We start from the raw sequence: 144,179 nt of genomic DNA on the forward strand, positions 1-144,179 counted from the left end.
CTCGGTGTCGATGTCAATTCTACGGTGGATTAACATTAACGCCAAACCGTTTAGTCGTTTCTGGCTTGTGGAGTTTCTTAAATGAGTTTTGAGGCGTTTCAGAGAAGAGAAAGTCCTTTCAGGGGTACATGTGGAAACAGGTAGTCTCACCAAGATCTTTGAAAGTTTGTACGCACATTACCGTATGGTTTTTCCATTGTGTTTCGGGGAAGTTTTTTTCAATATTCTCTTTCAAGTATTTGGTTCGTTTTGCCAAGGACTTGATAAAATTTCTAACAGATTTTATAATTTCAATTGTATCTGTAGAGTAGGGAGGGTGAGTGTAGGCCCACAGCACTTAGGCTACATGTGACCCATTGTACATCCTCCCTAGGAGTTGTCCTCTTAGGTCATCGTCGATCCTGTCCTTTCCAGGAAGGTGGACAGGTCACTAGGAAACATCTCCTTTATATCGGCAGGTGTAGGCCAAGACTCGCCGAACACACACTCTCTTATTGACGATACCTCCGGGCACTCGCACAGGACATGCCTGACAGTCTCATCTTCCTGTCCACACATCCTGCATAGAGGTGTGTCTACTAGCCCCATATTATGGATGTGTTTTCTTAGTTGACAGTGGCCAAGCGTAGATTTTTCCTGGTCATCGCTAGATATTTCTTCGGTGACAGCTTCCCAGGATCGCCCAGGGTGGTCATGGCAAGATTGCATCCTTTGATTTCATCCCATCTCTTTAGGGATTGATCATGGGTGTGACGTTTGGCTAGTTCCGCAATTGTCGAAGTCATCAGGCCGTAGATACCACTGGGTCCTAAAATTCTTAGTCCAGCAGCTTCCTTGGCTAAAGAGTCGGCAATGCGATTACCTTTACTCTTGTCTTCCACCCAAGGATAGTGTTATTATCTACCGAGGCGTTGGCTAAATCTTGGTGGCACTCTAGTACTAGGTCTAGTCTTTACTGGTTATTTCTTTTGTGGCAATTGAGATACCAGCCAGTTCCGTTTGGACCACGCTGGTATTTCTTCCCATTCCCCACTTAATCCTTAGGCCTAGTGATCTGGAGTACACTCCACATCCTGAGTCTTCTTTGGTTTTTGAGCCGTCAGTATATATGCGTATTGCATTGGTAGCATCTGACTGTGTTGTGTTTTATTTGTATTTTGTAGGGTTTATTAAACACAAACCTGGGTACAATTGCATCACTGGTCGCCTGCAGCAGAGGTTGCGAAGTGAGCGCTTCTCGCCACAGGCTCAGCCTCAATTGACCCATTCCTACTTTGAAGTTTATACCAGCTATGTGCAATCGTAACATGGCCATTAACACAAACAAGCCAATCGTTGTATTTGATATAATTTTTGGATGACCGTTGCTTGTAAAACTTTCGGGGGGATCAATCTCCTTTGATCCCCCCTGGCTACGGCCTTGCATACCACCATCAAACTGTAATCTCTCAGCAAATACTTATTCAATTCAATCGAAATGAGCGCCATTTGAATTGGTGCAGTTTTGCCAACGCAACACAAGTCGATTAATTCTGTCGGCATAACAATTGCATGCTCGGGATTCGATGAAGTCGACGTAGGCCGTTTTTGCCTGGTCCTGATTGGCGAAGGTTCTACCGGTGAGAAAGTATTCGAAGTGCTTGAAAAGTTGATAGTCGGTTGACGAGAGGCCTGGGAGGTATGGAGGGTGAGGCTCAATTTGTGAAACGTGTGGTTGGACATTGTCATGGAGCAGGATCGGACCTCTTTTGTTGACCAGTGCCGGCTGCTGCTGACGCAGGGCCCGCTGTCACGAAACGTGACAATTTCTGTCGATCATTCAATCGTGGGGCACCCACTTTTCGAGCTTTTCGCCCGTACTGATACGTTTCAAACCATCAAAAATCGCATTCTCTACCAAGGTCCTCAAATTCTCGTCCTGGTTTACTGTAGGTCAACCACTGAGGGGCTCATCTACAAGGCTGAAATTTTTGGAACGAAATTTTGCAAACCAATATCGAACAGTGGGCTCATTACCACCACCATTACCAAATGACTGGTTAATTTTTCGGGCTGTTCCGGCTACGTTTTAGTTTAATTTGAATTTGTAGAGAAAAATTGGCTAAAAACCGCTTAACGACATTATATAGTTTTAACAACATTTTTAACATGGGGAAAGCGTTCAAGTGATCACGCCAGGGATACACTATGCATCTTGAAGAGGACTCACACGTGACTTTGGTAAAATGTGACACACATGAATCGTTATATACGTGCCACGTGCCGATTTCTACGGGTGTGATATCTACGCTGAGAGGTTGGGAAGTCGCAGCAACATTCAATTTGCCACTGAATTCTTCTTTTGAAAAAAAAAATCCTTTGAATCCACGACACAAATTCTGGGTGACCGGTGGATTGTTGGCGATTTCATGCATCTCCTTCTTTCTTTGTATTTAGAACACGACGAGGAGTGATCACAAGATGTATATTTCAACATAATATACTAATCTAAAGAAATTAACTTTAAATGTTCAAGTCAGTCTCGGATATACCTACACAGTAGGTTGAATGGACTGACGCCTATCAGAAAACAACTACTCCACTGGCTAATACCACGAACGGAGTTGGATTATATCCGACAGGCGACAACTGAAAGAGTCGACCTTCAATTTTGGAACGGGCACACTTGCAGACCGGTTTCGGGCTCCTTAGCCACTCGTCAGTGAAAAATAGTGTCCATCATCGACATAAAGTCAATGATATTCCATAATTGAAAATCGAAATTTTTTCAGAGTATTTCATTCCTCGTCTTAAGTTGGAGCGAACAACAAAAATGTCACTCCATCTAGTGGACGAGATACTAAGCAAATGCATATCCGTAATTTGCCCGATTCCTCTGAATAAGGAAGAAAAACTTTTTTATTAGTCAGTGGAATATGCTTTAAGACTGGCAGTAAACAAATCTAAAGAAATGAACTTTGAATGTTCAAGCCAGTCTCGGATATACCTACACAGTAGGTTGAATGGACTGACGCCTATCAGAAAACAACTACTCCACTGGCTAATACCACTTGTATTGCATATGCAGGAAATTTTCTGTGAAGATTCCTGCACTGACGCCTGTCGGATATAATCCAAAGCCGTTCGTGGCATCTTAATAATAATGATAATATTTATTAACGTCATCAAATTTTCAAGAAATTAATACAAAGTGACAAATAACAAGAGGCATGTTAAAGCTCTTCGGTGCAAGATATTCTTCAATGTGATAAATCAATGATTCAATAGGTATAGGATAGAGAAAATAACTTTTGTCTAATTTCTACTAAAATTTTTATTTGTTACGACGGGTTTCGGTTTATTAAACTCCGTTTGTCAAACGGAGTTTTACATAATCTGAGATACCAAAGCAATTATTGTTTAACTTCTATCGAAAATCGAAATTACTGAATATTGATGCAAAAACATTGCTTGTGGATCCTAAACTAGTTGCCTAAATTCACAAATTCAGAAGGAGAGAGCTGCATATAGTTCTAGTTGGGCATTGAGGGTTTTGAAATTGGGCTTTTTTATTCAATTTATTCATTTCCAATGCTTCCAACAAATTCATTTCTCTTCCTTTATTGCACGTACGAAGAATTTTCACGTTTTCTTTATTTATTGTGGTTTGATAAACTGATAGTAAGGATAAACTTTGAGGCATGCCATTGAAATATAACAAAAATGGCAGAGGGCACCAAATGGATCATTGAGGAACACCTAATTTTTTATTTATAGTGGCAAATCAGTCTACCACTGGCTGACTCCCGCCTGTCAAAAAAGACAAACTGTTTCAGAGATAAACCTCGAACACCGTAAAGTTCGAGATTTTTCAGCAGAATATCACGATCCAGTGAGTGTTCTTCGAAGAAGAAAGACAAAAACCTTTTTTTTGTCAAAATACTGCTTGCTCTGTGTTGAAAAAAATTCCTTTTCGAATTGATAGAATTTTATTCGCTTGATTGAAACCCAGACAATCTATTAATGATGTTGAAAATTAAGGGAACATTCGTGACTTTTATTTACTCGATAAATACTTGATAAAGTTTTTGAATAACTTGCCTCTGATTCTTTTGAAAGTGATATAATTAGAGAAGTGAGCCCAGAGACAGTTTTTTATAATGACTTATTTGCAGTGTTTGACATTCAACGTAAATAGTAGAAAGAATTAAAAATCTTGAATTGCATTTTTCTCTCTTTCGGTCGTTTACGAAAGACTCGATGAGAACGGCTCATGCGCAAATTGTACTCCGGGATATTCATTCGCAGACTCCGGCAAAACCTCGTAGGCGGGCGTGGAAATTTGGAAATGACTTGTGAAAATCAGTTTCGTTTCGAACATTAAAGAGGTAAGTGACCGTTCAATAATTTATAACACTTCTAATTTGTTTCCTAATTCTGCATGCGGCCGTAATCCAATTACGCAACTGGAGAAAAAATGTTTCGATCGATATTCGGAAAATCGTTGCTTTGTGAAAATTAGACACATCACTGATGAAAATCTATCGCTAGATAGAATTAGATAGCTGTGATGGTTGTGCTGCGGGTATAATTCTAACATTTCAGACTAGATTTCGCTTTTCACTTACTTTATTGATCCATTACAGTGTGGTGTATCGATGTGTACGCGCAATAACAGAAAGGTGTTATCTTTCTTTCCGACCCACTTTCCACTTGAATTTCATAACAGGTGATTTGGTGTTTCGTTCGAGCTGAAATACGTCAGCCTTACGTTCGATAAACCGAGTAAAGGAATAGGATATTAACGTAGATAATATTTCAAACATGGATTAGCATGCTTTGACGTCAGTTTTTTTCTACCGCGACGTATCTAAGAAAGGGCCAGCAAAAGCAGGTCAAGCTGTATTTTTCCGGGTCTTTTTATAATCAAATTGGCGATTTTTCTTCATGTCCCAATTTTGGTACTGTTCGAATTTTTGGAAAAAGGTTAATGCTTCCCTTGTAGATAACACAAAATGAACATTTCAATCGATTCTAAGGATGCAACCGTAAGTATAAACTTTGATAAATAGATTGGCAAACAATCTCTTTATTTTTTGAGAAAGAAAGGTTTCGATTTTCTACTTCTCCATCTTTATACAAAAAAAGGAATGAATGTCATTCTGGTTCGGAACAGTGTTCCAAGCTTTTGAGAAGCAGCCTTTGCAATTCCAGCGACATGATTGTGCCAAGACATATTTTTTGAGAAAAATGAAAATTCACCTTATTTTTGAACAAACTTCCTATGCCATTTCATTTCAAAAATCCAACCAACCTTAACCAAACATTGATACGCCATACTTATATTGGGTACCCAGTATATTAGAGTATAATTTAGAAAAGCCCAATGCTTTGTGTCTGAAAACTTTTGAATGGAATATTTTTCGATAACTTAACTCCTTCATCTCAAAGTTCTAATGGAAGCTTTTTGTGACACACACTGTATGTCCTAAGTTTCCAGAAAATGATCGTTTTGCAACTATCCTTAAATGACAAACTTGAGTAAGTAAAGACGATTTCAATTATGGTTCGCAACACAAGGGCAATTTTTGTTGTAGGTACTACATAATTATTTATTCTTGGAAGTGACGTCCTTGTGGAACTTGCACTGAATAATTTTGATGAGAAAAGTGATATCACTTTATTGAGAAGTGATATTACTTTTTCAAAATCCCATTTCTATCTCAGAAAATCCGGTCTCTTCATTTTTTTGGTTCTAAGGAAAAAACCATTTATGTAAGTAATCAAAAAACATTTTGGAACGCTAACTCAAAATTAGCCTGAAAACATAAAAAATAAAATAGGTAGATTGTTGCAAATGTCTATCTCCTGCAAATATGCATTCCACTGCTCAGTATGCTGTACATTAATGTTTTAAGATACTATTGGGGTCTGGAGACCTAGGTGGCCATACCTTTGGCCCTCCGCGACCAGAGATTAGTATAAACATTTCTTTCCTCACTGGAATGTGAATATTTTTGGTCAAAGTTTTTCTTTACGCATATGAAACATCCAAATTGAGTTACCATACGAGGGTGCGGTTATTAGTATCCACAATTGTCGAATGATGACCGAATTGTTCTTAATGACCAGGTCGCTTTTCCTATTTTTCATTTCAAAACGTGCGATTTTCCGGTATAGGACCCTGCACAAACAAAGAACCTTTTGCCATGTTTCGGATATACAGATTGATTTGGCTGAATGCAACGTTATTTGATATATGAGTAACTTCTTTGCACTTCTTTTCGAACCAGTTTTTCTAAAAATCGATTATTTCAGCTGATACAAAGATGTCAGCTGCAGACGAAGTGATAAAAGACAGAGACTATCTTCAATCACTTATGTGAATGTGATGAACCTGATCACAAAAGTTAAATAATTTATAGACAGTCAAACTTATTACAGGAATGAAATTATACGAAAAAAGTTTGTGTTTTTTTGGAAAAAAATTGGATGGAGGCAGACAGCTCCTAATAAAAAAAATCGATGAAATAAACTCGATTTCAAACTAACTTAACAGTTGTAGACAAAAATAAAGTCCGAAACTAATGAACATAAAGAAATATTTCCAACCACGAGGAAACAAATTTTTTTCAGTGTCAGAAATAAGTCAATCCATAGAATTTTTCTTAATCCGAATCGGAGTATATCGCAAAAATACTTATAATTTTTGCTGACAAAATCAGTTGCAGTGTTCAGATTGAATGTATGTTACAACAATACATATGATGACTGCAAAATTAGCCACATTTTTATGAGAAAATCAACGTTAAAATCAATCAATCGAGGTTATACTTCGAAGTCAACGAACATGCCAGCGGTGATGTCTGCCGCAGTAGCAGACGAAACGTTTCGTACTTTAGGTTCTATTCGACCACTGTTTATCCGGAATTTGTACTTTCAATTATGACTTCGGCTGTGAAAGCCAATGTTCTTATATTTATTGTTTGTTTGCAGATTCTTCAAACAAATGTATAACGGCTGATTACTTAAAAAGAGCCAATGTTGGATAGAGAATCGAAAGAGCTATCATATGAGCTTACACAAACCTCTATTTTCATTTAAAAATGTTGTTAGTGCCCTCTTGGCGACGAGTGATGAAACACCATTGTGTTTCTTATACAAAAGTACTGAAAATGATATATTTTCGTGTGCATTTTGTCCGATCTTGACATGTGGCACCATTCGAAAGAGGTGGGGGCATTTTACATCTGCACTGGTATAGCAGATACTTTCACCAAACTAGTCTTGGGTTATTGGGGTCAAGACCTTCCCCCCGGGCTTCCCCCCGGACTTTCAATATTCAATTAATTTAATATATTTTGTTTGAAAGCAAACGCATTATTCGGGTACGAACGCTTCGAAAATTTGAATTTTACCGCCTCACCGCCATGGCTGCCACCTTTCATTTGTCATGTCATATTTCGTATGACACTTGTGCGCTTTTTGTGCATATGTCTAGCTAGATCTAACCTCAATCGGAACGACTAAACTTTAGTTATAAGGTACGAAGTTAAAAAAACTTTAAAATTCCAATATAAGTAATAGAAGACATTAAAAAAACAGTTATGAATTGATTTTGTTATTTAAATATAGGTAGGTATTTTTAAATATACCTAGTACTAACATTTATTAATGAAATACCTACTTTTCACTTGTATCTATTAGTATTAAAATTCTTCTGATTTGACCACGACAATGTGACCCCCTCTGGCGCCAAAGCTGGATCGTCCCTTGCGTAACATTCCAACATTGTGAGCTATTGAAATCTTTCATATTGATTATAATGCTTCTATATCAAGCAAGATATTTGTAATCAATTAATTAATCCTTATGAATCTCTCTCTAAATATAAAGATCACTGCGAGAATCTGGTAATTTTTGGAGTATTTCTTGAACGAATTTCGGCTCTTAATTCGCTCGGCTCGGCAGTTACATAACATATTTCTGATTCTATCGGATCAGTACATGACATATAAATTTTGCAGCTCAAAAGACAGTTTTTTGACGAATTTTAAGTTATTAATATGTAAAGTTAATTTTAATTTTTTTCAATATGCTCTTATACAATTTTGCTTCTCAGAATTGGTGTCGTATATTTAATAAAACTTTCTAGATTATAAAAACTTACGAAAGAAAGCGAAAGCATGAATGATTTCCCAGTTTTGAAATTAGTTATAACAGATGGAACGACAGACAAATGAGTTCTTTGCAGGAAAATGTTCATATGACCAATCACCCTGTAGAGTTCATATCAGGGAAACCGAAATTATCAACACTCCCTCGTAACCCTCATTAAAGTTTGCTTCATTTAATTTCTCGTTCAATATAAGATAATTGAATAAAGGTTGTAATTGATTGAATGGATACAATTGCAATTAAATCTGAATACAAAGTTGGCTATAAGGGTTAGTTGGCGTAGACATGTCGTCATTAGCGTCGCGACGCCTCTCCTTTTTCTAGCAAGACTCATTCAGCTAACTGAATGAGACTCCCATTTAATTGAAATTTTATTTATGGAACTCGTCTGAACCTGTTCAAGGGATGCGAGCAAAAAAGTTTACGAGAATGACGAAATACGGTGTCATCGTTACTGCTAGCGATTTGGGAGGATTATTTTCTCATTGATTATGCCCAAGGACGATACTAAATGCAGACTAGGTTGTTCTGGTTGTTCAGAGAAATTGAGGATTAGGAGAACACTTCGAGTTGGATGGAAAACAAATCGTTTCTGTAACAGTTAATCGATTTAAGAAGACAGATCTTCAAAAACTTGCTTAGACTTAATGGATTTTGAAGTGAGGGTTTCTCTAGAGCAGGGGTGGCTGACTTAATTTGACCCAAGATCTACTATTTGTGCGAGCATTGCGTCTGAGCCTCTTCCGCTAATCAAGCAAAATCATGATTGTAGCTGAGAATTGCCAACCTTGAAAAATCCAATGTATGAGCGTCTATCAAGCGAGAACGGTTTTCACTTTATGTTTGGTTCAAGTCGTAATATGCTGACTTACATTAATAAATCATTTATATATGGTATATTTCCCACATATCTGAAAATAGCTATGGTTATTCCATTACATAAGGGCGAAGATCTGAAAAATTTCAGGACCATTTCTTTATTATCGGCCCTTTCACAAATTATTGAAAGATTGGTGAAAAAAAGACAGATGTCCTTCTTATCGATAAACACTGTGCTTATCTAGCCTTCAGTTCGGCTTTCAAAGTTCGAAAAACACCACAGATGCCATTTTCTCCTTTCTAGAGAATGCATACTCTGGCATAGATTATGGCAAGGCTGTTGCAGCAGTTTTTTGTGATTTCTCGAAACCTTTCGATTGCGTTAATCATAAGACACTGCTGTGGAAGCTCAGCCATGCAAAAAAGGAACAAGTTTGACCAGGTTTGTTTCATATTTGACAGGACGTCGACAGGTGGTGAATACATCAAGTGGAAAGTCTGATCTAGTTACATAAAACACGGAGTACTTCAGGGGTCTATTTTAGGACCAATATTGTTTTTAATATACTTAAATAACCTAATAACCATTAACATCAAAATCAAAAATCAAAATTTGTTCAATTCAGATTAATATAAAATATAAACCGTTACAACTTACATCTATGAAGGATCGTGGCTATCTAAGCCAAGCTTGTGTTACAGCCACGAATCCAATACAAACAATACATTTACAAACTAAGATGAACCTACTAAATAGTTCTGGAAAGTCCTAGAAGGACGATCAAAATGATGAGCAGTCTTTTAGCATAACTAGAGCATCAAATACGAAAGAAGAAACAGAAACAACAACATCGCAGGACAATTTACTGTATTTGCCGACGATACCGCTATAATATGGAGTAATAAAGAAATTAATCAGCTATCAAATGTGATAAAGATAGATATTCAAAAATTCAAGCCTGGTGTAACGCGAACTCCTTGTGCTTCAACCTAAACAAAACAAGTTACTTTCAAATGTACACTAGACAATTTTGATTTGGATAACCACCACATTTGAGTAAAAAAGTATCTAGTGGATGTTATGCTATTAGAGTGGTATCAAATGAAGTAGGGTATACGACAGCTAGGATGGCTTACTTTGCTTTGATCAAATCTCATATTGGCTACAGAAGAGGTCTTTGAGATACCTTACAAAGTCTAAGCCAGGAGATCACTGCAAGCCTTTATTCATTCACAAAATATTGACTGTCACCAGTTTTTACATAATGGATACAGTATGCTTAATTCATAAAAATAAAACCAGCATGTACACTATACCATATACCATACTGGTATACAAGTATACCATACATAGATACAGGTATCTACCTGTTCTAGTGTCTTAAATTAATTTTACAATTTGCCTTATCTACTTACCTTAAACTAATTTTACAATGTGTCCTTATGTAATAGTCAAGTAAATCTAATAATTGAAATATTCTAAACCATATAAAATTAATTTCATATATTGCGTCACACTCAAGACACAGATACCTAGAACAGGTAGATACCTGTATCTATGTATGGTATATCTGTATGGTATGAATAAGGATAGCTTTGTAAGTATTATTAATTTAATCTTCCTCTTGAAGATGATCACCAAGTGATCGAAACACGTGTCGAGGAGTTGAAATAATGATTTGATGTTGGGAAAAACTCCAGTAATATTCATTACACTTTGGACAACCTTTTTTCATGAAATGAAGTATCTTTTGAACAATGACACTGTGGAGTATATCCTTTTTGAAAATGATTCGCCTGTAATGAATGTTTCCAGTACATTCGACGGTTGACAATTAACAACAGCTCAATTTCATTATTACTTCACCAAAAATAGACCGTATCCATTATTCATAACCCACATTCTGGGACGATAAGGTTTTGTTTATCAGTTCTATTTTCCGGTGGATCAACGTACACCTTCTATGAGCATATGTAGTGCATAGTTTTTTTAATGAAATGACGCGTTAATTTTCGTTTCGAAAATTGTACAAACCATGGGCATATGAGAGTTTGTTCGCGAGTGGGTGAATCCTGGAACTTCATCCTGATTATATGACAGTTTCTAGTGATTTATATTCAACCTTGGAGGATATCAATAACGTTCAATTTTGCCGATGTTCGGAATAGTTACTTGTGTCATGGTACAGTATGGCTTGTTTTCTAATTAAAAAAATCTCATTGTCGGTTTTAGCATTCCATATTACCTATTTACTCGTTCCGATGAAAAAATTTCGTTCGATATTTTGTTGATATCAACAATCTCATTTGATTTTTGACATTTGTACTTAGATATCAGGACTTTCAACTTTTCCCATTGAACATCGGACGCTATCATACATTTCAACAAATTGAAAACGATTTCCAGTCTCAAAGCACGAAGTCCTCTAGAGCATTTTATGCGGAAGCCTAGTCTGATTAGCTTCATCAGGATTGTAGCTTCCTAAGGAGTTCATTTGATTTCTTTCTGACAGCCGGTTTCTGTAATCACAGAACAGTTCAGACCCACAAGAGTTCAGAAAGATGTTACTAATGTCACTTCACTAAAGAATTTTTCAATAGAAAATAACTTGAAACTTCCATGGCACGTGTTTTGGATTTTTAGAGACAAAACTGCAGTGATGAGACTATCAGAACTACCAATTTTACTGAGATAGTAGATATTCGAATAGATATGGTCCTGAGATCAAGATCTTCAGAGGATCCTCTTCATTTTGCCTGTCAGCAGTCTACAGAGGGAGTTCCAGACTTTACAATAGACTTTTTTCAATATCAGTTTTCTTATTATTTGATTCCTCTCGATAGGCTGCTCAGCAGATCCAGCTCAGATAAGGTATATATTCTTGAACACACATGTAGTTTGCAAATCTATTTGAAAAATATTGGCGGGAAGAGTTTGGAGAACTTGTTTTTGGGTTCTGTAACTCTACGTCAAATCCACCATTGAAATTGAAACCATCAGAATGTGTACTTGTTCTGCTTTGAGAGGTTATGTTTGGTGAAACTTTGGAAAAAATCACTGGAGCTGAGGATGGTCGCCGTGGAAAAATGCAAGTCGGAAACAACATCTCTCCCTTCTAGCAGTAGTTAAACACCCCAACCTTCTATGGCAAGTTTTCATGGTGAATTTATCGCAGACACTTTGAGGTCTCGCCATGAGGAAAGGCCTTCGAAATTCTGCAAAATATTCCACTGAATGAACAGAAAAATTATGAAGCAGTCGTGTCAGCTTTGAAGATCAGGTAGTGAGCACCTTCAACAAGTCTTACCAAGCTCAACTGAGATAACTCAAAGTCCATCTGAGGGTCTACAGGAGTTTGGGGGTGGAGTAGAAAAGTTGGTAAGACTGGTCTATCAAGAAATACTCAATACACTCACTTTCGATGTCGATGAAACTATGGACTAGTATCCAGGGTGTCCAGGGTTTCCTAACACTGAGCTGTCATTTATGCCTTAGAATTTGAAGCTGTCAAACATGTTTTCCGCCAACAACTAGAAGTTCCAGTGAGATCCATCAACGAAAAGGAAGATGAAGAAAGAGATCGATTTATGGCAGGTCAAGAGGAACTCCCTAAGAAATACTTGACAAATGGAACTACACCTGGGGCAAGAGGGCTTCCTAAATGTTATAACTGAGACAGAGGAAAATATTTGCAGTGGATTTGTCTATTACGTTCGGCATCCGAGAAGAGAAGAGATTCGCGTTCAAGATCACCAGAACGAGAGCGCTGTGGTTTGGAAAACTGAATTCAGCCAGTATTAGGGGGATTTGAAATAAAATACTAATGGTCGATGGCTATCTGAATGATCACCAGTACGTCTTCACCGTAGATACTGAAGCGACGAGGTCAGTAATGAGAGCCGACATTTCCAATGCGAGTAGTTTGAAGGAGTAATCAGTGGTACCCTTTTTGGAAACAGTCACTGGAGATAGATTGACGGTCTATGGAGAAGCTTAAGTGAGACTTAGTCTTGGAAAAAACTATGAAATAGGAACTGATTAGTGGTCAACATCGTTGACGAATTCATTTCGGGACTACACATCATGTCCTCCTACGGATTTATGGTGTGACTCATCCCTTGAAAAAAATAAAGCCGTCCGCCGCTGGTCTTTGTCGATCGAATGTGACGTGGTCAATGTTGCGCTCAACTCTACTTGTGCTTCTTCAACATTCTAGGTGTCACGTCGCTTTAAGAATATTTCTATCGGCTTCCGAAGACTTCCATAATAACTACCAAGAGGCAGATGAGGACTATAGTTGAAAGTGCGTTACGGAGTGAGTGAGAATAAATGATTCGTTACCTGATGAAATTCATGTTCTGTCAGGCGTTTCCCAAGGGACCGTTTTATGTCCTTATTATATAATTATAACAATTGAGTTGTTCGTAGACTGCTGCAAACTTGTTTGCAGATGACATGATGTTGGTCTGAAACGATTCTAAACTCGAAAGTGCTGTTATTCAGTGTTCTTCTTCGGTATAATGATTATCTGAGAGTGAATAAACTATACTTGAATGTTCCAAAAACAATAGACATGATTGTAACCTCACGTCATAGATTTAATTTTATCAATTCAAAAACTATTAGTCTCCTAATCAATACTGACTCTATTGAATTTATCATTCGTGTCAAATAAGTAGGTTTTCAATTGGATGATACCTCATTATTCAACCAGCATTTCCAATTTATTGACTATGAAGTCATATTGTTTTCATGAGTTGTTTCTGATGTTTCATTCAGAAGTTTCATTCTGCAATTGTGTAACAGTCTTATATGATTTCAATTTGAATAGATTAGCAAACCTACAACAACTTCAGAATCAAAAAATGCGAATAACTTGAAGAATCTAATCGTTATAAACCAATCAACATTGTGCTATCTACATTGGGTTGATTCAATATGCTTCAATTTTTATCAGTACTACCATATTAGTCCTATTATTATTATTTCAATTATCGGATAGATACTAGAGATTATCTTAAAAAATTGCTTTTCGTAAAAATAGATACACTACTCAAGCTGCTTACCAAGTCGCGACGAACATTGTAGAGGGTCTTGATCAGGGTAAACATACTTCTCTAACCCTTGACTTGACCAAGGCTTTCGACTGTGTTTCCCAGTCTATCCTCATTCAAAAATTGAGTTATTATGGCATAAGAGGCACTGCTCTGGATCTGGTAGGGTCTTACCTTCAAAATTGGTATCAGTGCATCGACGTCAACAATATCAAGTCAGATTTAAAGCCAATTTGTCATGGCGTTCCTCAGGGTTCCGTCCTCGGCCTGTTATTATTAATCATTCATATGAATGACTTCTGTGTTTTGTCTGCCGATGACACAACCCTTATATGCTCAGACAAATCAGATACCAGTTTACCACCAATGATGGACAGAAATACAAACTGAACGATAGAAAACCCAGAATATTGTGATATACTCAAACACCAGTGTTACTCTACGAGACGATGTTAAGTTTCTAGGTATTCATATTGATGCTAGACTTAGTTGGTCCAGCCATATTGAAGCAACTCCTCGTGAGCTGTCTAGTGTTTTATTCGTTCTTAGACAGTTGAGAAATGCTGTAGGTTTAATGACACTGAAGATGCCATGAGAATTATGGCAAACGTAGGATAAAGGGAACACTGGAACACAGGGCAGGCGGTCCGCGAATGAAGACAAAATGCGAATAACCAAGAAAAGTACTTAATAAAAATAACTACGTAAACGCAAGCGGGACATAAGTGGAACCACCGGTACTGACGATGCCCAATAGGCTGAAACAGCTGTCTACCGGTGACTCTTAGATTGAACTGTCTCCGTCCCACAGTTGAATCTTTGGATTTCAGAAATTCCAAAAATAATATCAAGAGAAATCTTCTCAACCACTGTTTCTACGCAATCGAAGAATATGGTGCCGTAACTGGTCTATTCATAGTTCTTGAAAAATGATTCATGTTGTAAAGCTGTCATAAAGCCTCTTCTCATGTTTGTTGACCTTTTCATATTGATATCTTCATTTTATTTCCATTCATGTGACACTGTGATCATTTTAAGGAATTTTGATATGCCAGTTTTATTTATTTATAAATTTTATTACTTTAATATAGAGACGTTGGTGTTCTTTTTAAGTGTCTGACATAGTACCTATAGTATATAGTATATGTGACTTGCCATTATTGTATTTTGTATATAAAGTGGTCAAATAAATTACTCTACTCTACTCTCTACTCTCTCTACTCTATACGATTTCATTATACTCAACAAGGAAGTTCATGAACATTTCACGCGGAACAGTAATAAGAGTTAACTACCCGAGTTCCTCGATGTTAGCGAGCTCTCGCTCAAATCCGCCGGCTCATTTACTGCGCATCTAATATTCAGAGGCACAGCTAGATTCGCCAAGCTGCTCATTGTAATAAGCCTAATGTAGGTACTGTTATGATTTTTCTATAATTTAGTGATTATGCATTTAATTATTTACTTTTATTTCACTTCACATGTACCATATAGTTATTTTTATAATCTATGTCGTATTAAAATGTAATGAACCTTTCTTGAATATATAAATAACACGGTATTGATACACAACAAATTTAAATATGTGTCATAGTTATCCTCCTTTGAAAAATAAACCATTTATTCTTCCAGATCGATATAACGCATCACCCCCAACATGCACTACTTTTTTCAAGCACCCGCTAACATAATGGGAAGGTGACCCAATAAACCAGAAAAATGTCTCTGGACGCCGAAAGACAATTTCTCTGTCCCCGACTGATAGACTATCTCACCATAGTCGGGACACGTTTCAGCAATAATCCTTCGAAACAACTTACAAATCCTCCGATTCAGGTAATGAATAGTATTATCATTTGTTTTGTCCTTGTTGACATAATCACAAATATTTTTCATTGAATATTTTAGTATAATACTAAAAATAATTTCATATAAACACTCTTTTATTCTTTCTTATTAGTCAGTGGACTATGCCTGAATAGAACTCTTTCATTCCATTATCAAAATACAAAATACATTATTATCGATTTCTCAGAAAATTTCATTCTTGACAAAAGTTGGTGCATGTTCCAAAACTATACCAAGTGTAACTGAAACGGCTTCATGACAAACACCATACAGGATAGGCAAAAAATATAAAGTTCGTTCAAGAGTAAAGTACCCTTATTTCAAGAAATATAGAAATATGTTAAAGAAAAAAGTTGCTTAGAATTAAAAGTTATGTTCAGATACGAAGTTATGGCCTGCTATTCAATTTTTTTTCTTTTGGAAAATTTTTAATTACCCCCGTATAATACATATTTTTGTTGCTATTTCGATTTGAAATGTATTTGAAGTAGCCACAATCAAATCAGTTTGGATTATTTTTCATCAAATTGAAGTGTATTTGTAAAATTTACTTGGATTTGTATTTTTTTAGGTGACCGTCAACTTCATGTTTGTTGCAACGATATTTAACAGAACTCTAGAATAAAACAAATACTCTTTTTATCGAGTCAAATACTTTACTAAGTATAATGTTCATATGAATAAACTGTCAGAATCTATCGCGGATAGCCATGAACAAAAAAGAACCAATAAGCGATAGTACAGAAAAATACATTAGGTAACTTAACAACTTAACAGGTGCTAACAATAAAAATTACACAACACAACAAAAAAACATTTTTTGAATGTTTCCTACACTAAATTAGTCAATTTCTACTAATTTTGGGGTGATAAAAACGAAAATAACAATGAAAAATTTTTATTAGCTCTGGTTTTTGAGATACACAGTACTTAATCTTAAAGAGTAGTTATACTATACGTGAAAAGTGAAAGTACATAAAACAATATTGTTACGTTTCTTTTAGAATATTTTAAGTACAAAATTAATGAAAAAAAACATTATTCTTAGTGTTTTGACAAATAAAAGAAGTTTGTACCACCAAATTTCAATTAAGTCCATCCGATTCATTGTAAGATCGCTGTCGTTTAGCTTGTCTTTTATAAAACACTTCTGGAGCATCCCTACACACAGACCAGCAGTAGTCTGCAAGCATTGCTTCATTCCAACGGCCCTGATATCTCTGTTCCATTAAGGCAATGTCTTGATGGAATCTTTCTCCATGTTCGTCACTCACAGCTCCACAGTTTTGTGGGAAGAAATTAAGATGAGAGTGAAGAAAATGAATTTTTAAGGACATGTTGCATCCAAGTTGGTGGTAAGCTTGAAGAAGCTCTTTAACCAATGCTGTGAAGTTATCATCTCTTTTGTTACCTAAAAACCCATGTACAACCCCCTTAAAGGCTTCCCAGGCTCTTTTTTCATTTCCTGTTAAAATCATGTCAAAAGCAGGATCATTTACGATTTCACGGATTTGAGGCCCAATAAAGATGCCTTCCTTTCCTTTAGCATCACTCAACCTGGGAAACTTTGCTCTCAAGTACTTAAAAGCTTGTCCTTCCTGGTCCATGGCCTTCACAAAGTTTTTCATTAGTCCCAACTTAATATGTAATGGGGGAAGGAGAACATCCTTAGGATCTACAAGAGGCTCGTAAACTACATTTTTCTCATTAGGGTTTAGGTCTCGTGTAGGCCAGTTCATTTTTTTATAGTGAGATTTTCTATCCCGACTGTCCCACAGACACAAAAAACAACAGTACTTGGTGAACCCTAATTGCATTCCTAGGAGTATAGCAATGACTTTCAGATCACCACAGATGTGCCACTTGTGTTGTTCATATTTGATTGATTGGAGAAGTGTTTTCATATATTTATATAAGTTTCCTTCATGTGAACTGCATGACCTATAGGAATAGAGGGTAGCTGATTTCCATTATGCAGAAGTACAGCTTTTAAGCTTAGTTTTGAAGAGTTTATAAACAGTCTCCATTCAGATGGAGTGTGATCCAAATTCAAGCAGTCCATCAAACCATTAACATCAGAACAAACTACGAGGTTTTCTTTTTTCTCAAAAAAAGGAAGCAAATCTTTTTGACGCTGTCTGTACTGAGATATTTTCACATCATGTTTTAGAAGATTCCACTGTTGTAGTCTTGACCCTAACAGCTCAGCCTTTTCCTTAGACAAGCGAAGATCTCTTATAAGGTCACTCAACTCTGCTTGACTAATTCTGTGCGGATCACTAGACCTATCGCTTACCTCAAAATCAGGGTCATAGGATGTAGAAGGATGGGTTGCTCCTTCTAAACAGTCTTCATCACCTTCCTCTGAAATTTCATAGTTTTGGGGTGGAGAAGGGATTGGCAAATTGTCTGAGTGTGGTACAGGCCGAAGAGCAGATGGGAGATTAGGGTATTTAACCGTTCCTCTTTTCTTCATAGATAAACCTTGCTTAATGGGAGGAGTTAAGCAGAAATAACAGTCGTCTGTATGATTGGTAGGCTCACGCCAAACCATAGGTACTGCAAAAGCCATTGCCCGGTTTTTATTTTTCAGCCACTCTCGCAATATGACGGAACAAGAATTACAACATATATGAGGAGCCCATGATTTATCTTGGTCCCCAACTTTCACACCAAAATAATGTTCATAGGCTGTCTTAACGATAGGTGTCATTTTACGTTTCTGAGCCTTAAATGTTATTTCACCACATATATAGCAAAAGCTATCGACAGAATTCACACACTTTCGAGGCATTTCAGATCAGCACTTAAATTAATTTAAAAATCAACTTCACACGATAATTTCAATAGCAACCACGTGCGTACAATTGACAAACTCACATAGGTTATGTTTACTACTTAAGAACAGCTGATGAGAGGGGTGTTATGTAAACAAACATGTGTACCAACTGTTGGTGATGAAATATTTCATTTGTTGAAAACTCGATATACATATATATATATATATATATATATATATATATATATATATATATATATATATATATATATATATATATATATATATATATATAATATAATGATACTATATCTTGAAAACAAGAGCTAATATATAATTTTTATGGTCACTTTCGGTTTTAACACGTGGAAATACATTAAAATCATCTAATTTCAACCCCGAAACAAAAACTTTGTTGTGTTGTGTTATCGAAGCGTTTCTATATGTCCACCTTCTCTTTCGATGCATCTAATTGTTCGCTCATAAAATTCGTTTAATGTAGATCGCAACACATTAGCGGTAATATTTCTGCAATGAACTCGTATTGAAGTTTCAAGCTCATCAACTTTATTGAAGGGGCGATCTCTGTAGACTTTTTGTTTTAAGTATCCCCATAAGAAATAATTTAGAGGTGTAAGGTCTGGAGAACGAGGAGACCATCGAGGATCGGTATTTCGTCCTAACCATTTATTACGAAATGTCCTATTCAACCACTGAGAAACATTTCTAGTAGGATGGGCAGGACATCCGTCATGTTGGAACCATAACTTTTGCCGTACTTCTAATACCATATCATCCAAAAACTCTCCTATTTCAGTTTCCAAAAAGTTCAAGTACCTATCACCATTCAAATTCTCGCGAAAAAAAAAAAAACGGATCTAGTAATTTATCATTAAATATACTACACCAAACTTTTTTGCAAGTTTTAAGAAGCCACACTATCAGACTACAGTATTGTTTTAGGGCGTATGTGTTTTTTGTTCATGGCTATCCGCGATAGATTTTGGATTGTTTTTTAATATCTGTTCTAGTCGAGGCATTGTTGTCAGAATAAAAGAAATTTTATACTTTTATTGACAGTTTATTCATATGCACATTTAGTTAGTAAAGTATTTGCCTCGTTGAAAAGAGTATTTGTTTTATTCTAGAGTTCTGTTAAATATCGTTGCAACAAACATGAAGTTGACGGTCACCTAAAAAAATACAAATCCAAGTAAATTTTACGAATACACTTTAATTTGATAAAAAATAATCCAAACTGATTTGATTGTGGCCACTTCAAATACATATTGAATTAAAATAGTAAAAATATGTATCATACGGGGGTAATTCAAAATTTTCCATGATGACTTCGTATCTGAACATAACTTTTGATTCCAAGCAACTTTTCTCTTCAACATATTTCTATATTTTTTGAAATAAGGGTACTTTACTCTTGAACGAACTTTATATTTTTTGGCCTATCCTGTATGGTGTTTGTCATGAAGCCGTTTCAGTTACACTTGGTATAGTTTTGGAACATGCACCAACTTTTGTTGGGAATAAAATTTTCTGAGCAATCGATAATAAAACAGTTTCCCATTTGTTGCAGACTTAGTGGAACACACCGTAGATACAAAATTGAAAAAATCGTTTGACATCATTAATACACGTGGATTAACAACTAAACTCGATTGTGACATTGACAGAGTTTCAAACTGTTTGGTTAGCCTAGCAATTTTATTTATTATCATTAGTTGGATAACTTAGGCTGGTTGCACAGACTTGATAGAGTTCTTGATTTTTGTTGAAATTTATATTTTAGGAAAAGAAACCTGTAGAATCCTGTTCAAAGTCAGTACATTCAAATGTCGAAATTTGACACTTCTTAAGTGGGTTTTGTTACTTTTGAAATCATCTTATACGAAAGGTTACATAGTAAATGGATATACCACCGTTCTCAATAAAATTGTCATATCTCTCGTGGTAATGTAACTTGAAAAATGTTCCACATTGTTCCACATTGTGCAGATTTTTCTGGAATTGGTATCATTGTACGATTATTTTTATAACTCATCAATACAGTTTATTGTATGATTTTCACGATGAAAGGTTTTACAAAAACCTCGACACGTGTTTCGTTATACGATAGCTTTATCAAGCGTAAAATGATAAGTTACTTCTAAATTACAACTATTTTGTACTCTGACATATTATCTACTTTCATTCTGGAAACTATTTCTGTGTTCCTTTATGCGGGCTCTGAACGTTCTTCCAGTTTGACCAATATAATACATCGGGCATGACCCACATGATAATTTATACACACTGAAACTGAACTGAGTTGTGGTTAGTTTTGAAAGCAATATTACACCTTTGTTGTGCAGAAAATTTGAAATATTTGTAGTGGGTTGACCTATGTAGGTTAAGGTCCTATAATTTTTATTCTTATCTCTTCGAATTGGGTAAACTTCTTTCATAGCTTAGCTGTACAACTTTTTTGATAACAAAGTTTGTTTTAGATTGCCAATCATTGTTGATGGCTATTTGTTTTATGTTTAGTTCTTTATTGAAATTCGCATCTGACAAAGGAATGTAAAACCTTTTACACTGAAAATCATATGATAAACTGTATTTATGAGTTTCAATATGGATTTTCATCAAGCATCGGCCAGTTCCATTCGATTTATTTTATTGTAGGCCCCGGAACTTCTACGTCGCTACCCCATCCAAGACCACAAGGACTTTCCCATGCCTCTAGATATGGTTTATTTTTGCCAACCAGAAGGCTGTTCCTTCGTGGGACCGAAAAGAACAGCTCTGAGGGAAGCTTCTTCTTTCGTTTTCACTCTCACTGATAAAGACTCTGGCAAAACGCGGTATGGAATTTGCGTGAATTTCTATAGGCCGGTGGAGAAAAATCCCAATAATGCGGCAATGGCTAAAGGAAGAGTGAATACGAGCCTTAGGAGGGACTCGTGGAGAAAAAGTATGGAGAAGAGTTCTGATTCTGCCTTTTCGAGGTGAGATATTTGATGCAACTGTTTTTGTGAGGAGTGAGATATTCAATATTCTGGTCTGTTTTTGTGAAAATTCATGATTCATCCATTCAAAAGGTTCGCTGAGAAATGTTTTACAGATGATAAAACTTCTTTTGAAGATATCGAAATCACTATTAATGGTGAAAAATTTGTTGGAGTAGAACACACAAAATTTTGAGATTCGAGAAATATATGAATCAACATGTTCAGCTTTTTTATGTATCCATGAAAACATTAAACGGAGACAAGTACTTTTTAACAAGGGTTATGAAACTACCTGTCTGTGGATCGTTAGTAGTGGCCATTTTTAGTTTTGTCCGCTTCATTTACGGCTCTAATTTATTTCAAAAGTCGAATTCAAAATTATAAAAAGTGTAAAAGTCTTGCTTGTATGGTGTTCGTGATGATTCCCAACAAACTTTTCAATGTTAGTAGTTGATAATGGAGAAGAAAAGATAATTTCATACTACTTATTTATTCCTTAATCTCACGGTTACCAAAAAACTTTTTTATTTACAGTGAAATCGTATTTCGTTCTGCCATTCATAATGTATAACATTCAGGATCACAATAAGGCCACCAAAGTTCAAAACAGGTTTTTGAAGTGTCGAATTTCATGTCAAATATGCATCATTCGAACTCTTAATTTCTCGAATTTGGAAATTTCTCGTCAACAAATTTTGAATTGAATTGAAAGTGTTTCTTTTGTTTTTTCCTCCTTTCTACAAGTGAAACATTTATTCATGATAGGAATAGTGATGATCCTAATACGTCGATAATACTTATAAGGTTACGGCAGTATTTTTGATGTAGAGTGGAAAAACATTTCAGTTCAGATTTCTCTTTTCTCTAAAATTCACTTGTTAACATATAGTTGTATAACTTATGCAAGGAATATAGTCCATTATTATTATTATGTCTCACTTACTATGAGAAAATGAGTTGCAAATTGGAAACCCCAACAAATATTTCATAATGGAATTTTTCGATAACGTTCTTTATAGTTTTTCTCAGAGTTTTCCTAATCGAAGGGAACAAGAAGTAATAATTATTGAAAGATACTAATGGGTATCACTCAAACTCTTCCCTATTCAAGATTGTAGGGGTGAAGGATCGTCCTATAATCTCGTGATGTTTTTTAACAACTTTCAACTGTTCCCCTCCCTACCCCACCTGGTGATGCCTGGTGATACCCAAAATCACGTTAACTTGAAAAAAAAAACACTCAGCGCTCGCTCTTCGCATGAAAATGCGTGAAGGACAAACGTTAGTTTTTCTCTGTGCTATTGCACAGAACATTTTTGGGTTGCTTGTGACATTAATCAACATGTGTCCCTACATTCTTCTCTGCAGTCCACACTGCTGGCACATGCTTTTCACATGCAGGCTAGAGCAATAGAGGTCATAATGCAATTTGTCAAAGCCCTTGTTGTGAATTATTCACTGGAAAAATTACGCCAGCCGCCGCTGTTCTTCATCAATCGAACTGTCACTTGGCCAAGGTCGCGCTCAACTCTACTTGTGCCTCCGAAGACTTCCATTGGGATATATAAACACTACCCACAGGCAGATGAGGTTAATCTAGTGGAAAGTGCGGTACGAAGTGGGCTAATGAGGCGATTGACATTTGAGAATTGCTCTGAAGTTAAGTTGGAGTTTTTGTATCGTACAGGTGGTGTAGTAGTGGAATAAAATTGAGTTTCACTGTACATTGTAGTCAATTATCGTTGAACTGACGGCGAAAACATAAAACCCTCATGAGTTGGTAGACCGACGCAGAAGAAATGTAGCGAAAGTTTTGCAATCAGGCTCTTGGGACTTCGGAATACACAGGCGTCTGGACGACTGCAAAATGAGTTGAGGAGGCGCCACGAAGTGTTCCGGTAGGAGACATTGAAAAAACTCTGCATATTTATATATTATTATCACTTTTTTCTAGGGATTGATTCTGATTTATTTACTAACCTACTGAGGTATTTTCATTAGTGTTGTAAATTATCCTCTGAACAAAATAACGCCATCTGCCGCTGGTCTTCGCCAATCAACTGTAACTTGGCCAAGGTCGCTCTCAACCCTACGTGTGTTCTATCGATCCTTTCTAGATCTCGCGTTTTTTTGAGAATAATTCCATCGGCTTCCGAAGACTTCCATCGAGATATATAAGCATTACCGACACGCTGGAGAGGCTTGTCTAGTTTGGAAAATGCAAGCGAATGGAGCTAATTAGGCGAGAGACATTTGACTATCAGTCTGAAGTTCAGTTAGAGTATTTGTGTTTGATTGACAGTGAAGTAGTGAAATGACATTGAATTTGATTGTACGGTGTGGTCAATTATTATCGAACTCACGGGAAAAACGTAAGAATAGCGTTATTTCCTTCGACAGTAGTTCCTGCAGGAATTTAATGAAAAATCGTAGGATTTTGCTCATTGTTTTCGCTAGTTCCCAGAAATTTATTAATTGAATTATCATGCAATTGAAATAACCGTCTCTAATAACTTCAATAATCTAGATGCTGAAGTAGATGATGATTTGAGCTCACCTGTTTAGAAGGAAACAGGAATAGAGAATGTTAGAAGAATTATTTGCTTGATTCCTCACTGAAGTATCATTGGCCCACTTCATAAATTCTTCTTTTGTGGTAGATTTTTGAATCGCATAAGCCTGATCAGATGAAAATAATTCTGTGATATCATTGTAATATCATATTATATTATTTAGATACGTGCAATGTACCTGTTAATCAATAACTTTTATTTGGAATTGATTAATGAATGATTCCTCATTAGCCTCACTAAAGAAATGAAATACTTATCATAGTTGTCCGAATATCCTTCTTCGAAAAAAATCTTTAAAACAGAAAATATCTGACTGAAAACTTGACGTGTCTTTCCGGATTTTTAGAATTTTGAAAGTGCTTGAAATGTCATGCATTCTGGGAATTATATTTTGAATATATGTATGTGAAGGAATCCTTGGAGCTGACGTAATTTCCTGTCCAGCAGTTACTTACGAACTACTGAAATTTATATTTTAGTGATTATAGGAGTAGCAATGTGGGACCTAGTGATTCGGAGAAAGATTGTCCAAGCAGAAGGGGTTCCGAGTCGACGACGATCAACTTACCACGACTGGGAGTAATACCCGCCAATGACTCGGAGAGCGGGGGTAGTCATTCGCCTTCCCCTAGGGCCAGTCGTCGCCGTCAGGTATTTATTTGACAGTTCAAAATTGTAGGTATTTGTGATTTTTTGTCGTACTAGCTCATTATTGTGTCCTCATTACAACTATATTATAGATAGTCCAGTCATTTTAGTAAGTTCCCCTCAGAATTTGAGATACCCAGCTATGAAATCATATTAACTTGTATGTTGACTTCCTCAGAACCTACATTTAGTAGAGTGTACGCGACTATTGAAATTTAAAGACGAAGGGTACCAAAATCGTTTTTTTGTACATTTTTTGGAAATATCTCGTTTCATATGGATTTTTCGCTATTTGTATTTGTTACCAATATTGCAGAGGATATTTTATCCCTTGTGGGAGAAAGATATCAGCTCGACTTTATTAACAAATTTACAATATTTCAATGCAACGATAAAAATAAAAACAACAATAGAAATTAATTGGCGATCCGGGGCGACTGCATCGATTCCAGTGGCGCATTTGCTTTTTCAGCTGCAGGAAAACCCGGAAAAACCTGCAGCACCACATCATCTGAAGATCTTGATCTGCCAATGTTCTCTCTCTTATAAAACAAAATGTAGGGTGCCTCCAGAGGCTCCAATAGATTCAGTGCATCGCCAGAACACTTCGTGACACGACTATCGTCAAACTTAAACCAGTCCGTTTCGTCTTTGACCAAGGCGTAATAATGACCAAATTCAATGCCAGAACCACAGTGAACAATGACTGCATGAATATTATAATAGTGGTCTGCTAGATTGAAATGTTCATCTATTTCGAACCTTCCAAAGAGTTTCTTGCTTCCGTCAGAGGTTGACTCTCATTTGAAGATCATCAGTGCTATTATTAGATTGACTGGTGCCTCAGATATACTTGTTTCCTTATAACAGTCAGTTAGTTTGGCGCATGTTTGGCAATACAGTTGATCATCAGCTGTTGAAAATTCTATTTTCAGATGATTTAACAATAAGCTCTGCACGGACTGGTTATTAGTCATATTAGGAAAAGCTAGATGAAGTTTTCGCTACCTTTTGAACATTTACTACAAAGTGAACAAGTGAGGATTTTTCCAGCAAAAGATTCACAAACACAAGACGAAATGGACTGTACGGAATCATTCAATCCAGAGTGGTCAGGAGTATTGATTTTGCTATTGTTTTGCTCACAAAGAGTACCAAGAATTCGGAACAATCCTCTTGGTGTTCCTAACGAGTATCTAGTGGACTTCAAAGACTCCAGGAAAACGGTTGGAGGGAAAGATGATACATTCTTAGAAAACTGCAGCTGCATGAACAGGTGTTTGAGTTTGATGAATAAGTAGGAAATATCATTCTCGTTCATCATTAAAACCTCGTTTTTGAAATTCTTCGCTATTCATGTAGCAAGTGTTTCCTAAATTATCCAATCCAATTTTCTTCTCTAGACTTTCAGGACAATTTTCTACTGATTCGTAAGGAAGAACACGTTTCACAGAATCTCCATAAGAACCATTTCTCAAGCTGCGATCGATCCTTCCAAGTGAAGAAGTGTTTTGTAGAGGGATCGATTTGGCTCTTGCTTCATGAAGCTCTTCCACTGAAAGGAAACCAGAACTACGAGGAATGCAACTCATATTTGGGGGGGCAAGAATGATCTGAGTCATTGAGGATTGAATTCCCTACAACTTTTAATGCAATTTTTTTTTATATGTTGAATCATTTTCGTGATAGAGAGCGACGAGCACGCGATTGGAGCATCAATTGAGGTCAACCGGTAGTCCCGGTCAAAAACACGCCATATAAAATTTATTGATTATTGATGAATGCAAAATTATTATTATTTTTGATTTCTCATCAACTATTACATTATATTTGATTAATTATCATTCAATTTACGTATCTAATTTTAATAAAGAAATAATTTATTTAATTTAACACTTACCTGTAGTCATATTTCAATTCTAATAGTAATAGTAATCAATAACTTTCTGAATGAATTGAAAAAAAAAGAAAGAAATTCTTAATTAATGTTTTCATAAAAATATTCCACGTGGTTATGATTGTGAAAATAAAAAAAATTAAATGAAAATCAGAAGAATCTAACGTTTTATTTTTATTATCTTTTTCTTCTTCATCGTCGTCGACCGCTGTAATATTTCTTTATCGTATTCACCGACATTTGCATCCAGGTCTTCCATGATTTTGGGGTCAAAGGTTGTATCTTCATTGACATCACTCTCATATGGTGAAGCATTCAGACAAGATTGCCCATTTCAACGGCCACAAGCTGAAGAGCACTTCTACCCCGTTTTCCTGTATTCAAATCGCGAACCACACACACTCTTGCAGTTGTAGAATATTGTGTTGAGCAATTCCTTGGAGCAGATTTTAAAATTGGAGTTCCAAATCATGCCCTAACCTAGTTTGAACTTACGATATTAAAGACGATCTGGAAATTTTTGAGCATTATAGACTGCCAATAAGATTTGAATTCCATTCTCAAATATTCCTTGAACCGGGCAGGACAGTTTCTTTCTTCAAATGCTGCTGCAAGTTGATTCAAATTTGACAGTTTCTCAAATGCTTTTAGAAAGGAGTTTTTCCTTTTCGAGAATATAATTATAATGCAATTGAAGTTAGTCCCTTAGGTATTTTCTAATTTTAGGAATCGGTTATGTTATTGAATAGACAGATATTTAGTTATTTAGTTCATGAAAAAAATTATTCGCATTAAGGTTTGAATATTTACGAATTCTTTGTAAATCCTGGTCCCAGGACCAGGACCAGTCCACAACACAATAAAAGAAATCGTTTATTATTACTGTTGTATTATACAAGATGTAAAATTTGTTCATTTACTCTTACGTGATGTAATTTGCTTTAATTAGCGGCCAAGCTATCATGGCGATTTACAGCATTTTGCAGTTTCATTTTATCAAAATATTATTGATGTCGCTCATAATATATTATATTCCATATATTTCATTGAATAAATACATCATTTCAGTGATTTTTACTTACTGTCATCATGCCTATTGAATATGTTGTTTGGCAGACCTAATTTTTGTAGTTTACTTGATATGTCGAAGGCCTTAGATAAGTCAAAAATCAATGAGGGGACACATTCGCTTTTTTTTTTTTAATGTCATGACATGAAAGTGTTATGACCAATTTGAATTTTTACATGTTTTTCAATTATCTATAATGTATATTGTGAATTTGATAATGAACTAGTATGACGAAACTTTGTATGCATCACTGTAATAATAGATGTTTATCAACTCTGGATTGTAAGATCCGCGCCTTCATACTTGGAGGTTTATTTAGTACCACTGATGCATGAATAGCTATTTGAATTCAGTTTCATGCTTTTTTTTTCAGAGGCTGAGGAATCTCTCTCTAACATCGCTTTGTATTCTATCTCATCATCCATTCTTCACGATGTTTAGAGAATGTTTGTTTATCCTGAAAAAACTCATAGATGCCTGTAACGAATCGTCCAATCCTCGAAGAGTTGGTGGATCCAAACAGCTGTTCAGGTAAATATATTACTTTTTTTATCATCTGGAGAGTCTAAGAATCTGTGATAACATTTCAGTAGGTACTATAAAAAGCAGTAAACAGGTTTTGAAATTTTTTTCCAAATCATCGTCACTTGAATTTTCACCCATTTTTCAATTAATTATATTGACGTTTTACTTATATAGATCATTTAACTTCTTCAAAATGACGTCTGAATTTGAATTAAAACCGTATTTGGCAAACTGATAGCAATAATTATCATTGTACAGTGTTTGGTTGTCATGGAAACGCCGGCAAACGTTTTCATGGCCTAAGTAGATGTTGCGCGCTTATCATCGACATCGCGTATTCAACATGTAATGGAAACTGTACCGTTTCAATTTGACATGCAACAATTCATAGCTGCCTTGGGTTATCATATAACCAAGGAAATTTTTTTCTCACTATAATGTAGAAATGAGAAATTCTAAGTTCTGAACATACAGAAGCGATGAGAGAAGTGGAACATTGAAATATATCAAAAATGCAATTAGATATTTCCTAGATTCATATCAAAATTTGACACATGCCAAAGTTTTACATAAATAAAGCCAGTCTGATTAGAAACACGCTCTACTCTACTTGATATTCCGATATATTCAACAAATTGTTAGGAAATTACTACTGCCAAAATTCGAATTGTTAATTCATCAATGTTAGTAGTGAAAAAAAATCTATATATACCTCGGCTAAGAAAGCTATTATTTACCTTGCACATTATATCCCTTGGCGCTACGTGCCTCAGGATATAAAAATGCCCGGTAAATAATAGCTCATTTCTCACCCTAGGTATATAAGGTACTATTTTTGGGTAAGTTGACAGCAATAATTATGCAGTGCTTCAGTTTTGTTGTTATAGAAACGCTGACATGTAATAATTCGTAAACTGACTTGGGTTATCGTGAAAATTTTTTGCCAAAAAAATTATCCTATCAAATTTGTCTATTTCTAGTCATGTGTGTCGAAATAACCAATGAAACCATCATTACACTGATAACTACCCATGGATAGTTTTCACGGGTAGTTATCACTTATGTCATGACATTGCTAAGCAACCAACACAATAAAGTTGTTTGACATTTCAGTAATTCAATTTATTTCGAAAATGTCACTTCCTCGCTTTGGTGTTCAAAATGATGCGGCAATTGACAAAATCATTGAAGAAAATACACCAAAAAATACTGTCAATAGTAAAAAATACACTTGGAAAATATTTATGGAGTTATATCATTATATGAATTGTTCTTTTAATAACTGTGTGTTCAATAAATAATTTTGTTCGAATTGCAAAAAATTTTCTCACCGAATATCCCTCGAACATTGATAAATAACTCATAATTTTATCACAACTTCCTCAAGCACGTTATTTTAGGTAACATCCCTCCGCCTTCGGCGTCGGGATGTTACCAAATAACGTGCTTTCGAAAACTGTGATAAAATTATTTCGTTAGTTATCAATGTCCTTGGGATATTATAGCTGATAACAGTGAGAAATAATTCACCACTGTTATCTGAGGATAACAGTTCGTTTTGAACGTATGAAAGCAATGAGGGAAGTGGCACATTGTATAGCATGCGTAGAAAAACATATTTTTCAATTGTAATATAGCAAAGTAACTACTAATCAATTCCCTGCAAATGTGATGGACATTACTGTTCCATCCCATACAGTAAAAACAAATTAAAAAAGGATAAAAAATAACAATGAGCAAAAAAAATTAAAATATGGAATTTAAAAAAATTAAAAAAGATCTCAAACCAAGTTACTTCGCGACGTTTCGATTGTTGTAGTATCTTCGGGTGATGACAGTTCAACCACTTTCAAACAAATAAAGAAAACGAATGTTTGAAAAAATAGCATCAAATTGGTAGGTGCTTCTGAGGACTTCTGTTTTGAGCAGTTCAAAAAAACTTGTGATTTTTTGGCAACGCTTGACATGTTCAATGCATCTACATTTTTCTAATAACAAAAAAAAATCCTGACTTATACCCGCCAGTCATAAAAATTATCGGAATGAATTGCCTTCATTTAGAATAAATACATTTTCACCCACAAGAAAAAGGACAATAGGAACTATCTCTTACGTCATCGCTGAGTCCTTGAAGCAAAACATCAATAATATGTTTTATAGAAACGTATCGCATGAACGAATCAATTCTCCCCGGAATGAATTGCATAACTTTTCTCTTCCAGAGACAACGTTTGGAGCGTTCTGACGGGACATGCCACTGACACTACCTCTTCTATTGTTATACACGACGTGAAAGAAATTGAAACGTGGATCCTGAAGCTGCTTTCATGTCCTGTACCGATACCAGGAAAAACGAGGTGAGGGTTTTTTGTAAAACCGTCGAAAGGTGTAATCTGAGCCGTGAAATTGATGAAAATACGCTGTTTGTTCAAAAAACAAGGAGAATTTTCATTTTTTTAAAAAAAATATTTATTAAATAAATGAGTTGGATGATATCCTACGTGGTGAAAGATCATCAATTGGATGATCTCCTACATGGTGGAATATCATCCTGAAAAATGTGAAATACAACTTTCTATGCTTTTTTTACCACGTTTATTCGTAACTAATGTTGTTACTGCAGTTTCATCCTAAAAGGACATTTTCAAACAAACAAACAATCATAATACATTATTTCCAAAGTTAATTGTAATTGTTTGAAAATGGATAAAAGTAGGGTGGTGTCGTCGTCAAGTGATGTGGATGTACCTTTAATGCCAATCGATGGTGAACCATTCAGATACACCAGGATTGTTATTGGACCAAGCATTCACCGCTGTGGAGGTTGGCATTATATACATCCCCCTGAATAACCACCAGTATGTTTATCAAACTGGCAAATTGACAGCTCCAGCATTAAACAACCTTGTAGAGAAAATCTCCCAATCCCTTGACAACAAGGAGATTGCGGTCGCTGTATTTCTCGATATTGAAGGAGCATTTGACAATGCACTACCTGAATCTATAGGATCATCTCTGGCTAGGAAAGGTATAGAATCGACCTTAACTTGCTGGATCTATGCCATACTGGTAAACAGAACTGCAACTAAGATTCTTCAAGGCGAGGTTATTAGGTTCAGGGTCACCAGCGGCTGCTGTCAAGGTGGGGTACTATCTCCCCTTCTGTGGCTGCTCCTGATGGATGATTTGCTTGATGCCCTCGACAGAAGAAAAGTAGATCTGCAAGCTCATGAAGATGATATTGGCAAGGTCCACGTTTGAAAGGATAGCTTGTAATATCCTCCAAAGTATGTTGGGCGTTGTTGGTATGTTGGTGTCTGAGAAAGCAGATGATCCCCTTCACCAGGAGGGAAAAATTGGACGATCTACCGCCACTTTCCCTCAATGATTTATAAAAAACTCACCTGGAACGCTGACTTGGAAAAAGTTTTACACAAAGCCAGAGTGTCCCTATGGACATGTAGAAGAATTTGTGGTGAAACTTGTCAGATTGTCAGACCAATGATCACTTATGGTGGAATTGCATAGTGGCCGAAGGTTACAAAAAACGGTCCAGGCAAAGCTCTCTGGCTTACAGAAACAGGCTTGTCTGGCTATTAATGATGCCATAAGTACCACACAGTCAGCGGCCGTGGAGATCCTTCTAGATCTACCTACCTCCATCTGGGGAGAGAGAGGCTAGATGGACTGCATATAGACTTATGCACATTGCCAATTGCACAAATCAATTCAATGCAGAGTGCAACAATCTGTTGGTTGACACTGGAAGTCACAGCATCCTTCAAATGACCTCTGACTTTATGCCTCCAACTATCAACTACGAAGTGCCTTCCCTAGTACTGTTCCCTACTGTTCCCTAGTAGAGAGAACTGGATCCTCCGGGTGGTGGAAATATAAGAGCAGATAGTTGTTGGTTCCTATAGGGATCAAAAACATCTTCCGGTTCTGGTGCAGGTGTTTTCAAGTCGTAGGCCCAGCTATGAACTTGCCTAGGGACCTATGCTATTGTATTTTAAACGGAAATTTACGCTATTGAATTGTGTGTGGAGGGATTAGAAGAATCCAACCTTTAGCACAAGTCAATAAAAATATTCTCGGAGAGTCCAGCGGCGTTGGAAGCTCTTGGCTCCTACCGAGCAACGTCTGAATTGGTAGCAAATTGCCAAAAACGACTCTCCTCGATAGGAAGACTTAACAGATTGTATCAAGTCTGGATTCCTGTCCAAACTGGCCTGTAAGGCAATGAGGCTGCTGACTCCCTTGCAAAGAAGGGTGCTGCAAGCAGCTTCATCGGACCAGAACCTGTCATTGACATCGTTTTAGGCTTTGCCAAACAAAGATTGAACACCTGGATGGAAAGAAGGTTTATGGACTTCTGGCAGAATCTTCCAGGATTGGCTCACTCCAAGGCGTTTATTCACCGTTCGAATTCTGATACCAACCAGTTGTTGGATTACAGTAGGGATAAACTACGATGTCTAACAGGCTTTCTTACAGGCCACTGTTATTTGAATTATAATTGGCAGAGATTCGGACTGTCGAAAGACAGTGTATGTCGCCTTTGATTGGAAAATGATGAAACAGCAGAGCACATACTTTAAGCCTGCCCCGCTGGGTAGCGAATCAGGTTTTTGAAGTTCGGCAGAGCCGAACTCTTACCGTCTGACCCGAAAAACCACTCACCATACAAACTAATCGGTTTCGTTAAGAATCTGGGTTTATTTGGTCGAGTGTGAATATGCGTGAGCCACAATAAACCCTTGCGGGTAGCACTGTGGTACACCAATATTTATATTGTTAATGGCAGATGTTCTAGCATCTACTCCAACAAACTGAAACCTATTGCTGAATCAGCAGTCAAACCAGTTTTTTTGTGAATTCAGAGCGCACGAGTTTTTGTATAAGTATTCTGTGATTAAAACGCAATGAATGTTTGTATAAACATGTCGAATATTCTAGCATTTGTATTTCTAGATTTTTGAAAACTAAACTAAACACTTGGTAGTATATGGTAACTAGTTTCAAAAGCCAACCTTCTGTTTTTACAAGATGTTCAACTATTTTCGAAAATCATGAAAAAACACCCGGGAGTTTTATTTCCCATTTTCCATGATGATCTCCTACCATGTAGTTTTGCAACATCCATCAATTTATTTTCGAAAATGTTGGAAGCAGCGAAATCTGCTGGGTATTCTCTTGTTCTATCTTTATGACTGTTGAATAATGAGAAAAAAAAGATTTGGTATCAAATTTCCATTGAAATAGATTGAGAAGAACGAATTTTACTCAGATTACATTTTTGTCTCAATTGCTATTTCGAAAACTTGTATTCATGAATTTTTTGACATTTTTTCAGAGTCGAGGTAGAAATTCTGTCTCCGAGTGTTTATGATCCTCTGATTTTTGCCTTGCCAAACCACACTAGGTTTAGTTTGGTGGATTTTCCGCTGCATCTACCTTTAGAATTACTAGGTGAGTTGTAAAAGTAGCACCAGCAGTTGGAATAAGAATTCGATATTCCTATTGCCGAAAGATGGCGCTAGATTCGACACAAAACTAAGGGAAAACACATGTGAACTCGATTGAAATAATTAATGAATTGATCTAGCATCCATTTGATGTTTGTTATTTCGGTTTCTTATGGCAATGTTTTCCCAAGTTTGATGTTTTAATTTTCAAATCTAGCTATGGCCTACTCCGTTTTTCTCGCAAATGTTGATTGAAATTCTTTTGAATCTCCATAAAATTAATAATTACGCCACTATTCAATCTTGTGTACTATACGTCATGCCGAAATATTATTGAGTATTATTTGCAGGTGTGGAAACATGCCTGAAAGTTTTGACGATAATTTTGTTAGAAAACAAAGTGATACTCCAATCTAGGGATTACAATGCTCTGTCGATGTCTGTGATGGCTTTTGTTACCATGATTTATCCGTTGGAATATATGTTTCCAGTCATTCCGTTACTACCTACGTGTATGAACTGTGCAGAACAGGTGAGATCGTTTTGGATATTTTTCCAATTGAATGTTCATTATGATGATTATACAGAGTTTTTTCATCAGAGCAAATGAGTCATGAGCATATGATCATTTATATCTTAAAATGGAATTTCATGGTTGAAAATTTCTTCAATGAAAAACCATTTTCAATTTGTGATATTCAGTTACTGTTCATGTTGTACTTTATTCAAATTATGTACCTAATGATTGTGTGAACAACTAACGTGTTCCGAATATTAAAGAGGTGGTTGTTTTAACTGGTTGTTTATTACCGAAAAAATATTATTGACTGAGCAAAAATATTAGAGAATTTTCTCAACTATTCGCCAAATCGCTGCAGTATATTCGTGTAGGATGTGTATCTAAACGTCATAACCTAGACAAGCACAATAAACACGCTATCTGTTAAAAAAATAAGGTGAATTTTATTTTTTTTTTCATTTCTTTTTTATCTCTCTCCCATCGATTCAGTTTTTATCTCCTCAATCGTCGTAAAACGCCGTCCGCAATGCACAATGATTGGTCGCCATCCCTTGTTTGCAGGCATGTTAGGCGTACACATTCTCGAACCATCAGTCCACCCTTTCGTAACCTGTGTTGTGAGTGTCATATCTAGTTTCGTCCAAATAAAAAATTTGCCGTGGTTTTTGTCTATATTTAGTTATTTGTTCTAAGTGTTCGTTACGCAATTCCACCATTATTCTGCTTTCCATAACTGCTTCACGTTTGCTTATTATCTTGAATCTAAATTCTAGTTTCTTCATCCAATTCTGAAGAAATTTGTCACAGCAGCTCACGTTATGACCGAAAGTATTCAATTTCTTCCTTTTAATTTCAGTTGTGAGAATCTCATTGATTTTGTTACAGTCGTATATTGTTTTTTTCAATGATTTTATTAGATAAACATCTGAAGGTTTAGGTAATCCTGTATCATATCGCGCCTTGCGTTCATTACGTTTATTTTTGAATATTTTACGTACAGTCGAAAAAGGAATTTTGGTCAAAACTGATTTACTTACTTGATTTACCGTTACTTGTAATAGTTTGTTTCTCTCGAAACCAAACTTGAGATGTAGATTCTTATATTCATTGAAACATACTCTCTGTGTTTCAATATTCAAATGCATCCGAATATTATTCACTGGTATCTCTTTTTCGCATTGTTCACCATCGCTATTGGAATCACTACACTGGAAAAAGTCTGCGTTGTTATCACACTCGTTATTACTATTAGTACTTGTCCAAGGACGCCACATTTTAAACGGATAACAAAAATTTCAAGTAATTTTAACTGCACCAATATCGAGTTTCAACACTCAAATCGCGATCAGTTCCTGAACTGAACACGACGGCGATAACCATCCACGATTTCTATTCGTCATCGTATCGACTTGATTTTATGACTTTTCTGCCAATCTAAAAACTCGGTTACTAAAAATTATCCAATTCCTACCGCCAAGTCTACAGTCCACGTAGACTAATTTGCAGCCGGTTCATTTCCATGTATTGGTTTTTACGACCTCCAAGAGTGCCGCCAACTTTGAGAGTGCACAATTTCGTTTATTTCGAGTATACCAACATAAAAATCGCTACTCAAATGTAGGCAGCCCGCGGAATTTCAACTTATTTTTTTTTAACACAGACCCCGTACCTGGGGGGGGGGGGGGCGAACCACAGCCTATCATAGCTTGACTTGAGTTTATGACTTAAACACATATCCTTAGCGAATGTACTGCAGAATATTTTATAACAGATTTATTTGGAAATTTTTCAGCTCTTACTCGCACCTACGCCGTTCATAATTGGTCTTCCAGCTAGTTTTTTGATGTATAAGAAAAATTTCAAGTGAGTATAACAAATAGAAGACTAGAATAATATAATAATAATAATGATATCTATTCCTGATAAATATAAATATAAAATTTGGGACAAAAGTTAATGAACATAACAATATCCACAGAAGTATTATGCATACTTGTTTGTGGATTTACAATATAGACAATCATGAATAAATAGCAATGAAAGTAAGTGAGAAATAAATGTAGATTGAATAAAATTATACCCAGTTGAACTTTATTATATAGCATGTATGAATATGAGTTTACATACATAGATTTCAATATCTGCATAGATGTTATAGCTAATGAACAAGGGGACTATTTGTGAGCTATTTTCAATCATAGTAGTCTGTGAAATAGTATCGAAGAATATAATCATGGATAGATCATTAAATATATAAAATTATCTAAAAGAACAATTCGTTCACGCCAGCCTTGAATTGGCTACATTGTAAGTAAATGGACTGACACCTATCAGAAAACAACTACTCCCCTGGCTAATACCACGAAGGGCATTGGATTATATCCGACATGTTTCAGTGCAGGATTCCCGCCTAGTCAATTTGTGAAGCATTAAAGCTATGTTGGAATTGTATTAGATTACTCGGCCAATTATTTTTTAAAGGGCCCGTAAAAGTTTGAATTGATATCCGTGAATTTCCTTCTTATATTTGGATGCAGTCCACAGCTGAAATATCATCATACGGTATTTTTCTTAGTTTAACTTACTGACAAAAAATTGACTTATTCAAGGAATAGTTAAATTCCAGTTACAGTAATGGTGATCTGTATATTTTACTTAATTTATTTCTGTAAGGCTTCCTGATGACGTCTGGTTGGTGGATTTGGATTCGAACAAACTGGTGTGTCCTTATGAGATTCCTGCCCTGCCGGAACCGGAAGGAACCATTTTGAAGAATCACCTGAAACAAGTGAGTTAACTTTCGATAACTACAAAACTGATGTGTCCATTTTTATAACTGTTTTATCCTCTGCTTTCACCAAAAAGGCAATGCAACTCATGGATCAAGTGGGCACTGGAGTAAATATCCAAATCATTTTTGCACTGCTGCTGTGTAGTTGTAGGATATCTTGGGAGAACTGTTTTTTTTCTTTCGATGTTTGAGATACTACTGAATATCTACTATGGTATTGATTTAACTTAATTGTTTCAACCACATAAGTTATGACAAACATTGATAAATGAACACCAAGAGTGTTAAGATTTACATATAAAGTGGATACGAGGAAAAATATTCTCAAATTCACAATTCCCGGAAGATTTTTCCACAAACATTTCAGTATTACTCAATGCTTCAGTGTTTTTTGAATTTATTGATGTCTAATCATTTCATATTTTCAGAATTCAATGAATCTGTCGTTCTGTGTGATTAAATCTATATTTTTGAAAACCTGAATATTGAAAACAAGAAATTTAATACATTTTATATAATTTTCAATCAATGAGTTGACAACTATGATCATACACGAAAGAAAAAGAAGTCAATATCATAAATCACTACATACACACTACACAAATCACTCACTACATAAGTCAACCCAGTGCTAAATGTTTGTTTGAAAGTGTATGACAGTGTTTCGGACTTCCATTATCTAATATAATTCTAGTTCGATTCGAAATCTATGAAAGAATAGATAAAATTAGAATGAATAGCTAAAATATCAATGATATCAGGCAGATTTCAATAAAACATGAAATGAAAGTACAATAAAACGAATAAAATAATCAAGATATGAATTAAATGACCACAGAGTGAAAAAAAATTAAAAGGAATGAAAATAAAAATAAGCAAAAATAAAAAAAAGATACTTATTGCAAAATTATAAAAATTAAAAAAGACTTCAAATCAAATTACTTCAACGAATTTTCGATTGTTAGTATCCACAATCGTCTTCGAGTGATGACTGAACTATTCCTTGGAGAAATTACTATTTATAGGTTATTCGAGCCCTTTCACCTATCCCCTCTTTTCTCTCTCCGCTTCACCAGTTTAGCGGATATTGACCGTTTTTTGGCTTGATTACAGATTACCATATGCTGAATATCCCTACGCTGCTTGGCTGAATGCGTCGTTGAACAACATATTGCAGGTTCTTTGAAGTTCCTCTTGAACCAGTGTTCCTCGCTGTGGATTTTGTCAGCTTAGGACCAGTTGATGATATGTTGATGAGTCCAAAACACAACATCGGGAATAGCAGAGCATGTTTGGACTCATTAATGAAACATCGAGAAATCCCAAACTGGGTTCATCTACAGGGAGGATCACTGGTTTAGGAGGAAATTCAAAGAAGCTGCATATATGTTTTCCAACGACGCATTCAGCCAAGCTACCGTAGAGATACGCAATATATGGAAACCTGTTATCAAGCGGAAAAACTGTTAACTCCCGCTAAACCGGTGAAGCGAGGAGAGAAAAAAAAGAATAAGTGAAAGCGCTGGAATGAACTCCGAGTCTTCGCTCGGAGGAATAGTCCAGTCATCACCCGAAGATGATTATGGATATCAACAATCGAAAAGTAGTGAAGTGATTTGGTTTATTTTTTTTTATTATTCAATTTTTCATTTTTTGCTCGTTTTTATGTCATTTTTTCACTCATTTTGTTTCTTGATCATTTCATTCGTTTTATTGCATTTTCGTTTCATATTTTATTGCCTAATATAATTGACATTTTAGCTATTCATTCTGATTTTATTTGTTCTTTCATAGATTTCTTATCATATTAGTCAATGGAAGTCCGATTCAATGAAAGTCACCTCCGTGCTAGATAAAGGAAATGAAGTTATTTTCAAATTTATGTTTTAGTTCTTTCAAAATTTGTGTTTCTATTCATTAACTTAAATTTGTTGCAAACTTCTTCAAAATCTTACCGCATGTTCAAAGTTGTATTTTGTGTTTGTGCACTGATGATTTTTCAAAACTCCAACTGATTAAAACTTTAAAATTTTGTTAAATTTCGAGTTTGTACTTTGGGTGATTTTTCAAAAATAATTTTTGGCTTTTCTATGCCATAGGCATAATTTTCCATTTACATTTATTTTGATCATAAGATTTTTTTTGCAGTAATGAAAATAGCTACTGATTCACAAAGTTCAATAAATGCATTAACTTCACATTTGAGTTATACAATTTAACAGTCGAATATTTTAGAGGTCAAACTAAACTCTTCTAGATTGAGCTACAATGAATTGGACTTCTTATTTCATTTTTCAATAAACCAATGTTGTTTCATTCGCGAAAGATTTCGAATCACAATTCAAATTCGACGTTGAAACGAATTTATACGAATGGAAAAAATTGTTGGCCCAAGAATAGATGTTTGAGGTACGCCTCTTGAGATATTTCTCAGCTGAGATTTGAGTTACTCTACCATGTTTTCAAGTGAAATGAAATGAACACTTATTGAAATTGACTTATTCACTGACTTATTAAAATTTTTTGATTTTTGGTTTTTACGAACTTGAATGAAGTAGATTGATAGTTGTGCATGTTTACGTAAATGAATCCTGTTGTTAGTTTGTATAGCTTGGCAAATATAGCTGTGTCTCTGAGATGTGCGATCGATAAAGAGAAATGGTAACTGTCCATTTCCAGCTTTTATCAGGATGTACAGAGTGCGCCAAATCGGAAATTTTTGAAGGGAAACTCCTGTTTACTAATTATATAGATGAAAACTGATGGCTGTGTCTGAGGATCAGATTTTATGACAAACTCAATGGAGAAAACCGCATATCGACTTCTATCGCCGTTTCTGGTTACAACATATTCTTCGAAAATGTGCATTTTCGAAAAGTTGCTGTAACTTTTTGACGTAGAATTTAATGCTGTGAAAAACTTATTTTTTCAATATGAGGCACCCTGTATATTTCCATATATTCCAGTGATCTTGAAATTACCTTTACAAACTTGTGGCACACTTGATACTACGCTGGAGTTATCTCTGAAATGCAGAGCTTTTAGTTTTTTTTCATGTGGACTTTTTAACGAATACTTTGATCAGGTAGGCTTTGGACAATAAAGCGATAACACAGAATGCAAACCTCTACTGGTAGCTGTCAAATTTTGTGTATCCTGCAGATACGTTTTTTGAAATTCAGTTCAGCAAACAATTTTGTCGAGAAATTGCCAGGAAACGAATAATAAAAAACACATGCCACGTCTCTGTTGATGTTTCGAGACTATTTATCGCTTCTTCAGAGCTTAGGCATACATTATAGTTAGGTTAGGTTAGGTCCAAAGTGAGTGGGTCTCTTCAACCCTCCACCGCAACCCGCAAGGGTTTATTGTGGCTCACACCAATTCACACTCGGTCAAATAAACCCAGCTTCTTAACAAAGCCGATTAGTTTGTATGGTGAGTGGTCTTTCAGGTCAGATGGTAAGAGTGCGACTCGCCGAACTCTAAAGACCTGATTCGGTTCCCAGCAAGGCAGGCACAAAGAATATGCTCTGTTGAAGAGGTAGTGGGATAGTCAAGTTGCAAGATTCCCAACTTGATACCCACGACAACCTTTCCATATGAGGGTTTTTGCAAGTCAGCTACACCTGACAATGCCTTAGATTCAGCCGTGAAGGGCTTTTTCGCTTCTGATTTTGGTGAATCATCACTTAGCGCAAACGTTTGCTAATCTGCTCATGGGGGCTTTGTTCCCCCACCTGAGACAGTTTCTGCGTACGCCGCTCAAGAATTTGGTGCAAGGCGGTTTTATAAGGTGCCCCGCTCTTGAGGAGACGATTCAGTCGTTTCCTGGCTGCATCACCAAACCTTGATTTAAGGTTCAGTTGTTGGATCAGGAGTTGGGGACTTGAGAGGTTCTCGCTCCTGACCTACATTTACAGGAAGGTCAGTTGGAGTCGTAAACTCGACATTCATCTCCTCTGTAGACTCGCTCCTGAACTAAATTTACAGAGAGGTCAGTTGAAGTCGTAAACTCGACATCCATCTCCTCTGTAGACTCGCTCCTGAGTTAAATTTACAGGGAGGTCAGTTGGAGTCGTAAACTCGACATCCATCTTCTCAGTAGACTCGCTCCTGAAATAAATTTACAGGAAGGTCAGTTGGAGTCGTAAACTCGACATCCATCTCCTCTGTAGACTCGCTCCTGAACTAAATTTACAGAGAGGTCAGTTGAAGTCGTAAACTCGACAATCATCTCCTCTGTAGACTCGCTCCTGAAATAAATTTACAGGAAGATCAGTTGGAGTCGTAAACTCGACATCCATCTCCTCTGTAGACTCGCTCCTGAGTTAAATTTACAGGGAGGTCAGTTGGAGTCATAAACTCGACATCCATCTTCTCAGTAGACTCGCTCCTGAAATAAATTCACAGGAAGGTCAGTTGGAGTCGTAAACTTGACATCCATCTCCTCTGTAGACTCGCTCCTGAACTAAATTTACAGAGAGGTCAGTTGAAGTCGTAAACTCGACAATCATCTCCTCTGTAGACTCGCTCCTGAAATAAATTTACAGGAAGATCAGTTGGAGTCGTAAACTCGACATCCATCTCCTCTGTAGACTCGCTCCTGAGTTAAATTTACAGGGAGATCAGTTGGAGTCGTAAACTCGACATCCATCTTCTCAGTAGACTCGCTCCTGAACTAAATTTACAGGGAGGTCAGTTGGAGTCGTGAGCTCAGCATCCATCTCCTCTGTAGACTCGCTCCTGAAATAAATTTACGGGGAGGTCAGTCGGAGTCGTAAACTCGACATTCATCACCTCTGTAGACTCGTTCCTGATCTAAGTTTACAGGGAGGTCAGTTGGAGTCGTAAGCTCGACATCCATCTCCTCTATAGACTCAGTATCAGAAAGAATTTTTAAGTTTACTCTGTCCACGAGTAGCTAGGAAAAAAGGTCAATTACGGCAGGCAGTGAAAGCTGAACAAGGATAGCCAACCCGCCTTGATTTAGGTAGTCGATAGTGGTTTTTGTTCAATTTTCAAACTCTTCCGCAATGAAGTATGAAGAATGGGATATGATAGGCTGATACAAACATGATACAAACCGGCGAAATGCAGAATCAGCAAGCAATTTGTATCACGAAAGGTATCCAGAAAAAAATCAATCTTTCAGAGATATTCATAATGGCACTCTCTTATCTCAGAGTTATTTAGAAATTTCAACCCAAAATATTGAACTCATGGAGCTCAGAAAAATATAAAATGTATTTTCAATACGACGAGGCTCCGTCTCACAACACTGTGATTGCAAATTTTGGTAATAATTGGATAGCCAACCAAGAAACCAACCGTTGGCCGACCAGGTCACCGGACTTAACGCTTGTGGATCTTTGGAAAAGATTGGAATATCCCATTTTTGAATTTCCGACCAACTCTAGATACGAATTGGAAGCGGCAGTGATGCGAAGCTTTGCTTCTCTCACTTCTATTGAACTCATTATTTCGGTAAAAAACGTTCAGAAAAGGTGTCGCCTCTGTGAAGGAAAAACTGACAGATATTTTGAACACTTTCTCTGGGGAAATATGTTTCATTGTTTGTTCTTCTTCATTATCATTATTGTCGAAGTTTCATTAATTAGTAGTAAATATAGTATAAATTGTTATGCGTTTTAATTACTACTGTGAAAAGCTTTGTCAACATTCGATAGCTATTACTGAACAATTTCTTTCTGTTTTATCGCCGCGTCGTGTAAAGCCTACTTGATCAAAGTATGCGTTTCAAAATCTGATGAATAAAAAAAATAAAAGCTCTGTATTTCAGACGTGACTTCAGAAAAATATCAAGTATGCTACATTTTTGAGAAGGTGATTTTAAGATCTATTGAAATATGCAGGAATATATAGGGAGTCCCATTAATTTTTTTTCTATCAATAAATATTGATATCTTATTTGAAAAAATAAGTTTTTGTTCAACAAATTTCTGACCAGATTTCGTAACTTCAAAACTTTAACCTATTCTCAAATCAAGTTGTAAAAACGAGTATGTATAAAAAAGGTTCTAGTTGACACATGAAACTAATACAAGAAAGAACAGAATAATAAAAGCCTAGCCACATTTACAGAGCTTGTCCTACCTTTGTGTGTATAGTTGATTAACGAGTTCTCTCAGTGAGGTGAAATTAACAGGAAATAATAATTAAATCTCTCCAGGCCATCAGCAACTTGACAACTCCAAGCAATGGTTCACAGCAACTCCATCCGTCTAGAAGAGAAAGTATATCATCGTCACCAGTCAACCCTAGGTTAGTACAACCTGAATTCTATTTTCTTTTTTGGAATAATCCTGCAGATTAGTTTTTCGAAATTCAGTTCAGTAAACAACTTTGTTGAGAAATTGCTGGGAATCGAATAATAAAACACATAACACGTCTCTGTTGATGTTTCGAGATTTCTATTATCGCTTCCTTAGAGCTTAGGTATAAATTATAGTTAGGTTAGGTTAGGTCCAAAGTTAGTGGGTCTATTCGACCCTCCACCACAACCCGCAAAGGTTTATTGTGGCTCACACATATTTACAGTCGACTAAATAAACCCAGCTTCTTAACGAAGCCGATTAGTTTGTATGGTGAGTGGTCTTTAAGGTCAGATGGTAAGAAGACGGCTCTGCCGAACTCTAAAAACCTGATTCGTTTCCCAGCGGGGCAGGCACAAAGTATGTGCTCTGCTGTTTCATCATTTTCCAAACAGAGGTGACACATACTGTCTTCTAACAGTCCGAGTCTCTGTATATGATGATTCGAATGACAGTGACCTGTGAGAAGGCCTCTTAGACATCATAGTTCATACCTACTGTAGTCCAACAACTGTTTGGTATCAAGCTTCAAAGGGTGGATAAACGCCTTGGAGTGAGCCAATCCTGGAAAATTCTGCCAGAAGTTCATAAATCTTCTTGCCATCCAGTGGTTCAATCTTTGTTTGGCAAAGCCTAAATCTATCGGACAGGTTCTGGTGCGATGAAGCTGCTTGCAGCACCCTCCTTTGCAAGGGAGTCAGCAGTTCATTGCCTTCCAGGTGAGTATGACCAGCAATTCAGACCAGAGAAAATCTGTTGAATCTTTCTATCCAGAAGAGTCGTTTCCGGCAATTTGCTACCAATTTTGCAAAACTATCTGCTCTTAATATTTCCTTCTCCCGGAGGATCCAGTCCTGTCTACTCGGGAACAGTACCTTATAAGGCAGTTCGTAGTTGACAGTTAGAGGCATAAAGTCAGAGGTCATTTCTAGAATGCTGTGACTTGCAGTATCAACCAACAGTCCGTTGCATTAAATTGATTTGTGCAATTGGCAATGTTCACAAGTCTGTATGCATCTAGCCTCTTTTTTCAGAAAAATGTGGAGAGGAGGTAGATCTAGAAGGATCCTCATGGCCGCTAACAGTGTGGTACTGATGGCACCACTGATGGCCAGACAAACTTGTCTGCCAGCGAGCTAAATTATAGTACAGAGTACCAGATTTGTACTATACACCTAAATTCTGGAGGAGCGATAAGAAAAGGCGGGATACGTAGATTGTGTTTTATTGTCCAATATCCTGCAGTTCTCAACAAAATCTTGCTTAAAGTTTGTGTGTTACAATTGTTTTTTGTAGTATTAGCAGGAGTAGATCGCCTGAATCGAACCTATTACCGGCAGCATCACCAGTGAATGCCGCAACTCAACAAAGACTGTCACTTACGCCGCAAGTACCGTATGTACCTTCTTCACGCCCTGGTACGCCCTCTGCTAGTTACAATCCGTTCATTTATGGAAATGACGTCGACTCCGTAGATGTCGCTACTCGAGTGGCAATGGTGAGTAAAAAACAACAGCCTGTAGGAAATGTAAACAGTTGCCTCTCGAATTGCGTTGCGTATCAAAATCAGGGATGTTTGTTTGAAAGTGGTTGACAATGTTTCATGGCGAATTTTACTAGTTTGGCCTTCCATTGGTGCAATCGAAGTCATAGAGCGAGATCAATCAATCAGTTTCGACGTGGAAAGCCTTTACATCAACGTTCCTGTCGAAGGAGCACTTCAAATCATATAGAGGAACCTATCCAAAGACCAGGACCTGGAAGATAAAACGTACCTACCTATAGAAGTAATCATGGAGTTACTAGGATGCTGTGTACGGAACGAAAGGACTTATTCTCTACATAAGATGAGGGACTGCCAATGAGATAGACACTTCCACCAGTTATAGGGTGTGTGTAGCCTTAATTTGCTGGAGTCTGTATTTGTATTACAGAAGAGAGTTATAAGATACTTGTGCAAAGCTAAACCTGGTGACTCATGCAGGCAACTGTTTATAGATAAAAACATTTTGACGGTTGTAGCTCTTTTTATTCTGGAGACAGTGTGTTTAATTAAGAAACATCTTGTCAAACTTATACAAAAGTATATAATAATAACAATAATATATATGGAGTGGGTAAAAACTCTGGCCCTTGAAGAAGCCCACAAGAAGCCCCGAGTCTGGTTGAGATACGTTGACGACATCTTCATAGTATGGAACCATGGGAATACAGAGCTAGACACGTTTCTGAAGCACATCAACAGCGCAAAACCTTACATCACCTTCACAATTGAGAAAGAAGTCCACAACGAATTGCTATTCTTACACGTATCGGTGAAGAAGACCAACACTAAGTGGGAAACATCTGTATATTGAAAACCCACTCATACGGGATAGTATCTGAATCACAAATCCAACCACCATCAATCTACGAAAAAAATAATCATCAAGAATTTGGTGGATCGTGCATTTGGGCTCGGTAATACGGAGGAAAGTTTCGAGAAGGAAGCAGGCATCACCAGAAAAGATCTTCAACGAAATGGTTACTTAAAAGTGATGGTAGAACATAGTTTGGCTGGAAGACAGCAAAAGTATCAGAAAGAAGAGAAGGATTGGGTCTAAGTACAACATCAGAATCTGTTTCAGATCCGGAAGAAACCTCCGTAGCAGCCTTACGAAAAATAGGCCACCATATGCGGACTAAAATTCCAAGAATTGAATTTACTGGACACCCTGTGAGTACGGCAAAATTTATATGTGAAAATAAGAGACCATTTTATCTGCATTGCCCAGCACAAAAAAACACAAAGAGAAAATGAACCAGTAAATCTGGAACATAACGTCAAATGGTCCCAAGCTAAGATCATCCACAGAGAGGAACACTGGTTTGAAAGTAAGTTCAAAAAAGCTGCATATATGTTGTCCAACGACGCATTTAGCCAAGCCAGCGTAGATATACTCAGCATATGGAAACCTGTAATCAAGCGGAAAAAACGGTCAACTCCCGCTAAACCGGTGAAGCGTAGAAGGGGAAGAGGGGATAGGTGAAAGCGCTCGTCCTAGAAATAGTCATCTTTTGGAGGAATAAGCCCAGTTATCACTTGAAGACGATTGTGAATACTAACAATCAAAACGTCGTGAAGTAACTTGATTTGAAATTCTTTTTAGTCGTTTTTTTCAAATTGGTAAATTTTTAAGTTCTTACTTCACTTAGTTTTTTATTTTACTGTAATTTACTGTGATATTAGAATCATAGTAGACAATCAAAGTCCGAAATAGTAAAATTCAAAATTTAGGATGTAACAAGCAACTATTCAGCTCACCATTTTGTTTTGTTGTGTGACTTCATGTGATATTATCACTTTATTTATTGTGAAGTATGCTTCAAATTTCATATTCGAGTCCGATTTTCAATTAATGGTTCTAAGTGAGAAGCTACGAAAGAATGAAAAACCTGAATGAATACATTTATAGCTCTTTATTCGGAAACATGAATTGAAAATTGAATTCGAATATGAAAATTATAAAAAAATCAAATTCCGAATTTTGGGTTTGGTATGTAGACTCAAAATCGATTTCGAAGCAACTTTTTCAAATAACTTATTTCGGTATCTCTAATGCGAAGCAGAATATTGAAAATATGCCCTTTTCACGGTTTAAGGCTGGGTTTAAGGCTGTCACTCGGGCTAAGTGAAGGTCTACGCCTGCACCAAAAATCAAATCTCTGTTTTCAAAAATTACTGAGATACAGTGTCTTCATTTTAAGTGTGTCACGCTGTAGAATCTGATGATTATTACGGTTTCCAGGTACGTTTTTTCAATTCCGAAAACACCTTGGCTAATTTTTCCGAACATACGAGAACTCTCCGGCTGTACCCCCGGCCGGTAGTCGCGTTCCAGATCAACAGTTTCTTGAGATCCCGTCCAAGGGCGTCGCAGTTCCTGAATCGCTTTGCGAGGACGCAAGCGGTTGAGTTTCTGGCAGAATGGTCGCTCACTCCGACTAACGTCGCTTTCCAGAGGGTTCACACCGGCGTGCTGGATCCGGCCCTGATCGGAGATAAGCCCAAATGGTTCATGCACACCCTGGAACCCATCAAGTTCGTTGTGTGGGATGATGGTAGTTCGTTGAATGGTGAGTATTGGCAGAGTGGTTTTTCATGCCTGACGTAAAACTTGTAATTTACAAAATTAATTGAAAAACTATTTGGATGAGCAGCTGAGTTGTTTGCTGGAAAATTTTCAAACGTTGCTAAATGCTACATAAATAATCATTTAGGTCGGAACTATGTAAAACCTATACCATTCAAAATTAATTTGAAATATCAAAAACCGGGAGGAAAAGTTTGAATTCCTATTTTCTCAAAAATTGAATGAAAAGCTCAACACTTCAGATGCATTTTGGAAAATACAGAAAAAAAATATCATAAAATATAACGAAAAATATCTGGAAGGTTTTGTAGGAAGAAAAAAAATGAAATAAAGTTATCTCAACTAAGAGAATAGAATTACTGTAAAAATAACTTCCACTCTATCTTGACGATTTCCTTCAGTCTAATTCTGATGAAATTGATGAGCTATCATCAATTTGCAGAAGAAAAGTAGGGGACTGGTTTCAATGTCTTTCCACCAGGTTTCCAGCCATCTGGACAGACCTCTCCATGTTCGTCAGTAAACTGGAAAGCTTGAACAAGTCAGAGGGTTTCGTCCTCAGATCTACCTACTGGTATATCGTTGATAGTGATTTGCCACAAAATTCTTTCTCCATTAATGATGAACAGTCCTCTGAATGGAATGCCACTGTCTTCATCTAACACTCCATAATCCTTAGAAGTAGCACCTGATTCATCAGCAAGAACGGACAAGTCACCTTGTTTACGAGGAGTATTGATCCTGTTATAAGCCTTTTAAAACATCAATAAACGAGAACAAACTTTTTTATCTTTCAGTATCTTCCAACAGTTTTCATACCTTTTAGTTGTACCTTTATTCTTGTTATCCGCTGTGAGAATTCTAGCCCATAATTCAAGAAAAGTATAAAAAAATAATTTGATAACCACCCTAGCTTACTATCTTTAATACAGGGTAATGGACATAGATCGAAACCAAATGTGAGAACTGACAGTCAGTTTTCATTTATTAGAAATAACAGATTTTGGAATATATAATACCCTCATGTTTATGAAAACTCTACAGTTTTTGGTGAACTATCAATAAATAAAATCAAGGATATAAAATATTCCCAAGGGTGTCCCAGAATTAGGTTAGGTTAGGTTAAGTCAGAAGTGAGTACGTTTATTCCACTCTTCAACGCAACCCGCAAGGGTTTTTCATTGTGGCTGATACCTACTTACACACGACCAAATAAACCCAGCTTATTAAAGATTAGTTTATATGGGTTATATGGGTGATATTTCATGTCAGATCGTAAGAGTACTGCTCTGCCAAACTAGACAGTCCTAGAATTAACTCAAGATTTGAATTTGCCGCCATTTATGCAGTGAAGTGCTGGCAACCTGAAAAAACAATTTGCCAGGTAACAGTTTGGGGTTGGTAAAAATTGAGCGTTATACGATACGTGAAATGATTTGGTTGTATCCAGCATTGAAAATTTCATGAGAGCTGTTTTGCTGATATCCAGCGATACATTTTTTTCCACCAAAGTTATTATTTTCTCATAGTTTCCATAATACCTAAACGATTTACTGAATTTTCAACAGTATGAAGAAAGTTATTATTATCTGTTTATGTAACTACGTGAATTTCTGTAAGACTCTTAGAGATGCTCATCAGATCGTTTACGTACATTGAAAAGAGGAAAGGTCCGAATACAGAACCCTGAGGGACTCTGTGTTTGATTTCTAAGGTATGACTTTCAACTCCCTGCACTATTGATTTTTGTGTCCTGTACTGCAGATAAGACTTCATCAAATCCAAAGCAACCCCAAGAACTTCATAACGATGTGATTTATATATAAGTGACACATGATTCACACAATACAAAGTTTTGGAAAAATCAATGAAGAGCTATGAAAATTATGAACCTTCTTTTCTAGGAGCACTGAGGAGTATCCAAATGGTGGAAAACCAACCAACAGACGAAAGCGGATCTGACTCCGAAGATGCGGAAAGCACCAGTTCGAGCTACTCCTCCCTCAGCGATTTCGTCTCCGAAATGGCATCCTCCGACCTCTCCCCTGGCTACAATTCGTTCCACGAACAGAGAAAAGCTTCCGCGCAAAACATGTCGTTCTCGTCGAGCATCGACGTTGCGACCGTTTACAAGCCACCTTCGGAGCTGCAGTATCCCGGCGGAGAAGTACCGCAAGCTAGATCGGATTCTCCGCAGTCCTCTTCCAGTAGCGATTCTGATTTGAGCTCGCCCTCGTTTAATAGAGACTCCGAGCTGGATTTTGCTGAGAAATTGAGAAGCGAGCGAGTTAACGTTGCCAAAATTGATAAAGATGAAGCGGGGAGTTGTGAAAACGAGTCGGATTCTAATTCTACAACCACCCCGAAAACCGTTGTCAGTTCCACTAATGTCAAACAGGGGTCGTCCGTTGAAGTGGAAAGATCCGTTACGTCCAGGAAGGGGAGAAGAACGGTCACCCCGGTAAGTGGAAATTCAAGTTTATTCAAGGTGTTTTCACTTTCCAATTCAGAACTCCATCAAAACTTCCACTAGAGTTTTTAATATGAAATAGTTTTTCATAGAAAATCTTTCGTTTCAATGGAGTTTCTTGAGTTTTTCTCCCACAGTAAGTTTTTCGAAGTCATTTCCCACATTTTTTCAAATCTTCAAATTCTAGAATGGTTATCGCCAAAGTGTTCGTTGGCATACGCTGTCTGTTCAAAATATGAGACGAATTTTCATTTTTCCCAAAAATATTCATTTATTCATCAATTTCTATTTCAATTTCCAATTAGAACCCCAGCGTTTTCCCCAATACTCGAAGTAGTTTTGATATGCACTTTTTGTTATGCACATATAGCTTCTCCTTGTGTGCCCCAGGGCTCCAACCTAGGTCCTCTTTTGTTTTTATTGTTTATTAATGACTTATGTGAAAGTTTAGCTTGTTAGCGGTTATGCTTCGCGGATGACTTGAAATTATTTTCTATAATTAAGGAAGTAGGTGATTGTGTAACTCTTCAATTTCAATTAGAATTTCTTGTTGCTTGGTGCAGTAGTAATAAATTGAAACTCAATGTGGGGAAACGTAAAGTAGTGAGTTCTAGTCGAAAAAAAGAGGTTTATATATTTCCGTATATAATACAGGATTAAGATCTGCTGAGATGTAATGAGATCAAAGACCTTGGAGTAATATTCGACCACAAATCAACATTTGGTAGACATATTTCACAGAAAACTCCAGAATCTTTGAGAGCTTATGGTTTCATTGTTAGAAATTGCAGAAACTTTCATAATATTAAAGCTATGAACCTGTTGTATTTCACCTACGTACGTTCGAAGATAAAATATGCAAGTATCGTCTGGAGTCCACTCTATGAGATTCATAACATAGCCATTGAAAGAGTTCAAAGAAAGTTTTGTAAATCTCCAATTTTCAGAATAGAGGGCTCTTACCCTGAGAGAGGTATCAGTAATGATGTCATATATGAACGTTTGGAACTTTTTACTTTAGAGCATCGCAGAAAATGTGCGTCGCTCATATTTTCATTCAAATTAGTAAACGAGAGAGTTGACTGTCCTAAAATTTTGGAACAAATTAACTTCAATGTATCACGGCCAGTTTCACGATCTAGCCCATTTTTAGACCTCCAGAACAAGAACTAACATTATACTAAATTCTACAATATATGTTATGTGTATGAATTTCAATAGCACTTGTTCCCATTGTGATATATTCTCCACTAATTTGTACTTGAGTAGGTCATTAGAATTAGTTTTTTTGTTCAATTTATTTTTCGTATTTTATGGTTGAGCACTATGAATAAAATCTTATTGCCTGTAAATAGACAACTGTTGGACGATAAAGCTATTATTATTATTATTATTACAATTATTATTATGTTCTTGAGCTCTCTCAGCGATTCTGTTTTCATCTTCTCAATCGTTGCGAAACGGCGGCCTTTCATGGGTCTCTTTCCTGGAAAAAGGAAAAAGTCGCAGGGAGGTAAATCTGGTGAATACAGTGGCTGAGGCATGATTACGGTGTTAGTAATGGCGAGTGAGCAGATATTTCCACAATACCGCAAACGGCGCATAACTTCAAGATGATACTCTTTACTAACCATACGACCACGTAGCAAAAACGTGATTTTATTGGTCTTGGGTTCATCCATTGCGACGATTGGATTTTGGTTTCGATATAAATACCATATACTCATGATTCCTCACCAGTCATGATCTTTTAAATCATCTGTAACGTCGTTGATGTTATTCAACAATTCCTGTGCGATGCTAATGCAATTTTGAAACGAATTTCGCTGTCACATGCTTCATGCTCAACATTTCCGACAGAGAATGGACGACATCCATGAACTAGTCCGTCTGAACATCCGGAGTGCCAGCGATAGGATGAAGAAGACCTATGTTATCAATGCGAATGCTGGAGGGTTCGAAACTGGTGACCTAGTTTGGCTGTATAACCCTAAGCGATGCCGTGGTTTATCACCGAAGTTGCGGAACTCGTGGGAAGGTCCGTATAAAATCATGAATAAGATGAATGACCTCGTTTACCAAATCGATAAGCCATCTCGAGGAAAGCCTAGGGTCGTCCATTTTAAAAAATTGGCTTCTTTTGCTGGAAATCACGACCATGTTCGCGCCCTCAGACCAGAAAGTCGGACAGAAAGTCGTACATGGGGTAACTCAAGAAGAGCTACGAGACCTTTTCAAGGTTCCAGTTGATTACGTACTAGCTCACTGCCTGACAGATAATCTCCAAATGTCCAGGGGTATCGCTGTGGTATTCAAGAAGGAATTCGGTCAGCTCCAAACATTTCGAGAACAGAATTCTGAAGTCGGAGGAGTGCTACAGTTGAAGAAGGGTCAGAGAAACCTGGTGACCAAAAAGCATTCTCGAGAGAAACCGTCCTATGAAGATGTCTGGAGGAGTTTTACTAGACTGAGGGACACGATGCTTGACCAGAATCTCGTGGACTTGGTAATCCCCTAAATTAGCCTCTGGGCTCAACAGGCTGGATTGGAGAATTATGAGAAGCATGTTGGAAACGATATTCAGTTCCAGCGGCATCAAGATTTTGGTGTGCGGTAACCATCTTCTACGACGGAGCATGAAGACTGTGGAGTGTTACTTCCATCGAACTTCACAGTGCAGATATGGGGAGTCCTGCAGGTATTAACACATGTCAAGGATGACATTTCGGGGCGAAACGTCTTTGAGAAAGGGGGAATGTAACGAATCTGAAGACGCCACTGACCGATATGCCATCCAGCGAGCAAACACATGATATCACCGCAAAACGAATGCAGTCGGCAACAACTGGTTAAGCTCCAGTTGTTGCCGACTGCCGACACAACTAGATAATTCTAGAACGATCGTTACCGATATATAAGCTCGGCTTCTCGTCCCAAGAGGCAGTTGAATCCAGAAAGTGAATCGAGCTTCTAAACAAGGAATTCAAATAGTGGAAATAAATTAAGAGCTAAGTGTAGTATATAAATCAGTTCGTGATAGTGAAATATTGTTAGAAATAAATTTATTTAAGACAGTTAATTCTTTAATTTGTTACAAGTAGAAGACGAAAGTATATGCTTACTTGACTCCTGTATATTCAGTGTTTCCTAGATCATCGAAAGTTCGTATTCACCGCAACCAAAGATGTTTGTGGTTATTTTTGTGGAAAAAAATTGCTGGTTTTTGAAGTACACGTTACTGCAGGGAAGTTTCTGGATACGATAATAAAGTATATTTCAGTTGGAACGAGCTACTCTGTATAGGTCATTCGAATATTATTGAGCCCTCAAATAACAGTCAAGTGACACCTTAAAAAAATACCATTTTGAGTTTTTATCCCATTTCAAACTAGAGAATTCACCTGAAAACACAGTTTCACTATTTGAAATGTTCAAACTGAGCGCTATTGAATGGAATTAATGAAAATAGAAAAGAGAACTCCGGATGGAAAATTATTTTTTAAATACGCACCATGGTCCTTAATTTCATAACTTAATCTCTAAATCTGTCTACAATGAAACTAGTTACTTTTTTGCCATGATATTGCTGTCAAGACAAAACCCAATGTTTAATTTTTTTGATCATTTTGATTTCAAAAGGTTCCTCCTATTACACCGTCGTTACAAAAACAACCAAGCGTCGGCAACGTTTTGGCCAGAACATCGAGCTTCAGTTCCAGCAGTGGCAGTCCGGGTCCTACCCCGTCACCGAGCAGTGGCATCACACGGCAAGGTTCTCAAGGGTCTCTATTCGAACACCTGACTTCACAAGCGAAAGAGTTGGTGAAAGAAACCACGAGACAGAGCAGTCAAGATGGAATATTAGCTCAAATGGATAAGGTATTGTTCTTGTTGTTCAGTTCATCATGAAGTTCATCAGTGAATGTGTCATGTATTTTTTCCAATACAATATGTTCCACGTTCCAACCGCTCTTTTGTTGGGTTGTTCCGTTTTTATGAGTATACTTTGAACCGTAATATCTCAGTGAATTCTCATTTGATTCATTTGGAATGATCGATATTTGAATCAGTGGACTTTTGTCAAAGTAACACAAGTCGAATAGTTCCGTCAGCATAAATATTGTATAATAGGGATTAGATGAAGTCGACGAAGGCCGTTTTAATTTCTATTTTCACTCAAACCTTTTTCTACAGTTGAAAACTCAAGCCAAAGACAAATTGATAGAAGCAGAAGAGAGCCATTTATTCGCTCCTTTTGACAAGGTTAGTTCCTCAAAATTTTTTTCCAATGCAACTTTTTTAAAGAAGTTTACGTTACTTTATTGGGTTTTTTATTTTCAGCTCACGTCACATGCGAAAAGAGCAGCAGAAGAAGCCACGAAAAGCGTCCAAGTAGCCGGAAAAAGTGCCATGGAAGCCAGCAGAACAGCGACAGCTATGAGCAGGAATACTTTGGACGATCTGACATATGTCGGAAAAACGACTCTCGGTGATTTAACGAAAAGCGCTAAAGATGTTGCAAAGAAAGGACTGCTTAGAGTGAGTTTATTTCGTGCTACTAAACATCATTTCATGCTCCACTAGAAAATAATTACTTGCTTTCTTTCTTTGGAAGATTCCCACATTTTTTGTAAGAAGATGGTAAAGTGGGAAACCAAACCAAAAATCTTTCTTCAACAAAAACTATCTCTCCTAAAAATATGCCCCTTTTATAGAAAGACTGTATGAAATATAGTTTCCGGGTTTTCTGGCCGTGTTCTGCAGGTTTTAATACCTAGGCATCTGTATCTATAGAGTAGTACGAAGGGTGAGTGTAAGCCCACATCACTTAGGCCACATGTGAGCCATTGTACGTCTTCTCGAGGAGTTGTCCTCCTAGGTCATCGTCCATTCTGTCCTTTCCAGGAAGGTGGACAGATCACTGGGAGACATCTCCTTCATATCGGCAGGTGTAGGCCAAGACTCGCCGAACACACACTGCCTTTTTGACGATAACTCCGGGCACTCGCACAGGACATGCCTGACAGTCTCATCTTCCTGTTCACACATCCTGCATAAAGATGTGTCCACTGGCCCTATATTATGGAGGTGTTTTCTTAGTTGACAGTGGCCAGTCAGAAATCCTACTGTTAAGCGTAGATTTTTCCTGGTCATCGCCAGATATTTCTTCGGCGCCAGTTTCTTAGGGTCGCCCAGGGTGATCCTGGCAAGATTGAATCCTTTGATCCCATCTCATATCTTTAGGGATTCAGCATGGGTGTAACATTTGGCTAGTTCCGCAATTGTCGAAGTGATCAGGCCGTAGGTGCCACTGTGTCCCAAAATTCTTAGTCCAGCCGCTTTCTTGGGTTAAAGAGTCGGCAATGCGAATCCCTTTTCTCCTGTCGTGCCCTTCAACCCATCTTAGGCTGCACCTATATTGAATCCGTATTTCTCCCGACCCGATGTAGTCCGACCATCATACGACATCGGGAGAAAAACACTTAGGTTTTAAAGTAGGTGCCTTTATTGGAAACAGTTGTCCGATACGACAATAAACGATCACTACCGATTACTGACCGACGAGTAATCAAATCAAAAGTGTTTGTTTTCAGTCCGATCTTTCATTTCGACGGAGTGGTAATAATGAATGATAAAATTGTGGAATTTTTTATAATTCTTGTGAGAGATGAGCCTCGCTTGTGGTACCAGCGAAACAAGGAATACCATAATGGTGATATTCAGCCTAAACTATGGGACCAATTACTGGTGAAAGGGCTGATGCATGCTCTGAAGTTAGACTGGCCAGTTATGTCGTATTTTATGCCTTCAAGTTTCCATAATCATACGATGGTGGTCCTCAAATTTATTCGGGTAGTTTCTTATTAGTAGAAAAGTTTTGAAAAATTTCCCTCTCGAATGAAGGCACCTACTTTAAAACCTGAGTGTTTGTTTTTCTTCCGATGTCGTCCGATGATCGGTCCTGAACCTTCTTTGGTTTTTGAGCCGTCTGTATATATGCGTATTACATTTGTAGCATCTGACTCTGTGTTCTGTTTTATTTGTATGTTGTAGGGTTTATTAAACACAAACCTGGGTTCAATTGCATCACTGGTTGCCTGCAGCAGAAGTTACGCAGTGAGTGCTTCTTGCCATAGGCCCTGCCTCAATTGATCCATTCCTACTTCGATGTTTACACCAGCCGTCCGCAATCGTAACATGACCATTAATGCAACCTCCTAAACGTACAGGTCCAGGAGGGTCAGACCCGTAATTAATTCCATTGCCGCGGTTGGTGTTGTTCTCATGCCTCCTGTGATGTTTAAACAAGTCAGTCGCTGTATTTGATATAATTTTTGGATGGCCGCTGCTTGTGGTCCGTTGCTTCTGGTCCCCATGCAATGGCTCCGTTTGTTAACATAGGTCTTATTATTGCAGTGTAGATCCAGGTAATCACACAGGGTGAAAGACCCCATGCGCGACCCACTTTCCTCCGACAATGCTTATAAGCCACATATGCTCTTTTTGCTCTTCTTTGTAGGTGAAAGTTCCAAGTTCGCTTCATGTCGAGGATAGTACCAAGGTATTTCACCTCTTCAGAGAAATTTAGTTTGCTTTTGAAGATTTTGGGAGGTTTAAAGCTCAATAAACTTCATTTCCTGGTAAAAAGGACGATCTCAGTCTTCTTGGGATTGATCACAGTGAGTGTTCCTTACACCCCATGTTCCTTTCGATTTGAGCCCATATCCTGGAGTCTATCGCACAGTGTGTCAACTGCATATGCAATTGAGTAGAATCCATTATTGTTGAGGTATCCAGAACTATGTTCCAGAGAAGGGGTGATAATACCCCTCCATGTGGACATCCCCTCATGACCAGTTCTTTCCCTGTGATGTCTTCTACATTTATACTCATTGCTCTACTAGAGAGCATCTTGAGTATCCATTCTCCTACTACCAGGGGTACATTCCTGGAGTGTAGTTGCTGGGTAATTGTTGGAAAGGTTGTTTTATCAAACGCTCCCTCGATATCTATGAATATACCCAGGGTGGATTCTTTGTTGTCCAATGATCTCTCGATTCTGCCAACCACATGATGAATATCAGGATATCAGAATATCAGGAGAGTATAACAGAATGGAGAGAGGTACGACCGGGCAGCTGTTCTACAGATTGTGTGGAACAGTCGGATATGAATCATTAGATCTGTCGCGGAAGGCTGCCCAACTGCTCACGGGACATGGGAACTTTCCAGGATACCTGGCAAGATTTAACCTGGGTCCGGAGATTCCCTGCCCCTGTGACTATGGGGAGCCTGAAACTTAAGAGCACGTGATTGATAGTGGCGCGAGTGGAAGGAGAGGACGGAAAGGATGAATGGCGAAATTATGTTGAGGATACGATTTGGATACGATTTGTGAGTGATTGGGCGGGCAACGTGGTGAGGGAAGACAGGAAAAGATAGATGGTGAGCTGTTCGCGTACACGCGTAGTAAGTGTACGTTAGCTAGGAGGAGGAGTTATGGTCACCCCAGTCATGGCAGGAAACGAAACTGCTCGCTGGTATATATATCCAAGGAAGTGCGATAATGTTGATGTACAACTGGGATACATGGGTTGGGTCAAGTAGAAATGTTATTATTCGTTTTTTTATTCCTAATATTTATGTTTGCCTATTTTGAAAGAGCTACAATTGTTATTCCTAAGTTATATTTGATGTATTATGGTGTGAGAATTGTTTGTTATATACTGGAAATGAAGGAACTGGGTCTTCAACCCCGCTGATTCGTCTCTCCGTATTGGGGAGACGAACCACTGCCGAAGGGTTCCCTTGGCACTGGTAGCGCTAGATATAGGAAAAATGCCTGATGTAAAGCTTACGAGTTAGGGCATCGGAGGCATGGCATTAGTCATGTCCTGGTTCGTTCTCAAATTCCCACGAATATGTTACAATCAGTCAATAATTCAATACCTTTTCCATAGGGGGACTCCTTCACCAGACACGACTCTTCTTCAAGTAACACCACCGTGGCGACATCTAACGTCCTAACGGGAGCTAGCAGGGACTTCTTCTCGAACATCAGTTCGGACATTAACGGTCTAGCGACGAGTACGACGAACATGTTTTCTGATCTGTTTGGGAACAAAAAAGAACAGATGAAAGCCGTCGAACATCGCCCTCAGCAGCAAACGACGAAACCGAAGGAACAGTCCAAGAGCATGTTCGGGCCCTTCAATAGGGGCCCGAAAGGTTTGGCGGAGAGGAGTCCTTTGATTAAACACATGCCAAGGAGGCAAGAGGATTCGCAGTATAAACAAACCGCTGATAAAAGTGTGGTGAATAACGAGAATCAAGTTTTCCTGAAAGACGTGAGTACGAACTCTACTTCATTTTTCAGTTGTTTACTCTTGCCTGAAACGTGTGCAAATACTGCTGGTATGAAAGCGGATACGAGTATAGTACATTTCGAGAAAAAAGACTGGAAGAATAATATCGGTTGGAAAATAAACTGTGAACAGATTCAATGAAATTGAAAAGTTGAATTTTATATATTCATTAATTTATTAACGGCATTGCCTTTTTTATGAAATAATTTTTACATTTGCATATATGTGCTATAATCATCAGCTACATGTAAGGAAAACTACATAAGAAAGAAAAGCAAAAATAAGCCATCAATTAAAATATTTTGGCAGTCTTGTTGACTGATTTCAAAGAAGAATAAAAACGTTCTGAATATACATCTATAATCTTTCAGTTATGTTGAAGTTATGAGTTCAACAAGTTCTGGAAAATCAGTGCTATCATTGGGTCGCAAGTGACTCCTAAGTCTTTGATTGTATTTGTTGTTTCCAGTTCCAATTACTTGATTCCATTTGGATTACTGATGGGATTTTTGTTCCAGAAAAAAATTATTTTATGACATTTGTCTATATTCAATTGCAATAAGTCAATATCACATCAGCGTACAAAGAGAGATCAATCGTACTTTACTAATTCAGTATCAGATGAGTCATGGATAACTTTGAATATCTTCAGATCATCAGCAAACAGAAGAAATTCACTATAGAGAATAACATCATTCAAGTCATTTACAAATAGGTTGAAAAGTAATTATCCTGAATGAGATCCCTGCGGTGTACCAGATGGAACTGTGATTGAGGAAGATATTTAGTAACCACATTTTACATATTGGACTCTGCAGGCAAGATAATTTTCAGTCCATTCCAGAATGTTTACCTGAATACCAAAGCGTTTAGTTTATGCAAGAACAAATTGTGATTCACTTGGTCGAATGCCTTTGAAAAATATGTGTAAATATAATCAAAGTGATGTCTATTTTCGAAAGCATTTATTATGAAGTGTTGATAAATGAGCAGATTTGAACTGGTAGATATACCACGACTGGATCCATGTTGCTGATTTATGATTATATGTCTATAATCCCAAGATAGCTTTTTTGTTACGTTTTTCAGAGGACGATTCACAACAGTATTTATGTATCCTCTATTCGTGCAGAGAGTATTTTGAATATATGTTTTGATGTAGCAGTTTTTTGATTACTTTCCTGGGTCCGTTCATTAAGGTTCCTTGATGGAGGAAAATTGATCTTCAAAACATCTTTGCTGTCTTGGTTTGGCAATAATTGAGATTTGTCATTTGGACAGAAAATTTTCTTTAACAATAACCTTGATGTCAAACGCATTAGTCATTCTGAAACTCTTTGGAAAATGATCTGCGAGGCTCAGTATCAGTTCGGTGAACGATTTTGCGAAAATCTACAGTGAATTGCATTCAGTAATTTCAAATTTTTGTTGATTCTAAAATTTCAAAGCAAGTATTTGAAACAGCTGGTTATGCAATCCTCAATTTGAACAATACATCGCTTCAGAATGATCAATTGCTCGAATTATTAAAAATAAGTACCATTATACCCATACTTAAAGCTGAGAAGTTCAGAAGATATGGGATTGAGGGGTTGGTTTATGAATGGATAAGTAATTATTCATCAAATAGGAAACAGAGAGTACGTGAAACGATTATTTCTCATCATATACAGTGTGACCCATTTAAAATGGAACCACCCCTGTAGAATGTGCATTTTTCAATCAATCTCAATTTTTTTTTATTGAAATATTAAGCATGAAAAACTGTATCTTGACACTAACTTTCACAATTTTAGTTTCATTTCCAAGGCACTCTATGGTTTTTTTTGTTTGTCAAAAACGGCAAAAGTTTATTAGGCAATTTTTGTTTTCAAATTTGACTACACCACTGGATTCGTAGTCGTTATAAATCAAAACTGTCAAATTTTCATTAAAAAATATTTGTTAACAACGAAGTTACAACAACTTCAATTCTGGAAACAAAGTATTTGTTTGTAATTTTTATTCAGATTATAGACATATTTGAGATCTGACAACACTGTCATCACCAAGTAGAACACCAGTGAATTTGTACAGTGAAAATCCGAAGTCAACAGCTCAATGCGTTCTACAGTTATAACTCCTGAAAATATGGTAATGTGAGAGATTTGTGGTGCAAGCGTTTTGTAATAAAAATCTGACTACGCCACTGGATTTGTGGATAATATTCCCTTAAAATCATTCATTTGAGTGTAGGTTACGAGAAGTGAAAATTAAAATAAAAATTGAATAATTGAATAACAGAAAATTAAAAGTTCATTTTCAAGTTACGCAGTAGTAGACCAAGTTCAGAATCTCATGTCATGGGATCTCCCAATTGCGCTTTTACCAGATCTTGATAGAATCTTGAAGTATTAATCGTCATACTTGTAAGCTTTTTGGAAGTTTCCCAATAATAAATAATAGTACTTTTGTAACAGCGCACCTGGAAAATCACATTTTATGAGATTCTGAACTTACTCTACCTTCTTCTATAGCTGATGAAAACAAAATGTATACAAACAAGTTTCAAAGTATTTATTCAACAATTAATTGCCATTAAGAAAAAACTGATACTAAAATAAACATTGATTTAAAACTAAACATTCAAATTTTTGTGGCTTCTACCAAACCTCCATTAAGTTCAATACATTTATCGTATCTCTTCCGAATATTTCTATTCTTACTATTTCTTATTTGTTGAACTGTAATTTCGGCACAAGCTTGTCGTATCCTTTGCATGAGTTCAGCTCGATTCGTTGGTCTTGTTCTGTATACTTTTTGTGTCAGAATACCCCACAGAAAAAAGTCTAATATTGTTAGATCAGGCGATCTAGGTGGCCATTCAATTAAGTCACTACCTCGTCCTATCCAATGATTTGGAAACTGGTTATTTAGCCACTCTTTAACAATCCTCGAATTGTGCACGGAACAGCCGTCGAGCTGAAAATATAAATTTACTTGTTCCGCAAGAGGCATTTCATCTATTTCGTCCGATAATTGGTTATTTAGAAATTCCAAAAAATTTTGCCCGTTTATGTTTCCACCAAAAAAATATGGACCTATTATTCTATTTTGTACTATACCACACCAAACGTTAACTTTTTCGGAATATTGACTTTTACAATTTATGATCCAGTGCGGATTTTCCGTAGCCCAATACCGAGCATTTTGCGATGAAACTACCCCATTGGTGCTGAAAGAAGCTTCATCACTAAACATTATGCAGTTTAAAAAATTTCTTGTATTCAGGTACTCGCCTTGTGCCCACAAACAAAATTCCATACGTTTCACATCAGCACCTGTCTTTAAAGAGTGAAGAAATTTAGGTTTAAATGCTCTCATTTTGTTTTGTTTAAGACATCGTCGAATAGTCTCTCTCGGTAAGTTTAAATCCAAACTGGCGACTCGTAAACTTCTGTTTGGGTGGTTTCTAAAATAATCTAAAACAAAACCTTCGTTTAAATTTCTTATTCGGTGATTATTTTTTAAAATATGTTTGCTGACTGCACCGGTTTCTTTAAATGTTTTGTTAATTTTACTGACGGTGCTTCTGTCAATGGGAAGTCGATTTGGATGTCTGTGATTAAATATCCTAGCTGCTTCTCTTTCACTATGATAATTGTCCCCAGAAATTCTCACAATTTCAATTCTTTCTTCTAATGATAATTGCAAAGCCATTATTAAATGCACGTAACTAACAACTATTATTTTATTTATGATTAACTGTCAAAATCACAGCCTACTGTTGATTTATTATAAAACCTTTGCATAATGAGTTCACCTTCCTCAAATTAATGATATCTCCTCTAAAAGATTGTTTTAGCTGAGTTATGAAGAATTTACAGGGAACAATTTTTGTCCTGCTCTCTGTTTTATTATTGAATAAATGATTTCCATGCTTTAAATCAATTTGATTTTAGCGGCTATGCGGAAGAATGTACTAAGTACTGCATAACTTGAAAATGAATTTTTAATTTTCTGTTATTCTAGAATACACTTCTCGTAACCTACACTCAAATGAATGATTTTAAGGGAATATTATCCACAAATCCAGTGGCGTAGTCAGATTTTTATTACAAAACGCTTGCACCACAAATCTCTCACATTACCATATTTTCAGGAGTTATAACTGTAGAACGCATTGAGCTGTTGACTTCGGATTTTCACTGTACAAATTCACTGGTGTTCTACTTGGTGATGACAGTGTTGTCAGATCTCAAATATGTCTATAATCTGAATAAAAATTACAAACAAATACTTTGTTTCCAAAATTGAAGTTGTTGTAACTTCGTTGTTAACAAATATTTTTTAATGAAAATTTGACAGTTTTGATTTATAACGACTACGAATGCAGTGGTGTAGTCAAATTTGAAAACAAAAATTGCCTAATAAATTTTTGCCGTTTTTGACAAACAAAAAAAACCATAGAGTGCCTTGGAAATGAAACTAAAATTGTGAAAGTTAGTGTCAAGATACAGTTTTTCATGCTTGATATTTCAATAAAAAAAATTGAGATTGATTGAAAAATGCACATTCTACAGGGGTGGTTCCATTTTAAATGGGTCACACTGTATAACAAATCACACAGGAGTACCACAAGATAGTGTACTTGGTCCCCTATTATTAATTTGGTACTGAATGATATACAATTATTTCACAGACTGTGAGTCATCAGCTCATTTGCAGATAATATCTTATTGGCCTGTATTGAAGTAAATTTAGAAGAAACTGTTGGCAGAATGAATAAAGTTTTAGAGAAAGTAGAAAAATATCTGAAAACCAATAAAATGAAACTCAACGTTAAAAAAACTAAAGCAATTATAATCACTACTAAATTCAAATACAAACAACATAAATATAAAAATGGAAGATGAACGGAATAGTAACATCATTGAAGAATTTCGGATTTCAACTTGATAATTCCTTATTATTCAACGAATGAATTCTTATATTACAATTCTAGGTGGTGACAAGCGTATTGGAAGGAGAAGGTGTGGGATGGCTGAAACTCAATAGGCTGAAAAAAACTCATGGAGGACGAGTCGTATAGGAATTTCGTACTCAGCAAATTGAACAAAACTTTGGACAAGAAAATTGGCCCCGATGATCACATTGACGATGTGGTAAGTTGACGACGCCATTCGTGATTAATTAGCACCACTACTTCATTTCACGATTTCCAGTGTTTATCTAAACCTGTTTGGAAAGGAATGCTCAAAATGATGCAGGCTATCGTTCATGGATTAGAAGTGACTTACAGTAATTATGGATTGGGAGGTATGGCATCAGCATTTCAGCTATGCGAAATTGCTCACACTCACTACTGGACCAAAGATTTGAATGAATTGGGGCAGGATCTCACTGAGGTGAGTGTTTTAGGCGAAAGAAGTATTCCAATCTTCACATACTTCTCGTGCATGTGATGATAATGTACTACTAATAGTAGGGGAGCCCACGATGAAAAATGGGGATTTACTCGAGCGTCATTGAGACATATTAGGTTGCAAAGCTTAGATGATAAAAAAAAGTTATAGGTATAATATATACCCTTTCATCGGTGGGGGAAGCGGCTACAGATTTTTAAATATGTAAAAAAATACTGTTGCATGGACATGCAACGAGCGCGTCAGATATTGATAGCATCAATGTCCTATGTATTTTTAATAATGTTGGTATGTTAATCTGATCGTTTGCATGATGTGGGTGGTTGTACGTAAGGGTTAAGAGTGATAAGAAAAAAATTAATCGAGCGCGTCAGATTTTCTAAGGAGGTGTTGAGGGCAACAAAAAAAAGCTCTCATTCAATAATCTGACGATTTCGAACTGACGCAAACTTGCGGCCATTATTATAATGTGCAAAAAAATTCTTCATTTTGAAATACTCAGGCGCATCAGATTAAGATATATATCGTTCATCTTTATGTTTTAGACGTGCTGTCTCATAATCTGACGAGGGATTCGCCTAATCTGACAAAAACAATATTTTTTTGTTTCAGTTTTTAATTCATTGAACTTAATTAATTGAAAAGCTCAGGAAGTAGCATGCAGATAAATAAGTGCATGTTTTTTAAGTAGAATACTTGTATTTATAAGAAAATAATCAAAAAAAAATGCTCAAAAAAACTTAAAATTTTATAATCGATTGATTAATCAATGAAGAGAAATAAAACTTTCTATGTTTTTTACCACCTTTATTTGTAACTACCCTACTCGTGATTTGCCAAATATTCAGATATTTTTCCATAAAATCGGTTTTATGTTAACAAAAATTGTAGACTTCCAGTCCAAGGTCTCCCCAAAGTCCTAGATACTCGCTGCAGTCCTCCGATTGGGACACTTCACGAAAGTCGTCGCAAGCAGGTATTTATCGATTCAAGTTCGGAAAAATTGACACTGACTCGATCGTTCTGTAGATCCTCCGGAAGTGCGTTTGATAGAAGACGAATCCGATAAAGATCAATCCTCGACTACCGATCTGCTGAAAGACATGCTGACTCAAAAGAAAAACATGCTCTTCAACAAACTGACTTCGTTTGATTCCGATGTAAGTGGTCCACAGTAGAGTTGAGAAAATGCATGCCTATTTGGTGCCGACACGAGTTGTCCTTTTCAAAAAATATGAAACGGAGTGCGGTTTTGTTTTTTCATTTTTATCCATGCATGAAGTAGCTCAAGGTTCAATTTTTTTATTCGAATCTAATAGCTGAGGTGATGATTAGTCGCCGCAGCAAGGCTAATGATAAGGTGAGACGATTGCTTTCAAAAATATACGGGGTCTGTTCAAAAATGAAGTGATTGTTATGGATTTCATGGGCTACGCGCACTGGATTAGTGATTTTTATTTTTTTTAACTTCATTAGTTTGAACTTCCATTGTCTAATATGATATAAATTGATTTGAAATACCTGAAAGAATCTGTAAAAAGTTAAAGAAGATATTAGCAGAAAAATAATAATTATTTCAATGAAAAAACTGAAATTATAATGAAATAAAATACACCACAAAAAAACACCCAAAAAAAATATCAACACGAAATAAAAATTCAAAAAATGTATTAACAAGAAATGGAAATTACAAATTAAAAGATTCCAAACCAAGTTAATTCACGTATTGATTACCCAAAATCCAGAAAAAGGATGTTCCGCTCAGACCGATCAATAGCTCCAGAGATTCAGCCACTCAGAACTTGTCCAGATTTTTACTACCAATAATTAAACCACTGCAAAGAAAAACATCATCTTTTGTGGACAATTCAAGGCATTTTGTTAAACTATTTGGGGCAATCGAAGTCAAAGGATCAACCGATCAGTTTCAGGGTGGAAAGCCTCTAAGCCAACGTCCCTGTCGAAGAAGCACTTCTAATCATACAGAGGAAGCTATCCGAAGATGGGGATCTGAAAGATAGAAGAAACTTACCGATACAAGTAATCATGGAATCACTAGGATGGTGTGTACGAAACTGCTACTTCCAACTGAAGGACGAATTCTTTACGCAAGATAAGGGACTGCCAATGGGTTCGCCACTTTCACCGGTTATAGCCAATATATATATGGAGCGGTTTGAAACTCTGGCCCTTGAAGAGGCCCACAAGAAGCCCCGAATCCGGTTGAGATACGTAGACGACACCTTCATAATATGGAACGATGAGAATGCAGAACAAGACACTTTCCTGAAGCACATCAACATCGTAAGTTCTTTCATCAATTTCACAATGGAGAAGGAAGTCCACAACGAATTGCCATTCTTAGACGTATTGGTGAAGAGAACCGACACTAAATGTGAAACATCTATATACCGAAAACCCACTCACACAGGGCAGTATCTGAACCAGGAATCCAACCTCCATCAATCGACTAAGAGAGGAGTCATCAAGACTCTACTAGACCGTGCTTTCGGGCTGTGTAACACAAACGAAGGAACTAGGCATCATCAAAAATGACCTTCAACGGAATAGTACTCCGAAGAGATGGTGGAACAGGCTTTAGCTATAAGACAGCAAGAGCTCCACAAGGAAGAGAAGCCGCCACAACCAGTACTTGTACTTCCCTACATCAGAGGATTGTCGGAAAGGGTATAACATCAGAACCTGTTTCAGATCTGGGAACACTATCTGTAGCAGCCTCACGAAAACCAGGCCACCAAACGCGGACTGCGACTCCAAGAATTGCATTTACCAGATGCGAGTGCGGAGAATCACACATCGGTGAAACTAAGAGACCATTGAAAGTTCGCATTGCTGAGCACAATAAACACACACAGCGATGAGAAACCAGCAAATCAGGAATACCAGAGCATGTTTGGACTCATCAACATAACATCAAGTGGGCTCAAGCTGAAATCATCCACAAGGAGGAACACTGGTTTAGGAGATAATTCAAGGAAGCCGCATATATGTTGTTCAACAACGCATTTAGCCAAGCTAGCGTAAAGATACGGAACATATGGAAATCTCTAATCAAGCGGAACACGACCAACTCCCGCCAAACGGTCAGCTTCCGCGAAAACCTTCGAAGCGCAGAGAGGTAAGAGGGGATAGGTGAAAGCAGTCGAGTGACCTATAAACAGTCAGATCTCTGAGGAATAAGGTTGTCACCCGAAGACGATTGTGGATACTAACAATCGTCGTGAATTAAAGTGAATTAACTTGGTTTGGAATCTTTTAATTTGTAATTTTCATTTATTGTTGATAAATTTCATGAATTTTCATTTCGTATTGATATTTCAGTTTTTTTTTATTTTTTTTGTGTTACTTGTATTTTATTTCATTGTAAATTCAGTTTTTTTTTGCTTAATATAATTGTTATTTTTTCAGCCAATCTCTATATTCTTTAATATTTTACAGATTCTTTCAGGGATTTCAAATCAATTACTAGACAATGGAAGTCCGAACTAATGAAATATAACATTGTCAACCACCTTCAAACATTTTTTTATGTTAGTATACTGGTTTAGAACATATTATCACACCAGGTGTTTTGCATGTTCAGTTGGTTGGTGAGAAGCTATTGAAGTTGAGAGTGTTTTGCGTGTTCGGTGACTTTCTACTATTTGAAAAGTTGACAGTGGCATACGGTGATTGTACTCTGAGTCAAAAAAAATGTTTACAAGTGGTAGACGCTTTTCACAGGAGATCGAAAAGATGTCAATGACGACACTTACCCTAGATGCCCCAGTACATCATCAATCAATGAAAATGTTGAGAAAGTGATGAAAATGCAATTTCTTTGGAAATTTTGGGCATGAAGCGTGTGGTAGCCTATTCATTGCTTGCTGCATCAAGACACTTTGGCATGTGAAATTTCGAATAACAAATTGAAAGATGTGATCATTATTATTAATGTTATTCGCTCGCGCTAAGTTAATCATCGAAAATTCAAAGATCTTCTTTGAAGAATTACAAGCTAATTATAGTGATGTTACCTCACATGCGACTGTCAGGTGATTAAGCAAAGGAAAAGTATTAGAACGGTTCTTTCAATAAAAACCCACAAAAAAATACAACAAAATGGCAAAGAATCCTCTCAACTACAGCAGAATGAATGGTGGTCACTCGTGACTCTTTTGACCGATATTACTATGAAATTCAATAGTCTTGATTTCAAGATACAAGTAACTAACAAGATAAATGAGCAAATGACAAATAAAGTGTTCGCATTTGAAAACAAACTGCAATTATACATAAGTTAACTCGAAGCAGGAGATTTCTCAAATTTTCCAACTGTTGCTGCTCTGCAATACGAAGTTTCCATTCGCGACAGTACTGTCTATCAAGATATGATGTCCTATTTGAAAGAATATCTGCAAGGAATTCAAAATAGATTTTAGGATGTGAGAAAAATTGAAAACTGTTTTATACTTGTGGAAAACCCTTGACATGTTAAAAACGAATATATGAAATGAATCTGTCAGTTTCCTTGAAGACACACATCTGAAAACTAATTTAATTGAACACCCTGAAAAGCAGGAGTACATTAAACTTTGGAAAAATGCACCTAGCAAATATAACAAGACTTCAACGTATCTCTGTGAAGCTTCATTTTTGAAAATGAGCTATTGAAAAACAAATATACAATAGTCTTTCCAGTCATACATTGTGTCTTCTACACAATAAGGATTGGATATAATCCAAAATATGTTGATGTACAAGAAATAATTAAAAAAATAATCAAAATCATAATTCGTAAATATAAATAAGTAATTACAATTATGGTGTTGAATTTTTTCAGTTATTTATTACCTACTTACATATATATGCAAATTATTTTTTTCCAAAAAATATTCTAATGAACAACATTGTATGAGTGATTTTTTCGATATCAACTCCCACGCAAACGACGTTCCGGGCACAGCTAGTGCGAAATGATTGATAAAGAAATGAATTGAATAAATTTAAGTGGACAAGCACTCTTAGAGTGCAAAGTAAAAATAAAAATCTCAAAGTGAAGAAAATGATCTCGATTTAAAGAAATCTTGCTCTCCTATATTCACGGAGAAATATTTTTTTAAACTGAGAAACATATTCTCTCATGTTGAATTTGAATCATTATTTCAAATGGACTAAATAAACGCTTCTTTTGAGTAAAAAAAAATATTACACCAATATTGTGTATACATTTCAATAGAAATCATCATATTAGCTCGAGAGAAGTAAATATGCATTCTTTAGTCTGAGCAAAAGTAATCTCGAAGCAAAACTGTTTTGGGTTTTGAAAGAATGATATGTTTACTTGGAACATCATTTAAATGTCTCCGTATGAGAAATTAATTGTTTTCCTTGAAGAGAAGCATTTTTGATTGAAAAACTTCTATTTGTATAAATCAAATAAAATCATTTACTCCATCAAAGATGAACTTATGCTTCTGTTTATAAACTGTCCCTCTCATTTGGATGTATTTAGTTACTTGATTCGAAAGTATCGTATATGTAATATGAACAGCTATAAGTGGTAAGGAAAGAAACTGAATAATACATTACATATGATGATTGGTTTATTTGAAGCAATTGCAAATCATGAATATTATCCTGAAAAAGCATGTGATAAAAAATAACACGTAATAGAGAACTAAATTTTCTTTGCTAATCTTTGCTCAAATATCATATTCCAACCGCACACTTTTGAAAGATCATACAGCTATACAAATAACATAAATGGATATTCAATAAGAAAACATATATAAAAGAGGGACATATTCTTGACAAATTGTAAATTACCAAATAAAATAGAATCGAAGCCTATAAACAACATTACAACTCAGACAAGAAAATGAATTAATTTATTAGTAACTTCACACAAATGAAGTTCTTAAAACTAGATGCCATTCTGGTAAATAACATTAAAAAAATCACTGTCGTCGATTGAGTTCTGCATTCTGCTTTTGTTTATCCACAATTGCCGGAACATCACATGGATTCTGAAACGAAAGAAGAAATCAGCACATCATCCTTAGCCACTATTTAAAATATATAGAAAGGTAAAAATATGAAAACAGCAGCCACTTGAAAAAAATTTTTTTTCAATAAAACCCTTTTTTGAAACCCTGTATAAAATGTTTCGTTGAACAATGTAACTCATGATCATACAGACATACTTAAAGGTATATGATTCGCTTTTTAAATAACAGCATTAACATTTTTTTTGGAAATTCATATTTCATCTCTAGTGAGTTTGCTAATATTTCTACCTATTTCTTACATTCCTAAAGGAAAACTAACAAATATTTTCAAGCTGAGTAGGATATATTCAATTTGTTCCCAATGAAAAACATTTCTGAAGTGATTACAGAAAGCAAAGACGTTTTGGAATTCAACAAATATTTACATGTTGAAATCAGAAAGTGGCTGTCACATATAGAAGCTTTTTATACCTACTGGTGCCTATTTTGGTATTTTTTGTATTATAATATATTGTAAAAACTATAAGTACCTCCATCTTTCAATAAAAAATGAATTCGGTCTAAGAGAAAATCCAATTTCATTTAGAGAAAATGCTCTTATTTGAAACAAGATAAAATGTATGTTTAAAACACGATATTGGCAAATTTGAATCGACTTGGAGGATTTTTCAGTTTAAATTAATACACACTTGCAGAGCTCAGCAAATGTAATAATTCATGTGTGAAAAATTACGGCGCATTGTTTTAATTTTCGCAAAATGAAGGCAAAATTAAGAGTTTCCGTCAAAGTTTACCACTTTCTCTTCGCCACTACGTATACAACGCGGTTCTTACTGATATAGCGGAGTTTTATCCGATTATAATACTTACCCATGAAAATATCTTTCAACTGTGCAAGACCCCAGTCTTGTAAAATCTGTTCCATTATGGTAGATACAAAATAATTGGAAAGAAATTGCACTGCCTACAGACACATAAAACACTTCCTCCTCAAAAACGCAACACACCAACATCACTTTCCAACACATACTGGCGCGTACGTGATGCTTACAACGGAATTCCCCGCTTCCCTCTCACTTAAGAGGATCATAGAAAGACCAGAGCACCACAGGTTTTTTCAAACTGAAATGAATGAAATACTCCTTTAAAAGAAACCATGTTCATTCTATACAAAATTCCTGTTATTTTCAGTCGATCATAATATAGTTTTGTATGTAGATTCACGAAAATCTTGTTATAAACGAACTGAGTTATTTTAAGGAATACAGTATTAAATTCAAACAAACAATATGTGTTCAGATCATGTTGATATTGCTCTTCATTTGTAACAGTTTATTTTTCCCTTCAAATAGGTGGTGGATTTTGAGATGATATTATATTTTCTTGATTCAAAATAGTTCATCTTCGCAATAATATAATCGAACGAATGATGTTGTTGAAAGGCTAAGAAATTTAATTTCTTAGTTGAAAAAAGTGTGATTTTCTGGTGGAACATGGCGATGTTGGCATAAAGTAATAGTTTTTCCAATAGAGATAAAACTTTCAAAGCAACCTATGATCTTCTTTTAAAGAAATACTTTTTACTGTGTGCCTTCACATTAGGTCGCGCGGCTGCCGCGCGACTTCCACACTAAAAAGAGACGCGCGGCCCGGCGCTGACATCCAGTTTTGAGTAAAATAACCGTCGTATGAACACGCTCAGGAATTGATCAATGACGTCAACGGCTATCCAGATTCAGTCGAAAGGATCATAACTGTTGATAAATCATGAGTATATGGTTACGACATCGAAACCAAAGTTCTATAGTCCAAATGGAAGAGCCCAGGAGAGCCAAGACCAAAAATAGCCAATTTTGATCAAATTTTAAAGTTTTTCTCACTGTTTTCTTCTATTACCGGTTTCTTCTATTGCCACATGGTCGATTGACCAATAAGGAGTATTATCTTATTGCTTGTTCGTAATTTTTTGGACAAAAACAACACCGTAATCATGCTTCAGCCACCGCATTCATCAGATTTACCACCCTGCGACTTTTTTTCTGTTCCCAAGATTGAAGAGATCCATGAAAGGACGATGTTTTGTGACGATTAAGAAGATAAAAACCGAATCACTGAGATAGCTCAAGGACATACCAATGCGTGCACATCAGAAATGCTGGCAGAAACGCTGGCACGAATTTATTGCATTTCAGGAGGACTACTCTGAAGGAAACAAAATAGAAATGGATGAATATTTTGAGAAAATTTAAAATTCACCTAATTCCCAGAACAGACCTTGTACAGACTAGTATATTTGCACGTTTGATTTCCAAAACCATTGTCACTGGAGAGGAAATTTGGACTCTGTACTTCAAACACTTCAATGAAGTCGTAATATGTTTTTTTTAAAATTTATATCACGTCAGTATACATCAACAGTTCTATGCATGTTTGCTGAGGACACCAATTCGGTTCAAAATGAAAAGAGCGTACAAAAAATTGAAATTAATTGTCCAAAAGTCCTTGATCAAATATCATTATCGCTTCAATGTCATAAAATCTTCAGAAATCAATGAGATCTATATCAATTATTTCGAATGATCCCATCAAATCCTATAGTGAAAATTAAAAAAAATTCTAGTGCGAAAATTTTTGATCGCACCCTCAATGAAAATTCATCATGGAAACAATATATGAAAACATTCCAAAAATTCAGTATCTAATATCAAATGTTCAACAACAAGGAGCCTATAATCAACTTGAATAAACCAAGGATGATACTATCAGATTTGTCATCCTTTCAAACATACAATTCATGTACTTTCATTCATTCAAAATAAGCCCGAAAATTTGAAATCTGACTTTCAATCTGATATTATTGAAAATGAAAACAAATATCGGGAAACATTCGATTCGTTATGAAGATATCAAGTTTTATGAGAAGCTATCAACTGCTGGACAAATTTTGATAAACAAAACTTTCGAATTGATTTGAAAAAAATATATTTACTGCCTTGAAATTGTATATACATTCTTTGATGTACACGTTCATGTTGACAAAGTTGATAGTATTTTTTTAACGTGATTAGACTCTCAAAGTTCATTAAATCAACTTTTTTTTCAGTTCTGATTCATATTTTTGCTTCGTACGTCATTAAATTATCAAGTTTTATGGAAAACTATCAATTTAATCAAACACAAATTCCGGATTAATTTGAAAAAAATTGTTCTGTTTGAACATGTACAGGGTGAGTCAACAAGATTCCCTCGGTCCATTGCTATCAGGGAAAATAATTTCTTGAATTGCTTTCTTTTCTTGCAGTCATATCAATAAAAATTATTTTTTCGCATACTGGGTGATTCAGCCGAGCGTGGCCAATGTTTTTATACATGGAACATCCGGTATATGAATACGTCATTCGATTCCATATTTTTTTACCTCTCTAAGGAATTTTTGTTTTCGAATTTCCATTGCGGCTGAGTTATTCCGGAAAAACCTATTTTGCAGACAATATTTGTTTAATTCATCACCCGCATGTCTTCAGCAATTAAGCGGATTATTTTAGGAATAGTTAGTCAACATCACTTTGATAATTTCTGGAATCTCAAATTTCGAAAACAATATATAGGGTGCTCGGTATAACCGGTCAAGTTTCATTCATTTTCAAACGGACATAATTCAACTTTTTCAAACGAAACACCCTGTATTTTTTCATTTGTATGAAATGTTTAAACATTTCACAACAGACAGAAATTATCATAGTGATGTTGACTAACTGTTCCTAAAAAAAAATCTACTTAAATGCTGTAGACGTGCGGGTGGTGAATTATATAAAAATAGTTATTGTCTGCAAAATAGGTTTTTCTGGAATAACTCAGCAATGCCGCAATGGAAATTAGTAAACAAAAATTCCTTAGAGAACTAAAAAAATATGGAATCGAATGAGGGATTCATATACTGGGTGTTCCATTTGGAAAAACATAACTTTGGTTGCGAGGAAATAATGTTGAGAGATAGTTTTTATGTATATGACTGAAAAAAATTGAACAGGTCGAAAAATAGTTTCCTCTGATACCAATGGACAGAGGAAGTCATGTTGACTCACCCTGTACATCCATCTTTGATATATGTGTTTACGACGATATACCTATGTTAACGACGTTGATAATAACTCCTTTCATTTTAATTAGACTCTCAAAGTAGATTCATTCAATCACCAATTTTTTCAGTTTGAGTTCAGATTCATTTACGTACGTACTTATGTATGTATTTATGTTATAAATTTGAATTTATATTTTTACTACTATAAATACAGTGTGACCCATTTTTAATGGAAACACCCCCCTAAAATTTGAAGTTGTAAACCGATTGTAATAATTTTTTTTAAAGTCAAGTACTGAAAGGTCTACCTTGGGACAAAATTTGAAATGTTTATTAAAGTTTCAGGGCATACTACGATATTTTTTCTTAGTCAAAAATCGGGATTTTTTATTGGCGATTTTTTTATTGAAAAAATCACTACGCCACTGGATTCAGAGTGCCTCTAAACAGGTGTGACCGAAATTTCATGAAAAAATATTCATTATTAACAAAGTTATGACAACTCAAAAATTCTAAAACTCACACAGCTAACAGTTACAAAAAACACCCTATATCAAAAGATATAGTCATGAGAATATTTTTTTTATGATTTGAACAATAAAGTGCCGCCAGATGAAAAAAAAAATAAAAATAGCGTAAATATTTTTAATGAAAGTAACGAAATTACATTCAAGTTTTCACGCAAATTAACTAAAACTAAGACCTTATACTTCAATTTAAATCTTAGTTGCCATGGAAATGATATAATAGTTTGACAGTTGTGAAAGATTTAAGTGTACTATTGTTAACAATATCCACCTTACAGTCCTTGGAACTATTTTGTGTCATGGCTGCAATATAGAGCGTAAGAGAGAAAATTGAAATTGTACGCTTTTCGGGAGATGACGTTAGAAGTGCTAGAGAGGTTTGTAGAGTATTTAATGAGAGACATCCAGATCGTCCTCGTATTAGCTGCGGTAGGGTGAATAAAATAAATGAATATTCAATGAAACTGGTGCAGTATCAAAAATGATGTTAAAAAAGTAATCCTGTACAAAGACGAAACAGGAATGACATGAAAGATCAAATCATTTTAGATTATTTCGGAAATAATCCTAATGCCAGTATAAGGAATGCCACTTTAGATTTGAATATTCCACGATAAACTATTCGGAGATGTCTCAAGGCGAAGAATATTGAACCTTTCGAGCCAAAATTTTTACACACACTTCAAGAAGGCGACGAAGCAAGACGCCTGGAATATTGTTTATGGGCCCAAGCGGAATATTTAAACAATAGAAATTTCCTAAAAAAAATTTATATACCAACGAAGCCACTTTCACTATAAATGGAGTAGTGTCATCACAGAATTGTCGCTATTGGCCAGCGGCTAATCCTAACTGGGTAATAAACTGTAAAAGCCAGTATTCCCAAAAAATCAACGACTGGTGTGGGATATTGAACGAACGAATTATTGGTCCTTTCTTTTTTGAGGAAAACATTAACGCGCAGAGGTTTCTAGAATTTTTAAACACAGAGTTTTGGGATGCTATTCACGAGCTGCCAATCAACGATCAAATTTAATTGTCCAGTTAGATAGGTGTTCAGTTCATTATGCCAGAGCTGTGAGGCAATGGCTTACGAACATTTTCCAAACCGATGGATAGGCCGTGGTAGTCCGTTTTTAGGGTGGCCATCCAGATCTCCAGACCTCACAGTTTTGGACTTTTTTCTCTAGGGACTTGTCACACAAAAGGTTTACAAAAACCGCTCAAGAAATAGAAATGAACTTTGTGCAAGAATTCGACAGGTATGTGCAGATATTAGCCCTCAAGAACTGACGAACGTAATCAGAAACATTCGTAAGCGCTACGACACATGTATCGAAATACGTGGTGGATTAGTAGAGGCTACTAGAATATGGGTTAGAATCAATTGTTGCACTGAATCGAAATTGAACAGAAACAATAATTAGTTATTAGTTACTTTTATTAAATTTTTTTGCTTCATTGTTAGTTGAATTGTGTGAATATAATTCTGTTATTTTCATTAAAAATATTTACCCTATTTGTTTTTTTTTCATCTGGCGGCACTTTATTGTTGAAATCATAAAAAAATATATATATTGTGACTGTTAGCTGTGTGAGTTTTCGAATTTTTGAGTTGTCATAACTTTGTTAATAATGAATATTTTTCCATGAAATTTTGGTCACACCTATTTAGAGGCACTCTGAATCCAGTGGCGTAGTGATTTTGTCAATAAAAAAATCGCTAATAAAAAATCCCGATTTTCGACTAAGAAAAAATATCGTAGTATGCCTTGAAACTTTAATAAACATTTGAAATTTTATCCCAAGGTAGACCTTTTAGTACTTGACATTTGAAAAAAAATTATTAAAAACGATTTACAACTTCAAATTTTATGGGGGTGCTTCCATTAAAAATGAGTCACACTGTATATATGTTTTTGGTGAAAATATAACATTATAATTGTTGATGTGACTTTCTGAATCGGGAATCTGTGGAAGAAAAATAACTTATCAGACCAATTTCATTACGAGTATTTGGAGGTATTTTGTTATGTATCACACATGCACAATGTATTTTTTGTAATGGACCAACTCCTAAATGTGCTTGGTTTGATGTGACAGGCTGAAGGCACTATGCATGGTTCTGGGGGCAATGTCTCGCCGTCTGGGGGCTCCATTACGATTGGGCCCGCTTGTAACCTCAATAGGGGCGGTAACCAAGCCTCATTCCGGTCCACGGTTTCGGACACTGAAGTTGAAACATTGCAGGTAATTTTTGTTGTAGTTTAAATCGTTGTTGTGCTGAATGTTTTATTATACTAACCACTGTTGAATGATTTGAGGATTATAGCGATAATGTTATATGCAAAAAAAACAATTTGTAAATTTTATTTAAAATTTAAAGTTTTTTCTGCTGCATTCAATGATTTTGAAAAAATTCTGCAAGTGAATAGTTTGACCTTGTACCCTACTCCTGAAGTAGAAAGGAAAGTCCTCTTTACCATTTTATACAGTGTGTATCACATCGAGCTTCCATTATAGTTTTTGAAAACTCCACAAGGGTGGAGTTTTAAAACTCATTCGGAAAGTGTGTTATGTTATGAAAATGTAAAAATGTATTTTTTCATCATCGATGAATCATTTGGCCACAATTTTTTAATGATACTAGATGAATATAAATAAAAAAAACAAGTTTTTTTTTTAATTTTTCCAAATAAAACACTGAATTGTCTAATCGAATTGTGATTTTTTTTTTAGAAAATTCCTTTGAAATAATATGAGGTTATATGGATGACTATACAGTGCATTTCTTTTATTTTTTGATCGGGTGTACTCAAAAAATTGAAATTAAGGATGATGAAATTAATGCATGAATACTTTATTTTGAAGTGGAATTGACAGATGAAACTTGCAAGATGGCGCCATCTGAAAAAAAATTAAATAGAAAGGGGGGTTTTGTGACACATCATTTTGAAGCTCCTGACGAATACTTCACAACCCTAGAATATGAAGTCAATATCTTCACCTACTTCAAAATGGCGAAATATTCAATAATTTTCTGAAGACAAACACATTAATATCGATATTTGTAGAAATATTCTTTTTTATGTGCCATATAGCAATTCTAACAACCCGACAAGGTTTGTTAAGTAGCTGATTAACGGAAAAACATATTTTAAACAGATTTTTAAACAGAAAGGTACTACGTCAACAATCTCTAAAATGGTCAATTCTCGTCCATTGGAAAAAAAATTGAAGCGATTTTTATTTACGGTGCGACGCGTAACTTTCACGAGACCAAAAGGATTTTCAATGAATGTTTTCCGAACTCCAAATTCACAACTACCGGTAGTAACAAAAAGCCCCCAGGTCATCCATCCATTCCGGAAGAACAACAAGTGCAAATAATTGGTGAGATGGTAGTAAACCCTGAACAATCTACTTATTCCGTAGCGAATGTTGGTGAGGTGTCTCCTTCTACTGTGTGGAGACTTTTGAAGAGGAATAGGCATCATCCATACGAAATTAAAATGGTACACCAAAAAACTGAAGATGGCCCTGATCAAAGAACAGAATTCTGCGAAATGATGACGGAAACCATTGCAAGGCATCCTATCTATCTCCACAATATTTGTTTCAGTGACGAAGGTACATTTTTTTCAAACGGCAAAGTTCACAGACAAAATTGCCATTATTGGAGTGACACCAACCCTCACGTTTTCCGGGAAACATACCCAATGTCCAGAAAAAATTAAAGTTTGGGCAGGAATCATGAGAAACCATACTGTAGGACTTCTATTTATTGATTAAAATTCAACAGGAGAACTATATTTGAATATGCTGGAAACTACTGTTGAACCTCTCATCAATGAAATCGTCGAAGCGAATCCTAATGGATTCGATATATATCGTAAGCCAACAAGATGGAGCACCACCATATCACTCCAGACAAGTAAGAAATCATTTGCATTCTACTTTTCCCGGTCGTTGGATTGGCCGTCGAGGTCCTACAGAATGGCCAGCCCGCTCGCCAGATTTGACACCTTTGGACTTTTTTTCATGGGGCTATTTGAAGCAAAAGGTGTACGAAACTGAACCTTCTCAAATACTGGACATAGGGCAGAGAATAATAAATATTTGTAGTCACTGTGTTCGAAAATGTTCGGCGTGAAATATCGGATAGGCTGTTTATATGTCAACAAGTTCAAGGCAACTATTTCGAGCATCTTCTGAACTGACCTCAAGCTTATTACCTCATATTATGTAGTTACACGTAAATGTATTCAGGCAATTATTAAAAGTTCCGTCATTTTGTAGTAGTTGAAGATGTTGACATTATATTCTAGGATTTTGAAGCATTTGTCAGGGGCTTCGAGAAGATGTGTCCTTCCTTTCTATTAAATTTTTTTCCCAGATGGCGCCCAGTCGCCTTTTCGAAACTTTCATCTGTGAATTTCAATTCAGAATAAAGTATTCATGCATCAATTTCATTATCTCAAATTTAAATTTTTTGAGTTGACCTGTTCAAAAAATAAAAGGGGGGTGAAAATTAAAGAAATGCACTGAATTGTGGTTCGTAACGAAAAATATATCATTTTTCTCAAGTGGAAAAAAGAAAATTTTTGTAATGACATTTTGTTTGATAACGTCAAAATTGCTATTAAACAGAAGAACATACAAAATGGTAATAGCAGAATAATCTACAGAAGAGTTTACATCGTCAACTAGGTTTATTCGAAGGGAAATCATTCTCAAGTTTTCTATAATTTTATTAGAAAAAAGATTGAAAATCATTTTTGAAACAACGAATTTTTCAGTGTTTCAGTCGAATAATGTTTCAACAATGAAAATATATAATCTTTCGATATTTTTTTGTGAGATGAATAACATTTTCGATAAAATTTTGTCCAAAATTCATTTCGGCTCATAGTATAACTCATTCGAACCGCTAGTTATATACTCATGCAGCTCAAGATTTTTAGAAAGTGCTCTTCACGGAAAAACATAAAAAAGTATTGTGTTTTGAATCACCTCGTATCGAAAACATATTTTGCTAAAATTATCATTTGTTGCTCAGATATTGTTTGCAAATGAAGAAAAAGTCAAGCAATCATCATCAATAATTATATTGTCACCTCTATTATCAAAACATTGGTCCCAACATGCACCAACCAAATTTTGGGTGAAATTCTTGCTGTAACTGTGATGATACAATTGCCTTTCCATATTGATCATGATCAAAATGGTTGAGGCTTTTTGCGGCCAAGGTTTTCAGTGTCACTATTTTCCTTCGAGTTCGAAGGCTGCGGATTTTTGAAATTTCTTCCTGACGTTTCGCTGGCGCTAGTGGCTAGCAATTGAGATCCACACGAATAATGTCAACAGAAAAGAAGAAGCTGTGGAGCTCAAGCCAACATGGAATCCCATTCTGAGAAGTTCAAGACAGCAAACAGCATGACGGCTGCAAATAAAACTCGACAGAAGAAAAGTAGATCTGCAAGCTTATGCAGATGACCTTGTCATCTTGGTAAGGTCCACAGGTAGCTTGCAATGTCTTCCAAAGCACGATGGACGATATTCACAGTTGGTGCCTGAGGGAGCAGATGTCTGTCGACCCCAGCAAAACTGTGAGGAACCAGGAGGAGATAATTGGACGATCTAACGCCACTTTCCCTCAATGATGAGGTCATTTCATTTGGAACGGAGGTGAAATATCTTGGCATTGTCCTTGATAAAAACTCACCTGGAACGCCCACTTGAAAAAAGTTTAACACAAAGCCAGACTGTCTCTATGGACATGTCGAAAGATTTGTGGTGAAACTTGAGGTTTAGGTCCCAAACAAATCCATTGGATTTATGTGATGATTGTCAGACCTATGATCACTTATGGAGCAATGGCCTGGTGGCCGAAGGCTTTACAGAAAACGGCCCAGGCGAAGCTCTCTGGCTTACAGAGACAGGCTTGTCTGGCCATCAGTGGTGTCATCAGTAATACACCGTCAGCGGCCATGGGGATCCTTCTAGATCTACCTCCTTTCCCCATTTTTCTGAAAAGATAAGCTAGATGGACTGCATACAGACTTGTGCACATTGCCAATTGCACAAATCAATTCAATGCAGACTGTTGGTTGAGACTGGAAGTCACAGCATTCTGGAAATGACCTCTGAATTCATGCCTCCAACTGTCAACTACGAACTGCCTTATAAAGTACTGGTTTCTCCGGAAGGAGGAAATATTGAGAGCAGATAGTTGTTGGTTCACAGTTTTTAGTCGCAGATCTAAGACGGAGATATCTAACAGCCTAGCAACCTATGTGTCTGTATTTTAAGCAGAACTTTTCGCTATTGAATTGTGTGCAGAGAGATTAGAAGAATTCAACCTCATACACAAGTCAATCATGATATTCTCGGACAGGCAAGCGGCGTTAGAAACTCTTGGCTCCTACCAAGCAACGTCTACATTGGTAGCAAATTGCCAAAAACGACTTTCTTCAATAACAAGACTTAACAGATTCTCTCTGGTCTGGATTCGTGGCCATATTGGCCTGGAAAGCAATAATGTTGCTGACTCCCTTACAAAGGAGGGTGCTGCAAGTAGCTTCAATGGACCAGAACCTGCCATTGGCATCGCTTTAGGCTTTGCCAAATAAACATTGAACACCTGGATGGCAAGAAGATTTATAGACTTCTGGCAGAATCTTCCAGGTTTGGCTCACTCCAAAGCGTTTATTCACCCTTCGAAGCTTGATACCAAACAGTTGTTGGACTACAGTAGGGATGAAATACAATGTCTAACAGGTCTTCCTACAGGTCACTGTCATTTGAATCATCATATGAAGAGACTCGGACTGTCGGAAGAGAGTATGTGTCGCCTATGTTTGGAAAATGATGAAACAGCAGAGAGCATAGTTTGTGCCTGCTCCGCTGGGAACCGAATCAGGTTTTTAGAATTTGATAGAGCCGTACTCCTACCATCTAACCTGAGTTAATTTGGTGGAGTGTGAAAAGGTGTGAGCCATGATAAACCCTTGCGGGTTGCGGTGGAAGGTCGAATAGACCCACCACTAACTTCAGACCTAACCTAACTCAACACCACACTACCTGAGTCAACATAAATAGGCCTCACGCAGCCGTAATATGCAGTCATCGGAGATATCAACTCAGGGTCTATAAACCTCTGAAGAAGCTAGCCACTCGCGTCATCGAAATGTCAGGGAAACATTCCAAAATCCAACGGCTCTCAAACCCGAGACATTCCAATTGAACTTATTGTCCAAAAATGACCAACAAATTCATCATTTCAGTTTGCAAAATCCCCCAAACAGAGAACTTCGAGTGTTTGGTCCAGCAAGTCCTCTCTGAGTACAGGTTTTCGGTACCACGGTGGACACATTGTCAACACGGTAACCTCTCCGAGTCCGGACGCTTTGAGGTCCTACCTCTTCGAAGGGCTTCTTGGTAAAGACAGATCCACTCTCTGGGATCAAATGCAGTTTTGGGAGGATGCATTCCTAGATGCAGTCTCGCAAGAAAGGGATATGATTGGAATGGATCAGGTGAGTTTGAAGATTTTTTTTCGATACACGAACGACCGTCTTCAATTATTTATTATTTTCGACTTCTGGGGGAAGTTTCACCAGTTATTTTGCTCTTCTTTTTCTCCTTCCATATTGGCTTATCGCTGTTTGTGTATGTGGAACAATTTGGATGAAATTATTACAAAATTTTCATGAAGGCCTTTCAATGCATGATGTGTAATTTAATTTTTCATTTTTTTGATTACTCAGAAAAAAATTTGGGGAGAGTGTAGACTTACAGCCATTAGGCCACATGTAACCCTTTGTACATCCTCCCGAGGAGTTGTCTTCCTAGGTCATCTTCCATCCTGTCCTTCCCAGGAAGGTAAACAGGTCACTGGGAGACATCTCCTTTATATTGGCAGCTGTAGGCCAAGACTCGTCGAACACACACTCTCTTTGGCAACCTTGAGGTGTCTCACAGTGGCCTCCTTGAAGGTTTTGGAAGGCGCAGCGATGTTACTGTCGTTGCACGGCTTCTTCAACCTTCTTGGGATTCCTTCCGTGGAGGTGTACAAGTGAGGGAGCTTTCCTGCAGGGGCAGCCGGTTCCTTTGCTCTTGGACAGCGGTTCCACTTGCTGTTCTTTCGTGGACGCGGACCATGCAAAGAAGGGGACCCGAACTCCTTACGACTTTACAGATTCCATCCAGTACCATTCTGTCATGTAAACACTCCAAACTCATTATTATTATCATTATCACAGTGTTATGCGTTTTTTTCTGTTCTAGGGTCCTCGAGAAATGATGGAACGTTACAAAAGTTTAAGTGATACGGAAAGGAAGAGGTTAGAACACGAAGAGGATAAATTATTGGCGACGCAACTTTACAATCTGACCGCTATTCTCGTCATGTTGAATTGTGGCAAAGAGGAAATAAAAAGAAAAATCAGACGGCTTCTGGGAAAAAGCCACATTGGTTTTATTTATAGTAACGAGGTTAATCTACTGCTTGATCAAATTCACAATTTGGTGAGTTCATTTCTGAACAGCTCTAAAAATATTATATATTTTTGAATTATCAATTGATTTACTATCATAAAATAGGAAAATAATGGAATATTACAATATGGTGGTGTCAAACCATTAAAAATCAAGGTGATAGATATTCGAAAAACATTTTTGAAATATTGAATATATTGAATCTTCGAAATAACATTGTGTGAAACACAACTGACCAACTGAAAACCTTAGAGAAAGTGAATGTTTCTAAATCACTTGCTATCAAAACTCACATTGTGGGGAGGTGAAGTCAATACTTGTTCATCCGTAATATTAACCCATCTTGTGAGTTCCTTCTTATTTTGTCGAATGAAGTAATTTTCTTTGAAGTCATTTCATTACCTGGATAAGATGCAATTTGTGACATAAGTTGGCGGTTTTGCTACATTTCCAATACCAGAATGACAATTCCCGTCATTTTCGAGCTATTCTTTCTCTTCTGGAATGGAATAGTCAGTATGCTTGCCAGAAGTATTATATAACCTCTCAGTTTTCCATTAGTTCGGACTTCCATTGTATATTATATAAAATAATTTGAAATCCCTGAAAGAACTAATAAAAAAAAAGAATTACTTTCATCACTTTCACAATGGAAAAGGAAGTGTAAAACGAAATAATATTCTTAGACGTATTGGTGAAGAGGACCGACACTAAGTGGGAAACGACGACTTCAAACGTCATCAATCGACTGAAAGAGGATCAAGACTATTAGACCGTGCTTTCGGGCTCTGTAATACGAAGGAAGGTCTCGAGAAAGAACTAGACATCCTTAAAAATGATTTTCAACGGAATGGCTACTCCAAAGCAATGGTAGAACAGACTTTGGCTGAAAGACAGAAGGAGCCTCGCAAGGAAGAGAAGCCGTCGCAACTAGTGCTTGCACTTTTCTACATTAGGGGATTATCGGAAAGGCTGAGAAGAATTGGGTCAAGTACAACATTAGAATCTGCTTCAGATCCGGAAACACTATCCGTAGTAACCTCACGAAAATCGGGCCACCAAACGCGGACTGCGATTCCAAGAATTGCATTCACCGGATACCCTGCGAGTGCGAATATCCTATTTAGGTGAAACTAAGAGGCCATTGAATAGCAGAGCATGTTTGGACCCATCAACATAACATCGAGTGGTCCCAAGCTGAGATCCTACACAGGACCATTGGCTTAGGAGGAAATTCAAAGAAGCCGCATACATGTTGTACAATAATGTATTCAGCCAAGCTAGCGTAGAGATTAGCAACATATGGAAACCTATGGAATATTTCAGCGAAAAATGGCCCCAAACGTTCATCTTCCATTGAACCGGTGAAGCGAAAAAAAAAGCGGAGAAAGTGAAAGTACTCGAATGATCCATAAATAGTAATTTCTCAGAGTAATTAGTCCAGTCATCACCCGAAGACGAATGTGGATACTAACAATTGAAACGTTGTTTTATATATTATCAGACAATGGAAGTCCGAACTAATGAAATCCATCATGAAACATTGTCAGTCACCTTAAAACAAACTCAGTGTTTTCCTTGAAGTTTCTGAGGAATGATTGGAATATATTTTTGTTTCCAGAATGGTAACGATATCGATCTGAAACCTTTGGGATCTCGTCTCCTCCACAGGCAAAGTTTCACGGTTCACCATGGAGTTGATTGCACCGGAGAGTTGAGGCAAGTTACTCAGTTGCTGTTTTAGTTGATCAACCCCTGAGGATTTAACATAATGTTTTCCATCTGAAAATATACATTGGTATATCAACTCTGACTATATCAGAAGTTTTCGCTTACAAAGTTCTGGTACAGTCGGATTGCCACGTCACTTGGTTCTAATTGAATCGACCTGTCGAGTTAATTAAAAAAAAATTATGAATATTTTGGTTTCATTCTTTAGATTTATGGAGGTTAGAGACGACGGCCTTGTCCTGAGGTCTGTGACAGGCGTTATAGTGGAAAGATGGTGGTTTGAAAGACTCGTCAATATGACTTACAGTCCGAAAAATAAAGTGTTGTGTCTTTGGAGAAGAAACGGCCAACAGACGCAGCTACATAAATATTACACCAAAAAGGTAAGCTTATTTGAAACAATCTTCCTTTCACAGTCTCAAAAATTTAGTTCGTATTGAAACAGTTGAATCAGCCTACTCATTTTTGTAGCGAATACAAGAAACCAATAACTACGAAAGAAAGCCAGTATTTTATATTTATGTATTCATCCGAACAATAGCAGATTTAAAGGAAAAATCAATGTTTCTCCATGAAAAGTTGATCTTTCCAGACTACGAAAGAAACTGGAATTAGGTGGTGGGCTCTGTGGTATGATTTTGAATAGCAAGTCTAGTTTGACCAACATATTTGTTATTTATATGTTTCATTGTGAAAATAACACCATTGGAAAGGCACAAACTCTTTGATAGTTGTGGAACATGAGTCCTCATTGATATTGATTACCAAAAGAGACCTATAAATAAGGAGAATTTAGCTTCAAAAACAAAATTATTGAATATTGTTCAACCTCGAAAGTTTTAGGGCTGTACATAATGAAATTTTTTCTCCTACTGAGATACTACACTTAGAAATACTATCTAGGGTTATTAATTAATTATTAATTAATACTGAAAAAGCATATGCTGGTTGAGAGAAAAATAGATTTCAATTGATATGTTACTGATTTCTTCAATGACTCTCATTAATTTGAATTTTTGTTTGAATGTTTTTAACAAGTTTCTTGATAGATGTTGCAAATTCGGACATCCATCATCTTAAAAGGTGTGAACAGATTTGAAATCTATGGGAAGAAAAAGAAGAATGATATATTACAAATATTAAAAATATACTGAAAAAAAAACTACGGCCGAAATATTCGGTCCCAGTTAATTGAAAAAAAAGGATGATATCGAAGAAATCAGAAAAAATAAATTATGAAATGCAAATAAAATTACAATTGAGTTAATAATGAGTCAAATTTCAATAATATTGAAAAAATGTACAAAAAAATTATGGAAAACTATAAAAATGGTAAATGAGAAATAACCAGTACTTCATATAAATTCTTCTAGATAAAGTATATGCTCATGGAATTCATGAAGCTGCATTCGAATGGGTTCAATTATTCATTACCAATGAAGAAACATTTGTCACTAAAACATCAAGAGTCAATTCATGTATAATACAAAAAAATCTGAGTTCCGCAGGGATCTGTTTTTGGACCGATATTGTTTCTGCTCTATACCAATGATTGCAGAGAGTCTTACCTTCATAAAGTATGCTGATGATACATCGATAATTATCAGTGAAAAAACTGATGAAAAATTATTTGAGTTATGAAAATTTGTGTAATATATATCTACATGGGGTAACATAATAGTATATTATGCAAAGATCACGTAATGATGGTTATTAAGACACGAGCATTAACCGGGATACGAAACGAGCCGAAGGCGAGTTTTGTATGGTATATGCGAGTGTATTAATAACCATTACATGAGAGTTGCATACGCTATTTTTTCTAAACCCGATAAATAATGAAAAACTATAAATATTATATTTGTATTGAACACATTTACAGTAATTAACTCATATTTAAAAAAAAAAACACAAACTTAATGGTATTATCATGGATATATGAAAACTATAAAGATTCTAATTATATTTATATTGAATATAACAACTGTAATTATTCTCATCTTTAAAAAATATTGGAGTCGATGGTATTCCTTCTATATCGCTGTTTTCAGACATTTTGATAATATAGGTAGGTAATATGAAAACTGATTTTGACAAATAAAGCAATTAGTTACTTAGGTTAGAATCTAGTACAAACAAAGGAACAGGATTCTTGATTGAAAAATTATGGGTTTCTATTGGTTGATAATCTGTGTCGTTATGAAAAATCTGTATCATAATGGATATCATTATGAAACGGATTATGATCATATAAGTGTATTGTTAGAGTACGGGTGTAGAAAAACTCTTTGTATTTCTAAAACGCATTTGATACGGTTTCATAATAGCCGGGAAATATATAGTGAATTTGAAATTAAAATGAACCCAGTCTTACTGGAATACCATCTCCATACCTAGTTTTTTGAAAGTTTGCCATGTATAAAACAACTCATACACTACAGAACCTTTTAGGAAACTCCAAGGACAAAGTCGAGAATTCGGAAAAGTCTGGAATTTATGAAATTAAGTGTGACTAAAAGATCTAATGAAATATATAACAATTAGCATACCTAAATTATGGAAGACCAGAAAAATCATCAGTCGTTCATCATGTTTTGCAACAAAACCATTTCATAGACTTTAGTTCATTAGGATAAGTTAGACATTTTACCAACTACAGGCATGCATAAAGGATGCCTATTAGAGCTCAGAAATTAGTGAACATAATAATATTATGAATAACGATGGTGGACCAATACTTATATATACTATAAAGCTTGTTGAAATAATATTTTCAGTTATCAGATTTAGTTGACTGGTAGATGAGGTAATTGAAACACGTGACAAGTTGTTGAAAATAACGGTTTGGTGTTGAGATAAAACTCCAGTAATATTCATTGAAAATATACAGTGTATTTCTTCAGTGTCGCCAATGGGTGCCATCTGGAAAATAAACAAATAGAAAGGGTGGTCTTGTGACACATCATTTTGAAGCTCCTGTCGAATACTTCAAAACCCCAGAATATGAAGTCAATATCTTTACCTAGAACGGAATAGCGGAACTTTTAATAATTGCCTGAATATATTGACATTTAACTACATAATATGAGATGATAAGCTTGAGGTCAGTTCAGAAGATGCTCGAAATAATTGCCTTGAACTTCTTGATATATGAACAGCCTATCCGATTTCACGCCGAACATTTTCGAACACAGTAACGTCAATATCTCTACAAATATTCATTATTCTCTGCCGGATATCCAATAACGAAGCAGGTTCAGTTTCGTACACCTTTTTCTTCAAATAGCCACCTGAAAAAAGTCCAACGGTGTCAAATCTACCGAGCGGGCTGGCCATTATGTAGGACCTCGACGGCCAATCCAACGACCGGAAAAAGTAGGATCCAAATAGTTTCTTACTTGTCTGGAGTAATATGTTGGTGCTCCATCTTGTTGGAATAAGATGTCTATATCGAATTCATTAGAATTCACATCGACGATTTCAGTGATGAGAGGGTCAACAGTAGTTTTCGCCATATTCAAATATAGTTCCCCTGTTGAATTTTGATCAATAAATAGAGGTCCTACAATATGATTTCCCAATATTCCTGTTGAAACATTAATTTTTTCTAGATATTGGGTATGTGTTTTCTGGAAGACGTGAGGGTTGGTGTCACTTCAATATCGGCAATATTGCCGTTTAAAAAAATGTAGATTCGTCACTAAATTGTTGATTGTTAATTGGTGCTCTATTCTAATTTTGTATGACCTGGTGGCTTTTTGATATGTGTACTACCGGTAGTTGTGAATTTAGATACAAGTTCTCTCAAATATTTTTTACAGATAAGTTGTTGGAATTGGCAAATAAAAAGAATTTTTTCTAGAAATATCAATATTAATGTGTTTGTCTTCAGGAAATTATTAAATGTTCCGCCATTTTGTAGTAGATGAAGATATTGACTTCATATTCTAGAGTTGTGAAGTATTCGTCAGGAGCTTCAAAATGATGTTTCATAAGACCCCCTTTCCATTTAATTTTTCTCCCAGATGGCTCCCAGTCGCCATCTTGAAAGTTTCATCTGTCAATTTGCATTAATTTCATTATCCCAAATTCCAATTCTTTGAGTTGACCTGTTTAAAAATGAAATGGGAGGGACGTTAAAGAAATGTATAACAAAGTATCCATTGAAATGAGAAATTGACGCCTATAACGATTGAGTGTGCTCGAAAACTGTTTTTAATAGGCAATATTGTATATTTGTTGAATTAATATTTCTCACTCTAAACTGGTGATAGCTCTTTTATTGTTTTGCATATCAATTCCTAATTCATATTTAGGTTATATCTGTCTGTTTAAAATCTGTTTTTCCGTTAATATGGTGACTGTTTGTTTGTTGCCTGTATATCCTGGGAATGAATAAATAATTATTATCAATACTGGGATTTCAATGGTTTGAATTCATTCATACTGCTTCTTCTAGTGCAAACAACTGTACTATTGCATAAAGGAGGCCATGGAACGTGGAGGAGTGTCTGGTACGGCGCCAGAATTGGGAGGGGAGTTTCCAGTTCAAGACATGAGTACGGGAGAAGGAGGCCTGTTACAGGTCTGCATGGAGGGAGTCGGTTTGCTCTTCGCCAACAGCAAGGTAGCAATTTGTTTTGATATCAACTTTCGGATATTTAGAACATTCGTAGGGAAACGTGACATTAGAATTTTGGTGCACATTGATGTAAATATTGTTCCTGAGGAAATGTTGAGAGTTTTGAAGTATTACGAAATGACAGTTGGGTGTCAATAGATCCACCATTTGACGAAAGAAGTGGAGTTCATGACTATAATAGTTTTTTCGTGAATATTCATTCAGATGTTTTCTGAAATATCATGATTGACCTCTTTGCCAATATTCAGAGATAATGAAACAAACTATATTACTTTTTGGGCTATTTTGGCTAATCTTGACTTCAACCAAGTCAATTCAATTTTCCAACTTCCTCGAATGAAATAGATCAGGCCATCGAAAACTTTAGTTTTCAATACTTAATTTTTTCCATCGTCTTCTCGATATAATAAAATAGTCATCGAATTAGAAAAATATATTGAGCACATCTCAGCTGAATCAATGATAATAATAATTTTAATGATCCCAAGGAACATACATGTTTATAGAGGGAATGAAAGAGAATAACAAATATTATGAAACAATAATAATAATGATGAATTGATTAATACTCACTAGATCCAGGTGAAGTTCAAAAGTTTTCATGTTCATGGAATTATTCATTATCTTCGACAGTAACAGTTTTTTGATACTCATATCAGCGTATCAATGTCCAGTAACTTCTGAGGCTTGAATAACTCTTCAGATCGTCCAATATCTGTCTTTTCAATTTTTAGAGCTGTCAAAAGTCGTTTCTAAAATCCCTCAGAACTATCTCATCTCAGTTGTCCCTCTTTTTGAGTCTTAGGTTCTTACACGAAAAATACTCTTATAAACATGAAACTTTTCGTCAAATTGCAAATAATTTTGAGATAGGGAAATACTAAGTGAATCTGAAATGTTCTATCAAGTGAGGGAATTCACATGATTTTTGTCTGAGAGACGCTCAACCAGCTCAAATATTTCAATTGGCGGAATAGTGGGACATAAATTTTGGACATCCAAAGATATTGGTTTAGCGTTATCAGGAATAATTACGTTATAAATAGTATTCCCGAATTCATAGGTATAATTTTTACTAAATCGCGGCTTGAGATTTGTATGGGTTGGAATTGGGTTTATCCGCATTCCTGAGACTGATGTCGTTACAAAATACACCACAGATCCAATTTTGAACTTGGTTTTATGTAATTGGATAAGAAAGTACAGTTTGGTTGGTTGTGAATTCATGAACACTGCCCTGCATTTATCACTTCCATTCATAACCAGCTCTATTATCGTGATATTTCCTTTGACCTCTTTCTGGTATAGATCTGTAGGATGATTCTTCAGAATATCGTAGTTTCCCGAATTGAGGAAATCTAGAGTTTTGCCTACGTAGTTGTTTTTACTTAACGCAATGACTGTTCGACCTTTATCTGCTCTCGTGAAAATAGCTTTTTGTTTCAATCATTTTGCAGTTTTTTTCCGCTATCTGACTCAATTTGATCCGACTTGAACTTTCAAAAAAGTTATATTCGATGAAAGAAAACTCACGAAAATCATGAATTGAAATGCTTCAATTCGTCAATTTGGTGGAATTTCGTTACCAACGATTGACAGTCATAAGTTTTCTCGCTGTAAACTTTTTCAAAACAGCTCATTTTGTTAAAAAATCACTGCGTCACATTTTCATTTCAACTATAAGTGTGAATCAGAAAAAATTGACAAGACCGTTCAAATCGAAATAATGAAACCCTGGAATCAATTTGTTGTATTATACTCAATGTGCACCAAACTAAGAGATTACTCGTTGAAATTTTCGATTCCGAATTGAAGATTAAAATGATTATTTCCACAAACGAAAAGTATTTTAATCTTCATCAGAATATTATTATTATCATTTCTTGATTGTTCCGTGTCGTTGGGTGCGCTGTTGTGCATTTGTTTTGCAAGGACCACTCAAAACCTTCCTATTTGCTCTCGCCACTAGCTCGGTTGCTATATTTGTTTCTGCATATGTATATATTTTACTTTTTTTATCGTTACATTCATCTGTGGATTCGTCGTGAAACATGCGTGAAATATAATTTCGTTCATTTGTGCCTTTACTATATGTTGAAGTATGCCGTTATTGATTTCGAATTTTTTTATATTTTTCTCAGCCGTTAAAACATTTCTAGGAGGCAGTAGGTCTTCAAGAAAATATTGTTTCCTAAATTTCGAGTAGGTATAGTTGGATTTTCATCTCACCCACTATTCACCTTTACCACCATTTTTTTGTAGAGCTTTACTTTTTTCTCAACATATTTGTTTCTATTTGAAAGTGGTTGATAATGTTTCATGGCAAATTTTACTGGTTCAGACTTCCATAGTCTTATAAGATTCTATTATGATTCGAAATTTATGGGAGAACAAATAAAATTAAAATGAATAGCTAAAATATCAATTATATTGAACAATAAAACGTGAATTGCAAATACATTGAAACGAATGAAATAATCAAGATAGAAGATAGAAATGACCAGAGTAAAAAGTAAAAAAAAGAAAAAAAAAGCAATCCAAGTTACTTCACGACGTTTTGATTATATGTCTTCAGGTGATGACTGGACTATTTCTACGTGAAACGACTATTTATGCGTCATTCAAACGCTCTCATCTATCCCCTCTTCCCTCTCTCTGCTCCAGCGGTTTAGCAGGAGTTGGCCGGTTTTTTTCCCACTTGATTACAGGTTTCTATATGTTGCGTATCTCCACGCTAGCTTGGCCTAATGCTTTGTTGGACAATATATACGCAGCTTCTTTGAACTTCCTCGTGAACCAGTGTCTCTCCCTGCAGATAATCCCAGCTTGGGACCACTTCATGTTATGTTGATGAGTCCAAACATGATCTGCTATTACCGATTTGCTGGTTTCTTCACGCTGTGTATTTTTCTTGTGGTCGGCAATGCAGACTTTCGATGGCCTCTTAGTTTCACCAATATAGCATTTTCCGCGTTTGTTGGCTTGGTTTTGATGAGGCTGTTACGGCTGGTGTTTCCGAAACTGAAGCAGATTCTGATGTTGAATTTGGACCCAATTATTCTTACCATTTTTTGACAAGCACTGGTTGTGATTGCTTCTCTTCCTTACGAGGCTCTTTCTGCCTACTAGTCGAAGTTTGTTCCACCATCACTTTGGGGTAACCATTCTGTTGAAAATCTTATGTGATGATGCCTAATTCTTTCTCGAGACCTTGCTTCCTATGATTGAGCCTGGAAGAACTATCCACTAGTCTTGCAGGGTTTTTGGTATACAGATGTTTCCTGCTTAGTATCGGTCCTTTCGCTAAATGGTTAACTCCCACTAAATCGGTGAAGTGAAGAGAGGGGATAGGTGAAAGCGCTCAAAAGACCTATAAATAGTCATCTCTCTGAGAAATAGTCCAGGATGGCCGATCAAGTCAAACAGGCCATCATTGACCACCGAAACGATAGGTGGGAGGAGCTCTGGGAATCCCTTGAGCCTGGAGATGACGAGCTTTGGCGAGTCACCCGCAGACTCAAAGGGAAGAAGACTGCGCACATCCACGGAGAGCGTGGAGTGTGCTACTCCCCCGCTGACAAAGCCTTTGCCGACACGATAGAACGTCAGATTCAACTTAACATTGACGACAATGACGACATCGACCGCAATATGCTGTTGGGAGATCGGGTTCACCGTATACCCAGGGAAGATGACGACGACGTCCATCTTCTGTAGAAGAACGGAAGGGTTACATCAGGACCGCAAAAGCCAAGAAAGCTCCGGGGGCCGATTCAATAACCAACAAGTTATTGGAGAGGCTCCCGGACAATTGCGTTGAGAACCTCCTGAACTTAATAAACAGTTCGTTGGCCCTCAGATGCTTCCCCAGAAGGTGGAAGCATGCGATCGTCGTCATGATTCCAAAACAGGGTCAGAACCTGTTGTTTCCACATAACTATCGACCGATCAGTCTGCTCTCGTCGGTGGCTAAGCTGGCTGCAAAGACTTAACGAAGAAGTTGAAGATCGAAATGTTCTGCCTGACGAACAATTAGGCTTCAGGAGAGAATACTCCACTGAGCTACAGGCACTGAGACTGATCGAACATACCATGGCAGAACTAAATCAAAATCGTAAAGTTTATGTCGTGCTTTTAGACATATCGAAGGCCTTCGACCGCGTATGGTACGAAGGTCTTCTGCACAAGCTAGTTGCGTTCGACCTGCCTCAGGGTCTGATCCGGTGGATTGGACCTTTCCTGAAAGACATAACATTTCAGGGTATAGTAGAGGGCTCTCTGTCTGACAATAGAGAAACCCTCGCTGGAGTGCCGTAGGGGGCTGTGCTCTCTCCCACGCTGCAGCGAGGTCCAAGGTCCGAGCATGTGAAGATATCTCTATACGCCGATGACACGGTTCTCCTCTCATCTTCCATGGATCGGGAACTCGGGATCGTCCACATGCAACGTGCATTGGACGATCTCGAGCGCTGGTACCTCGAATGGAAGATCCAGTTGAACCAGAGTCAGGAGATAACCATGGGAAGAACGATATTTTCTCCGGCCAGAAAAGTGAGAATCTTTGGAAGGGATATTGATTGGCAAGTGTGGGTAAAGTACCTCGGTCTTCTGATAGACCGTAGGCTCACCTGGAACCGTGAAGGCAAAGATCGAGGGTTGAATCAAAAGTCTCTACCCTTCGATCAAAAGACGTTCTAAACTGAGCCTTATGATCTACAACACGATGTTCAAGCTTGTCATCATGTATGCTTGAGGCGTCTGGGGACAAGAGGCTCCGTCTGATATCTCCATTCTGGAGACATTGCAAAACAAGGATGATTGTGAATGCTCCTTGGTTCGTGCGGAATGAAGCCATCTGCAGAGATTTGAAGCTACCTTCCATTCGGCAGTCCATTCAGTCGAGGAATCAGTGAGTTTTTGATTGCGCAAAAACTCATGAAAATCCGTTAGTATGAGAAGCTATGGATTATGCTGTAGACGACCCCTCTCGATATAGAAGGACCCGACACTCTTTCGAATGAGGCCCCTATGTCCTTCGTTAAAAGAACAATCTTATCATCCATCTCACCCCAGCCAGGTAGGGGTTCACCGTGAAGAGCGGCACTGATGTCTGAGGATATTCATGTCACCATCCCATCATCAGTCATGACCCATTTGTCCCTCTGACAAACACCATTCTAAAGAGTAAGGGAGCCAGTCTTCAACCTGTACGAAACCAAGATGGCTGTCGGTAATAGTCCAGTCATAACCGGAAGGCGATTGTGGATACAATCGAAACGTCGTGAAGTAACTCGGTTTGAAATCTTTTTTTTGAGTTTATGTTTATTTCTTTTTTTTTATTTGTTATTTTTTTTCTACTTGGTGGTTATTTTATTCTTTCATCTTTTTTGTCTTATTTTGTTTTTAGTTCACGTTTTATTGCTTGATTTTAATAGATATTTCAGCTATTCACCCTCGAGAAGAGGTTGCATCCACCCCTAAGGTACAAGCAATCCCCAGTAAGGATGAACTTTGGAATTGAGAATGAGTGGAACCTAAATTCAAATTTTTATTCAAATCGGTACACGAAAATAAATATTTGGAAATACAATTTTGAAACATTCATCTCTCCCACCTTACTACACAGTAGGATCTGTTAAATACCTGCCAAAAAACAACTACTTTCCCGACAAATACCACGCTGGATATTGAATCATATCCGACAGACATTTATGCAAGATACCTTATAGAGGTTAGTCTGGTATTTTTTTTTAGAAGAAAAAGAGGATACCCACCTCCCCCATCATTTTAATATATTATTTTATTTGAAGTTCGACTTGCATTCATACAAATTCATCATTCATGATCATATTTTCGGATTCTTCCTTTATCATTTTCACCAAAGCTGCGTTTTGAATTGCCATGTATTTACCTGAAGCATACATGATGACAGGCTTGAACATCGTGTTGTAGATCGTAAGGCTCAGTTTAGAACGTCTGTTGATCAGAGGGTATAGACTTTTGATTCGACCCTCGATCTTTGCCTTCACGGCAAAGACCGAGGTAGGTAGGTAGGTCTGAAGTGAGTGGGTCTATTCGACCTTCTACCGCAACCCATGAAGGTTCATTGTGGCTCACACCTATTCACACTCGGCCAAATAAACCCAGCCTCTTAACGAAGCCGATTAGTTTGTATGGTGTCTGCCGAACTCAAAGAACCTGATTCGGTCCCCAGCGGGGCAGGCACAAAGTATATGCTTTGCAGTTTCATCATTTTCCAGACAGAGGCATCACACACTGTCTTCCGACAATCCAAGTCTCTGCATATGATGATTCAAATGACAGTGACCTGTAAGAAGGCCTGTTAGACAACAACTGTTTGGAATCAAGCTTCGAAGGGTGAATAAACTCCTTGGAGTGAGCCAATCCTGGAAGATTCTGCCAGAAGTCCATAACTCTTCTTGCCATCCAGGTGTTGAGTGTTTGTTTGGCAAAGCCCAAAGCGATGCAAATGACAGGTTCTGGTCAAATGTAGCCGCTTGCAGCACCCTTCTTCGCAAGAGAGTCAGCAGCTTCATTGCCTTCCAGGCCAGTATGGCCAGGAATCCATATCAGAGTCAATCTGTTTAGTCTTCCTATCGAGGAGAGTCTTTTTTGGCAGTTTGCAACCAATTTACACGTTGCTCGGTGGGAGCCAAGAGCTTCCACCGCCGCTTGACTGTCCGAGAATATTTTTATTGATTTGTGAGTGTGGTTGGATTCATCCAATCTCTCCGCACACAATTCAATAGCGTAGATTTCCGCTTGAAATACAGTCGCATAAGTTCCTAGGTAGGTAGATAACTCTGTCCTGGTTCTGCGACTGAAAACACCTGCACGAGAACCGGAAGGTGTTTTTGATCCACCTGTGAACCAACAACTATCTGCTCTTAATATTTCCTCCTTCCGCAGGATCCACTCCTCTCTACTCGGGAATAGTACTTTATGAGGCAGTGTGGCAATGTGCACAAGTCTGTATGCAGTCTATCTAGCCTCTCTTTCCAGAAAAATGTAGAGAGGAGGTAGATCTAGAAGGATCTCCATGACCGCTGATGGTGTGGTACTGATGGCACCACTGATAGCCAGACAAGCCTGTCTCTGTAAGCCAGAGAGCTTCGCTTGGGCCGTTTTCTGTAAAGCCTTCGGCCGCCAAGTAATTGCACCATACGTGATCATTGGTCTGACAATCATTACATACATCCAATGGATTTGTTTGGGACCTAAACCCCAAGTTTTACCACGAATCCTTCTACATGTCCATAGAGACAGTCTGGCTTTGTGTAAAAATTTTTCCAAGTGAGCGTTCCAGGTGAGTCTTCCATCAAGGACAATGCCAAGATATTTCACCTCCGTTCCAAATGGAATGACCACACCATTGAGGAAAAGTGGCATTAGATCGTCCAATTTCCTTTTCTTGGTGAAGGGGATTAACACAGTTTTGCTGGGGTTGACAGACTGCTCCCTCAGGCATCAACCGTGAACAACGTCCACCGCGCTTTGGAGGATATTAAAAGCTACTCTTTCCGACATGGACCTTGCCAGGATGACAAGGTCATCTGCATAAGCTTGCAGATCAACTTTTCTTTTGTCGAGGGCATCAAGCAGACTATCCACCAGGAGCGACCACAGAAGAGGGGATAGTACCCTCCCATTAAACAACGAGGCTGTTTAATGATGAATCTGTCGATTTGCCGGTTTGATAAGCATACTGGTGGTTATTTAGTGGGGATGCATATAATGCTACCTTCCTGATATGTCCGTCCAGTGTCCTCTCGAATCCTTTCAGCAGGAAGGATGTAAGGCTGATTGGTCGTACCGATGGTGGGTGTGGGTCTCTCTGACCCACTTTAGGTATATATACCACCCTTGCTGCCAACCAACTGGGTGGTATATAGTTCCACGCCAGACTAGCTCTATACAATTTTGTGAGAATAGGTAAAAAGACCGAGGTACTTTATTATTTTTTTCAGAAAAAAAAGAGAATACCCATCTCCCCTATTATTTTAATATATTATTTTATTTAAAGTTTGACTTGCATTCATACAAATTAATCATTCATGATCATATTTTCGGATTCTTCCTTTATCAATTTGACCAAAGCTGCGTTTTGAATTGCCATGTATACTCATAGAAATCACAGCAGACAAAATTCTAGATAACCTCAAAATTTTAGCTTTATTTAATGTAACTGAAGTAGACGATTCTTCCATTTATACCTATGCATGAAGCTCGATGTGCAATTATTTTCTTTGCTGTACTTTTTTGTCTCTATGAATGCTGAATGTTTCTTTAAGATCTTCTACCTCTTTCTCTCTATAGATGTTCTGAACTTCGAACTGAGTGGTCGTGACTGCTGAAAAATAAAGTGAGATGAGAGTTGTATTGTTTTTATTTTATTTTTTCGTCGGGAGAGCTCTCAGAGAGAATGCTTGATAGGAACTTTTGAGATGGTCCTTTGTCAGTAAAATACTAATTGTTTTTATATTTTTCTTCATATGTCCACGTCGAAACGTTGCTGCTTGAAGGACTTTGAGGTATATACAAAATTGGTCTTTAGAGTTACTTTTGTCGTTAGTTTTAGTGAATAGTCTTTGTTTAGTTTAGACGCTTTCCCTGTAGATTCCAGCTAATGCATTTAGAAGAGTGTGTTAACGATTGGCACCGCGTTTTCAACTGAATACGCGTTTATATCATACGTTTATATCAGACGTTTTAACTGACGTTTAGAAACGTGTCTTATAAACGTTCAGGCTTCCTAGGTAGACATATTCAAATAATTACACCCCTTGATTCCTGATATGCGCCACAGAAAGAATTTTAAAACGATTGAAAGTCATTGTTGCGCATACCTGTAGCGAACTTAGCTGCTTATTTTTTGCGGGTAAAACCGCATGGCAAATAACACATCTTGTTTACACTAGTTATGAACTCACGATACACGAACACCAGTAACCCCGTTTGTTTAGTTTTGCCATGTAGGTTCATTCTAACATAATCGAACCATCTCTAAAGTTGCCTAGGGCTCTCGCATGTCTGCTGAAGCGCATGTATTTATTTGCTTTTAGCTTCGTCGTGTACTGAATCTCATGGTTTGCATGGTATTCCGAGGAGACGGTTCCGTCGGACCATCGAAGAGTACACTAAGATTTTCTTGACACAAACGAACATTTTGTTGTGTATGTTTATTCGGGAAGTGATTTTTAGGGATCTAACATTCATTTTGAATCTCACTGAAGGCTAGTTAGGCAGTAGATTGAGCAGCCACAATTTTTGACATGAACTGATATGTGTTCCCGAGGAACACTATTATTATATTATAATAGTGTTCCCGAAGAACACTATTATCACTGGTCACACGTTCAATATTCGAGCTCTATTATCAATCTGCAACCTACGGTGGTGTATTCGTTCATTGTGAATCTCTATAAAGGCTTGTTGGCAGTAGATTAAGCAGCCGCATTTCTAGGTCAAAACTGACATGTGGCGTACACTGATCTGGTGTTGATAGTGGTGTTCCCGAGGAACACCATTATCACTGATCCTGAGTCCAATATTCGAGCTCTATTATCAATCTGGTATCAATGGTGGCCTATATGTTTATTGTTATTCTCTATAAAGGCTAGTTAGACAGCAGTCACATTTCTAGACCAAAACTATCATGAGGCCCACATTAGTCTGATGACTGATTCTAAGTCCAGTTAATGATGGTGTTTCAGGAGGAACATAATCATCACTTGTCCTAAGTTCAGTATCGAGCTCTATTATCAATCTGCCACCTATGGTAACGTATACATTAATTGTGAATCTCTATGAAGGCTAGTTAGATAGTAAATTGAACAGCCATATTTCTAGACCAAAACTGTCATGAGGCCCACATTATTCTGATGACTGATTCTAAGTCCAGTATTCGAACTGTTTTTTGTTATTCTCTATGAAGGCTAGTTAGACAACAGCCACATTTCTAGACCAAAACTGTCATGTGGCCAAAACTGTCATGTGGTATACATTCATTGTGAATCTCTATGAAGGCTAGTTAGACAGTAAATTGAGTAGCCACATTTCTAGACCAGAACTGTCATGTGGCACACATTATTCTGATGACTGGTTTTGAGTCCAGTACTCGAGCTCTATTATCAATCTGCCACCTATGCTGGCGTATATATTTATTGTTATTCTCTATAAAGGCTAGTTAGACAGCAGCCATATTCTGGTGTTAATAATGGTGTTTCAGGAGGAACATAATTATCATTGGTCCCAAGTCCAGTATACGAGCACTTTTATCAAGCTGCCACCTTTGATAACGTATACATTCATTGTAAACTCTATGAAGGTTAGTTAGACAGTGAATTGAGCAGCCACATTTCTAGACCAAAACTGTTATGTAGCCTACATTAATCTGATGACTGGTTTTAAGTCCAGTATTCGAGCTCTATTATCAATCTGCCACCTATGCTGGCGTATATATTTATTGTTATTCTGTATAAAGGCTACTTAGACAGCAGCCACATTTCTAGTCCAAAACTGTCATGGGGCCCATATCAGTCTGATGACTGATTCTAAGTCCAGTTAATAATGTTGTTTCAGGAGGAACATAATTATCACTTGTCCTAAGTCCAGTATTCGAGCTCTATGGTACCACCTATGGTAACATATATATTAATTGTGAATCTCTATGAAGGCTAGTTAGACAGTAAATTCAGCAGCCACATTTCTAGACCAAAACTGTCTGACGATGACTGGTTCTGAGTCCAGTATTCGAGCTCTATAATCAATCTGCCACCAATGGTGGCGTATATATTCATTGTTATTCTCTACAAAGGCTAGTTACACAGCAGTTATATTTTTACACCAAAACTGTCCTGTGACCCACATTAATCTGATAGCTGGTTCTAAGTCCAGTATTCGAGCTCTTTTATCAATCAACCACCAATAGTAACATATTTGTTCATTGTGAATCTCCATACAGGCTAGTTAGACAGTGAATTGAGCAGCCACATTTCCAGATCAAAACTGTCATGTAGCACACATTAATCGGGTGTTGATAATGGTGTTCCCGGAGGAATACAATTATCAATGGTCCTAAGTCCAGTATTCGAGCTCGGTCACCTACGGTGGCATATTTGTTTATTGTGAATTTCTATAAAGGTTTGTTACACAGTAGATCAAGCAGCTACTTTTCTAGACCAGAACTGTCATGTGGCACACATTAATCTGGTGTTGATAATGGTGTTTCCGAAGAACACCGTCATCGCTGGTCCTAAGTACAGAATTTGAGTTCTATTATCAATCTGTCACCTATGACAATGAACGCATACGCCATCATAGGTGGCAGCTTGATGATATAGCTCGCATACTGGACTTGGGACCAGAGACAATGAACAGTAATAGAAGCTGGCTACCTGTTTTTACAAGCGAACAGGTGATACAACTAAGAACGATATAAATAGAGCGCCCAGTACTGAAATAGTAGTTGATGCGTTGGTTACAACAGGAACCCGAGCATTAGCTCGTCGTGAAAGTTTACATTCTTCGAATGATGAAATTGTGTTCCTCAGCAAACACCATTATCATTGGTCCGTACTGAGACTTTTCGGACACCCAGTATTCAACCCTAAAGAAGGTTCTGTTGTCGAGTCGTTTCTATTTTTCAACTTATTGTGAATACTTTCGTATTGAAGGGCACGCATCATTTTCTGTTACTTGTAATTTCTACAAAATTAAGTCAGTTGCTGCAACAGCAGATATTATTGTTGAAAAAAATGCTTGTATTGTGCAAAATCTAACAACAGAATACTGAAAACGTCCATTTTCACAAAATAAACGAATGCTGGTTGACCAATGATTCGTGCATGACCGTTCAAAGCTTTTGAATGTTTGCTGATGGTTCTGAACGAGAAGCCCATTGCTTTCTCTTTGCTCCATGAGATTCAGTACACCATAATTCATAGAGCCGTTGGACTAACTTGAATTTCGTGATGATTTTGCAGTTTTTCGTGAGGATTGTCCACATTAGGAAATGCTTCACGCAAAAAGGAAATATTTTCGTGATAGAGGAATTCAGTAAGTATTTTTTGACGAAAAAAGGAATTATTAAGTTTTTGCCGCTAAACAATTCAATGTTTCGTTGACGATTTCAGATCCCAAAACTCGACAAGTGATCGAAAGAAAGTACAAGTCACCTATGGTAAGTATGGAAGAGTGAAATTTGATTCATTTCCGAAGCTTGTATCATGCCATTTGTTGATGTTTCTGAGTTAGAATCACACACAAAGTTCGCAATTTTTACTAGATTTATTCAAAATTTAATTCCGCACTGAATTTGTGATTATGAAGTGGGTGGTAAACAGTATTTTTTCCTTCGATGTGCAAGACTCTGAACTTGACAAGTTTCGAAAGTGCCACAAAAAATTTGCTCACTTTCCAATTTTATACAGTGTCATCCTCAAAGTATGCACCAAATGGAAAACTTCTTTTTAAGGGTTTTTCGACAAAAAGTTATTCTTTAAAAAAGTTTGCGCATCTCCTGAAATCAAACATGCACTAACAAAATACAGTAAAACATACGTAAGGAGCCTTCAAATATTTCATTTTGAGACAAGAGTAAAGTACTCTTTTTTTGGAAAATTCCGGGAAATGTTATTTGGAAAAGTTGCTGGGCATTGAAAAATACATCTTGATTTGAAGTCATGGCTCTCTTAGTGGAGTTTTATTTTTTTACCCATTTTTTTAAATGGAGACTACGAAAAAAAATTGTTAAAACAATAAATAGACAGCATCCTGTATACGATGGTTTATTGTAAAAGCCTGTAATATTACGAATTACACAACTATGGTGTTAACCACGGTCAATTTTTTTGAAAAGTAAAACAATTTTCAAAGTGTTTTGTGCAAAGTTATTTTTATTTTTGTTAACACCGAAAATTACTCAAAATTATTAGGTTAGGTTAGTGGTTAACACCATAGTTGTGCAATTCGTGATATTACAAGCTTTTGAAATTAACCATCGTATACAGGATGTTGTCTATTTATCGTTTTAGCACATTTTTTTTTCGACATGGCCACTCAGATGGTCATGACTTCAAATCTAGAGGTATTTTTCAATGCTGAACATTTTTTCTAAATAACATTTCCTCAGATTTTCCAAAATAAGGGTACTTCACTGCTGACTCAAATTCAAATATTTGAAGGCTTCTCCTATATTACATGTGTTTTACTGTATTTTGTTGCTGCATGTTTAGTTTTAGGGAATGCACAATCTTTTATCAAGAATAACTTTTATTCAAAAAACCCTTAATAAATAAGTTTCCATCACAAGGCTAATAAATATTTCGGGAAGAAAATCGAAAGAATCCCCTCAGTAGGCTTTTGAAACAAATTTTCGGTTTCGGTTAATGTTAAATTTCAGGAAAGGAAGGTTTTGGATTTCTACTTTTCCTGAACGTAGGAGTCTTTTAAAAAAAAAGGAGAAAGCCAATAATTTCAAAATAAATACTTTACAAAGATGTGTAGATCACGCAAAGAAGTAACTTTCATACACAAAATGGATGAAAAATCTTTTTCAAAACACCTCTTCCGCATGAATATTGAATTACACTTGAATTTCAGTTCGTACTCGAAACATTCGTTATGAAATTGAATCAGATATCACTCACAGGATTGCTACACGATACAGTATACGAAAGAAGTAAAATCTCACTTACATGGAACACTGTCATCCTCAATGGCGAACATCCGACGTTTCTGAATGAGACACTCACTTTATTGCCTCTTCAGCACTAATCTGGATGACATTACAAGATGAAGCTTTCAATTCATTCATAAAATTACGACTTTATGTCTAATGAACCATGTCATCAATGATAAATAATTCATCACGAAATCTGCTCAATCGAAAAGATTATTTTCGAAAGGACATTTTATTCAATGTGATGATTTAACATTATTATTGTTATTTTTTTAAGATTTACTTGAACAAGGACAAGCGGAGAGAGAGCTGAAAATAAGCCATCGATAAAATTATTCCTTACCATTGAAAACCCCTATACACTGACATGAGTTGAACATATGGAAGAATCAACTCTCCTACATAGATGACGAATGTATTCTCATACATATATTCAAATATTCAACTATTGAAAATATAAACTGGATGATTTTGCATTGAAATTACATGCATCTTTTGTCATTACTATAAAGAAAATAAATTCAGTGTGTTGAGTGAATAATTTTTGCATGACCAATAAATTTGTTATTTCTATAAAATATCACATCACATCACTATTTGCAATTTCATCAATATACTCTTGAGTTCAGGAACATTTTTTTCCACGATAAATTCGATCATCAAACATTTCTATCTATTCAGTTCATTTTATTTGATTCGGGTATGATCATCATCATTATTATTGAATTATACTTTTTGTTTTTTCCTTGCACGTTTACTTATTTTGATTTTCCTTGTAGGCTAACAGGATCATACATTGTTTCCACAGGATACTATCCATTTGCATGGCACAACAATTTGTAGAATATTATCTCATTTCCACTGCATGACAGCTTATTATAGAAGTAAGGATTTTTTCGCCCTTTTCCATATATATCCAGCGTATTTTTCAAGTAATGGTAGGAGTGGTTCGAATAGGCAATGAAAACATTGATTTTAAATTTTGTAAAAATGATTTCTCTACTCAATACTAAAAAAAACAACCCAGCAGATTTATCCTTTTCATCAGTCTCGGATCAACAAAATGATACGATTAAACAAGTATGTTGTGCATTTCTTTAATGTCCCCCCTTTTATTTTTTGATCTGGTTAACTCCAAAAATTGAAATTTAGGATAATGAAATTGACAGATGAAACTTCCAAGATGGCGACTGGGCGCCATCTGGGAAAAAATTAAATAGAAAGAAGGGCCTTGTGACACATCATTTTGAAGCTCCATACAAATGCTTCACAACCCTAGAATATAATGTCAATATCTTCAACAACTACAAAATGGCGGAACTTTTAATACTTGCCAGAATACATTGACCAAAGGTGTCAAATCTGGCGAGCGGGTTGGCCATTCTGTAGGACCTCGTTGGCCAAGCCAACGACCGGGAAAAGTAGTATTCAAATAGTTTTCTACTTGTCTGGAGTATTGTGGTGGTGCTCCATCTTGTTGGAATACAATATCCATATCGAATTCATTAGGATTCGCTTCGACGATTTCAGTGATGAGAGGGTCAACAATAGTTTCTAGCATATTCAAATACAGTTTCCCTGTTGAATTTTTATCAATAAATAATGGTCCTACAATATGGTTTCCCAGTATTCCTGCCCAAACGGTAATTTTCTCTGGATATTGGGTATGTTTTCCCGGAAAACGTAAGGGTTGGTGTCACTCCAATAACGGCAATTTTGTCTGTGAATATTGCGGTTTAAAAAATTTATATTCGTCACTAAAACAACTTCATAACGGAAACCACAACAGTGGTTTCCGTTATGATTTTGCAGAATTCTATTCTTCGATCTTCAGTTTATTGGTGTACCATTTTAATTTTATATGGATGATACATATTCGTCTCCAAAAGTCTCCACACAGTAGAAGGAGACACCTCACAAACATTCGCGACGGAATAAGTAGAGTGTTCAGAATTTACTTCTATCTCACCAAAAGCCCACAGACGGATGGTCTGTAGGCTTTTTGTTATGTACACTACCGGTAGTTGTGAATTTGGATACAATTTTCCTGAAATATTTCCTACAGATAGGACGATTCGGAAAACGTTCATTGAAAATCCTTTCGGTCTCGTGAAACTTACGCGTCGCACCGTAAATAAAAATCGTTTCAATTTTTTTTGAGCATTTCAGAGATTGTTGACGTGGTACCTTTCTACTAGTAAAACCGAAAACTAAATGAGAATATCCTAACTGAACAATGATGTTCATTGTCGTACTGACATTTTTTGTCGTTTTTATAAACAAAAAATAACTCAACAAACCTTATCGGGTTGCTGGAATTTCCATATGGCAGATAAAAAGGATTATTTCTAGAAATATCGATATCAATGTATTTTTCTTCAGGGGATTATTAAATGTTCCATCATTTTGTAGTAGGTGAAGATAATGACTCCATATTTTAGAGTTGTTAAGTATTCGTCAGGAGCTTCAAAAAGATTTGTCACAGGTCCCCCTTTCCATTCAATTTTTTTCCCATATGGCACCCAGTCGCTACCTTCAAAGTTTCATCTGTCAATTTTACTTCAAAATAAAGTATTCATGCATTAATTCCATTATCCCAAATTTGAATTTCTTGAGTTGATCCGTTCAAAAAATAAAAAGGGGGGTGATTAAAGGAATGCACTGTATAATAATACCCAATAGGTCCATTGTTATATTGCTCCCAATAGATTTTATTATATTTGATTGCCATCTCGCCTAATGGTGCATAAACTCAATTAATACGAATTGTATCCTGAATAATAATGGAATCCATGTGTCCGGGTTCCATTGATTTTTTTTTCATATACCTGTACGTATACTGAACTAGACTTCTGGAAATCAATAATTTTTTAACGAGATGACTCAATATTAGAAAAAAGTATATTTCTGATACAATAAGAAGAACTGAATTTCAGTTGTTGAATTTGATGTTGCAACATTATTTTTAAAAACTAATTACATCAATGAAGCTTCTCACAACTGTGATAATCTGAAGAGCCTGAATTCTGTAAAATAATATGCAATAACATTTTCATATCGATGAAAATAACATATGTTATGCATACGAGTACAAATCTGAGATAAACTCATTGGAATTTAGAAATATCCATAGATACCAATTTATATTCATAAGGAATTTCATGAGATTTGGCTGAAATAACTTCGAATACCTTTACTACTAGGTATATACTGCTGGTGTTTATCAGTAACTTTATTTACAAAAATGAGAAGTTGAAAAAAAAATTACAAAATTGAAGAAACTAAAAGTTAAACTTTCTCTCGGTTATCTTAAAGGCGCGATTTTGTTCCATCCTTTACATAAAAGAGGACGTATGCTTCTCCACTCACAAGCGACTTTGGTGAAATTGGTGACACGTGCGAATCGTTGTATTTGTGCCACGCGCTAGTATACGGGTGTCTGCAGTATGCTGTATAATGTCCTCTGTTAGTAGTCCCACTGTGATTTAAAAGTGCATATAGATTATAACAAGTAGCCACATTTTCTCCTGCAAAATTGTCCATATCCAATCCTTCTAGAGGAAATTCGATGACATCATTCAATTTGCCTCTACTTTCCGTTGGAGAGAATCTTTTTAAATGTATTACTAAAATATACGGAAACTTGTGGATTGATAGGGACTTTATGCATTTTCTCCTTTCCTTGCATTTCGAACACGTCGGTTTTTCAATTCCATCCAAAGTTTCTTCTCTTGTAAAATAATCTAAGCATTGCCACAAACTCAATTGGTCGCTTCTTTGTGGTATGGAGAGAGACAAATCCCAGAAAGGATCAAATGTTACTGAAGAGTATCCACAGTGTGTGCATTTCATCGTGGATTTCAATTGGCCAACGAAATTATCTACAATCTTAGAGTTATGCATCCTCAAATATGTGAGCCATGACTCTTGTGCATTTCCGCTGTCGCTCAATTTTTCCTCAATCTCCGTTAAGATTGGTTTAGGTTTCTCATTAATTATATTAACCTCTTCATGTAATCCTTCTAAAAGATAACGGAGAAACTCCTGGGCGTCTTGATGGAAATTACCTATGAATCGAGGAGCAAAACTTTGAATCTGATTTTTTAAGGAGGCTGTATTTACTACTTTATCAAATGAATCTTCTGACCACAACTCCTTGATGACTTCTGCAAACGATTTTATTAAAGCACCCTTCATACTAGAAATACTAGTATTGATATCTTTCATGAATTCATCCTTTTTCAAATATTTCAATAACCATCTCGTATTTGATAAACATTGAATTACGCTGTTCATGAAACAGGTGTTACCAATATTTTTTAAACCATTCAACCCAAAGGTTTTGACTGAAGAATTTATCACTGAACAATCCGAAATATCTTTGAAACCCATTTGAGAATTTTGCTGAGAGAAAGTATTTTTTCCATTTGCTTTTATTTTAATTTCATGAAGTGGTTTCTTATTACCTCTCTTTTCTTTATAGAATTGGTTTTCAGGAAACAAGTAAATTTCATCAAGTTTTTTGGAATCAGGGAGAGTACCGAAAAACGAAGCTGCATTTCCTCTTTGGATGGCAATACTAATTTTCTGTATGAGAAAAGATGTGGCTCTTGATTCGTGGGTTTCATCGGTTACCTTTTTTCCAATTTCATTGATGAAAGATAAGGCTTCAGGGCCAAAAACACCAAAGGTTTCAATAGCTATTGGGCGAAAGATATAATTATTTTCCAAATTCTGATATTTCCGTAGTTTGGAACTTTCTCCTAAAGAAGCAGCAGCACCGGCTTTCGCAGAAGTAGCAGGAAGATGGCAAGTTGCTAATGTATCTACACAAGTAAAGTCCCAAACAATAGATTTACCATTTTTCCATGGAACAAGTGTCATACCATCCGGCCGTTTTCCGTCGTCTCGACTTGTGCCTATAGGTTCTAAAATCGCAGGAATTTTTGCTGAAGTTAAAGCCCTTTTGATTAGATCATTAATTGCATAGTGGCGAGATAAACGACCAGCGCTAAAACGGCAGCTCAACCCATGAGTACCCGATTCATCCACAAATGCACCACATTTACAAAAGTGTTGAACACACAGTGGTGTACCAAGTCGAAATCCGATGGCAAGTCTGAAAGAGTCGTCATCTAATAGAGGAACAGCATTTAACCAAGCACCAGATTCTTTCACAGTTACTGCGAGAAGACGAGCCTTATTTTTTGAAGTGTCAGAAGCTGTCTTCAGTAAAATACTAGTTGCTTGATCTAGTAATGGTTTATCCCATGCCCTCTGGTTTTTCATGTCTTCAATTTTCATTGTTTGGCCAGTTCTAGATTCCCAAAGAGATTTTCCCCGATCAAAAACACAATCAGATATTGGCTTTGGGTATTGTAAGATAATTTCTATCAGATCGGAAACACTGCAAAATGAGGACAGAAATGATGGCAAAGCGAGTGAAGTGGCTGAACGAATTCCTAATCCTCCTCTAGAAACTGGAAGTGATGCCTGTAACCAAGTTTCGTCTTCGATACGGTTATTAGTAATGAGTTCCAGCATCCTTCTTAATTCGTCATCGATATTTTGTAATCCCTGTTCGTCATGCCAAGTAGGGCTGCACCTCAAAATATACGATAATTTTGGAATGGCTAATGAATTCTTCACCTTTACCTTTAGAACGAAATTGTAATCTTTGGGTTTTGGAAAATCCTGCAGGTACACCTCCAGGACGAGTACCTTTGGAACTTCCATTAGATAATGAATCAGAAACTGGATACTTGAGTTTTCTCATGTACTGGAAGATTCACAGTACAGAAGTGATTCATAGTTGGGTATTTGAAGAATTCATTTCCACGGTATTTGGAATATTTCCAATACCAGTCAGTATTCCACATCTAGTATGGGAATCATTTCTCTTTGGAAGTACCCAAAGTACTCAGAGTACCCAAAGTACTGTACCTCACGAGTACTAGGTACATTTGACTGTTCAAATTAGCCAGTATGTCTACAGTAAATCAATTAAAATATTTTCAAAAATTGAAGTTTACCTCAACTATAAAAACCTTAAAAACCCTTACTTGAAGAATACGCTTCACACACCACTTTTTCCAATATAAAATCTGTTTCAGGCGGAACAAATTTGCTACTCGGTACTCTGCGTGTTTTCCTACATGGCAGCCGGAATCGACAAGAAGAGGTCTTCGAACGTGTCACGTCTACCGATCGCCCCCTGTCTCGCACCTTACACACCCCCTTCCGAGGAACCCCAACCCCTTCCACACGTGCCTGCCATACCTCCGCCTAGCAGTCCGGATCCCGGTTCCATCACTCCAGTGGGAGGTCCACCCAAGTACCCTCCTCCAGCGTTACCTCCCGGTGTGGCTCCTCCAGCGCCACCTCCTGGGGCAAGGACATTTTCGTCACAGATGTCTCTTTCAACACTTCCCTCTAGTCAACCCCCTCCCGTGCCTAGTCGGTCTATCCCAAGGAGACAGATTTCTATGCCTTTGCCCCCCCAAACGCCTCCAAGGCCGAAGTGACGTCATAGGAGGTATTCTTTGAGGTTCGTGTATGGAAGTGACTGTAAAGGTCCTTCGTGTCTTCCTTGGGTGTGAGTTTTTGGGTTAAGGGTCAAGTGTAAGGGGATGGTATGTGTTATTGCCGCGATCAACAATTTTTAATTTTTTTGATACTTCGATGTCATTAAAAAAAGAGGTATTATTCAAATTGGAAGGGTATAACTTTAGGAGATAATTTTTTGGGAAAAGAAAGCTTTTGGCTTACTATTCCTCCATCTCTATGCAAAAAGTGTGATAACTTTGCAAAGGAAGAAAAGAAACATCGGTTTCCGAAAGGTAACTATACAAAAGTGTGTAGATTATGCAAAGAAGTAACTTTTAGACACAAACTGGAAAAAAGTCTTCTCGAAACAGCTATATTCATGTAAATATTGAATTACACGAAAGCAACATACTTTCGAAACGAATACTTTTATATAAACACTGCAATTTTCTCCATTAAGTTTGTATTACAAACATCCATTATCAGATTGAATCAGATATCATTTACAGGATTGCCAGAGAATATAGTAAATGAAAGGAGTAAAATTCTACTCACATGAAACAATGTTCCAAGTAAGTGTAATTTTACCTCTTCAATTTACTATATTGTGTAACAACCCTGTGAATGATATCTGATTCAATTTCATAACTAAAGTCTGAAAGTTACTCATTTGCATGATCTAGACATCTTTGTTTAGAACAACTTTTTTGAAATTGATGATTCCTTCCTTTCTTTGAAATATTCCCACATTAGAAAGCCAAAATCTTCCTTTCCCAATAGGTATTATGTTATGATGTTAAAAACACTTGCTGTCAAATATTTTGCGAACTGTAAAATATGATATCAATTGTTATGAAACATATCGATATTTATTCATTTCAATTTTCACTTCTTGAAGTAGTTGGGGTTTACTTCAACTACTAATACAAATCTGAAATATTTGAAAATGGCGCCAGAATTAAATTTTTGACATTTGTCATAGAAGTAGTGTTGCCAACCAACATAAAATGCCTTCTCTTTCGTCAGGTGGAATATGATCTATTTAGTGTATTATGAAGAATTTTTGAACTCCAAACAGGAGAAATTCAAGCAGAAACATAGAAAAAAAGGACTATGAGAGAAATAACGGGTGATTTAAGTATGAAAATGGCCTTTTCCATACCATCTCCTAATTTTATATAAAATTCTGCAACTTTTTCTGAAATAAGACACGAATATGTTGAATTCCTACAGCTTACCTAGTTTTGACATTGTATGTTGACTGAATGGCACATTTTTATCTATAACACGTGATGATGAGTAATTATTTATTATTGTTTCAGCTGCTTTTGTATGTTTTCCGTATCCTTCAGTGTCTTTTAATGAAATTTTTGTTTCGTAAAAACGGAACGGTTTTTATTTGATAAGTCAATATTTGTAAAACTTGTTGAAACACTATTTTAATGCAACTTTTGCACTGATATATGATGATTTCATTTAAAAAAATTACATTCGATACAGGAACGACAAATGTGGCATTATGAAAAATAAAATAATGAGCTACAAATGAGCTACAAAACGATTGAAAAAACATGAGACCAAAGTTGGAATTTTGAACTGTTTTTTCAGGTTATAACTCTAATTCAACTCTTCATTTTTACACAACACTTTCAAATGTGAAACCGACGAAGTCTTTCGAGAACAGTTTTCTCACAACACAACAAAATACTAGTGGTAAACAGAGGTTCCAAATTCTTCTTATCAACTGTAAAAATATTAAAATTCAGCAAACAGAAACAGAGATAAAAACAGAGGAGAAATTTCAGAAATTTGAGAAGTTATATATATATATATATATATATATATATATATATATATATATATATATATATATATATATATATATATAAGATGAATAGATTAGTACTTTTTGATCATTCCCATATTGATTTCAATTTAAGAGCCACCAGTATACAGCTGTTTCAGCCTATTGGGCATCGTCAGTACCGGGCAGGCGGTCCTCGATTGAAGACAAAATGAGAAAAAACCAAGAAAGTACTTGATAAAAATAGCTACGTAAACGCAAGCGAAACATAAGTGGAACCACCTATTGGTGTGACACCCAAGTCAACTTGCCAAGTTTTTATGTCAGTGTTGGTGGTTTGACCAATCAACCGACAACTGCGGTGGCAGAAATTTGGGAAGCTAACCTGAAATGTCATCGGAAAACGAATCCACATGTTTCTAGAAATGATATGATATCGAGAAAGGTTAATGCAGTCAAGCTGCTGGAAAATAATTCCATGAAAATCAAAAGATGAATAGATTAGTACTTTTGGCAAGTTGACTTGGGTGTCACACCAATAGGTGGTTCCACTTATGTTTCGCTTGCGTTTACGCAGCTATTTTTATCAAGTACTTTCTTGGTTTTTTCTCATTTTGTCTTCACTCGAGGACCGCCTGCCCGGTACTGACGATGCCCAATAGGCTGAAACAGCTGTATACCGGTGGCTCTTAAATTGAAATCAATATGGGAATGATCAAAAAGTACTAATCTATTCATCTTTTGATTTTCATGGAATTATTTTCCAGCAGCTTGACTGCATTAACCTTTCTCGATATTATATATATATATATATATATATATATATATATATATATATATATATATATATATATATATATATATATATATATATATATATTGTTTATTATAATTTTAGACTCATTTGTTACGGAAAAATTTGGAAAGAGTTTTTTAACTTTTACTTTTCGGGGTGATATACAGTGACATCTCCAAAATATGCCCCATATGGGAAACTTATTTCTTAAGGGTTTTTCGACAGAAAGTTATTCCTGATAAAAGTTGATGCATCTCCTTGAATTAAACATGCACCAACAAAATACGGTAAAATACACGTAATATACGAGGACCCTTCAAATATTTGATTTTGAGATAGGAGTAAAGTACTCTTATTTTGAAAAATCTCGTGAAATGTTATTTGGAAAAGTTGTTCAGCATTGGGAAATACATTTAGATTTGAAGTTACGGCCATCTAAGTAAAGTTTTATTTCTTTACCTATTTTTTAAAATGTGGATTTCACTCAAATTGCTTAAACGATAAATAGACAACATCTTGTATACGACGGTTCATTTTAAAAGCCTGTAATATTACAAATTACAGAACTATGCTGTTAACCACGGTCAATTTTTTTGAAGTTTTCTGTGCAATGTGCAATAATTACGTGTGTTTCACTGTATGTTTAGTTTTTGAAGATTCACAAACTCTTATTTATCAGAAATAACATTTTGTCGAAGAACCCTTCATAAATAAGTTTCCCATATGGCGCATACTTTGGGGATGACACTGTATATTTACATTTATAAAAATAGAAACACCTTTCAAATTTTCATATCCCTCCCTTTCAACGTAGGTGACTGGTGGTACTTTTGTCAGTAATGTTTAAAAAATATTTTCCCTCTCACCTGCAGAATGACATTGCAGTTAGGTTAGGTTAGAAAATAATTTATATTTAGGACAGAATTAACTAATAAATATTGTGCCTCTATTTTAGTCAACCTCTGTGTAATATTTTTGTAAATATATTCATTTCACGATATCATTGTATAAATTATTCAACCGTTTAGTGAGCAATATTAGACATTTTATTGTTGATTCGTTAGTTAGGATGCTTCTAATGTGTTGAAACGATTTTACATGTTATAATAAAATGATAGATCAATTCTTGTTTTTTTTTTGCCCAAATACTAAATATATTCTTGCAGAGATAATCTATATCTACTGAACCGATGAAAACTATTCTCTCAATCTAGATCTACGAAATTTATACAGTCAGCTATTTTGATTAATCGGTTTTATTTAGCTTGCCCTGTTTGTTTTGAGTCAAATTTCTTAATTGACGTTTGACCCCTTCCTGTTGACAGATTGATCTGATATTTGGTATCAAATGACACGACTTGACTAATACTATAGTAGTACACTACGAAAAAGATGCAAATATAATCTATACAAAGAACTATGTCAACTCAAAATCAGGATATAAGCATGGATCTCCCCTCCAAGCCGAAATTTTGTATCGTGTCGGGGACTCTGTGGCTAGAAATGATCCATCGTTAGCGATACACCCCTCAAGTTAAAGTGAAAGATTGAAACGTGCCGAAAACTTTGTGGAAATTTAGTAGATACAAATAAGGAACTAAAAACTTGAAAATAAAATAAGTAAAAAAAAATATGTCAAAGGGTTTTATTGGAACAAAATAATGATGTAGATAATGTACTAAAAACTAAATATTATTTGGAAGGTCCTAGGTAGCAGTCGTCACACCACTCTCCTCAGCAATCCACGGTATCGACCTATTTTGTAACCTATTGGATGCTCTGGCCAAATAATCGTACTGAAATTTCCATTAAAATATCATTGAGCATTTTTTATCTTGTGACCAAGAATAGAATTCCAGAAGTTGAATATAAAAACTCAATTCCGAAAAAAGGAAGGAAGTCTATCTTGTCTTGTGTTTAAATGTTCAAGAGGTAGCAAAAATGTATGTGATTTTTAACTAACATTTCCTAATATGATTGATAACCAGTCCGTGCAGGTGATGATCAACTGTATTGTCAAACATGTGCCAAACTGACTGACTATTATAAGAAAATAAGTATAGCAGAGGCACCAGTCAATTTAATAATAACACTAATGATCTTCAAACAAGACTCAACCTCTGACGGAAGCACCAAACTCTTTCGAAGGTTCGAAATAGATGAACAATTCAATCTAGCAGACCACTGTTATAATATTCATGCAGTCATTGTTCACTGTGGTTCTGGCGTTGAATTTGTTCATTATTACGCCATGGTCAAAGACGAAACGGACTGGTTTAAGTTTGACGATAGTCGTGTCATGAATAGTCCGGTCAAATTAGACTAAAACATAGGAGTGAAGGTACATGAATTTACAACAAGCTGCAAATGCGTGTCATTGTTCAAAACATGCTTAAAAATGAGATCTTGAAATTTCGAATGATTGCGATACCTGGAAAAAAATTTATTAGAGGTCAAAGGTCAAAAATCTCGAAAAAAATTGATTTTTCACGATTTTCAGGAAAACGGTGAGTTTCATCATAAAATAACCTCAAATAAAAATTGTAGATCATAAAATTATCTACGAAAAATATATCAATACTTTTTTTTCTTAGAGCCATCGTTTATGAGATACGACGAGTCAAAAAGTTGTAATCGTCATTATATGCATAAGTATGCCACGTATATACATCTCTAAAGTTGTAATTCAAGTAAAAATATTTCTCTATTGGTAAACATAAGTCTAACTTCAGCAACATCTTCATCTTCCGATATTCTATTTGATGAACTTATGACAATTCCTACCAGTCAACAGAAATTTCTTGCAAATACTCACAACCAATCTTGGTTTATTTCAATGTTGAAGAATAAGTTTATTGGCGAAAATATATTGGTTGAACAGACTAATAACAATGCAGACGTACTGATTATTGAAACAGCTATAGAGCAATTTAATTTGACAAATACAACTATTGTTGTTGGTGAAGATGTAGACTTACTCGTACTTCTTACTGCTCGAAGTTCACCTGAAAAAACTATTTTCTTCCTAAAGCCAGCAAAAGCTCAAAGTCAAACCGAAATATATTCGTCAAAAAGTTCATCTATTTTTGCAAAGAGTCAAAATCATGTACTATTTTTACACGCAATAACTGGCTGTGATACGACGTCTGCATTTTACAGGAGGGGTAAAGCAACAGTCTTTAAAATGTTTGAAAAACAAGATTTAGTTCAATGTCCTGAAGTTGTCAAAAAAAGTAATTCGACTCAACAAGGAATTATCACCAACGGGATTCAGTTTCTTCTTACTATGTACAGAGCTCCGAAAAAAACCACCTGCTTAAATAAGTATCGATACGCATGTTTCGTAAAAAAATACTAAAAATAAGAAACAGGTGCAATTAGCTTGTCTTCCTCCATCCTCAGTTGCTGCTCATCAACATATTTTTCAAGTTCAAGTGTGGCTTGGTTATCAGCTAGACCCAAAAGACTGGGGTTGGAAGTTGGTCGACAATGCATTAGAAACTATTCAGACTTTACTCCCACCTGCGCCGGAAAAAACTGCTGGACACAATTTTTTGCAAATGTAAAAAGGGATGCAGCGCTGAATGTGGTTGTAAAAAGTTGGCCTACTGGGGAAACCACGTTAAAAAAACGCGCTAAGTACACTACCTCATAGGTGGTGTGGAAACGTGTACATATAATGACGATTACAACTTTTGACTCGTGTATCTCAGAAATGATGGCGCTAAGAAAAAAAGTATTGAAACACTTTTTGTAGAGAATTGTATAGTCTACAATTTTTATTTGTGGTTATTTTATGATAAAACTCACAGTTTTCCTGAAAATCGCGAAAAACCAATTTTTTACGAAATTTTTCACCTTTGATCTTGAATACATTTTTTTCCAGGCATCGCAATCATTCGAAATTTCAGAATCCTATTTTCAACTATGTTTTGAACAATTACACGCGTTTGCAGCTTGTTGTAAATTTATGTACCCTCCAATGTCTAGATTGTGTCGAAGTATTGAATTTATTGGAGCCTCTGCAGACACCCTACATTTTTTTTTATGAGAGAGAGGACATTGGCAGATCAAGATCTTCAGATGATGTGGTGTTGCAGGTTTTTCCGGGTTTTCCTGCAGCTATAAAAGCAAATGCGCCACTGGAATCAATGAAGTTGCCCCGGAGCACCAATTAATTTTTATTGTTGTTGTCTTACAATTGAAAATTGATTATTGTTGAAAACATTTTTACAATATTGACGCATTGTTGTTGATAATGTCATGATTTTCAGATTTTCAGATATCTGTAGGGTTCAAGAACTGACCATAATGAAGACCACTAATTACGCTTTCCCGTGACAATACCGAAAAACTACCATATTACATTTGCAATACCAGCCTACCAGGATATATTTGCCATAATTCTGATTAAGAATATTAACTGAATTATAGACTGACTAAACATAATTTCGCTAGGTTGGGTATTTTTGAAGAATTTTGTAGCTCAGCATAACACCACGTTCAAATTTGCAGATCTCAAAGTACTTTTAGATGAGGCTTTGAAAAGAGTCACAGCGGAGAAATGGGATGAGTGTGTTCGGCATGTGTTATCGGAAGTCGAGACAAAGATGTGGAAGCTTCATAACATAATAGAGGCACAAATCGAGTCACTGATAATTCAGATTGGTGAGGATGGCACTACTGATGAAGAGACAAATTCATCCAGTTGAATAATTTGGATTAATATTCTTTTTGATTTCACATAAAATAAAAATATCAATGAAGCAATAATTACGTCTCTTTTCATATAATGCATGAGTGCGCTGTGAAAAATCCAATGAAAATCTTTTTATATTACACATATTATCTGCATTTTTCCCGTTAAACTGCAAAACTTGTGCATTTCACTCGTTATCATAAAAAAGTTGTCCTAAGTATGATATAGCATTTGCTGTCAACAAGATGTTGGTTCTGAATACGACCCTGGTCAATTCTTTGGATTTTCAATATCACGTGCGTAGGGTATGTCAATGTTTACATCCACTCTATCTTGGATTTGAATTTGCTTTACACGTATCATTCTAACAATAACGTTCTTTTATCATTTACTACATAAAAACATAAGCTGTGAATTCCTGCTAGCAAAAATTCCGTTAACTGCACCTCGACCAAATAGTAGGCACGCAAAGGTATTTAAATGTGATCGTGCTAGAACAGACATATTAAAGAGATCGCCTGTTTCAATCATTTGCAAGAATTTCAATTTGATATGTGGTTCATGTGATATATATATATATATATATATATATATATATATATATATATATATATATATATATATATAAAACATAATAACGGATAAAACAGAATACCTGTGCTATTTGAGAATATTCAATTTGAAAATTTCAATTTTGAAAGAAGTCTTCAACATCAAAATGACAACTTTTTGACATTGAATAATGTGAAATACTTTTTCAAATTTTTATTATCGTTCATTATGGGGATTTATACTGTGTTACTATTACAGGATGTATTCAGATTTATATTTTTTGTTAGTAAAAATGAATAAATTTTGCTGAGGTTGTCGATGTCTGTCTTTTTGTTGATATTGTTTTCTTTAATTTTGATCTCAGCCATTTCCAGAAATTGCCTTTCATTTGAATCTGGTTCGAAATGGAGAATTTTGGTGTAAGTATAATTGGCTGAATGATCATTATCTAGAACATGTTGTGTGAGTGCACAAGAAAAATTTAAAACGAAATTCTTGTGCACTCACACAACATGTTCTAGATAATGATCATTCAGCCAATTATACTAACACCAAAATTCTCCATTTCGAACCAGATTCAAATAAAAGACAATTTCTGGAAATGGCTGAGATCAAAATTAAAGAAAACAATATCAACAAAAAGACAGACATCGACAACCTCAGCAAAATTTATTCATTTTTACTAACAAAAAATATAAATCTGAATACATCCTGTAATAGTAACACAGTATAAATCCCCATAATGAACGATAATAAAAATTTGAAAAAGTATTTTACATTATTCAATGTCAAAAAGTTGTCATTTTGATGTTGAAGACTTCTTTCAAAATTGAAATTTTCAAATTGAATATTCTCAAATAGCACAGGTATTCTGTTTTATCCGTTATTATGTTTTATATATATATATATATATATATATATATATATATATATATATATATATATATATATATATTTATCATGTCCTTTTTATATTACAGCCCTCGATAAAGCTAATAAACATTAGCGAAAGCTCGGGCAGCTAAAAAGAGTAAATATTTATTCTAATCAGACCGAATCCCCGAAAAACTACTATTCTATATATATATATATATATATATATATATATATATATATATATATTTATCCAGTTTATACATTTCCTGTTATTGGGTGTACCTATACCTGTTGGAAATAAAGAACTATCACGATTATGACGTAATGCATTTGGAGAAGGAACGTTTGAAAACCTCAACCTCTTGAAATGTTTAGAAATGAATAGATGTGAAAATTAGGGATTATTGCTCAATGATCGAATAGATTCGATTTTTTTTATAATGAAATTTTATCGAATATGTCATAAGAAAGTTCAAGGAGATTTGGAAAACTCCGTTTTGCTAGACCTCTAATCTGATTGGAAAGATAGATAGTATGTGGATCTAACACATACCATTTAACGACTGAAAAGTGTGAACACTCTTGATTATAAACGTAATAGTCCAATTTGTCAAATCTCTAAGCTTAAGAGATTCAAACTTAACATACATTATGTCCTAGGTAACGGCCGAAATTAAATTGCGACCTTACCTTCCACAGATCAAAAGGAACTGCACCACATAGCATTTCACGCTCAAGATATCACAATCTTCAGAAAGTAATTTGAAAAATATCGCCTTTTCTGTACATTTCTTTCTGCTCCGGCATGAATATGTAAATTCATATGCAAATTCCCTGCGCCCCAAAGTATTAGTATGCAAAGCCTCACTGGCTTTTAGAAGAGAACGTTTAGATGTAGCGATAACTGTCATTCTCTTCTTGGAGTTGCAAAAATTAACATTTACGTAGAAATGACTAGATATAATGATTCCGAAAACAAAATTTTCAGTATGATGGGGTAAATTCTCTGAGGTAGGTAATTGGTTGAGGAATTTACAATAAGGTTTAAAAATTATCCAGTATTCGTTGGAAGGAATAGGCCGAGTTCAGAAATACTATGAAACAGTGTGATCCAACTGAAAGGGATCATTCCGTTCAGCTTTGAACTTTGAATATCTATTGATTGTTTTTGAGCGGTGCCTGTGCGATGGGAGCGATTGGATTTGAATCGCTGGAAATTAAATCCATATCCAAAAAAGTTCTCAGGAGGTTTATTCCACATTAACGCGGTTCTCCGAATGAAACAGTTTTTAAACAGTGGGATTCGTGGTGTACTGAGTTGAACCCCAAAACGATGACCAGCCGCAGTCCATCGTGTGTTTTTGATATATGTACCGGTCTTCTTGGAATCAAATGTGCCAAATCACTTGAAAACTTTCCGTGAAAGTGTCTATAGAAGAGAGACAAATTCCCAACCCTTCTTCCATGTTCCAGACTATCAAAGTTGCAAGTGATGTTTGCGTCACCAATCAGGCGGATGTCTCTTCAATGGATGGAATTTAGCAGCTTTAGGGTATGCCTAGGGCGGAGCTCCTTACAAGAGAACAAGAGCCAAATTGGTGATTCGATATAATACGGTGTTTTTCAAGATATGATATCAATCTATTTTTTAATAATTTTTCGAAAAGTTTGGACAGGTGAGTTATTAATGATATAGGTCTATAGTTGTCGACCTAAGGTGTATCACCTTTTTTGATAGGTATGACAACAGAGTTTCTGAAGGCGATACAAGAATTGAATATGTACGCGATTTTTTGGGAAATTATTGCTTTGAATGTTTCTGATTTGGTATTATCTGATCTGACAAATTTTTTATTTTTCAATTTTTTATGAGGTATGTTAATTCTCTTTCATTCGTTGCCCTTCAGAGGGCATTTGAAACTGTTAACCGCTCTTTACTTATTAGAAAACTAGAAAGCTTTGGTATTATTGATGATGCTTTAAAATGGATGATGAAATATTTAGATAATAGAAAACAGAAATTAAAATTAAATAACATTTTATCTTCAGAAATTATAAACGAGTGTGGTGTACCGCAAGGTAGCGTGTTAGGTCCTCTTCTATTTTTATTGTATATCGATGATATTTCATTTATAATTGATAGATGCTTTGTTCATCTGTTTGCAGATGATACTTTAATATATTATGCATCAAATGATCTGCTTGATATAATTAATGTAATAAATGAGACACTAAAATCTGTATATAACTGGTGCTGCTTCAACTCGTTAAAAATTAATAAAAATAAAACAAAATTCATGATTATAGGAAATGACAAGCAGTACCATGACTTTAAAAAATATAATTACAATATTAAAATATCAAATGATAAAATTGAGTTAGTAAGAAAAATTAAATATTTGGGTGTAATTGTAGATAATAGAATGTTTTTTAAGGAACATGCTTCATATATTATTAAAACATTAGCATTCAAAATTAATTACATAAGTAGGCAATCTAAGCACTTAAACCAATGGTCGCTTTTACTTTTGTATAATAGCTTGATTTTACCTCATTTTACTTATTGTGGAACCATCTTGTGCTTACTAAACCAAAATGAAATTGGAAGACTTCAGAAACTTCAAAATAGAGGAATGAGAGTAATATTATCTTGTGATAGAAGAACACATATAACATTAATGTTGAATACATTAAAATGGTTATCAGTAAAAAATTACTTTCGTTATTTAGCATTAATATTTATTTTTAAAATTAAAACTGGTGATGTTCCTGTATATCTATGTGACAAATTAAAGTATAACTTTGAATATCATGAATACAATACAAGAAGTCGCAATAACTTTCATATACGTCAGACTAGTAATGTCAATTCAAATAATACAGTTTTCATTAAAGGAGTTCAAGCATTCAACGAACTACCGGAGGATATTAAGAATGCTACCTCTCTAAATATATTTAAAAGAAAATCAAAAGTGCACCTTTTAGTCCTACAAAGTGTTTAGTATAGGAACCTGCCAATACAGTTTTTTTTTTCTTTTTTTTATTTTATTTATTGTGCTGTTTTTATTTAATGTTTCAATGTACATGATTTTAAATTTTAAATTTTAATTGTGACATTTAAATTTTTAACCTAGATTAAGACTAATATTGTAACTGCATTAGCTTGTGCTAAATGAACGATGCATAGGATCAAAGAGTTGGGAATTGATATACGATTCAATTTATACTTTGGATCACGAGTAATTTTGTCAGCGTACGTCTTACCCATCTTAGCAAATTTAGAATCAAATTCATTTGGAATGTCATGTTTATCTATTATTATTTCATCTGCATCATTTTTTAATGATTCAATTTTGTGTTTCTTTTTTTCTGAGCCAGTTTATTGCCTTACTACGCCCGAAAGTTTTTTGCTGTCTGCAGAGTTAATACCTATTTGCAGCTGGTAATGATCCTATTCGGTTTTTTGTATTGAAGACCTTAGTTCATTTCTATATCTGTTGTACTCTGTCCTAATTTCAGTGTCATCTGGATTCTTTTTTGTTGCTTTGAATAATTCGTTTTTTGTGTAAATGGATTTTGCTAATGCGTTCGTTATCCAAGGCGCAATTTTTTTGCGAAGATTCGACAGCAAACCTTCATTTCACATACGCTCAATGCCTTAGAAATATCAAGCGCAACATCTCTTGATTCTCCATGTTTCTTGATAGCGTTATCCCAAATATGGGTGACATACCATAGAAAGTTGTCTGTTGATCTTCGTTTCCGAAAGCCATATTGATGATTGCTCAAGATGTTAAAGCCAGACTGAGATACGGAATCGGATTGTGGGGCGTATCATGCAGATGGACAGATGTCTTCATTCCACAAAAAGTAATACGCCTAATTGGTAACTTGAATGCTCGTGATTCTTCTAGAAATTATTTCAAATGTTTTAAAGTTTTGACTGTACCTTGTCTTTTAATTTTTTACTCATCCTTATGTATTTTCAGGGATGAAAAAGTCATTTTCGCATTGAATAAAACAAAATATACCTTCCACATTTCGAAGGAAGGATGAATCAGTGGTATATCATCATCAGTATCTGTTTGCATGAATGAATTATTACGTACGTTTTTTTTAGCGCAGACTTTGATATAAGTATCAAAATCTTCGCATCTTCAATATATCAGATTGCCACACGATTTTTTTTTATTATTCGATTCAAACACATTATGGTGTACTTCAAGTGAGCAAAGTAGGCTGCCATTGAAAAATATTTGGTTTACCCTTCACAAATCACTTTCGGTAACCACCTAGTATTCATCAATATCCACTTAGAATAACTTTTTTCGAGATCAATTGCCCTAACACCAAACCGATATTTTTGCACTAGTCGCGCGTTTCGCCAACAAAGTTAGCATCCTCAGGAGAAGAAAATTGATACCTAGTCTAGTCTGGTTGATCCTTATATACTAAAATTTGTTACCGGAGGTTGTATACCTGAAGTCCAATATGGAATTTCTCGGTAATTAACTACCTACAAGTTCTTAGTAATTATTCTCTTCCTAACAGAAGATTAAAAAGCGGGCTGAACGGAATGGGTCCCTTATCGCCATTCATGCTGTCCTTACATTTTGCTATTACTAGACTCTCACATGCACATGCTTAATCAGTATCAGATTGTTTCCACCAATTATGTGGACCTTGTCTAGAGCATGTTGGGCGACACTGGATTTTTCTATCCTTCCGTATTTCATGTGTGCACAGTGCTCCTTGAAGCGGGTTTTAAACGGTCGTCGGCTCTGGCCGATGTATTTGCTGTTGCAATCTTGACAACTGATTTCGTAAATTCCCGACCTTTTCTTTTGGATTACCAAGAAGCTGTTGCAATTTATGAGAAGTTTTATATGCAACTTTCATATTTACTTTATCGAATATCTGTTGAAGCCCTCTCGTGTATAGGGGATCATATGGGATTACTATAAACTTGTTATTACTATCCTCTTTTTGAAAAGTCGAAGATTCTGGGTTGAAACCGTTTGCTTCAGCTACATACCGAATCACTCTCTTTTCATTGTCGTACTTATCTTTCTTCAAAGGAAAAGTTTGTAACCTGTGTACCAGAAATTGTAGTGCCGCCATTTTGTGTTGTGGACAATGATTCGAGTGGGAATGTATCTGAAAGTGCCCGTGTATTTCCTGTAAATGTCAAATTATATTTCGTTCTGTTCATTCTTCATGACCAATTCATCTAAAAACGGCAACTTTCGTTCTTTTTCTACTTCATATGTGAATTTTATACTCTTACACCTGTTGTTTAGTGCTGAAAGGACATTCTCGATTCTGGTTATCCTCGTATCCACTACAGCGAATATGTCATCAAAATACCTGATCCAGACCCTAGGGAAGTAACTGAGTTCTTTCCCAGCTTTCGTCTCAAACCTACCCATGAATAGGTTCGCTATAAATGTAGACAATGGGTTAGGGCAATTGATCTCGAAAAAAGTTATTCAACTTTCACACCAAAGGTTCCAATCTCATCGTTATTCATCGTTATTAATATCCACTTAGTCGAAATAAAAATTTCGTTCTTTCCAGAATCCCTTTCGTCCTGTACTTTTCCCGGAGTTTATTTCCATCACAAGCCTGATGCCTTTATTATACTTAGTCCTGTCTAATAATTTTTTATCATCATAATTTTTCAAACCGCAATATGATAACGCAATGGCGTTCTTCTCGCACGGCATTCCGACAGCATCATACTCTTGAAGTGAAGATAAATTCGATTCCTCGGGCCATTCTTAAATAAATAGCTCTATAAAAATTGCTATATCCGGCTGTGGCATGAATCGGTTTCCTGAAGGAGATAGATAACACACGCCAAGTCTTTAACGAAATTTTAGGGTCGGTAATTTAGGGGTTGCCACTTCAAAAAGTGGGTGGTTGGTGTAAATGACGTAAAACAACATAAAAATCCATGCACAGTCAGGTAAATGATAGAAGTATTTTGTCACTTTCTTTATGGTTTTGAGTCTGCTGTATTCGAAAATCAGAAATCTAGAACCTCTGGTTTTTGAGATATGGCATCATTCAACAAAAAATGACCAATATAAATGAGTTTGTACAGTTCTCTCTACTTGACTCAACAGCATCTGAACAATCGTTAAATTGACCGTTTCTGTTGTATTACCTACCTTAACCAGAGTTATGATAAAAGAAGAAGAGTTTTTGATGATTAACATATGTTTTGGGAATAGAATGATGACTGATAAATTGTAACAACATATAATGTTTTTATTAAAATAAAACTATATAAAGTATTCAAAACTTCTATAAAGAGTTAATCCGTAGAACAAATAAAACAGTTTCTATACCAATCAGGAAATGAAATTACATGATCTTGGGGTCGAAAAATGTTTCTATATCTGTCTAAATGAAAATATCTTCAAAGAGCTTCATGACTGAATACAGAACACAGAGTCAGATGCTACACGCATATATACAGATGGCTCAAAAACCAAAGAAGGCTCAGGATGTAGAGTGGATCACCCTGGCGACCCTGGAAAGCTGGCGCTGAAGAAATATCTGGCGATGACCAGGAAAAATCTACGCTTAACAGTAGGATTTCTCACTGGCCACTGTCAACTAGGAAAACACCTCCATAATATGGGGCTAGTGGACACACCTCTATGCAGGATGTGTGAACAGGAAAATGAGTCTGTCAGGCATGTACCATGCGAGTGCCCGGAGTTATTGTCAATAAGAGAGTGTGTGTTCGGCAAGTCTTGGCCTACACCTGCCGATATAAAAGAGATATCTCTCAGTGACCTGTCCACCTTCCTGGAAAGAACAGGATGGACGATGACCTGGGAGGACAACTCTTCAGGAGGATGTACAATGGATCACATGTGGCCTAAGTGCTGTGAGTCTTCACTTACTCTCCCTACTCTACAGATACAGATCTAGACCCTCTGGCTTTTGAGATATGGGATCATTTCAACAAAAAATGAGCAATATCAATAAGTTTGTACAGTTCTCTCTACTTGACTTAATGTTTCTCAACAGCATTTGAACAATCGTTACATTGACCGTTTCTTTACCAACCAGGAAATGAAATTACATGATCCGGGTCAAAAAATGTTTCTTTATCTGTCCAAATGAAAATGTCTCCAAAGAGTTTCATGACTGAATGGTTTAGCAGAAAAAAGTAGGGCTGAAGTCCAAAAAAAAGTTACTCGTTTCCTGGGCTCATAAAAAATATGGGTGAATGAGAACATAGAAGTCATCTATTCAATACCTCCATGTTATAAGATTCTCAAAAATGCTTTTTTCAAGCTTCTGCAGCTTCTCCAGGAAACTGTTTTATGAGAATAATTGCACTTGTTATTACTGTGGCACCATGTACTTGTAGTCTAGTGTGCAATTATATAACTTCCGATATAATTCAACCATTTTCATTGCCTAAATTTTATGCTAGCGATTTTATGCCAACTTGAAGTAATTTTTGAATAGATCTTGAAATGAAAAACTGATTTGATACATATTCTTGTGATACTGCTTTTACGAAATCAGAGTTTTCATTTGCTCTAAAACTGATTACGTCACAGCTACTTTACTGATGATGATATCTGTTTGATGAAGTTTTATGCATAATAAGATAGAGTTAATTTGCTGAGAACCATTCATTGACATTTTCAAATACTTGGTAACATTTCAGATACTGAATTGAAGGGGTTATATTTTTAGGAGTGATTAATTTACATTACTTACTTTAAGTTACTGAAAACAACACAAATTGCGCGCGTATGTCAAAACGTTCTGAATACGTATAATCTCAAAAATGTCCAAGTTTACGATATAGCTGTCAGTTGCCAGATTGCAACACTAGGGTTGCCAAATCCCGAAACATAAAAGGCAACCTATCTAGTTTTCGAGATCAACCTCATGATGATTTTCCTATTAGTTAAGAGCAGTATCATTTTCAGAATAATGTAGTTGATTTTTGGGAAAGAAAGTTTTTGGCTTTCTACTACTCCATCTGATACAAAAAAAGGGGATGAGAGAATCTTCCAAAGAAAGGAAGGAAGTAATCAATTTGAAACTCTATACATGAGTTCTCTCATCCCTTTTTTTTTGTATCAGATGGAGTAGCAGAAAGCCAAAAACTTTCTTTCCCATAAAATTGCAGATACTATTATTAATGTGTCATCCACATACATCGTAAGAGAAGTTGCAGAAATTGAAGTGTCCGAATCAATGATATATAACACAAACAATATAGGTCCCAGTATAGATCCATGGAGAACCCCAAGGTTGAACGTAACGACATTCGAAACCTGGCCGTCGACACCAACATATTGTTTTCCACAAGACAGCTAGTCTTCTGCCTACTTCAGAAGAACGCCTCGAATACATCTGGTACCTGGTATCTGTAGACTGGGGAGAGTGAGTGTAGACTCACAGCCCTAAGGCCACATGGTACCCATTGTACGTCCTCCCAAGGAGTTGTCCTCCTGGGTCATTGTCCATCCGGTCCTTTCCAGGCAGGTGAACAGGTGTAGGCCAAATCTCACCGAACACACACTCTATTTGGCAACCTTGAGGTGTCTCACGGTGGCCTCCGCGAAGGTTTTGGAAGGTGCAGCGATATTACTGTCGTTGCGCGGCTTCTTCAACCTTCTTGGGGTTCCCTCCATGGAGGTGCATAAGTGAGGGAGCTTTCCTGCAGGGGCAGCCGGTTCCTTGCCTTTATTCAAGGCGGAGCTCTTGGCGCCCGCCGCAGGAAGTGCCCTTGCTATTGATATGTCCAGCCACATTCCAAGCGGCAAATTGGGGTGGACATTTCTAATCATCCCCAGCCACCGCCTTGGATTAAGGTGAGCACTTCTGTCCAGCCTCGGGATTGGTTTTTGTTTTTGTTGTTTCTGTTTTTGTGTTGTTGCATTCATTTGTGTTCCCACGAGTAGCAAGAGGAGAGTTGGTCACCTTTGGCAGAGCCCTGCATTACCAGAGGTAGGATGATAACAATGGGGTTTCGTCCAGTTCCCCAAGGAGATCGTTCTTGACCGCATATCACCCTGCGGCCATTCAGCTGTCGGCACGATTCCTTACACCTTAGCTTGGGTAGGCTGGTCCACTGTGGCATGTTTCGCAAAGGCTTTTGGGGGTTTCAGTTCTCCTTACCCTATTTATTTCTGCCAATGACCAGGAGTCCGGCGACCCCGTCCGTAAGACCACATTGGCTTCCCGGACAGGGCCTCCTGTCCCCTGGCTGTTCCCCTATTCACCACCTGGGGACGCGCCCGATAGGTAGCCCAACCCACGGGGCCTCGAATACATTAACGAAGAAATTTATTCAATTTCAATTTCAAAATAGGTGAGTACTCATCTACCAGGCGGGTTGGCTGGCCTTGTTTTTCTTTCACTGCCTGAACCACTGTGCATGCTGTTTTCGGCTTGGGATGTGGGGGTTGAGCAAACTGGCCATCGGATGCCTGTTTTCACGTAGCCCCGCTGGATACGGGAATGACAGAATCACTTGTGGTTCTGTTATTCCCTAACTGACTTGCATCCCCATCCCAACGATGGCTTAATCCTAAGGTGTGTGTATCCGTGCCGAAAGGATGAATGACACTGAGCCTATCAGCTGTCTCTACGGAACCTTCGTCGTAGCATCGCCTTGTCACGGTAATGCGGGGCTCCGCCGTGATTGACCTTCTTTCCCTAAATACTCGTGGGACCTGTATGGACAGAGTAAACTTAAAAAGCCTTTTTGACGCTGAGTCTATAGAGGAGATGAATGTCGAGCTTACGACTCCAACTGACCTCCCTCTAAACTTAGATCAGGAGCGAGTCTACAGAGGAGATGGATGTCGATTTAACGACTCCAACTGACCTTCCTGTAAATTTAATTCAGGAGCGAGTCTACAGAGGAGATGAATGTCGAGTTTACGACTTCAACTGACCCCTCTGTAAATTTAGTGCAGGAGCGAGAGCTTCTCAACTCCCCAACTCCTGATCCAACGACTGAACTTCTTGACTATCCGACTACCTCACTAACAGAGCACATACTTTGTGCCTGCCCCGCTGGGGAGCGAATCAGGTCTTTAGAGTTCGGCAGAGTCGTACTCTTACCATCTGAACTGAAAGACCACTCACCATACAAACTAATCGGCTTCGTTAAAAAGCTGGGTTTATTTGGACGAGTGTGAATAGGTGTGAGCCACAATAAACCCTTACGGGTTGCCGTGGAGGGTCGAATAGACCCACTCACTTTGGACTTAACATAACCTAACCTAAGGCCGCAGTCGAAGGCCTTGCTCAGATCACAGAATATCTCAACCGGGGATTGGCCTGCCTCGAAACAATTCACAATCTCACTGTAGTCAGAACGGTTGATTTTTTTTGTTGCAAAGTCTGAATAAAGTTCATCAAGCCTTCAACAATATTTATTTTTGCCAAAAAGCAATGCTTTATCAACACACGAAATTCCTTTTCATCCATTTTATTCAAACTAACAAAAGTTGCTTCACTCAAAATGTTCTATCCTTTTGAAGGTTATGATCAACTAAAAATCATATAGCTTCAACAATTGTAGGGCCATCTGTATGTCAGCCTACGAACTTTTCAGTTCACCTGATATTTTTCTTAGTATAGTAGAGAAAAACCAAAATTCTTTTTTTCGAAGTTTGATATTTAATATATTCTATATTTAACTCTCTATTGCATGAATTTATGAAAAATACTCAATTGTTTTGAAAACAATATATCAGTATATTTCATAGACTAAGACTGTTTCATGAACAGTTCCATCCAAAAAAAATTACGTTTTCTTGATTTTTTATCGAAAAAAAAAATGTGTTCGCTTTTGGGAACAAGATGTATAGGAACAACAGGTGTATTCATTTATGGAACTCTATGAAACATTTTTTTTAGTATGACAACATAAATAAACATTACATTTAACGCATTTCACTCTAGATTTGGCACTATATTGCAAATACTTGAATCTTTCTCTTTCAATAGTCCATATGGGCCAATGAACAATGTTATCTTTTTAAAAAAATTCTACTGGCTGAGCCTCTATACATCTTCGTTTCGGTATAAGTACATTGTCATTACTAGGACGCCCCCTTTTACCTGAAGTCCTCACACGTGTGTTGCATAGTTCTTTAGTCAATTCTGTTTTGAAAGCCAAAAGTGGTTTTATTTCTGTTTCTTTGCCCAACTGCTTTTTTTTTCCCTAGTATCCATGGATTTAGAACCGTAACATCAAGCAGATGATGAAAGATTATATGATACCACTTCTTACTTTTAACTTTTATTGGATACAATCCCAACAAAGAATCCTGAAGATCAACCCCACCCATATGTCGGTTATAAATTCTTACAATATCTGGACAATCGATCTCTTTTTTGCAATTTTCTGACTTGAAAAATCTGTTTACTTTACTGGATGGTTGAGAAGCAGCATAAGAGGAAGCTAAGGTTACTACTTTATTATCGTACTACTGTACAACACGAATTTCTTCATCATCTATTTGTGCTGATTTTTCCTCTATTGAACAAACTAATAGTCCGACAGCTGGCAATTCATATACGTGTCTTTTATAGGTTATGATCAACTAAAAATCATATAGCTTCAACATTTGAAGCGCCATCTGTGTGTCAGCCTACGAACTTCTCAGTTCACCTGGTATTTTTCTTAGTACAGTAGAGAAAAACCAAAATGCCTTTTTAAAATTTGATCTAGAATGTATTCTATATTTAATCTCAAACCATTTGTTGCCGCAACTTTGCTCAAATCTTGATCATGAATCGAAAGACATCTCCATCATAAATTTCGATGAAGGCGAACACTTGTGAACTCAACTAGCAGTAATAGATGTCCCGTTCAAAGCATTTCCGGTGAAATATTCACTGTCTCTATCCACCGAATCTCGATTTCTCGTTTGCAAATTGACCCCAGTCCTGCAGCATAGCCGCTAAAAGTGCATTTACAGCGTCAGCTTCATCCTAGAAATTCCAATCACTTAACGTTGCAGCCGTTGATGAATTCCGGGCCATACGTTCCTCGGCGGACACGGGATGTCCACAAGGCAACCACCCCCGATGGTGGGGGCAGGTGCTCCCCAGGGTGGCGTTCCGGCCCGGGGCACGTGGCCAGCGAAACATTTTATTCCAGAACGCTAACTCGTTCGGCGGTGGCCCGAATCGTAATGTTTTCTAACGTCGACCCGTCCGTGGATGTGTCAAGGATTACGAGGAGATAAGACAGACTCCTTCGGGGTGGAACTTTGCGGGAGTTCCAGAAGTCGAGAGAGCGTGGAAGTGTCGGAAATGAGAAAAATTCACTTTGAGTTTGAGAGGAATTTTTATTGGGTCTTAATCTTGAGATTCATGAAATTAAATTGATGTTATAGCGGACATTTTGAAAATAAAACAAAATTTCAAGGAAACACAAAAATTTCACACAAATATTTGTATTTTTTTGGTCCACGGCTTGCATATTTTAGAGCTTTGTGTGTGTTTCTTTCAGTTGTTCGACGTTTCAGCTTTGACTTTGAAGCCATTTTCAGGAAGGTTGGGTTAGGTTAGGTCCAAAGTGAGTGGGTGTAGTATGATGTTCCATACTTATGATGTACTGTTTGGAACCTTTGGTGTAGTAATGAATATTACTGGAGTTTTTTCCCAACACCAAATCGTTATTTTTACACCTCGACACGTGTTTCGATCACCAAGTGATCATCTTCAAGAGGAGGAGAGTTTTATCTTCCTCTTGAAGATGATCACTTGGTGATCGAAACACGTGTCGAGGTGTGAAAATAACGATTTGGTGTTGGGAAAAAAACTCCAGTAATATTCATCATGTTCCATGTTCAATATCAGAGTGTTATTGTATTTACCTTGTTTGAATTTATTACTTCTGTCGTTACGTTCAAGAAATTCTCGACTTGATAGTTCAAAGTCTGAATTTACTGCATTTGTATGCTTGACATCAAACTGTTCTGATAGATTTGAAACTTGTTTCGACTGTAACGAAGCCTGTTCCAAAATAAGTGCTGTTGCTTCAATTTCTTCTAGGGTGGCTGTATTATTTGGATGTAACCTAATTAATTTCTGTTGCCAGGCCATGTTGTTGATACCAATAACTAGTTGATCTCGAAGACGTTCCTTCAAACTATCGTAAAATTCACAATTTCCTGCCAGTTCACGGAGAATGTTCATAAACTGGGTAATGGTTTCACTGTCCTTTCGATAACGGAGCGCATATGCTACCCTTTCAGACGACAGAATATATTTTGTTTTACCATGATATTTGTTTGGTACCTTCATTCATGATATTGTCAAAAGATGTCCTTGTCACTTCAACTGGCCTAAAATGATCAACCAGAATCTTAAAATGTTCAGGTCCTACCTTGCTCAAAAGCAAATTACGTTGTTTTACTTTAGTAGGCTCATCGTTCGTTACCAGACCATGAAGTTGTGATTCCATTTTGAAACGTTGTATGTAATACTCCCAGCCTTCTTTTTCCGGAGAAAATCTTTCAAATTGGAAATATCTCAAGTATTCTGTATCAGTTGACATTGTTCCCTTAACCTTGAATGACACAGTTCAAATTATCTGGTTGGTTCAGCTTGTTGGCTGCTTGTGTTGAATGTTTTTGTCGTACTGTTTGATATGTTTATCTGTCTTCTAAACTCTCACGGGTTTATCCTCGTCGCCATAAAATGTGGTATGGTTAGATTGATTGAAATGATCACTTTTTATTACTGATAGTGGATGTGTTTGTTTATTGTCATAATCAACATCTCAAAACATTGGAACTGTCAGATGGAAAACTAAAATTATAAACATGGAACATGATACTACAGTGGGTCTATGCGACCCGCAAGGGTTTATTGTGGGTCACACCTATTCACACTCGAACAAATAAACCCAGCTTCTTAACGAAGCTGATTAGTTCGTATGGTGAGTGGTCTTTCAGGTCAGACGGCTCTGCCAGTTGTACTCAAAGAGGTATCTTGACACATTTTTATTAAACATTGGAATGTACGAGCTGCATCTTCTGATCTATAATGGATTTGAAGTACTGGGTTGTGCAGTATATTCAATGTACTATCTTCACTTGAAGGTGGTTGAATCCATTGATGGCCGAAAACAGGTTTAGAGAGGCTAGTATACGTATAATGGAAGTGGTGGGAACAACATTGATAGCAGCATTAAGGAATTGATCGAAATTTTTACAGAAAGGCTTGCTGAACCCGGGGCATTGATGAATCTAAGAATCACATCGAGTCTGCTCTGGGAATTGAAGAACTGAAGAAGCTGGTAGGCTTTATAAAAACTCTAAAAGATCAGCTTGAGATGATTTCATATATTTATCGGGAAACAAATCAAAATCGTGTTGACAAGTAATACATTTTGGAAAAACAACAGAACACTAGTTCTGCTCTTGATATAAATCCAGACTCGTTTCAATAACTATCTGTAATAACTACAGTAACTTATCTGTAATCCTTTTTACTTTTTTCATTCACCCAAAAATATCATCCCCAAAATGTTCAACTCAAATGAACACGACAGTAAAACTATCAAAGTGATTTCCAACATCATTCTGGAATCCTCTACTCCATGGTAAACTTTTTCAGTACCGGCTCTTTTGAAACATTTTCTAGTCCTTTCCCTATTGGTAAAAGAAAGCTCCGTAACAAAAACCCCTGCTGAAAGCATTGCAATGAAGGAAAGAGACAATTTGATCATTTATAGAAATCGGTTATAGGAGAGGGGGTGCTCACAGGCTGGGTGTTCTTAGTCAATCAACAACACATCTAGCGCCTAAAATCACAATGCTATGTTGCTGAAGGTTGTTCAAAGTCAAAGCAAAAAACTAGACGCAACCTTGCCTATGCAGTTGAAGGTCGTTCGAAGTCGAATCTCCATAACTTTATATGGAGATGACTTCAAAGTCATCTCATTTCCGTCGTGTGACTTAGATCAAGTTCAGTCGAAGTCAAACACGATACACTCCTTCAAAGGCACCTTTGCTACGTTGTGTCATGTAAGTTCAAAACTTCGGGATGGCCGCGTAACTGGCTTGAGTTTATTCGAGGTCGAAGACTCCTTTTCCGAAAATATGGGGAGTAAATGAAGGTCATTCAAAGTCAAAACCAAACCACTACCTTATAGTCACCTTGGCTACATCGTGCGATGTATGTAAAGTTCTTTTCAAGGTTGAAAGTGGTGGGGGGAGGTTTCGAATCCGCTTAAACTAACTACTACTGCTATTACTGCTATTGAGAGGAACTGTACAGAAACTAGTATAGAAAACTAATATAGAAAACAAAATTATTGGAAAGGTTGTTATGGAAACGGATACATTTTTTGAATTGTTTCATTCCACACCTGACGGTTGGATCGACTTATAAAGAACTGAGTACTTTCTTTCCTTTTCTCTTTATATATTTCATAACGAGCCCCAAGTGTGATGTCGATCGACTGTTGTTTTTCCAATTTTCTGTCTTCTCTTTCCGACGAAGGCGAGAACAGATCATGCATCATCACTGAAATAACTCGGCTAATAATTAATAGCGTGTTCGTACAACTCCGGCTAAATGAGTTAACAACGACTCAACGTTGTAATTTCAAGCAATTAGTGCAGTAATTAGAAGTTACGATCACGTTATGTTTTATTCTAGGTGCTGACCGGACGAGGGCCATTTCACAACATACAACCTCCGTATCAATCAGCTTGAACCCTTTGAAGACATTGTGAACGGGCTATGCCTAACGACATCAATATGCAGTTTATTTTTCAATCTAATATTAACACTTCGATCCTTCAATGTTCAGTTCTGTCTGTTGATTTGATATTTTGCTACAAAATTATTGAGTTTTATACACTCGACTCTAAATTGGCGTTGGGTGATATTTTTGATTTCTTAATTGGACAGTTTGAACCGATTTTCCTGCGAATGCATTGCAGAAAAATGCTGAATACTATCGTTGTGCGATTATAGTCTGGAAGTTGCGATTAGCGATTATATTTCGCTGAAGATTATATCCAGAAATATTTGATGTAAGGTAACTGTTTTTAAAAACCCTTGCATTGCATCAATATAAAGAAAAGGAAAAAATTACCAGACCCAAAAATACATATACTACAAGACACAAAAACAAATACATAGTACCATTCGCATTTAAAACACTAGGATAGAAATCTCATAAATTTTTGGGCCCAGAGGTGTTCAATTCCTTACCAGAAGATATACAAAATTGTGAATCTACCAAGCACATGAAAAAGGCACTCAAAAAATTACTAGGTTTCATCGTAAGAACATTTTAAGAATATGCGAGTACGAATAATTGAGTACGGATTTTAATATGCATCACATCACAGTGAACTAATATTTCCAAGTAACAGAAATATTATTTTGTGAATGTTCTATATTTTATATGTACTTATTTTAGATTCCTTTTCTCCATTTTGGTGTTCCAATAAGAAGAAAGTGTTAAATCAAATTGTGTTTCGCCACATTCAAACAGCTTTTGCTATTTCTGTGGAGAAAAGGTAAGACCTCGCTAGTCCTTAACTCGCACAAGTTTCTCAACTCAGTGTTCATTATTGGACATTAAACCACCAACACGTATACGTAGAGTGAGGACAGAAGAAAATATTTCCGCTGTATCCGCCAGTATTCGTGATGACCGTGAAATGTCGATTCGCCGCCGTCCGCAGCAATTTGGCCTCTGTTACTCCACTACGTGGGAAATTTTGCGAAAGGATTTGGGTGTAAAACCTTATAAGATACAGCTGGTGCAAGAATTGAAGCCACAACGTCTAACATCTGGTGAATGGGCGCTGGCAAAGTTGGAGGTAGATCCACATTTTTATCGAAAAATTGTGTTCAGCGACGAGGCTCATTTCTGGTTGAATGGATACGTTAACAAGCAAAATTGCCGCATGCATCCCGAAAAAGTCACTGTTTGGTGTGGATTATGGGTCGGTGGCATCATCGGGTCGTACTTCTTCAAAGACGACAGCGGCCGGAACGTTACTGTGAATGGCGAGCGCTACCGTGTGATAATTGACTTTTTGTTGCCCAATATGGAAGAATTGGACATGCCTGACATGTGGTTGCAACAAGACGGTGCCACATGCCACACGGCACGCGAAACAATAGCCCAATTAGGAGCCGCCTTCGGTGAACACTTTATATCACGTTTGATGATGTTTGATCATGTGATTCAACGCCTTTCGATTATTTCTTGTGAGATCATGTTAAGGCTCATCTCTACAGGGATAAACCAGCAATTTTATTGATCGTTCTACCGATTCCAATTAGGACTTCATCATTTTTTTCAATTTTTTTGTGTTGTTTTGAAAGTCAATTCCTATACCTCATAAATAATCATCTGTTATACACTATTTTGTATTTTTTTCTCGGTAAAAAAATCTTGGAACGGTTTGTTCCTGAAGAAACTGTTCAACCAATGAAATAACAAATTCTACAAAGTGTAGTGTAATGTATCAATATAAAATGCGCACTTTTCATAAACACCAGAACTGAAATACTCTCCTTGACGCTCGTTTTACTGAAAACGTTGGTGTCTTCAGGAGACCAAGAAAACTAATTGCCAACTCCAAAACTAGTCTCTATTTATGTTTGATAGGGGTACACCTTCCAAAGAACCCATCGCCTAAGATGGTTTTGAAAGTGAGAAATATACTACATCGGCTGAAAATTCTCGGACCTAATACACAGATGGCGCTATTCTCATCACCAATTGCTTGGTGGCCGAAGGTTTTACAGAAAACGGCCCAAGCGAAGCTCTCTGGCTTACAGAGATAGGCTTGTCTGGCTATCAGTGGTGCCATCAGTACCACACCATCAGCGGCCATGGAGATCCTTCTAGATCTACCTCCTCTCCACATTTTTCTGGAAAGAGGGGCTAGATGGACTGCATACAGACTTGTGCACATTGCCAATTGCACAAATCAATTCAATGCAGAGTGCAACAGACTATTGGTTGACATTGGAAGTCACAGCATTCTGGAAATGACCTCCAATTGTGAACTACGAACTGCCTTATAAAGTACTATTCCCGAGTAGAGAGGACTAGATCCTGCGGGAGAAAGAAATATTAAGAGCAGATAGTTGTTGGTTCACAGATGGATCAAAAACACCTTCCGGTTGTGGTGCAGGTGTTTTCAGTCGCAGACCCAGGACAGAGTTATCTACCTGCCTAGGAACTCATGCGACTGTATTTCAAGCGGAAATTCACGCTATTGAATTGTGTGCGGAGAGATTGGATAAATCCAACCTCACTCACAAGTCAATAAAAATATTTTCGGACAGTGAAGCGGCATTGGAAGCTCTTGGCTCCCACCGAGCGACGTCTAAATTGGTAGCAAACTGCCAAAAAAGACTCTCCTCGATAAGAAGACCAAACAGATTGTCTTTGGTCTGGATTCCTGGCCATACTGGCCTGGAAGGCAATGAAGCTGCTGATGACTCTCTTGCAAAGGAGGGTGCTGCAAGCGGCTTCATTGGATCAGAACCTGTCATTGGCATCGCTTTGGGCTTTGCCAAACAAACACTCAACACCTGGATGGCAAGAAGAGTTATGGACTTCTGACAGAATCTTCCAGGATTGGCTCACTCCACCCTTCGAAGCTTGATTCCAAAAAGTTGTTGGACTACAGTAGGGATGAACTACGATGTCTAACAGGCCTTTTTACAGGTTACTGTCATTTGAATCATCACATGTAGAGACTTGGACTGTCGGAAGACAGTGTGTGTCGCCTCTGTCTGGAAAATGATGAAACTGCAGAGCATATACTTAGTGCCTGACAGGCTGGGGACCGAATCAGGTTCTTTGAGTTCGGCAGATCCGTACTCTCACCATCTGACCTGAAAGACCACCCACCATACAAACTAATCGGCTTCGTTAAGAAGCTGGGTTCATTTGGCCGAGTGTGAATAGGTGTGAGCCGCAATAAACCCTTATGGGTTGCAATGGAGGGTCGAATAGACCCACTCACTTCAGACCTACCTACCTAGTCTCATTTCATTCAAGCCTCGAGTTAATTGATAGTTTTTAAAAATAGGTTTAGTGCATCGAACCCTGGGGTGAGACCCTGTATATTGGAGCAATCATTGGAAAGAGTGAAATAATTCAAAACATAGACACTCTGATTTCTTCATATAGTCACAGTTCAGTCAATATTTTGAAAAAGTGAGGAAGAAAGTAAGGAAACGGTACAAGAATGTGGCGCCCAACGTGGGGCGCCATGTTCAAAGTACATTATCCTTTCGTATGAACCAAAATACACGACGTGAAAGTAGACTTTGAAAATTCTTGCTAACTTTAGCGAATGTTACTCGTAGGTTCTAAAGACAAGATGTTGGTAAATGAACAACCGAGCCTATTCATTTTTAATTCAACGAATCAGTATCGCCATTCAAAGGGGTTATGCCACATCGATATTGGGTACTCTTCCGTCTACTCAAAAATTAGATGAAATATTCCTGAACCCACAAATCAATTCATTCAGAATTTCCTATGAACATCGAAAAATGGAGTGAGCAGATTGATCACTTCCCAATTGTCTCAGAAGATGCAGAGGAAAATAAACAAGTTCTGGAATTATATTTCTCTCCCAAATTCGAAAAAAACCACCATGAATATATCTTGATTCAGTTTCAAAAAATTCAACTTCAAATTCCTCATTCCTCTGGTCCAATGATGGTAAGAATCATTACATCCGTGATAACTGGAAAGAAAACAGCGGTGGCGAACGTATCACCAACAGCCACAACACAATTAGATCAGTGATACGTTCCTCAGTCAAAACCCTTCGGCTCAATGGGTTGAAAAATAATTGCAAAACTTTTTCATGAACAGTGTAATCAAATGTTCATCAAATACGAGATGGTTACTGGAATATTTGAAAAAGGATGAGTACATGAAAGATATCAATAGTAATATTCCTAGTACGGAGGGTGCTTTAATCAAAGCTTTCGCAAAAGTTATCAAGGAATTGTGGTCAGAAGATTCATCTGATAGAGCAGTGAACACAGTCTCCTTAAAAAGTCAGATTTAGAATTTTGCCCTTGGATCTAAGGGTCATGCGCATCGAGACGCCCAGGAATTCCTTCATCATCTTTCAGAAGGTTAACATTTATTTATTTATTCAACTAACGGGCAGCACCCAATATACAAATATGTTTTTATAAAGGTGTACATAAATACTTATGATTAAGATCCATATTAAAATTAAACCTAAGAGAAATAAAAACTAAAATTAAACCCAAAGGCAATGAATGATTGCAGTGAGATACATTTATACATATACATGTGCACATCTATGTATTGTTTTTTAGAAGTGATGGCAAACTTCGTTTCAAGCTACTTTCAGAGATATTGAACAAATCTACTTGAATATCATTCGCATTCAATACAATCCTAGATAATGGTGAGTGTTTTCCATAATTGCATCTATGGAAATCAATTGCAAACGTCTGAGTGTTTCGAGTTACTCTGGCTGGAACATGTAAACCAATTTTGGACAAGAGGTATGGACAGTCAATATTGTTATTCAAAATCTTATGTAGAAATCTGATGTCTGCACAAACTCTACGAGTACTCAGTTTTACTATTTCTGTTATAGCACGAACTTCACTAAGTGTGTTTTCAGTTAAAGGTATATTCAATTTATAAGCTAGAAATCTTAAAAATTTGTTCTGAGTTTTTTCTATTTTATTAATATGTATTTCATATGTTGGCGACCACACACATGAACAGTACTCCAATATTGATCTGACCAAAGAGTAATAAAGAGTTCTGATGGAGTTGACATTAGTGAATTCTCTTGTGGTCCTGCACACAAAGCCCAGCATTTTTGTCGCACTATTCACAACCTGTTCATAGTGAAGATGGAAATCAACCTTGGTGTCAAAAAGAACACCTAGGTCCCGAACAATGTTTGCTTTTGTGAGGGGTTTGCCATCAATGTTATAATCAAATTCAATATGTTCAATTGATCGATAAAATGACATAGCATTGCATTTATTTACATTCAGCTCCATGTAGTTTTCGGAGCACCATTTGACAATTGCGGTGAGGTCCCTTTGAACGTTCTCACAATGTTGTTTGCTGATGACACGGCTAAAGATTTTGAGATCGTCTGCAAACAGCAAAAACTTTGAATGTTTGATTATTTCTTCAATATCATTGATGAATATATTGAACAAGAAAGGGCCTAAGTGGCTTCCTTGTGGCACTCCTGACGTGACGTAAATCTCCTCAGATATGAAACTCTTGACTTTTACATATTGATTTCTATCTCGAAGATAGCTTGCAAACCAATTCAATAAATCTCCGTAAAACCCTATCGCTTTAAGTTTCCCGAGCAATACTGTATGATTAACTGTGTCGAATGCCTTTGAAAAGTCTGTATAGATTACGTCCACTTGGTACTTTTGTTCCAAGGCATTCAGCACAAATTGAGTTAACGTTAACAAATTTGTGGTTGTTGATTTACCCAGGCAAAAACCGTGTTGTTCTTGTATAATGACTTGGTTCAATGGATTCTTTATTTGATCACATATCAAACTCTCTAATAATTTTGGGATTGCACTTAGAATTGTGATCGGTCTATAATTTTTTATATTTGCTTTATCCCCCGACTTGAATATTGGGGTAATAAAACTAGATTTCCACGAGCGTGGAAATTGTCCTAAATTCAGTGATGCAGTAAATAGTAGAAACAAAGGTTTTGCCAAGGTAAATCTACATTTTTTTAATAATAAAGGAGCTATTCCGTCAGGTCCCGGACCTTTGTTCGGGTCTAATTGGTATAATTTATTCAATATGGTTTCCAAGCTGAAGTTACAGGAATTCATATTGATAGTTTTTTCGTAACTGAATTCAAATAAATGAGTACCATCAGTGTCTTGTTTGTAGACTGATTGGAACTGTCGTGCAAAGCCATTAGCAATTTCATTTCCTGTTATACATGATTGTTCCCCCAAGTACATTGTGTCCGGAAAGCCATGATTTTTCCTCTTTTGGTTAACAAAGTTCCAGAAATGCTTAATGTTCATACCCACGTTATTTTCCACCCCTTTTATATAGTTATCATAACATTCTTTACTCATTATTTTACACTGTTTTCTTAGTTCAGAGAAAATCAAATAGTCGTCCCATCTGTTACTACTTTTGTAATTTTTGTGAGCTATTTTCTTTTCAAATATCAAATATTTTATATCATTGCTAAACCAACGAGGAAATTTTGGCTTGCTAGAGCGAATATAAGGTATGAAATTGCTTATGCCTCTATATAAAATATCGTAGAAAATTTCTGTGGCATGATTTATATCTGTTATTCTGTCTAGCTGATAGTCCCAGTCTACCGTGGACAGGTAGAAGTTAAGTCCGATGTAATCTCCTCTCTTGAAGTCGAAGTAGAAGTTTTCATATTCCAGATTGTTGAATTCTTCGTTAGAGGTAATTGATGAAACTGTGGCTGGGTGATAAGGATCACAAGGCAGCAAACAGTCATCAGCAATTTCAACCGTGATTATGTAATTATAATTAGTGAATATCAGGTCTAGCATAACACCAAAGCAGTTTTTAATTGAATTTGATTGAAATATATTATGGAATGCTAGACAATCAACAATGATTTGAGCAGCACTATTATTATTATGTATTGCAATTACACCTAATTCATCATTATACCATTTGACATTTGGTAAGTTATAGTCACCGTACAGAAGCAGTTTCTTCTCGGGAAATCTCTCCAACACACTATCTATAGTTGCACAATGATCCTCATATAACTCCTGACGAGAGCTGGGTGGAAGATAAACTCCTCCAATAATTAGTTCATTGCCGTAAGCAGATACGTTGACAAATATTTGTTCCACATTATCTTTGTTGATATCTATGACATTACTGGAAAAATGCTTCTTCACTGCTAAGAGAACTCCCCCTCCACGAGATTTCTGACTTGTTAGTATAGACCGATCTTTCCTGTATAAGTTGTATTGAGATAAACCAAGTTCCTCAACATGGATATTATCGTAGAGCCAGGTTTCAGTGAAAACAATAACATCATAAGCACTGATAGCTGCGTTAAGTTTTAATGTCGTGATTTTAGTTCTAATGCCTCTAACATTTTGGTAGTATATGCGCAATATGTTCTGTTCATTCCGAGAGCTACCCGTATAATTTAGTTTTTTCTTTGAGAAGTGGTGGAAACAATTTTCGGCATTCCCTGTAAGTATCGGATGGTCAGATTGTTTTCTCCTTTTTCCTTCCTATTGTTGAGCTGTTGTCGAAGATTTTTAAGGTAGTTTCTCTGATGAAGAGTTAAATCAGAACCGATTTTAATTTCTGGAGAGGTTAATTTAATTTTATTCCGAAGAATGAATAAAGCATCGTCACTACTGTCTGGAACAACTTTTATTGGCCGAGAGGTGTTAGTGTTCTTGCCAACACGAAATATTTTTTTGATATGTAACTGTGGATCTAAGCCATGTAATATATCGTTGACTTTAGAATTATCATCATCGATTTTGGCTTTAGTTGTAGCTGCATTGGACTCAGGGATGTTGTACATCATTATGTTGCTGGATCTTCTTCTGCGTTCTTCCAGTTCATAGACCACTGAATCGAAATCAGTTTGTTGAACCGGAGATGCTTTGGCGTGCTCAAGTGTAGTGAGTTTGTCAACAAGCTCATTCACCTTTTGTTCGAGAGTTACAATTTGTTTTTTCATAATTGGCAATAGTCTAAGCCCTTCCTCACAGTCTTTGCAAAAATATTTCAATACTCTTTTATTTTTTAGCTGCATACATCTGATTTCAGAAGAGGTAAGCTCAGCACATATGAAGTGCATTCTTGTGTGACATCCATCACATTGACAAGAATCCTCTTCATTGCACTTTGTATCACACTTGAAGCATTGCATGGTTCCTTGGTGTCGAAAGTGTATCACTTTTGACTACTACTCCTGGCCTATTGTTTTCTGGGTCCTATGTTTTTATACTTGGAACTTTTTTTAGGCAAATAAAAAGGGCAACGAGATAGGAGTTCTTTCCAAGACAAAAAACAATTTATACTGAACGAAATGCAGTGATAATGGTTGAAAATGCACTTCCGGAATTGAAATTTATGAAATGAATGTGATGACAAGATCCACTGATTCACTATCAACCTTTTGTCAAAGACTAAACTTTTCAACTGCAGTACTTCAGCTAATATTTCAGTTTTTATCAGAATAAGTAAACCACATGTATTTACTGTACACTGTACACATTAATTAACATGACGACGTTAATAGAATCATTGAAAAACCTAAAGCGACCTCAACGATAGCGGCGACAGCGGAAAATCACAAGACTCATGGCTGATTTGAGAGTTTAGATAATTCCGTTGGTCGATTGAAATCCACGATGAAGTGCACACATTGTGGACACTCATCTGTAACTTTCGATCCTCTCTGGGATTCATCACTCCCCATACCACAAAGAGCTGGCCAAGTGAGTTTATCAGAGTGCTTGGATTTCTTCACAAGAGAGGAAACTTTGGATGGACATGAAAAACCGACATGTTCAAGTAGCAAGAAAAGAAGAAAATGCACAAAATCTCTATCGATCTATAAGTTTCCTCGTGTTTCAGTCATTCATTGTGAAAGATTTTGTGTAACAGAAAGATTTAGAAGCAAGTTAAATGTTGCCATCGAATTTCCGATGGATTAGACATGAACAATTATGCACTAGATAATGTGACTCCTTGTTGCTATAATCTATATGCACTTTCGAATCACAGTGGGCCTACCTACAGCGGACATTATACAGCATTCTGCAGATATACTTATATTGGCACGTGGCACGAATACAATAATTCATACCAATTGCACCAAAATCGCTTGAGAGTGGAGATGCATACATCCTCTTTTATGAAAAGGAGGAAACGCGTTTTGGAAAGTTATTTTTGAACTGTTGATTTTATTGTTATAATGAATGTATTTTTGAAAAGAAAAAAAACCATATTCAATGCAATCGGGGATATATGAAATAAGCTGCGGAGACTGCAACAAAAATATATCGATCACACTGAGTAAGCGATTCTAACTTTTACTTATAGCACATATTCAATTTCAGAGACCACAGAGCTCTAGTGTTCATTCTAAATTGTGGATTTACTTTTGACATCATTCAGTGAACCATGTAAACAGTAACTTGGTGACCACCTAGTTCAAACCGAACATTCAACGAACATCCTTCGTCGGAACTTCTGTCTACCAACGGAAATCCAGTAAATATTTGTTAACAAGCTCGAAACTTATACAACATATTCCGGAACTATTTATGTAGTATTCCACATTAAACTTTGCCGTTATATAGTCGGTGGTATATGCGAAAAGTTTGATTTTTCCGCTCATATATTGGACAGTACGTCGAGAGCTTCTGAGCTTCTCAAACTTTCGCAATCTTGTCCCCCTTGGGGAAACACGGGCGCTCCACTTTCTTTAGTGTCTGGTGATTACTTTTCATGACTTTCAGTGATGAAAATCAACACGAATATTTCAAATACCTTGGGAATCAATGCGAATTAATGTGTCTTGAAGGAGTTTCTGTCACAGGGTGTGAAAAATGAGCAGTTAATTAATTTTTTCTGATTTTTCAACCATTTTTCCAACAATTGGATTATACTCATTGTTACATTAGGTTGTTGGAGAGTTTCCTCTGTTTTTATTCCATGTGTTTTTGTAGCTCCATATCTCATTAACTATTTATTCTCCTCAAATCATCATATCAAATCACTTTATTTCTTTAAGACAACATACAGTCGTATA

At 36.5% G+C, this 144,179-nt stretch overlaps 1 protein-coding gene across 1 annotated transcript; it reads left to right on the forward strand.

Annotated features, from left to right (window-relative positions):
* The first annotated feature begins 10,913 nt into the window (after positions 1 to 10,913).
* On the forward strand, positions 10,914 to 109,309 carry Rab3-GEF (Rab3 GDP-GTP exchange factor). Its single transcript, XM_074176152.1, is given in 32 exon segments — positions 10,914 to 11,159; positions 15,664 to 15,867; positions 21,338 to 21,660; positions 24,716 to 24,887; positions 28,224 to 28,381; positions 30,598 to 30,732; positions 33,732 to 33,847; positions 34,194 to 34,375; positions 36,156 to 36,226; positions 37,037 to 37,151; positions 43,348 to 43,439; positions 44,786 to 44,987; positions 47,278 to 47,605; positions 49,527 to 50,083; positions 53,732 to 53,971; positions 54,434 to 54,631; positions 58,054 to 58,440; positions 63,443 to 63,499; positions 63,501 to 63,602; positions 63,663 to 63,845; positions 64,755 to 64,839; positions 64,893 to 65,023; positions 76,586 to 76,732; positions 81,769 to 82,020; positions 82,772 to 83,011; positions 84,603 to 84,700; positions 84,921 to 85,095; positions 89,172 to 89,339; positions 101,360 to 101,432; positions 101,510 to 101,556; positions 103,836 to 103,940; positions 109,170 to 109,309. Coding segments are annotated over 30 exon segments (5,241 nt in total). The 5' UTR covers positions 10,914 to 11,159; positions 15,664 to 15,750; the 3' UTR covers positions 103,926 to 103,940; positions 109,170 to 109,309.
* The last annotated feature ends 34,870 nt before the right edge of the window (positions 109,310 to 144,179 follow it).

This window comes from Leptinotarsa decemlineata, unplaced genomic scaffold (assembly GCF_025532065.1).
Source record: "Leptinotarsa decemlineata unplaced genomic scaffold, Ldec_3_MD MMD2_tig00001621_RagTag_RagTag, whole genome shotgun sequence".
In the NCBI taxonomy this organism is placed as follows: domain Eukaryota; kingdom Metazoa; phylum Arthropoda; class Insecta; order Coleoptera; family Chrysomelidae; genus Leptinotarsa; species Leptinotarsa decemlineata.